General features: G+C 30.9%; 12 protein-coding genes, 1 long non-coding RNA gene and 2 pseudogenes across 15 annotated transcripts in view; 9 read left to right on the top strand and 6 right to left on the bottom strand.

Moving 5' to 3' along the window:
* Positions 1 to 1,466, top strand: part of JMT (jasmonic acid carboxyl methyltransferase) — a 2,120-nt gene extending 654 nt beyond the window's left edge. The window contains exons 2-4 of the mRNA XM_028084045.2: positions 1 to 68; positions 502 to 774; positions 868 to 1,466. The exon at positions 1 to 68 is cut by the window's left edge and continues 337 nt beyond it. Coding sequence (XP_027939846.2) covers positions 1 to 68; positions 502 to 774; positions 868 to 1,215 — 689 coding nt within the window. The 3' untranslated portion in view covers positions 1,216 to 1,466. The remainder of the gene's footprint in view (positions 69 to 501; positions 775 to 867) is intronic.
* A 10,080-nt stretch (positions 1,467 to 11,546) lies between these two features.
* LOC146884021 (uncharacterized) lies at positions 11,547 to 13,302 on the bottom strand. Its single transcript, XR_014984014.1, has 2 exons — positions 13,072 to 13,302; positions 11,547 to 12,953 (listed from the first exon to the last, which is right to left on the bottom strand). It is a non-coding gene; the product is annotated as an uncharacterized LOC146884021 (long non-coding RNA).
* A 2,464-nt stretch (positions 13,303 to 15,766) lies between these two features.
* Positions 15,767 to 16,518, bottom strand: EMB2184 (Ribosomal protein L31). Its single transcript, XM_028083587.2, has 2 exons — positions 16,363 to 16,518; positions 15,767 to 16,277 (listed from the first exon to the last, which is right to left on the bottom strand). Exons 1-2 carry the CDS (start codon positions 16,492 to 16,494, stop codon positions 15,951 to 15,953), a joined length of 459 nt encoding a protein of 152 aa, XP_027939388.2. The 5' UTR covers positions 16,495 to 16,518; the 3' UTR covers positions 15,767 to 15,950.
* Positions 16,519 to 17,740: 1,222 nt separating this feature from the next.
* LOC114194211 (glucose-1-phosphate adenylyltransferase large subunit 1-like) lies at positions 17,741 to 21,122 on the top strand. 2 transcript variants are annotated; one of them, XM_028084322.2, is made up of 14 exons: positions 17,741 to 18,004; positions 18,146 to 18,268; positions 18,415 to 18,588; positions 18,693 to 18,785; positions 18,875 to 18,958; positions 19,090 to 19,145; positions 19,226 to 19,319; positions 19,415 to 19,600; positions 19,702 to 19,782; positions 19,862 to 19,948; positions 20,032 to 20,136; positions 20,372 to 20,478; positions 20,692 to 20,752; positions 20,851 to 21,122. In XM_028084322.2, the coding sequence occupies exons 1-14, from the start codon at positions 17,774 to 17,776 to the stop codon at positions 20,950 to 20,952; spliced, it is 1,584 nt and encodes a 527-aa protein (XP_027940123.2). In that variant the 5' UTR covers positions 17,741 to 17,773; the 3' UTR covers positions 20,953 to 21,122. The 2 variants fall into 2 exon arrangements, with proteins under 2 accessions (XP_027940123.2, XP_085521932.1); XM_085665806.1 differs by having other exon boundaries at positions 18,170 to 18,268.
* On the bottom strand, positions 21,123 to 24,938 carry LOC114193912 (mannan endo-1,4-beta-mannosidase 7-like). Its single transcript, XM_028083898.2, has 5 exons — positions 24,486 to 24,938; positions 23,762 to 23,956; positions 22,906 to 23,028; positions 22,159 to 22,352; positions 21,123 to 21,620 (listed from the first exon to the last, which is right to left on the bottom strand). Exons 1-5 carry the CDS (start codon positions 24,819 to 24,821, stop codon positions 21,212 to 21,214), a joined length of 1,257 nt encoding a protein of 418 aa, XP_027939699.1. The 5' UTR covers positions 24,822 to 24,938; the 3' UTR covers positions 21,123 to 21,211.
* Positions 24,939 to 31,576: 6,638 nt separating this feature from the next.
* On the top strand, positions 31,577 to 33,906 carry LOC114193233 (dihydroflavonol 4-reductase-like). Its single transcript, XM_028082955.2, has 6 exons — positions 31,577 to 31,798; positions 31,927 to 32,096; positions 32,420 to 32,614; positions 32,753 to 32,912; positions 33,019 to 33,211; positions 33,422 to 33,906. Exons 1-6 carry the CDS (start codon positions 31,681 to 31,683, stop codon positions 33,639 to 33,641), a joined length of 1,056 nt encoding a protein of 351 aa, XP_027938756.2. The 5' UTR covers positions 31,577 to 31,680; the 3' UTR covers positions 33,642 to 33,906.
* A 3,065-nt stretch (positions 33,907 to 36,971) lies between these two features.
* Positions 36,972 to 39,406, top strand: LOC114193234 (dihydroflavonol 4-reductase). Its single transcript, XM_028082956.2, has 6 exons — positions 36,972 to 37,190; positions 37,319 to 37,488; positions 37,897 to 38,091; positions 38,236 to 38,395; positions 38,502 to 38,694; positions 38,916 to 39,406. The coding sequence occupies exons 1-6, from the start codon at positions 37,073 to 37,075 to the stop codon at positions 39,133 to 39,135; spliced, it is 1,056 nt and encodes a 351-aa protein (XP_027938757.1). The 5' UTR covers positions 36,972 to 37,072; the 3' UTR covers positions 39,136 to 39,406.
* Positions 39,407 to 41,155: 1,749 nt separating this feature from the next.
* LOC114193708 (dihydroflavonol 4-reductase-like) lies at positions 41,156 to 43,663 on the top strand. The gene is made up of 6 exons (XM_028083607.2): positions 41,156 to 41,350; positions 42,167 to 42,336; positions 42,416 to 42,610; positions 42,708 to 42,867; positions 43,097 to 43,289; positions 43,377 to 43,663. Exons 1-6 carry the CDS (start codon positions 41,233 to 41,235, stop codon positions 43,558 to 43,560), a joined length of 1,020 nt encoding a protein of 339 aa, XP_027939408.1. The 5' UTR covers positions 41,156 to 41,232; the 3' UTR covers positions 43,561 to 43,663.
* Positions 43,664 to 44,788: 1,125 nt separating this feature from the next.
* On the bottom strand, positions 44,789 to 51,307 carry AUL1 (auxin-like 1 protein). Its single transcript, XM_028082854.2, has 8 exons — positions 51,165 to 51,307; positions 50,576 to 51,008; positions 46,552 to 49,748; positions 46,324 to 46,421; positions 46,177 to 46,242; positions 46,019 to 46,108; positions 45,610 to 45,786; positions 44,789 to 45,079 (listed from the first exon to the last, which is right to left on the bottom strand). Exons 1-8 carry the CDS (start codon positions 51,175 to 51,177, stop codon positions 45,044 to 45,046), a joined length of 4,110 nt encoding a protein of 1,369 aa, XP_027938655.1. The 5' UTR covers positions 51,178 to 51,307; the 3' UTR covers positions 44,789 to 45,043.
* Positions 51,308 to 64,340: 13,033 nt separating this feature from the next.
* Positions 64,341 to 67,349, top strand: LOC114195302 (proteasome subunit alpha type-1-A-like). The gene is made up of 2 exons (XM_028085720.2): positions 64,341 to 64,809; positions 66,668 to 67,349. The coding sequence occupies exons 1-2, from the start codon at positions 64,459 to 64,461 to the stop codon at positions 67,157 to 67,159; spliced, it is 843 nt and encodes a 280-aa protein (XP_027941521.1). The 5' UTR covers positions 64,341 to 64,458; the 3' UTR covers positions 67,160 to 67,349.
* A 1,542-nt stretch (positions 67,350 to 68,891) lies between these two features.
* Positions 68,892 to 72,047, bottom strand: LOC114195303 (uncharacterized; annotated as a pseudogene). The gene is made up of 8 exons (XR_014984058.1): positions 71,814 to 72,047; positions 71,275 to 71,558; positions 71,041 to 71,112; positions 70,874 to 70,912; positions 70,506 to 70,613; positions 70,219 to 70,316; positions 69,972 to 70,083; positions 68,892 to 69,400 (listed from the first exon to the last, which is right to left on the bottom strand). The product of XR_014984058.1 is annotated as an uncharacterized LOC114195303 (transcript).
* Positions 72,048 to 80,060: 8,013 nt separating this feature from the next.
* Positions 80,061 to 81,522, bottom strand: LOC114195304 (uncharacterized). Its single transcript, XM_028085722.2, has 4 exons — positions 81,217 to 81,522; positions 80,987 to 81,105; positions 80,643 to 80,785; positions 80,061 to 80,507 (listed from the first exon to the last, which is right to left on the bottom strand). The coding sequence occupies exons 1-4, from the start codon at positions 81,266 to 81,268 to the stop codon at positions 80,372 to 80,374; spliced, it is 450 nt and encodes a 149-aa protein (XP_027941523.1). The 5' UTR covers positions 81,269 to 81,522; the 3' UTR covers positions 80,061 to 80,371.
* Positions 81,523 to 82,678: 1,156 nt separating this feature from the next.
* On the top strand, positions 82,679 to 86,875 carry LOC146884022 (uncharacterized; annotated as a pseudogene).
* Positions 86,876 to 94,138: 7,263 nt separating this feature from the next.
* Positions 94,139 to 95,534, top strand: LOC114193663 (F-box protein PP2-B10-like). Its single transcript, XM_028083548.2, has 3 exons — positions 94,139 to 94,530; positions 94,716 to 94,834; positions 95,007 to 95,534. Exons 1-3 carry the CDS (start codon positions 94,279 to 94,281, stop codon positions 95,413 to 95,415), a joined length of 780 nt encoding a protein of 259 aa, XP_027939349.1. The 5' UTR covers positions 94,139 to 94,278; the 3' UTR covers positions 95,416 to 95,534.
* A 7,458-nt stretch (positions 95,535 to 102,992) lies between these two features.
* Positions 102,993 to 104,345, top strand: LOC114193410 (F-box protein PP2-B10-like). Its single transcript, XM_028083190.2, has 3 exons — positions 102,993 to 103,345; positions 103,526 to 103,644; positions 103,818 to 104,345. The coding sequence occupies exons 1-3, from the start codon at positions 103,094 to 103,096 to the stop codon at positions 104,224 to 104,226; spliced, it is 780 nt and encodes a 259-aa protein (XP_027938991.1). The 5' UTR covers positions 102,993 to 103,093; the 3' UTR covers positions 104,227 to 104,345.
* The last annotated feature ends 8,885 nt before the right edge of the window (positions 104,346 to 113,230 follow it).

Below are 113,230 nucleotides of genomic sequence, written 5' to 3' on the forward strand. Positions count from 1 at the left end.
GAAGGCTTTTCCCTGCCAAAACCCTCCATTTTGTGCACTCTTCTTCCAGCCTCCATTGGCTTTCTCAGGTATATATATACACACACACACATTAATAAGTATTAATTAGAGCTGAAGTTAATTAAACAAGTAACTAATTAAACTTACTTCACTTTAACTATTAGGTTTATATTATGACTGTTATATTAAACTAAAAGCAGCATTATCCATAACTATGTGATACAAAAAAAAAGGAATATATCAGTTATCTTTGCTCAAATTGTGTAGACCGAATTTCTCTGTTAAAGGACAAAGAGAGATGGGGTTTTAATTTTGATTATATCCATGTTTTCGGAACATTGTAAAGAGGAGGCATATACTGAAAAGTTAATAATGCCAAAAAGAAAAAGAATGAATGTGAGAGTGAAGAACTTTTTTGATGTGATTAAGAAAGAAGAAAGTAGGACATGTTTTGACAGATGCACGTGAAAGTAAAGATTATTGTTGTTTTTTGGGTGCAAGGTTCCTGGTGGATTAGAAGACGTTAATGGAAGAGCATTGAACAAGGGAAAGATCTACATATCAAAGAGCAGTCCTCAGTGCGTGCTCGATGCTTATTCTCAACAATTCAAGAACGATTTTTCATCGTTTCTGGCTTCTCGTACCCATGAAATGGTAACTGGGGGACGCATGGTCTTGTCTTTCATGGGAAGAACAACCATGGACCCAACTTCCGACCACAGTTGCTATCAGTGGGAACTCTTGGCACGCTCCCTTATGACCATGGTTTCTCAGGTATGCTAAAGTCCAAAAATTTTACATAAATATATGTTCTTGGTAATGTGATATGTATGAGAAATGAGAAAAAAGTGTTGTGGGGTTGTGTAGGGTCTGTTGGAAGAGGAAAAGGTGGATTCTTTTGATGCTCCGTACTATGCCCCATGCATGGAAGAAGTGAAAAAGGTGATTGAAAATGAAGGGTCATTCATAGCGGAAGAGCATGATGCTTATGAAATAGAGTGGGATGGGGGAATGAAATTGCAGAGTGATTCACTGTCTAGAGGAGAAAGAGTTTCAAGAACCCTAAGGGCTGTGCTTGAGTCCATGTTGGAATCTCATTTTGGTTCTCACATTATGGATGAGCTTTTTCGAAGGTTTGGAGAACATGTGGATGAACATTTGTCCAACACTGACACCAAATACATCAATTTGGTCGTTTCCCTTGTGAAGCAATAACAAGGTTATTGAAAGTTTGAAACTTTGGTGAAACTTTGGAACACATCAAATATCGTGAGTGTTGTTGAATATCAGTTCTGTGTGAAAAGCCTGTCGCATCTGCCACCTTTTTGATTTCAAATACTGTGAATGAAAAGATTGTAGTCTTTTGGAACCAAATACTTGTGAGTGAGATGAAAAAATGTATGCAACACAATGCGACCAAGAAAAAGACAATTTCTTGAATAGTATGTTTGTGTTTCACTCTTGTACGATTGATTTGTGACCATGTATATTTCTAGATTCGTTTACAACCACTCAAGTCCATCCTGTATTATCCTACAACAACTTTTATTTATTTCTATCTTCGGTAATTTAATTTACATTTTAATTAAAAAACTTAATTTAATATTTTATTATTGTTTAAGGTTTGAAAGAAAAATAGAAAGTTAATATAACTTATATAAAACATCTGAAGTTTTTACTTATATAAAACATCTGAAGTTTTTTTTTTTATATTATACGGATGATCTTGTCCATAAGGATCATGATTGAAGAAATACGAAAGGAATTGGAGGGTTTTTTCAAACAACAAGGGACTGAGTTAATTATTCAATCAAATAATATTGAACATGCTTCAAATTTTTTTTAGAAACAAGTGGGCTATTTTTTTGTAAAATTGTGCTAAATTTTATATGTGACAATTCCATCAAGATCTTTTTGTTAGTCAGGAGAAAAGTCCACATGAATTGGATTTTTTTGAAGAACATGTCACCAGATAATTGAATTTGGTTAGACAATGTGTGGTTGGAAAACAATGATCGTTTTTTAACAAGTGGTGGTGAGCATAGGTCAGGTTGGGCCGGATTAGAGTTCAACAAGACTAATCCGACCCAATCCGAATTTAAAATTTCAAATTCATAACCGATCGTTTTACGTCTCAGATTCAATGAGTTCGGTTGATTCAGTTGCGGATAAATCTGGATGGATGCAGTTTGAAATGTTAAAGCCATGAGACGAAAACCAAGTAAACTCCACCACGCTACCATCTATGACACAAATCAGAGGAGATTGAAGCATATCGGTGGAGTTCGAAGTAGATTGAAGGAGTTTGAAGCAGATCGGAGCAGCAACAATTACGCCTTCCATCAAATCTACCACTGACTCATACATTTTCATTAGATATACTGCATTTTCATCATATCTACTGTTCCTCTCCCTCACCCAACCCTCACTGAGGTCTCATGCTCCCACCACAAGCCTTTTGCAATCGCAACAACTACGACGTTGTGAAGAACCACATATGAGGTGGGGTGGCGGTGACACGTTAGTGCCGGTGGCAACCTGGGCTGGATGACACAGAAAGGCCGCGACAAAACAAAATTAAAGAGGAAGGGTCGTGTTGTCGCCAGCGAGGCTTCTGATTTAAACGACCTTCGACGACTCTTGTTGGTCCATGCGAGTGTAAGTTTGGGAATGTTGAAGTTGTATTGTCTTTCAATAAAGAGAAATGAAGAAAAGGAAAAGGTAGATGGAGATTTTCAGATCTAAAATATACAAAACCTAATTCATGCGCAGGTGTGACAAAATGTGGTTCGGGTCGGGTATCCATGAATTTTTATTTTAACATTCGAATCCGACCATCACAATCCATTTCTATTCGATTTTTCATTTATGGTAACCTAAATTTGAATTAAACTGACTGTATATTCATTTTAGCTTTCGGTTTGGACAAGTTTGGACGGTTATGCATATTTTGCTCACCCGTGTTAGCAAGGTACTAAGAGAAAAACTAAGTTAATACTTCCCAAAAGACTTTATTATAAGAAAATTTCATATTAACAACCAATTTTAGTGACAAATAATGGTTAATTACTATAAATACCAATTTAGATATCATTTTACAAAATAAATGATTACTAAAATAGTCACATTAACAAAATATTATAATTAGTTTATAAATTGGTTTGTAACATAGCATTTGTTTCCAATAATGAATTCTCTCATAAATTTACAACTCAGGTTAACAAAAATAAAGACAGACTGTACATAAAATGTTTTTAAGCCTTTAAATGATTACCGCATCCTTTAATAAATATTACTCAAGGCATCCGTAGATGCCTAAAAAGAAACTACTCCATATAAAAACTTACTTCGATTCCAGAGGGAGGGGAGAGAGATCTGAAATTCCTCATTTATTTATGATATCGTCTGTTTCATCGTAAATATTTTCAATATTTGTGTTTGTAGAGGGATCCAAAGATCCTTGTCTGTACATGGCTATAATTGCCTGATGATGATTCCATTCTTCATCAGTCATTTCATCATTTTCATCTTCTTCGTATTGTATTATATTCATCATGGAAATGTGTTCGTTATCAGGAATGGCTGAAGTGCTATGTCTATTTTCAGCTAACCTATCTTGTTCTAAGTCAAGTCGTGGTATATTTGTGTAATCTACAAAACTTAGACTAAGTCCTCTAGACCTGTTATGTAAAATAGCAGATGAAGGGGCTGTAATTGGGTTATTTTCTTCTCTGGGTAAATGTGTTTGCCATAAATGTCCTTCATTTCTTCTTGTGAAGGCTTAGGCTGGTAAGAATTGTGTACCATAAGAGCTAATGGCTTCTTCTAATGGTCTAGTGTTTATTCTATACATAGAAGAAATATGGTTACTTATTCTTCCTATGAAGGTTATGTCTAAATGTAGATTTTTACCCATCCAATTGGGTCCAAAACCTATGGGTCCAAAATCTCACGTAGCGTAGATTTGCCATGAAAGTTCGAAAACCATTGTAGTTGAACACGAAAAACGAAATTTCTTTCTAATTAAACTATCTTCACAGTCGTGTGATGATTTGCACAAAAAATCAAATTATATATATATATATATATATATATATATATATATATATATATATATAACAAAGAATGTTATTAATATTATAAAAAATAATATAATATAATAAAAAGGATAAAATATTCATTTTTTAATCTAATATAATAAACATTTATAATATATTAATATAAACTAATTTTAAAAATATATTTAATTTATCAAATTCATCACATCAAACTCTCACAAATCTTTCTTTCAAAACTCTTTATCCATCTCTTCAACTCTTCCTATTCAAACAACATCACAATAAACACGGTCTAAATTTTAATTACTAAAATTTTGACTATCAAAATATTTTTTAAATTAGTATCTAATTAATTAGAGACTAATTTATAAAATAATTTTCTTCGTAGTTAAAACATTGACGACTAATATTTAATAATCAATTTATAAATTAATTCTTCTGATAGTCAAAATTTTAATAGTTAACTTTTAAAAATAAATTTAGCAATCAATTATAATTTTTATTCATAATTATGAGTAACTACTAATTTTTTATTTTATACATAATATCTAAATTGGTCAATGTAATATTTAATAATTCTTTTTTATTAAAATAAATTATTATTTAATTTTTTTTGTAATGTTTGTTTTTACTTAAGTGGTATAATTTGTGAGAGAAATTATAAAAAAGGATAAAATTATCGGGACTTTTTCATCTCAAATTCAGTATATACAAGCATTTTTACGTCTTTCTGACTTCAGAAACATCATCATCACAGTACCAAAAAGCATTTACCATGACTTCCCCATTATTGCAATAAAGTTTTTTATGAATTTTGGAAATACAAATATATGAGATATATATTATAGGTAGAAATTGTTATTTTATTTTATTTAGGTAATTTATATAAGTTTTTCTTTTTTATATATATTTTGATTTAAGCTATGGTGGATATTTGAATAATGGATTATCGCATTCTCTGCACCTTCTCATAAATCTAGTCTTTCTAAGTTTATATTTTTACTACTCATAAATCATAGTTTTTATCATAAAAAAAAATGGATCACGAAATAGCAATTTGTTAAAGATGTTCTTCCATTCTACATGTCCCTAGGAATGAGGTTTTGAATTTTGATACTTGAAATATTTAGAAAATTCTTGAAATAGAAGAGATATAAAAGATATATAAAGAAATTTATTATTTTATTTATTCATAATATATAGAATGGAAGAAATATATATATAAATATTTACGTATATAAATATAACATAATATGAAATATTTTCTAAATGTGAATAATAACTTTCTAACACTAAAAATTCCTAAAAATTAATATAAATAAAAAATATTAAATAAATATTTTCAACAATAAATTATGTACACTTTAAATAATTATTCTACCATTTGTTAAAATATAAAAAAATAGTATAACTTTTTCCATGTCCCTATGGAAGAAACATATATATTCTAACATCTTTTGCTATGTATCTTACAGCTAGATATTATATTAATGTAATAGTTGTTGGATATAAATAAAATGATAAAACAAAATAATAATTTCTTGAATTATAGTGGTTGGAAGAAAAGATAGAGATGTGAAATTATTATCTTTTTCTATCTTATAATGTGACTTTGTGGTTTGTGTCCTTGTCATGCCAACGTTTTATTAAGAATTTTGGAAAGCTTGTAGGGTTTATATATTTTCATCCATTACTGTATTATTTATTGTTAGTTTTCTCCAGAATTTCATGAGACAAGACAACTACTTGCTCCCGACACTACTTTATTCTATATTTTAAAATAAAACATGATATCATATGTAATTTGATTATTATCATCTCTAATATTATTTCACATATATATATATATATATATATATATATATATATATATATATTTCATAAGTCTTTTATCTTATATAAAATTTAATTTTATCTATTTTATCTTATGTGAGATTTTAACTCAGATTATTTCTAACTATTCAAAATATTTTAAATAAATGTTTCTAAACATTATTCGAACTCATATTTACCTAATAACAATCGATAGAAATTCTAATCTAAACATGTTTTCTTTGGGGTGAATGAATCAAAACTATTATATCATTATTAAAGCATTAACATGATTGTTATTACTATTAATAAGATTATATTATAAAGTTTTTTCAATCCAACAGTTGTGTGTCGGCATTCCACCCGTTTCGTTCATATATGGTTCTATCTAATATGTTTTTGTCCTTTTATGCTTTAAAAACTCCATCACTTCCCTTTCCTTTTATCTTTAAGTAGGAAAATCAATATTTTAACATGGATAAAAAAAATTTAAACACTAAATTTAGTTTCTTAAATTAAATAGAAATATTTGTGTATTATGCATTTTCGGGAACATCTCAACCAGATAGACTGAGATGTACTTAAGTATATTTGGCTAAAGTAACATCATATTAATCACGCCTTTAACGTGAATAAAATAAAATTAAGTTAAGACAAAAGCTAAAATATATTAAAATATTAGATAAAATTAATCAAGGTAATTAGTCATGTAGATCAGATTTATTGAAATAAAAACCCATAAATATAATACAAATAGAAGATTACACAGACACACCACTATTCAATTTTGAGGTTTTGGAAAGACGATAACTTACGATGCACCGATACTTTAACTTGAGTCACATATTCGTATCCGATACTTTATGATACTTTATTGATACATACCAGTAAAATATCTAATTTATAAAGTCGTAGTACACTAAAGAAAATATTTTAATAATGACTAATTTTAGTGACAAAAAATAATTAGTCATTATATAGTGACTAATTTAGGTACCAATTTAAAAACTAAAAATTATTTGCAATTAAAATAGTTTCAAAAAATTATAATTGGTCTTTAAGTTGGTAACTAAAATAGTTTTTATTATGAATTGATTTCAAATTTGGTCACTAACATTAGCTAAGGTTTCGACTACCAAAATAATTGGTTTATAAATTGGTCACTAATATTAGCTAACAAAGTTTTGCCTACCAAAATAATTGCTTTCTAAACTTGTCTCTAATTAGGAAATTGGTCTCTAACATATTTTTGGTTATTAAAATTGGTCATTATTTAAAAGTTTTCTTGTAATGATACTTATATGATGACAATAATTTATATTTTTTATGTTGGCAACTTTAGTACATATAGTTTTAATTTGGATTTACGCAATAACAATCATTTATTTATTATGTTTTTAAGAATTATTGCACACTTTTCATTATTCATATACCGTGTATCTATCACGTATCGTATCCTATTTTTTTCAAAATAAACGTATTGACGTATAAGATACGTGTCGTATCTGATACACGTATCATATCTGTGCATCATAGACGAGAACCTATATAACATTCCAACTAATTGGTGTGATGAATTTGGAATTTAAAGTACGTGTGGAGAGTTTGAGGAAATCTTTACATATTATATTTGACTTTGAAAAACCAATTTTTAAATTTATAAAATTATGGCAATAATGAAAAAAAAAAAAATCTTACGAGAACTTTAATTTTTTTTCACATCACATCTCTCACTAATATCGTTTCTCCTATTATATCGGTTTAAAACACATTTTTAATACTTTCCACGAAAAATATCTTTGTACGAACTAGATAATTTCAATTTCCTCTACTTTTTGTTCTTAAACTTTGAGTTGTTGTATTCAATTGTACAACAAACCCACATGTCAAATAGTTTTAAATTTCCATATATGACTTCATCCACTGAATTTTCAACCATTATCTATTAAGTGTTTGTAGACCACTAATTAAGTAATTAAAAAGACAAAAAAAATGCTAAAACTAGTATATTTAGTTCTAAAATGTTGTCCCACTGAGCCAATAAGACTAAACTTTATATATGGACTTAAATTCACTGACCAATCATATTAAAGCATTTAATTCAAAACATTTCATTTCAACATTCAACATCAACAAACATAAAAAAAATCTATCTAAAACAATTGTAGTGACTATATTATCCTTACAATGAGATCATTTAACTTGTACTACTTATTAAAAAAATATAATAGTTTTTCATTCACATAAAATGAAATGTCGATACATAAAAATTTTAGATCAATAATTTGAACATATCTTAACAATCTTAAAAGAATAGAGTTTCACCTTGAACATTATTGAGTCACACGTAATAATTGTATACCCATACATGCAAAACTTTAAAAATAATTAAAGAAAAGAAGTAAAGATGACTTTATTCAAATAAAAAAAATCTGATCAAATATAATGATTCTATTTTACCACATGATCCTTACGATGATTTTTTTATCCGATCTTTATAAAAAGATAAATCTCTCAAAATCTTATAAAAAAGTCATAGAAAGAAAAAAATAAACATTTTAAAGAAATGATAATATTTATAAACAAAACTTGAATAATCAATTGTTCTGTTTTAAAATATGAATTTTGACGATAAAATATTCAAATTTCACTTGAAAAAATTTATTTTCTTATTCTTACATTAAGATTTGGGTTAAATATGTTTTTGGTCCTATAACTTTTAGTGAATTTTGGAATTAGTTCATTTCAAAATTTTAGACCAATTTAGTCATTCATCTTTCGAAATACGTGAATTTAGTTCTTTTAATCAAATTTTGTTAGGTTTATTTGATGTTTTGTACGCATTTCAGGATTGTATTTGAGTTGTTTATACTGTTTGACACATTTTTTCCTTTAATGTTAAGTCAAATACTATTATGAAACGCGTTTGAAATGTCAAATAAACTTAACAAAATTTGATTAAAATAACTAAATCCACGTATTTCGAAAGATGAATGACTAAATTGGTTCAAAGTTTTGAAATTGAGTAATTCCAAAATTCAGAGAAAAGTAAGGGACAAAAACATATTTAACTCTTAACATTTTAATTCCCAATAAATTCAAACTAAACATAATTAACTTTTACATCTCAATTATATTCACATCTCAAAGTTTATCCATCATTTATCATCACATAAAATATTATTAAAAAAACAAAACAAAACAAAACAAAACATTGAACAGAATAAATATTTTCTTTTTAATATACATAATTCAAAACATCAATAATTTTGTTGAAGAACACACCTCAATGAAACTTGTGTCAATTTGGTATATCATCAGTGATGCATATATAAACCTATATATAAACCTGACATTTTTTTCTTACCAATTTTATTTGTGGATATGAGATAACCGACACTTGGAACCAATTATAATATCTCATGCATCATTTTTCCTAATTTTCTCCAAACTTCAATAGTTTCTCTTCCAAGTGTTTCTAAATTATTCACCCAAGACAGTCCATTGACATATACCTTACATCATGTTCTTATCATTAAATCATCACAAATAATGTCTAGTAAGACTATAAGTTGGTTATTAATTTATTTAATTAATTTATAAATTATTCTAATTAGTATAAAATTGTTGTAGCACATTAAAGTAGTTTATTTTAAAATATGTTTAATTAGTCGAATGATACCCACTTTCATTTAGATGTATCAGTTTGGTACCCGCTTTTAAAAATGTGACAATCTAGTACCAACTTTTGAAAAAGTGTTTTAATCAGATCCCTTCCAGACACAAATTACTATAACCGTTAACTTAATTCATGAATTTTACCACTAAATTTTGATATAAATATCAATACTTAATTTTGTAAGTCATTTTAAATATGAATACCGTTAACGATATATTTTGCTGAAAAAGACCTAATTGAAGCATCTTTTCAAAAGTTGGGACTCAACTGACACCTCTCTAAAAGCGGGTACCAAAGTGACACATGTATATGAAAGTGGGTATCATCCGACTAATTAAACCTTTAAAATATTTTAATTTATAAGATATAATTCACTTTATTTAATTTTTCTTCAATCATTATTTTTTATATTTTATTATTAGTTTTAATTTTGTATGTATTATTACATAGATGAAGATAAAAATTAGACACAAGTGAAAAATGTAAGAAAAATTTATGCATGTAGTAATAATTTAAATTAACGGATAATATTTTTTTCTAAAAGTAAATAAAAAATTGATTAATACTTGGAATTAGTTTAGAGAAATGACTTATTTAAATAGAAAAAATAAATGGAAATTTTAAAATAAATATAAATACTAAATTTTAAAAAATATTTTAGAAAAAAAGTTTTTTTTTATATAATAAAACTTATATAATTATATTTTTTATATTATTTATAGTTTATCAATTAATTTATAAACTAACTTTACCTAACAATTAAGTTAATTTATAAATTCAGAACTTATGAATTATGACTTTATAAGCTACCAACTACTTTTGAGCTAATTTTGTCATTCTTATATTTAAAATTTTAGAGTCTCAAGAAGAAGAAAAAATCCTTATTCGAAAAAAAAAAAGAATTATACGTCACAGTGACGTGGGTTGGGTAACACACTCCAGTCCAAAACATGGTGATTTCAAAGAACTAATTATTTTCTCTTATTATCTTATCTTTGCTAAGTGAATTATATTGCGAGCTATATTTTAATTTTATTTAAACACTTTTAATTAACTTAAATTGTATTATATCGTCTTGGTTCTGATATTTAATTCGCATTGAATTAGGCTACTTATATTTTGTTTATTTGAATAGAGTCACAATTTTTAAAAATAGAAAACATAACTAAATTTGCAAAGTCATTATTGTAAAGTTGAAATTTCCAAACAAGGTTAGGCATAATCAAGTTTGAAAACTCAGTGTCACTGAAAAAATGGAATTATTTAGGCAAAGATCTTGATTTGTGCATTCATTTGATACCACACTCAGCCAAATTTTGATAATAATAATAATAATCTATAACAATATATAAAGAGGATCCCTCTTTTTGTGTTCACATTTCAAAATACCCATTTTACCCTTTAAATATAATAATTTATTAAATTTTTAAAAACTGACCGTTACTTTTAGAAGATTTTTATAAAATCGGATGTTTCTGCTTCTTCTCTTCGTCTTTATTTATTAATGATTATTCTTTCATCTGTTATTATATATTTCATTTCATTTTTAATAAATATAATTTTAATTTATATATTAATTTAATAATATTACAATATTATCACCTACGAATATAATAACATACATATTTAAAAAATGCATACACAGACGCGATAGTGCCTGTTGTTTACGCTAATAATAATAATAATAATATTAATAATACAAATAAATATCACTGTGCCCACAATGATCAATGACTGTTCAAAATTTGAATATTGGACATGTAACGGCTTATTCCAAAAGAAAATGCTAATAATCTAGTAGAGAAAAAAAACAATAAATATTTAAAAGTTTATATCATTAACAACATGACATTATAAATTATAATTCAACTTGTAGATTCTTTATAAGCGTAGTTATTTTATAATTTAATTTAATTAAAGGATTAATTGTAACATCTCATTTAATAGTTTTTACGTTACTAAATACAAAACATTGTATCGTAATCAAGCAACGTAGATAGTAGAAATAGGTCAATATAGTGTAGAAATAGGCCAATATAGTGAATTAATACAATCATCCAAAATAACCATATAAGTACCAACTATATTTACAACCTATGCTAGAAAGGAGTTAGCGCAACATCTGACTCTTAATCAAAACATGAAACAGAGTCTATTGCTGGATATCCTATGCAACGGGTTCAACTCCTATCCAAGAGGGGAGTGTCTTCGTTTGTATCTTTCTTTGCTCACGCCAAGTAGTAGGTGATCATTGCAAAGGAGAAAACACACAAGAAGAAACAAACACAAGCAAGAAGGGTAAGCTAACTTAATTAAGAGAAAACATGCAGTTCAATTATGATTACCAAGCAATTGTTCTCATTTTCACCGGAATTACTTAAACCACCACAACACAGCATAAATACATGACTTTGGACTCAATATCTGGATTATGTAAGCGACACTGGACCTCTTGGTGGCGTGCACCTGTGACGGTTCCCAAACTCTGCAGAGTTTGGCCTCAAGGGGTTATCACCCTATCACTCACAAGGTAAGTCCCCTTCGCGTCTAAGACTTGATAAAGTCCAAAGACTATGACCTCCTGCTACTCCTCACGACATAATCCATTCTGCTCTATCTGAGCGCACGACATAATCCATTCCGCTCTATCTGAGCGCGAATGATTATTGGAGTTTCAGAATACCCCCAATAGTGAGTCCTTATGTCCTTACATACACTAAAACATACTCCTTGGAATTTCCCTTGAAATTCTAGTTCAACCACATCTTCTCACAATCCAAATTCATGCAAATCCACCATACATGTTACCAGTCACAACAATCCAAGCATATCATAGACTAATTTCACATTTTAACATTCAAACATATAGCTTCATCTATTAAAATAGATAATTAAACACTCAGCTACAGTGGTTCTTGATCAAGCTAGAAGATCTCCCCCAAGCGAGAGGACTATCTCGCTTAGGCGGGTCATTCTCGCCTGAGCGAGGCTCCAAAGAGAGGGCAACTCAAAATCTGAGCGAATTCTAGCTCAGGCTAAGCTGTCCCGCTTAGACGAGAGTTTCTCTCGCTCAAGCGAAACTAGCTCGCCTAGGCAACAATTCGCGCAAAAACAAGTGTGAGTTTCTGGTATTTTCGCTCAAGCGAGAGCTGCTCGCCTAGGCGAAAACATTAGAATTCCCAACCTGTTTTTGCATGCAATTCAGAAATCAGGGGAAATTCTTAAATCAACCAAGGCATCAGCAGTTCAAACAACAATCCATCACTCAATTTTGATAATTAAAACCATCAGGGAGGTGTTCTATGCAGAAATTCAAGAAATAGGTTAGCTTCCCTTACCTTTCTACTATTTTTGGGCTTGGTGAGATCAACCTCAACTAGCAAGGGCATAAACCTCAATTTAACCTAAGGAATTTCATCACCAGGACACAGGGAGAGGAAGAACCTATGATTAAATCCCATAACAGAGACAAAATTTCGAATTCAAAGCTAAACAAAACCAAACATAGGAGGATTGACTTACTTTGAGGATGGAAGCTGGAAGTGGAATCAACAGGGAGCTCTACGAGAGTTTCCTTTCCACAATTTGATTGCAAAAGAAGAAGGAGGATCAGAACTATGGAGGTAACATATAAATTACTGCTTGGAGGAGAAGTTGAGAGAAAACTATGTTGGGGTGAGAAATGTTTTGTTGAGTTTGAAATGGGCTGGTGCACTTAAACTAGAATATCAGAAAAAGGGGACTTCACATTAATTGTATTTATAATGAATTTTTTAAATAATGACAATATTTTTGTTTTGTGAGAATAGGAGTAATAAATTATTATCTATTACATTTGATTGAGAATGATCAAGATTAAAATATACAATTTGTGTAATTTTTAAAATTAGAGATATGTATATAACTTTATTTAATATTCAATATCCGCTATCAATTCATATAAATTTGAAAGATTACTTTTTTTTTCTTCTCAATTTTATATAATGAAACAATATATATTTTTTTAAATATGTTTTGCCTAAATATGTTACTATGTCAAGAAAAAAATATTCAATAATTATATGTTTTTATGATGTCCAAATGTATATAAACCAATAATTATAAGAGGTGTGTTAGGTAAATGATCAATATTAGTGTGGGTCTTAAAATGTATATAAACCAACAAAAGATCCTCAATTTTAGTCAAATTTTAATGGAATAGGTTAATACAAATTGAAACCTTGTTTTATTTTTGTACCAATTGATTAAATCTGGACATAATCGATTAAGTCAACATTTAATTGATTAAGTAAATAACATAATCGATTAATACAGTTTAATTTCATTTTCTGAATTCTTAAAAAAATATTTTAATGGATTAAGTTACTAATATGATTGATTAATATCGACAGTTACTTAGTTTTTCTTTAATTATTGCATCTTCTCTCATTTTATTTCAACATTTTGATTGATTAAGTGTCCACTTTTTTGTAGTTATAACTTTTTGGTGGATTCTAAACCATTTTTATGCAGTCCAAACAGCATATTATATTGAATTGGACCTTAATACATCACAAAAAGAGAATTCTTAAAACAAAAATATTACGATATTAGTATGTTCAGAAACCAAATCTATAGGGTGTGCAGAAAGCAAATTTGCTCACATTTATGAAGATTTTCACTCACATTCATGAAGATGACTCTTTCTTTGTGCATTTAATAGCTAATTTCTTATTTTTCATCCTTTTTGTCCTTACAGTATGAGACAGTTTATAACAAGAACACATCTAAATTAAAGTTCATAAGATCATGCGATTCTCTCAAACCTTGGTAATGTTATCTTTAGGAACATCATGAAACGATCAACCATCATGCGCTAACAAAATATCAGCAACTAATATTTGCCGATAAAAGAAAATAATGATTGAACCAGCATTTGTACTTTCTCTCAGCTGTCAAATACTCACATTCACACACAGTGAAAGTTCTGCTAATGATAAAGCTTAGCAGTATCTGCAAAATTATCGAATATAAGTTTGTTCCAGTCATTTTCTGGTATATAAGTTTGCTGCAACAATTCTTGTAAGGGAGGCTTTGGGTGCATGATAAAGTGTTCTCAGATTTTGGCTGCCATTAACATCAATATGCACGCAAAAATCTAAAACAGGACACAGCATCAAAATGTAACAGCCAGAGTAATATTCATTCAATATGCAGCACCTTATACCTTGTAATTCTATTTCATGTTTCAATAATCTTTGGTTTATTAAAAAAAAACAGGCATGCAAGTTCAAAACATTAATTAACAAGTAAATCATTATCAATGTTGTGAAACTTTAATTAGCACATGATCATGGTAACCGCGACATTCTGCAGGAACTGGGAAGGTTCCTAGACCAAAACCAACTATGCAGAACATCAAACATACTGTTCTGCATAGTCTATTTATTTATGGACATGAAACAGTTCTAAAACTGATAAGAAATTAAATTGCAACCATGTTCATGGTTTTATCCTCCAATTAGCTTGCAGGTTACATCAGCTAACAAAAAAACAGAGGAGAAGTTCGTGCTCAGATGCTTTCAAAATTATACAATCCTTAGGACATAGAGAAATCCCCTGCCTCAAATAACTGAGAAAGTTCATGAAGGAATTTTCCCACCCACATCAATCCTTGAACTCAATTGTACTTCTGTAGCTCTTAACAAACAACAACATCAAGAACTTTAGAATTTGGATTTGAGCTTATCACAACTTCCAAAGCTAGGTCATGAAGTGAAGGATATCCCTTCATTGTATCATATTACAAGTCAATTTGAAATTTCTAACACTCCTTGTGAACATAAGTTTGTGTACTTGTGCATTGATTTGACAATGGTAAGAGAACGGGTGACTCTATCAGCCAATATAACAGTCACTTCAATAGAATCATACATAGATTCTGAGATCATTCAAAAATTCCAATTAATATTTAATGCAACTCAGGAAGCTGGTTCATGAGACGAGTTCTCTTCCACTAATATGTACTATTTTAACCACATTACTAATCGAACGAGATCTCCAACACCATTATCCTCATCATTCAAGTCTCATAACCATATCGTTTGGACCTTATTTTTCTTCTCAGAAATAAAAATTAACAAGCTCGTTTATAAATTGGAGTAAAAAATAAACTAATCCAAACGAACAAAAAAAAAAAATGTAACACCCGAGTAGTTTTATCTGTCAGAGCAAAAAATCAACACAACGAATCCCAGTGCATTTTCTTACCAGTGACAAACATATCCACATTCACCCGTTTGCTGAAAACAATATCCATTGCAGCATTTTTTCAAACAGTTGAGAGAAAAAGTGTTTCATCATATTACACAAATTGAAATTGAACAAAAAAAAAAAAAATTACCAAGATGAGAAAGAGAAGATCACTTCTTTTTGCCTCCCTTGGAAACCCCCTTGCGTCTAGAGGGGATAACAATCTCTCCTTTGAGCACAGGAATCTCCATAATCTGCGTGAGCTCGCCGAACTTCTTCCTGAACTTCTCGACCTGGTCGTCGCTCACCATAACCGCCGAGCGGTTGCCGAGGTAGAAAGGGTGGTTCCCGGACCACACGTCCACCACATACTCCTTCTGGGTCCCACCCGTCGTCATCACCAGCTCTCCGTTACAGTACACCTTGGCGTCGCCATGGAACTCTGGGTGTATATCCTTCTTCCTGCACCGCACCCCACACTGCACCACTCTCCCTACCTGCCAACAAATTCAAACAAAAAACTCTATCAAAATTCATCATTCCACACTCAAACTTGGTACCTCTGAGTTTGAAATTGGTTACGTTTTTCTTAGGAGGTGGAAGTGGAAGAATGGGTGTTCCTCGAAGGAATGTGTTCGTCACACTCTGCGCCATTTTCAGGTACCTATCCGTTTGTGACAGAGATGAGATTATGGTTACGGACAGACATTGCATATGTGGTCGTCACCAAATGGGCTTCTCCATTCGGCCCAACAAGCCCATTAAGCTTTAATTCTAGAAAATATATATATATATATATATATATATATATATATATATATATATATATATATATATATATATATATATATATATATATATATATATATATATATATATATATTCAGGAAGTTATAGTTAATGAAAGCAAAATAGTCATTTTAAAAATTGGAAGAATGTAGGAAATAGGGAGTAAAAGTCCAAATCATTTTGTTCGAATTTTAACCCAGTTCTATTATAATGAAATAATTTTTTTTTAATTTAATACACATTTAAGTAATTTGAAAGTTTTGCTTCATTTTCACTTTTCCTAGTTAGTTTATGCCATCCCAATTATTGAACTAGAAAAAAGAGTGTTGATATTAATTAGTTTTGCTTCTTTAGACAAAACATTCAAAATATTATTCTAAAAACTGAAACATATTTCATTTACTTTAGAAAGTTCTTTCCAAAATATTATTCAAAATATGTTTCATCCAAAATTCATTCAAAAATATATTATATATGCTTTAGAAAGTTTATTTTGAAAATCTCATACCAAAAAACAAATTTCATATGTTTCGAAAATTCTATTTTAAAAATTATATTCTGAAATTTTATTTCCGAAATTTCTTATTTTAGAAATTCGAAAAAGTTTATTCTTTAAATTTTTCAGAATATGTAGAAGTTAGTTATAGCTAAATAGTCAGTTTAAGAATTTGAAGAATGTAGGAAATATAGGAAGTAGAAGTCCAAATCATTTTGGTCCAATTTTTAACCCAAATCAAAATAATTTTTTATTTTAATACACATTTAAATAATTTGAAAATTATGCCATCACAATTATTGAACTAGAAAAAGAATGTTGATGTTAATAGTTAGAACAAAACATTTTCTTTAGGACAAAAACAAAGTTTTTAAGGAAGCTAACACGTAAAAAAAAAAAAAAGGTTCCAAAGGTTCTGTTCTGTGAATACCATCTGATTCCTCGGAAGATATAATGTGTAGCATGTAGTGAGTCATGAACTGCATAAATTTCTGCCATTTTTTTCGCTGGTAATGACTCATTTGGCAATGGCTCTCACCCATGATATTCTCTAACAATCTCATCAAAAATCTATATATATTTCGTCACTTTCAGATCTGATACACACGCAAATACCATAAGAAAAACTTGATTTCACTGATCTCAACTCAACACACTTCACTTCTGGGTCCCTCAGTACTGCATTGTTCAAGAGTGTGAAAGAGAGCCATGATGAATGCAACCATTGCAACTCCCGATGCAAGCCGTAATATTGTAGCTAACAAGGGGTTTGGGATAAGAAGAAGAAGTTCTGGCTTCTGGGGTGAGAACACAAGGGGAAGTCTTAACGTAAGATTTCCCAGTACTCAACCATGCAAGAGTTTTAAGGCTTCGAGTCTCAAGCCTGCCACTGCACGCGCTGTTTACTCTTCAGACGTCAACGTCAACGTAGAGTCTCCGGTAATAGCTACATGCAAACATTTTTCTGATGATACACGTGTGTTTTTTGTCATCTGATCTGAGTCACATGTTGGTGCATGAGATGTTTTTGTTTTCGTTAATGATTCTAAATAGTAATGTCGGTTTTGATTTTTCTGGTAGGCAACGGAGGGATCAGTTTTTCAGAGTCCAAAGGCAAACCCTGAAAATGTAGCTGCCATCATACTGGGTGGAGGTGCTGGAACTCGACTCTTTCCTCTTACCAGCACAAGAGCCAAGGCCGCTGTATGGTTTTCTAGTTTATATCATTTTCTTTAGAGGTTTTTGTTTTAAATTTTCCGACATTAAAGATTCTCGTGACAGTGATGGATTCTGAATGTGATGAAATATATGTGTGGAGTTATTGATTAACAATTTCATGATGTTTGCAGGTTTCCATTGGAGGGTGTTACAGACTCATAGATATTCCTATGAGCAATTGCATCAACAGTGGCATCAGGAAAGTGTACGTTTTAACTCAGTTCAACTCTTTCTCCCTCAATGCGCACCTGTCTCGCACGTATAATATTAAAAATGGAGTGAACTTTGGAGGTGGTTTTGTGGAGGTAAGTTGTTTCCAGCATTTGAAAAAGAGTGAGATTTATAGACAAGTTTGAAGAAACTTATCGGTGAATCTATGATCAAAGTTGGGGTAATTTACATGAAACAGGTCTTGGCTGCTACTCAAACTCCTGGAGAATCTGGGAGCAAATGGTTCCAAGGAACAGCTGATGCAGTGAGGCGATTTATCTGGGTTTTTGAGGTAGGTATTATGAATGCTACATGAATCTATGCTAAAATTTCTTATTTAGTAACATAAAATGAATGTGTGTGTGGATGATTACCATGCAGGATGCCAAGAACAAGAATATTGAACACATAATGATAATTTCTGGTGACCATCTTTGCCGGATGGACTATTTGAAGCTTGTGGAGGTACAACTTAATTAATTTCTCAGCTAAAATTTCATCATTCATTGTACATAGTTCATGGGAACTGTGCTTACAGAAACATGCAGTGACCAATTTCTAAAGTTAACACTAATTGATGAGGACTATGCTTGCAGCAACACAGTGCGAACAATGCTGATATCACAGTTTCATGTGTACCTATGGATGAAAGGTATGTATATGGAAAAGTAAAATGTATTAATTTCAGAAACAATAAACTGTTGGAGTTGACCAATGTTAACTATTTTGTAGCGGTGCATATGATCATGGGCTAATGAAAATTGATAAAAGGGGAAGGGTTACAGAGTTTTTAGAAAATCCAAATGAAGCTGATGTGAACGCAATGGTACAATAGTTGTGCCTTAACTCTCACATTTCAGATATTGAATGAAAAATGAAGTGTTGTTCAGAGCTAATTCACTGTCACTTTGATAACTGCAGCGTGTTGATACCACTCTCCTAGGGTTAAGTGCAGAAGAAGCAGAGAAATATCCTTTCATTTCTCCAATGGGAGTTTTTGTGTTCAGAACTGAGGTGCTGCTGAAACTGCTAAGATGGAGTTGTCCTTCTTGTAATGACTTAGAATCTGAAATTATCCCATCTTCTTTGAGGGACCACAAAGTCCAAGTGAGAAACAATCCAAACCATGGAATTGAATGATGCTCTTATGCTAATGAAGTAAAATTCCTTTCTGTTCTTGATGATTTTGTTTCTGTTTGTATTTTCAGGCATATATGTTCAAGAATTACTGGAAAGATATTGGAACTATCAAGTCCTTCTTTGAAGCCAATCTGGACCTAACAGAACAGGTTTATTTCCTCTATAGTTAATTCTTAATTTGAAGTTTTTTTTCCCATCTGTGACATTTACTGGTTTTATTATTTTTAGTCTCCAAAGTTTGAGTTCTATGATCAGAAGAGGCCTTTCTTCACTTCCCCAAGAAACCTACCACCCACTAGAGCAATAAAATGCAGGGTAAGAGTGATAACTTTTACTGGTTTGCTTCTTTTTTTTTTATGCTATTACAGCAAATGAATAACTGAGCTTGGTTTTTGCAGATTGTGGACGCAATTATCTCTCATGGGGTCTTCTTGAATCAGTGTAAAGTTCAACATTCTGTTGTTGGTTTGCGCTCACGTTTAGAGGCTGGTTCAGAGCTTCAGGTAAGCTTATTCTGCAGTTTTTCTCTGCATCATGAAGGGTTATACTTCTCACCATTGAAAATTGGTACCATGGCCTCAAAATGTCAAAACTTTAGCACACCATTTCACCCCTCTGAGTTGTTTTTTCTTAATTGAAACTGCAGAATTCGATTTAAATAATTGCAAATGAGTATTATAGGAGTAAAAGTTGAGGATGCTGTGTGAGATGCATGTACTTATGAACCTTGTTATGCAGGATACCATGATGATGGGTGCTGACTTCTATCAAACTGATTCTGAAATTGCAACACTGCTGGCAGCTGGAAAGGTTCCAATGGGTGTTGGAGAGAATACCAAAATCAGGTACCATGATGTCACTTAGTGAAACCTTTTCATACTCAAATAGAACAAAAATGTCTAGTGTTGTTCCTTATTCTTTCAGAATCAAAATAGTGTGTTTTTAATGCTCAACAGAAAATAGCAACACAAAATCCAGTAAAAAACTGAATTCTGTGATCAAATGGTTTGGAATTTGACCATTGCCTCATTCTAAGTTCTTTGTTTCTGATTTTGAAGGAAGTGCATCATTGACAAGAATGCCAAAATAGGAAGAAATGTGATCATTGCCAATGCTGATGTAAGTGTTGCATAAAAAACTCACTGTGGAAACATGGTTTTTCACAATCCAACGTTTTTGTTTTGTTTGCTGATTTAGTTTTTTTGATGACTCCACAGGGTGTTGAAGAAGCTGACAGGCCTGAAGAGGGATTCTACATTAGGTCTGGCATCGTAGTTATAGTGAAGAATGCAACAATCAAAGATGGAACAGTGATTTGAAGGAGTTTGTTGCAGAAAGTGTAGTAGGATTAGTCTGTTCCATTGTATACTCCAAGTTACACTTCATGTAGGAACTCTCTCAGTTTCGGAATAAATAGTTTCTGTTGTTTTGTTTCAATCAAAGATTCTTTACATTTTTAAATTTAAATAATTATTTATAATAAAAACTATTTAATAAATATTCCTTTATAATTAAATAATTTTTTACTAGAATAAAGAAAAAGTGAACACTCATTTTACAAAGTGTTGAAGACTTATCTCAGTTTCTAACATCCCTTGCTTTATTCTTCTTAACAATGGAGGATTTCTTCATCCTGATTCTGTTGAGCTTCTGAGACTCTTGAGCAATCAAAGTAGCAGTTGAACTATTCTCATCTAAGGGCACTTCATAGCCATCTTTAAAAGAATCCATTCCTTCTGCTAAAAGATGCCAAAACAAGCCACCAGTTGCTGCACCACCATCACTTGCTGATGAATAGATTGAAGAATAGACCAAGTTGAAAAATTGATCCCTTAGTGTAATTGAGTCACTGCTCATGTTTTTCACTGATACTCCAAACTCACCAAACAAAACTGGCTTCTGAATAATAATCTGTGCATCTTGTATGTGATCATTCAGCCATCGAACCAAAAATAAGGTTTGTTCTTCATTGCTTGATCCTGGTAACCTGCTCATAACCTTACCCAATTCAGCATTATCATCAAAAATAAAATCTTTCCTTAGAATACTAAGAAACCAGTTAGGTGAACTTTAAACCTAACTAAACCTTATAAAATTGGTTTGTAAAGTAAGATTTGCATCATGAATTAATCTCTTATCGGTCGATGTAAGACTTTTAACAATATACAGCAGTACGTGATTGATTGACAGTGTATCAACCTTACAGGACTAACTTGTAAGGTAAGATTTAATTTTATTAGCCGATATGAAACTTCTAACAATATACAGCAGTATGTGATTGATTGATAGTGTATCAACCTTACAAGACTAACTTGTAAGGTAAGATTTACATTCTGAATTAGTCTTATTTTTAATCGATGTGAAATTTCTAACAATATATATCTATCTGTATGTGATTGAAAGAAGTGTATCAACCTTTTTAGGCAGCATTAAGAATTCTAAGGAGATATTTATAGATAAAATGTGTCTAAATGTGGCCTAAGAAAAATGGTGATTGATGATTAAATAGAAGTGAAATTCCACACCATTGATCAGGGTATGAATGAACTGTGGCAAAATCAATGGCAGGGATTTGGTTGTTTGCAATGAAATCTGTTCCAACTTGGAAATTTGGATTAGACTCATTCTTTGAAAGTCCATAGAAGCCCTCCAGACCAGCTTCAAGTAAATGATTTCCATCTATGGATTTCAAGTAAGTTGCCATTTCAGTAATCCAAGCCTGTCAAAATGTTTCAAAACAAAAATCATATATAATTGTATTACTTTTTCATAAATAATTATAAAGGATTCTCTTAGTTTTCTTTTTCTTTGTATTGATAGTACATAAAGGTTTTATTTCGTCATCTAAAGATATATGGTGACATTTGATATGTTTGGTTATTTTATAGTCATCTTCAAAATATATTTACACCAAGTTCGAATTAATTGATGATATATTTTTTTCTACTTTAACCAGAGGCTAGAGTTTCAAACATTTGTTTCAAAAGACAGTTATATCAACCTTGTTTTCAATAATTTTGTAAAAAAAATAGTAGACAGATAGAAGAAATTTATTTATTTTTTATTTTCATCTCTGTATTTTAAAAAAAAATACATTCATGTCTAAAGGTTTTCTACCCTTCTATTCTTCCTAACAAAATTGAAGGCTATATTTATTTGGACAAAACTTTAGAAAATACTTTTTGAGAATTTCAATACACAATAACAAATTCTAATGCATCCAATAAAGAATTTCTTTTTTTAAATAATTTTTTTTTCTTTGTAATAATTACCTGAACTGTGTTTCCTGAATGATCAGAAGGGCATCTAATTTCATTCATGAGTTCCCAAGCCATTATGGTTGGATCATCTTTGTAAACCACTCCCGTGAAGTTATTACGCCTTGTGAGTACACTCTATCATGCAGACAAAACATAAAACCACATTGTTATGTGTCTTTTTCACTTCAAAAACCTTGCTACAAATGTTGTCACGAGCAGAAGTAGCTGAGACAGCAACTAATAATAATAAAAAATTACTGCACACTGCATATGTAGTTAGTGCTGAATTTTTCTTCATGCAGTGTTTGTTTGATTCGTTGTACTTAAATGCTCTTTATATAAGAAGTGGTGGATAGCACAGTGCACATGTACAAACATTAAGATGGTTGAAAAAATCACAAGTTTGTAGGAGTAGCAAGTAGCAACATTCTTTAAGAAAAGTCTACACCTCTATAACAGCTTCATTAATTCTTGCTACCTTTCAGCTGCTAAACATTTATGCTCACATACCAAACAACTACAAAAGCTGGTGATGGTAAACTTTTTTTGAACTTCCTTTTTCCAATTATATACTATAAATCAATAAATCAATATTATTTTGCTGAGACATATACAACTCGAACATGATACTACACATTAATAGATAATCTAATAATAGTTTGATAATAGGTGAAACAACATGTTCAACAGACAACAAATCTCTTCAATACATGACTCGAATATCATATTAAAAGTGAATTTTCGGTTTAACTCATTCTTATAAAATGAGCCTGTAAGATAAAATTAACGATTATTTATATATTCTAAATTGATCTGATAAAATAATATTAAAAAGAAAAGAAAATACAGTAATGAAAAGTTGAATTACCTTGATATGGTTTTTGTAGAATTCCTTAACAAGAGAGTTTGTGAAGAAATCATCTTCAGAATGTAGGGACTGGCCCTGACTCTTTGCCCACTCAACATATTGTTTCTTTCCTCCAAAGTCATCATAGTTATTCACCAAACTCAACACCAACTTGGTCCCATACTTTCTGGCTTCTGATATTACAAAGTCTAGTCCCTTCATTATTCACACAGCCAAAATATCATTATTACCGCTGCAGAAAACTGTACACCAATTATAACAGGCATGCATTTCACAGAACAACTAATGTTAATTCTGATATCACTTTGTTAGGTTTATTGAGGAGGTTTTACTGAGAAGATATAACAGTAATGAGACCTGAGTTCAACTATATAAGGTATTGGCATCACTCTCAACAAAAATCTTAAGACAATAAGTTTATGGGTTTTTATTCTTATATAATGCTTTACTTTCTCATTTCTAATTAATGTGAGACTTAGACTCACACTTGAATTCCTAACAATATCTATAACATGATCATATTATATGCTTTCATAAACATTATAATTAAATTTAAACAAATCTTTAATCTTCTTCACACGGCATTTGCTAATCTTACATTGTTTAGAAGTCGAAGTCTAAAATTAAATGCCGTCTTACATCGCTTAGAAGTCGAGGTTTAAGGTTATCAGAATGTTTATAGAAAAGAATGCAGTGAGATTGCAAAATGGAGATGAAAACGGACCAGGAACATGTGTTCATTGTAGGATCCAGGAGAGTATTGAAGGGGGTTATCTCCACCATCACTGAAAGCCCATGTTCTTGCTATGCTGAGTCCATGGTTTGCAGCTACTTGAAATGCAGATGAAACCTTGTTTCTCTGAGATGGATCAGAGGCCATGTACATGAGCCAATAAGCATTATAACCATTAGCATAGAAGGGTTTCCCATTCAGCAGAAGCTGCACCCCTCTTACTCTCACAAACTCATCATCATCATCATCACCTTCTACTTTGAAGATCCCAGGTTGTAGTATCATCTGGTAGAGAACCAGAGAAAACAGAAAGAAACCAAGCTTCATTGTTCTGCTTTTCAAAAATCTTCACTCTCTGGTTTTTGGTGGCGTGAAGAACTGGGAATGATACTGCTCAATTTGCAGCACTGAAGCGAGTCCCACACTGTTTATAATGGCAAGTGCGTGTCTGTGAATAGGGACTATCACTGTATTTATATAAGTGGAAAGAAAACTTAAACTTTTAGGTAAATCTAAATTCTAATCTTATGATAATTATCACATTTAATTATTAATGTAAGAATTAAACATCCGAAATTAATTAATGCTATTTGTATAAAATTTCAATGATTGATATATGTTCAATTTTATAATTTTTAATACATTTAAAATAGACGTGGATCTAAAGTTTATTTGTGATGGCATAAAAATTTATTAAATAATAAAATATATAATTCACAATAAAAATACAAACTAATTAACGTATGCACACACAACAAATATAAATAATCAAAAATAAATAATTAAATATTATATCTTAAGGTGCTATTATATATATATATATATATATATATATAACGATAATATTATTTTTTTTTAAATAAAATTATATTGGTATAAGTTTTACATAGTATTAATAAGTTTTTGTCAACCTAGTTATTAAATTAAAATTTAATATTATCATGATTATTAATATCAGTGAAACGGAACAACAATAAAATAATTCTTAAATAATTTATATTTTAAAAATGATGTTATATCGTTAGATATTTTAGATTAATACAGATTTATGTAAAAAAATTCTAAAGACTATTTAATAATATAACATTTGATGGAAATTCAATAGGTGTAATTTGATTGAAATATATTTTATTTGGTAAAGAAATTAAAACTGCTTGTCTGCCATAAAAATATCAAACCTATAGTAGGAATTTAATTTAATTCTCGTGATTTCATTTTTATTTTATTAAAAGTTTAAGAAAGGTGGATAATTATTTAAAACTAATAAAAATATAAGTATAACTATAATCTTAATTCATAATTCATTTTATTTACCCAACGGTAACCTTATACAATTCCTTAATAAAAGTAAATAAAATTATTCTTCATTATACTGATATTCATTATTTATTATTTTAAATATTAATTAAATATTTTTTTACAGAAAATAAAAATCACAAGTCAAGAAAATATGATATCGAGTATCAATTAAAAGAATACATGTTTTTCTTAATATTAAATATAAAAAATAAATTATAAGGGTATATATAAAATAAAAATATCAATAATAAAATTAATATAAAATAATTGTATAAAAAATAAAAAAGATAGAATGTATGTTTTATAAATAAGTTATAAAATTAAATGAAAAAAATTCATATAATTTTTTGGACTATTTAATAACTTGAAAATATTTTAAAATTTTAAAGGTTAAATCATGTCTTTCTGGTCATTTTTTGTTGGAAATATTAATTTGGTATTTTTATAAGTGTCTTAATTTGGTATATTTTGAAAATTTTAATCCAAACATGTCTTTTTTGTTAGTATTATACTAACAACATTAAAAATGTATTACGTGTCAATTAATAATTTTTTGTTTTTTTAATTTAAGAAAAAAATTAAAAATTTGTCACGTGTCAAGTTGATGTGGTGATGACAGTGTGATGTGACAATGACAGTGTTAGATGTCATTATCATGCTAGGTGTCATTGTACTTGTCTTACTTTGATTTTGGTTTTTTTTTTTTGTTTCAATCTAGTAACAAATTTTATAAAAATTCAATAATTTTTGACACCTAGTGTGTTGTGACACGTAACATTATTATTATCACGTGGCACGACGATAACTAAACAAATGACATTTTTTTTAACATTAAAAAATTAAAATTAAAATAAATCACAAATTAATACGTCACACCTCTTTAAACTTTGTTAATACATCACTGACAAATAAAACTTAATTACATCGAATTTCTCAAAATAAAAATCAAATTAATATTTAAAAAAATGGAAATTAAAAGTATAATTCAACGCAATTTAAAATAAAAATAGATATGTACATATACATTTTTATTTTTATATGCAATTTTAAAAACAAAATATTATCCATAATTATACACATCTCTAACCGAGATAAAATTTTCACTTAAAATCAAACTTGTTCTAGACGACACCTACATCATCCGGTTCATTTATTACTTTTAATTATAAATGAGATATTAAAGTAGCTTATTGTACTTATAAGATACATCTTAATTTTTACTTATTATCGGTAATTTATCCTATTTAAAGAAAAATACAAAATAAAATATATGAAAAAAAGAACAATTTGTTTAAGTATTATAATGTGATAAAGGTAAACCGTGTTGGAAACAATTTATACTAAATTTCATATTTTTTTTTATATTTTAATTTTTTTTAAATTGGTATGTGAAAAAAAGTTACACATTGTTTATAATTAATTATTCAAATCAATAAAATTCATATTTAAAAATAATTATTTCTCAATTTTAATCTATACTTAAATTTTATTAAATTACCATAAAAAATATTTTATTCTTGTATTATATTATCTAATTATGGTCTGATACATCCAATAAATTTTACATCGTTTAGGAATCGAAGTCAAACGAAATTTAAATATTTTTACTTCTCTCCATCTTTTGAGGTGTCTTTTAAAAACAAAATTGTGATGAAGTTCAAATTTGGGTTGGCCGGAAACATTAGGTGCTTATTAATTAAATTAATTATAATTTATTTTTCTCATTTCAAATGGCCTTACTTTTCATGCATTCTCTCACCATTTGAATGCCATAAGGCTCCTAAGATATAATTGAATTGACTGTTTGTGATGGAATATATATTATTGAGTAAATAAAAAGAAATTATACAAAAGAAAAAATGTTAGTGATTAAAGTTTATGGAATTATAGAGAAGAGAAACTGAGATGTCAATGTGAGAGTGTGTTGTGGGGTCTGAAAGTGTATCATTTTGATGCTGAAATGATGATGGAACACAAAAGCATCATAATTTTTTATGTCCATACATGCAACATTGTTGCCCCGTGAATTCTATGAAATCGACTTTCGGACAAAATTTAAGGTCCGATGCTTCGGATGGAATCATGCTCCCAAAGTGACATGCTTCAGGCTCGCTTTTAAAATTAATCTTTTTATAATTATTTTTAAATTAAACATATTTTTAGTCTTTTAATTTTTCTTTTCATAAAAATTGAAATGAGTCTTTTTGTTTTGAATTAATTTAGTTATATATATAAATATTTGACATCATTTTTACTTTTTATATATATATATATATATATATATATATATATATATATAATTGTTTATCTCAAATTCGATCTAGATTAAAAGATTAAATTGACTAAGTTTAATTTTTAATAAAAATTAAAGGAAAAAACATATTTAGCTTTTATTTTATTTATAAACTTCACTTTTTTAACTATTTGTCTATTTTCACTGACTAGTTTTTATTTATAAATTGAATTTCAGTGAATCTGAAAATAAATTCCATCCAACATTTCCAACTGGCTTTAATGGCACCAAGAAATTACCTGTCTACCACTTTAAAATTTGCAAACTTTTGTTGAAATGCTTTTAATGGTAAGCCAATCAAAGTAACACTTACATGTTGAAATTTTCTTAAAATAAATTTTAAATCAATTATAAATAAGATAAATTTATAATATATAATAAATTTTATTTTATTTTACTAATTAATTTTATAAAATTGAGTTAAATTTAAATTTATTTCTTAAGAGTATTTCAATCATCAAACATATATTTTAATAAATTTATTATTATTAGACATAATATCAAATTATTCATTAATATATAATCTCACACGTAAAATTATATACCGTAATATAAAAAAACTTGATTGATGAAATTTTTAAGAATATAATCTATTTAAAATTATACATAAAAATTAATAAGATAAAATTGGAATTCCAAAAAAAGTTGTGAGAATAAAATGTATGTTAAACCTATTTAGTAATATGTTGATTAAGGATAAAGTGATAAAAGTGATAAAAGAGTTAATTAAGGACTATTTTGTGGATTAAGTCTTGTCCTTTAATGAAATAAGAGGAGGAATCAGAACCTCTCAACAATATTTGAATACTCTTAAGTTACAATAAAGTTAAATGTTTGCAATTTCAACTACATTGTTTAATCGATCAATTATGTTTCAGATTTAGTTTTTGATCATGGACGTTTTTGGTGGGTTTCGTCTTAAATTCATGAACTTTTGCCAAAAAAAAATAAGATATTTTGATAATATTTCGTTGCCAATGCAGATAATACAACTTTTTTTTACTACAATTTTTTAAATATTAAAAATATTATAATGTTTGAAAATCTTCGCTTGATAATTTAAACGTACGAAGTAATCAATTCTTACTATCTTGAATTTTAAAACATTTGTCAGAATATTATTGATTAAGTTTAATTAAATTTTGAATTATTTTATATTTTTTTTGTATTTTTAATTAAATTGTTTTATTTATTAATCATTAAAAAAATATTTCTGAATGATGTATTTCTACCACTTAATTTTTTTTATTAATTAAATAATATGATTATTATTTTATTTTATTCTTTGTTTTATTGTGAAAATTTATGATTGATATAAAATCATAATGAAGCAATAAAATAGATGATAAAATAAGATAACCTGCTATTCAATTAATAAAAAATAACTAAAATGTTGAAATTTAATTGAAAATACAAAAAATTTGAATAATCGATCCATAAATTCCTTTTAATTGAAATTCAATTTAAAAATACACAAATTTATAATAAACTTAAAATTTAACTAAATCTATTATTAAAATCTTGGAATTCAATTTAAACATAATTCTTTGGTGGTTAAAACTTTCAAATTAGTGATTATACTAATTCACAATCCAATTATAATTTTATTTACAAAATTATTTTAAAAATTAATTATTTTTATTTTATATATTAATATCTAAATTAGTTATTACAGTAATCAATTTTTTTTAAACTGATTTTTATTTAATAATTTTATTATAGTGTTAATTTTAATTTATAAATAAAATTAAATAATAAGCTTTTTTATTAGAATAAGTTATTATTTGTTTTTTTTTAGTATACAGAATAAAATAAAATTGAAGGTAAACAGTTTCATTTTATCAATAAATGCACTACCTTTATTAGGAAAGATTAATTAATTGAAAGAAAACTAAAAATAAAATATTAATATTACAAACTTAAGAATAACAACGTTTGAAAAAATAAATAAAAAATCAAACTTAATATCCTGTGAGAGACGGTCAACATATTAGCATGAAACCAAATAGTCATCTCCAACCCAAACCATCCTTTTTCTAACAGTCAACGTCAACTTACTGATGGCTCACGTGATCAACAAGGTATGTTTTTTTTTCTTCTGTCAATTAATTTGAATAACAATTTTAATAGTAAGAAAGTTGTTTTTTCTTTTTGTTTTAAAAATTATAACATACATGGTGTTTTTTTTTTAGGTTATTTATTTATCTAGGATAAACTGATTAAAGATTAAAAGGAATTTTCATTCAGCTATTAAGAGTATGCTGAAAGTTATTAGTATTTTGGATGAAATTATACCTATAGAGAAGACCTGAAATCACTTATAACATCAAACTTTAAGTTCAAAGGTGTTTGTTTTTTAGGTTTTATAGGTAAATATTTGATTTTTATATTTGTTTTTTATTCAATTACTTAATATAAAAAGTAATGTGATTTCTTGTGTTAAATTGATCATGTCATGTATTAAAGTCTAGGTTTATCATGTGTTAAAATCTGTTTTTTTTTTTTACTTTATAATGACTTTTATTTTGTCTAATGATAACTTTTAAGTTGATTTTAATACATGATGTAGTAGATCTCAGCACCTGACAAAATACATTTTAACATGTAACTAATTATATTTTGACATGAAATTCTTTATTCAAAATTTGAAACTCAATTAAGTCTTTTTTTAAACAATAAAAACTCAATTGTGTAAAAAATAAAAATACAGAGACTATAACAAATTAAAGACCTAAATACATGAACCAAAACACTAATTATTTTTTTTTCTCATATCACAGTTAACTTTATCATTTATATTTATCGTAAAACTTTCAACTTTTATTTGAATTTTTACCTTGTATGTATAACTTGATGTTACTTGAAACATTTAGTGATAAGACTCAGTAAATTTTGTTTCTCATAAATCATTCAACTTTATCCTTTTGATATCATTCAACTCTATCCTTTTCATTAATAGTTGAATTTCTAACACAATTAGGTCGGTGTGTACAAAAATATTGTGATATGATGAAAGAAAAGATTTTTTTTTTTGTATTCATATAGAATAAGAAATTGAAAATAAGTACGAATGTGTTTAGAACGAAATATACACATAAAGAAGGCAGAGTTATAATGTAACAATGGTACCAATAAAGGTTCAAAAGATACGAGTAACAATGTAACATCTATGAAGGAAAAACAACTTTTAAGGTATGAAAAGCAAATATGTTATGTTAACCGAAAGTGAAAGGTAAATAAACTGATAATTTATTAACAAAAGATTAAAAACTGAAGAATCCTGAGTTTGAAAAGCAAAACGATTGTGACGATGATGTTCCATTACAAAGATACTCTAATGTTAAGAAAAGAGAGTAAAAGGTTACTGTAATGTCCAACTGAAATCTTGAAAAGTTGATGGGAAGGTAAAGCTCACCAGCAATTCCTTGGGCTCTGTTCATGTGCAGAGTGCACAAAATTGTTCTATAAAAAGGTTCCAACAAACATCACACATTCCATTCGCAAGTCAACGTATCCAACTCTATTCATTTTTCATCAGAGTTTCAACGTTTTATCTTAGTTTTTTGGGTGAGAAAAAGAGAAAGGTAGAAGATAATGGGTTCAGTTTCTGAAACCGTTTGCGTCACCGGAGCTTCTGGTTTCATCGGGTCATGGCTCGTTATGAGACTCATCGAGCGTGGCTACACCGTTCGAGCCACCGTTCGTGACCCAGGCATGTTAATTCTTTTGCCTCTCTAAACACAGTTTTTGGACTTAAATATATAATTTGTGAAGATTAAATTTTGATACAGTGTCACCACCACCTTTTGTTCTTGTTAATTAGTATATATGCATGTGCAGGGAACATGAAGAAGGTGAAGCATTTGGTGGAGCTGCCAGGTGCAAAGACCAAGCTCTCTCTGTGGAAGGCTGATCTAGGTGATGAGGGAAGCTTTGATGAAGCCATTAAAGGATGCACCGGAGTTTTTCATGTCGCAACTCCAATGGACTTTGAGTCTAAGGACCCTGAGGTATATATAGTTTGCGAATTATAGTCAAATATAAAAGTAGGAAAATTATATTTAACGATATTTTTTCCTCCCATCATTTCCTTTTTGATGTGGTTTAGTGTGGATCATTGATTTTTTTAAAGAAAAGGATAGTGATACATAATGACCTACATTAAGCCACATCAAAAAGTAAAATATGAGAGTCAAAAGATAGGAATCATAGTATTATTGTCCATAAAAATATGTTATTTCTAACGATAGAATTAAAATCAGATAAAATATATGATATCTTTATCAACCATTAGGACTACTGTAAAGGTTTTTCTTTTTTTATATTGGTGCAGAATGAAGTGATAAAACCTACGGTAAACGGAGTTCTAGACATCATGAAAGCTTGCATGAAGGCAAAGACAGTGAAAAGGCTTGTGTTTACATCTTCAGCAGGAACCCTTAATGTGATTGAGCACCAAAAGCCCGTTTTTGATGAAACTTGTTGGAGTGACGTTGAGTTCTGTAGGAGAGTAAAGATGACCGGTTGGGTAAGTCATTTTTCTTTTCAACAAATACGAATCCTAAACCCTAAAACCTAAAATCCTGGATGCTAGACCTTAAACTTGATATGAACCATTACAATTGAAATTTTCATATTTGAACACAAAACACCATGCTTTGTACAGATGTATTTCGTTTCTAAAACACTGGCTGAGAAAGAAGCATGGAAATTTGCCAAAGAGCATGGCATGGACTTCATCACTATCATTCCACCTCTTGTTGTTGGTCCCTTTCTGATGCCAACAATGCCACCTAGCCTAATCACTGCTCTTTCTCTCATCACAGGTTTATATATATTGTTCTTACTTTTTCGCATTCTTACGTAAACAAGAAGAGTATATATATAGTTCAAAACTGGAGAATTTCATGAGTGGTGCTGCAAAATTTGCAGGAAATGAGAGCCATTATTCGATCATAAAGCAAGGTCAATTCGTGCACTTGGATGATCTATGTCTTGCTCACATATTTCTGTTTGAACAACCAAAAGTTGAAGGGAGGTACATATGCAGTGCATGTGACACCACTATTCATCACATTGCCAAACTAATCAATGAAAAATACCCTGAATACAACATCCCCACCAAGTAAGTTTCTTAATTAACAACGCAGAAAATGATTTTTTAACAATTAAACTTTGACGACTTTTTCTGTAACATCTTCTCATCTCTCTTTATTCCAAACCACTTAAAAGATACAATATTAAGTTGTATGAGAAAGTTGTCAAAATTTAGTTGTTAAAATATCATTATCCTAAAATTAACTGTAAAATTAATTTAATATTATACACATTTTAGGTTCAAGAATATTCCAAATGAACTCGAGGTTGTGAGATTTTCTTCGAAGAAGATCGAAGACCTAGGATTCCAGTTTAAGTACAGCTTAGAGGACATGTACTGTGGAGCAATTGATACATGCAGAGACAAAGGGCTTCTTCCTAAACCTGCAGAAACTCCACTCAGTAGTACTATCATTCAGAATGCAGAAACTTCAATGAATGGCGTCATTCAGAACTAAACACACCCTTTCATTTCTTTTTGCATGAATGTTTCTTGGTTAATTAGTTTCAATCTCAGCTTTTTTATTAAGTTAGAAATGTGACTATATTGTAACATGAATCTTCTAATAAAGTCTCATGACTTTGCATGTTTGAGGCTCATCTATATGTAAAACTACGGTTTTAACATGTACTTTTGTTGATTCAAGTGATTATGGTCACATAGTTGTTCACTCATGCAAGTTCACGTCTATCATTTGAATAAAATAGAACTGTTTCTATATATATCGAATAAATTATTTTTGTATCGCTTATTATTTAATGTATATTTGAGTAAATAAACTTATATTTTGTCTTTATTTGTATATTATACCGTTGGAAATCATGAGACATTTATATCGCATGACTTCAACTTATTGTATTATTGCTTTGATTTTCTTTTAATTATCAAGTCTTCTTATGTTTTAAGTTTAATAATGAAAATACACTACCTTACCTGTTAAATTGATAGAATGAGTCCTTGCTACTTCAACACTTGAAGAGTATGCCACAAGTATTATTACGGTTTTGATTTTTCAGTCAGGCGAACAGATAATGAGAACTCTTAAAAAAAATTTAGAGAAATCTAAATAAATTATTTATAAAAAGATTTTGTGTTTTAAAATAATGAAAGTCGTTTATAAAAAAACTATTTATATTAAAATCTTTTAATGTTAAAATAATCGAGTTTCAATATTTTTAAATCATTATCACTTCTAAAATGTCATTTTCTTGGTCTTTACAGATTTGAAAAGTGTACAATTATAGAAATGAAGGGAAAAAGATAGAAAAGTGAGGTTATTTTGATTAAGAAAAAGAGAATAAAAAGTGAGGAGAAAGTTTGTGAATAATTTGATTAATTAGTGTAATACATAAAAAAAATATTTAAATTATAATGAAAATATAAAATTACAATTTTACTTTTTTTATTGAATCTAAATTAAAATAAAATATGATTAGTTACTTGATAAACCATGACTCTTGTTTTGATTAGACTACAAACGTTTTCAAATTAACGATCATATGCTAACCATCACAATTCTTAAATTTTGTTAAACCACAAATATATTTTTCGAATGTATGACATATGTTTGCAAATTAATACACTAATAAAAAAATGATGAATTATTAATGAAATTTTAATAAAGAAAAAGTTTTTTGCTAAAAAATAATTTATTGACAAATATTTTTTTCGATAATGCTTTTGTTGGTAAATTAAAATTTGTGTTATCTGTTAGCAGACAGGTAAAATTCATCAGTGATTTATAATGTTTGTTATCGACATGTATTTTTGTAGATAAATTCCATCAGTAACATGCGCTTCAAAGTTTTTGCTTTGAATTTTGATATTGTCGTGATGAAATTATCAAGAAAATTTCTTGGTAATTGAATTTTATTTAAAATTCGTCAACAATAGATATTTTTTTAATTTCATTAGTATATTTGTTGATAATTGAATTTTTAAAAAAGTCATTCATAAATTAGTCGATAATTCAAGTTTTTGAAATTATTTGCTAAATCCATTGATAAAATGGACATTAATTTTTTTGTGAAATTTGACAAAATATGTTATAAATTAATTAAAGATGAGCGAAAATAAGATGAGAGATAAAAGGAGAAAGAGGAGGAGAAGATGATGGTAGCGGTGGAGATGACCGCAAAGGCGACGATGACAATAATAAAGATGAAGGTTGACGACAATGATAGAGGAAGAGTAAGAGTAGGAGGAGGAAGCGAATGTTGATGTTGTAACATTGTAATTTATCAATTATTTTGTTTTATATGACTTTATTTATTATATCTATATATTATATAGTTTTTGGTATTAATTATTTAAATAAAATACGTGTAAATAGTTTTTTTTTGTGGAGGTAGTAGTTTTTCTTATTTTTTCAAATACTATTAAAGATAAAAATAATTGTGTACATAAAATAAAAGAATTTTAATTGTATATCATTATAGATAAATTTGCTACAAATTGAAATTTAATCAGTCACAGCAAGTCTTTTATTTGTCAATAAACTCCTAATATGCCAATTAACCCTTGCGTACATAACTAAAGTAATGATATTTTTCGTATATAATTCTCAATAAGAAAAACCAAAATACAACATATAAAGACTTAAGTTGTCATAGATATCGTTTACAAAACTGCTTGATTAATTCCTAACACAACAAAAGATTCAGTTGAGACATACTACAAGAAAATATGATTTTGACAGAGGTTTGTATTTATATTATCCAAGATTAAAATCTCTGCTAAGTTATTTATTCAAGATTTCGACTTTTCTCGTTAAACCATCCTTGGAGAATGTGTTCGTCGGAATTTTTACGAACTTCAGGACACACCAATCAATAGTTGATTCATATTCTCTTGCATTTAACGGAGGTTTAGGTTTTTAAGACCTCTATTTAAGTTTTGTAAGTTTAAAACTCTGGTTAAGTACCTTGAGTTTTGAAACTTCAGTAAAATATCATGAGTTTCACAACTTTCCTAAATCACCTCTGTAAAGTACCATAAATTTTTTTATTGTTAATATTATTTTTCTTACTCATTTATCATTTATGCATTCATATATTTTTTCAATTACAATTATTTACATTTATTGTATTTGTTTATCTATATTTAGTTATACAAAAATAGATATAACACTTATCTAATACACAAGCTAAATATAGATAACTAAATTTATATCAAAGTATAAAAAATATACACATTAAAATTCATTTTTAAGTACAATACTAATTGAGAAAAACTAGCAAAAATTGTTATAAAGCACGAAAGTTTTAGAATTAGTTGGTACACTCTAAAACCTACAATATAAATATGTATCATAATTAGTAATATAGACTCTGAAAAAAAAATTATGTAATCTTGTATTTGATAGCTAAAAATGAATTTACAAAAGAAATAGAAATTAAGCTCATAAGTCTTATTAAAAAGGAAGCATGAAAAAACTCATAAATTACAAATGATGAGCATCATTTATGCTATCATAATTTATAAAGTACTATAAAAGAGTGGGTATGAAATTTACATCTGTAGCAGTAGCATTATGAACTGCTATACTTTTTAGAAAAAAAAATGTACATGAATACAAATATACAAATGTAGATCTTCCTTACAATTCGGAAAGTCTCACGTTGTCAACACTCTAACTAACTTTATATATGACTGGCTGCTCATCACGTGGGAAGTTAAAACAAAAACGAACGTACCAAACAAAACCATATTAATTTACAAACATCTTATCCGACCATCTTAATCGGAAATGATTTTTTTATTAGTATTTAACAACTTTCTCTTTTGATCTAAGTTGTCATTTTTAATCAAAGTCCAAAAATCGGAAACGTTTTCTATCTTAGTTTTTTTGGGTGTTTTTGGGTGAGAAAAAGAGAAAGGTAGAAGATAATGGGTTCAGTTTCTGAAACCGTTTGCGTCACCGGAGCTTCTGGTTTCATCGGGTCATGGCTCGTTATGAGACTCATCGAGCGTGGCTACACCGTTCGAGCCACCGTTCGTGACCCAGGCATGTTAATTCTTTTGCCTCTCTAAACACAGTTTTTGGACTTAAATATATAATTTGTGAAGATTAAATTTTGATACAGTGTCACCACCACCTTTTGTTCTTGTTAATTAGTATATATGCATGTGCAGGGAACATGAAGAAGGTGAAGCATTTGGTGGAGCTGCCAGGTGCAAAGACCAAGCTCTCTCTGTGGAAGGCTGATCTAGGTGATGAGGGAAGCTTTGATGAAGCCATTAAAGGATGCACCGGAGTTTTTCATGTCGCAACTCCAATGGACTTTGAGTCTAAGGATCCTGAGGTATATATATACTATTGACGTGGTTTGCAACTTATAGAAATGTTAAAATGGGTTAGGCTAACCAATCTGCCAAGAAAAGGACGGGTTGGCGGGCTGGATTGAAATTTCCAACTTGTTAAGCTTGCTGGCCCACTAGCTCATCCTAAGATAAGATGAGTTGCAACATCCAACCCGTTTATTGGTGACGGGTCAGTCCAGCCCGATCCAGTCTGTTTTTGACGAACCACAGGCAGGCCGGGCCAAAACAAACCGAATTGGTCTATTTTGCCACCCTTAATGACTTATCGTCAAATATAAAAAAAAAATTGATATCTCTATTAATAGAATTAAAATCAGAAGATATATGATATCTTTATCAACTATCACAACAATCTATATAAAGGTTTTTTCTTTTATATATTGGTGCAGAATGAAATGATAAAACCTACGGTAAACGGAGTTCTAGACATCATGAAAGCTTGCATGAAGGCAAAGACAGTGAGAAGGCTTGTGTTTACATCTTCAGCAGGAACACTTAATGTGATTGAGCACCAAAAGCCCATTTTTGATGAAACTTGTTGGAGTGACGTTGAGTTTTGTAGGAGAGTAAAGATGACCGGTTGGGTCAGTGATTTTTCTTTTCACTTTATATGAACCTTAAATCCTAAATCATAAACCCTAAACCCTAAACCCTAAATCTTAAACTTGATATGAACCATTACGATTGAAATTTTCATATTTGAACACAAAACACCATGCTTTGTGCAGATGTATTTCGTTTCTAAAACACTAGCTGAGAAAGAAGCATGGAAATTCGCGAAAAAGCATGGCATGGACTTCATCACTATCATTCCACCTCTTGTTGTTGGTCCCTTTCTGATGCCAACAATGCCACCTAGCCTAATCACTGCTCTTTCTCTCATCACAGGTTTATATATATTGTTCTTACTTTTCCACATTCTTACGTAAACAAGAAGAGTATATATATAGTTCAAAACTGGAAAATTTCATGAGTGGTGCTGCAAAATTTGCAGGAAATGAGAGCCATTATTCGATCATAAAGCAAGGTCAATTCGTGCACTTGGATGATCTATGTCTTGCTCACATATTTCTGTTTGAACAACCAAAAGTTGAAGGGAGGTACATATGCAGTGCATGTGACACCACTATTCATCACATTGCCAAACTAATCAATGAAAAATACCCTGAATACAACATCCCCACCAAGTAAGTTTCTCAATTAACAACGCAAAAAATAATTTTTTAACAATTAAACTTTGACGACTTTTTCTTACAACTTGAGGTAACATCTTTTCATCTCTCTGTGTTCCAAACCACTTAAAAGATACAATATTAAGTTGTAAGAAAAAGTTATCAAAATTTAGTTATTAAAATATCATTATCCTAAAATTAACTGTAAAATTGATTTAATATTATACACATTTTAGGTTCAAGAATATTCCAAATGAACTCGAGGTTGTGAGATTTTCTTCGAAGAAGATCGAAGGCTTGGGATTCCAGTTTAAGTATAGCTTAGAGGACATGTACTGTGGAGCAATTGATACATGCAGAGACAAAGGGCTTCTTCCTAAACCTGCAAAAAATCCACTCAGTAGTACTATCATTCAGAATGCAAAAACTTCAATGAATGGCATCGTTCAGAACTAAACACATGCTTTCATTTCTTGTTGCATGAATGTTTCTTGGTTAATTATTTTCAATCTCGGTTTTTTTATTAAGTTAGAAATGTGACTATATTGTAACATGAATCTTCTAATAAAGTCTCATGACTTTGCATGTTTGAGGCTCATCTATATGTAAAACTACGGTTTTTAGTGCTCAACATGTACTTTTGTTGATTCAAGTGATTATGGTCACATAGTTGTTCACTCATGCAAGTTCACGTCTATCATTTGAATAAAAAAGAATTGTTTCTATATATCTCGAATAGATTATTCTTGTATCACTTATTATTTAACTTATATTTGAATAAATAAACTTATATTTTGTCTTTATTTGTATATTATACCATTGGAAATCATGAGACATTTATATAGCATGACTTCAACTTATTGCATTATTGCTTTGATTTTCTTTTAATTAACAGGTCTTCTTATGTTTTAAGTTTTAAAGATCAAAATACACTACCTTAGCTGTTAAATTGATCGAATGAGTCCTTATTACTTCAACACTTGTTATTACTTCAACACTTGGAGAGTACACCGCGAGTATTATTACGGTCTTGATTTTTCAATCAAACAAACAGATAATGAGATAATATGATTTTGACAGAGGTTTGTTTTTATATTATCCAGAATTAAAATCTACGCTAAGTTATTTATCCAAGGTTTCGACTTCCCTTACTAAACCATCCTTAGAGAATGTGTTCGTCGGGATTTTTACGAATCCCAAGACATCTCAATCAATAGTTGATTCTTATTCTCTTGTATTTAACGAAGGTTTAGGTTTTAAAACCTCTATTTAAGTTTTATGAGTTTAAAACTATCATTAACTACCTTTAGTTTTGAAACTTCTGTAAAATATCATAAGTTTCACAACTTTCATAAATTACCTCTATAAAGTACCATTGATTCTTAAATTATTAATATATTGTTTTTACTCATTTATCATTTGTGCATTTATATATACTTTTTCAACCACAATTATTTATATTTATTGTATTTATTTATCTATATTTAGTTATACAAAAATAGATATAACACTCATCCAATAAACAAGCTAAATATAGATAATTAAATTTATACCAAAGTATAACAAAAAATAATTTACAAAAGAAATAGAGATTAGGCTCATAAATCATAAACAGAAACAAGCACGAACAAGCTCATAAATTACAAATGATTAATGATGAGCATCATTTATGCTATCATAATTTATAAAGTTCTATAAAAGAGTGGGCATGAAATTTACATCTTACCACAAAACGAGCCACCTCTGTAGCATTATGAACTGCTATATACTTTCTAGAGTAATTTCAATGAGAAACAAAATGACAACCTTGTCTGATTACATAGAGAGAAAAGAAAGAGAGAGAAAAAATGTACATAAATACAAGGAGAATGATATTTTGACTATTAAATTTTGACAACTTTTTAAAATGAGGTGTCATCTTCTAAGTAATTTTGAAATATTGAATATGAGAAAATAAAAAAATAAAAAACCACTTAGAAAATATCACCTAAAATTATAAGAGAAAATTATCAAAATTTAATAATAAAAAATTATTTTCCAGAATACAAATATACAAATGTAGATCCTCCTTAGAATTCGGAAAGTCTCACGTGGTCAACACCCTAACTAACTTTATATATGACTGGCTGCTCATCACGTGGGAAGTCAAAACAAAAACGAACGTACCAAATCCCAAATGTACCAAACAAAACCATATTTATTTACAAACATCTTATCCGACCATCTAAATCTTTGTATATCTAAATTGGAAAATGATTTTTTCTTACTATTATTTGAAAATTTTCTTTTATAATTTTAGGTTTTATTTTTTATTTTTTTTATTTTTCATTCTTAATATTCCAAAACTATTTAAAAAATAACATCTTATTTTATAAAAAAAATTGTTAAAATTTAATAGTCAAAATATCATTATCTCATCTAAATTTTGCAAGTCTAATTCCAACTCAAATTCAGACAGCTACCTCACTCCACTTTCCCCAGTTGCTTCTATAAAACCGTATTTCATTTTCAACCTAAGCCTGACACTTAGGAACAAAGAAAGAGAAAAAAAAAATGAGTTCAAGGTCTGAATCCGTTTGCGTTACCGGAGCTTCTGGTTTCATCGGATCATGGCTTGTGATGAGGCTAATGGAACGTGGCTACACGGTTCGAGCCACCGTACGCGACCCAGGTGAATTCTTACTTCACTTTTTATTTATTTATTTAATTCTTATAGTGTCTTTTATGAGATCTAACTTGGAATAGTAGTAAATAAGATCTTAAATTTGAACAACTAAAAAAGATTTATACTAAAAATAACTTAAATTTATTGACGAATACTTGGTCTCAATACACAATTATATAAAAAAGAAGTTTGGAACAAGGTTTTTTCAACATTATACCATAAAAAAGTACTGTTATTATACAATCGTGTAGAATAGTTACATGAGTTTCAGCGCGTGAGGAAGAAACGAACAAGAAGGAGATATTTTTGTTTGTTTTACACTGAATTAGTACAACCCTCGAACAAAAAAGTCAAAAACAGAATCTATGTTTAATTCAATATACTTTGTTTTTATATTTCGATGAGAGAAATAAGAAAAATTAATTTTTAACAAATTTTTGACAATATACACATGACACGTGACGACACTTAATAAATAAATAAAAGTTTGATGTGACTTAAAAATAAATAAAAAAGAAGTTTTGATGTGTTTTGAAAAATAAATTTAATGAAACTTTGTCAAAAACAACTGTCTAAGGTATTATAATCCGACAAACAATGAGATATCTTAATTAATGGAAGTGAATTGTGACAAAACATGACAGATTCAACCAAAATCTTAATCACACAGTAAATTTAAGACTGTTTTTCCTTGTTGATATGTTACTGAACTTGTTGTGAAACTCTCTCTTGAAAAGAGAACACACTTGAAAGTGGATATTACATATGCAAAGGTGTTTTATGTTAATTATTATTACATGCACGTGCATGTATACCCTGCAGCAAACATGAAGAAGGTGAAGCATTTGGTAGAACTTCCTGGTGCAAACACAAAACTGACTCTGTGGAAAGCTGACCTTAGTGAAGAAGGAAGCTTTGACGAAGCCATTAAAGGGTGCACTGGAGTTTTCCACGTTGCAACCCCCATGGACTTTGAATCCAAGGACCCAGAGGTATATACTGTTACCATAGTTGTGAAAATGTTGAATTAAGATGTTGTAACATGGTTAGAAAAATTGAGTGGAAATGCAGAATGAAGTGATAAAGCCTACAATAAAGGGGTTACTTGATATCATGAAAGCATGCGTGAAGGCCAAAAGTGTGCGAAGGATTGTCTTCACATCTTCAGCTGGAACTGTTGATGTTGCTGAGAAGCCAAAGCCTGTTTATGATGAGAACTGTTGGAGTGATGTTGAGTTCTGCAGAAGGGTCAAAATGACTGGTTGGGTTAGTTCTTTGTACCTGTGTTACATGTTTTTTTTTTTGTTCATATATACACCACCAAAAAGAATGATTCTATTCCACACCATGTTTCTTTTTGTAGATGTATTTTGTTTCAAAGACCTTGGCAGAGAAAGAAGCTTGGAAATTTGCCAGAGAGCATAACATAGACTTTGTCTCGGTCATTCCACCTCTTGTTGTTGGTCCCTTTCTTATGCCAACAATGCCACCAAGCCTAATCACCGCTCTTTCCCTCATCACAGGTAATTAAATATGTTTCCCCCTCCAGCGGAAGGATCATATTACACTTATCTGAGCCAGTTTTAACTATCGACTCTGATACCACTTGTTAGGTATATATAGAGGAGATTTTACTGGAGAAATATAACGATTTTATCCTTATGTAGTGCTTTACTTTCTCATTTTTAATTAATATGAGACTTATACTCACACTTGAATTTCTAAATGTTCTTTATCTATGCTCTTATGCAGGAAATGAGGGGCATTACCATATCATAAAACAAGGCCAGTTCGTGCACTTAGATGACCTTTGTCTTGCTCATATATTTTTGTTTGAGAATCCAAAAGCAGAAGGGAGGTACATATGTTGTTCAGACGAGGCAACCATTCATGACATTGCAAAACTGCTAAACCAAAAATACCCTCACTATAATATCCCCACAAAGTAAGAATTTGCAATTTTTCTCATTTCATCAGTTAATTGCATGCAGAGAATGTTATAGTAGTACTAATTGTGCTAATTCTGATGCAGGTTCAAGGATATTCCAGATGAATTGGATATTATTAGATTTTCTTCTAAGAAAATCACAGACATGGGCTTCAAATTTGAGTACAGCTTAGAGGATATGTTCACAGGAGCTGTTGAGACCTGCAGAGAAAAAGGGCTTCTTCCTGAACCTGCTCAAACTCCAGTTAATGGCTCTGTGCACAAATAATTATGCTTTCATCTCTGTGTTGTTCGGAATAAATTTGTATGTTCAAGATTCTATCTTTCAACATAATTTTAATAAAGTTCTTTGCTTAACTATTGTACTTAAATTGTTCTACTGAAAAGTTAATTTAATAAGGTCATGATACTTAATAAGTAATCATCTTGTAAAATCTTAATTTTAATTCTGCTTCATAAGCCGAGAAACATGTTGAAAAGTATGTATTCAAACCTTTTTACAAGTTTAAGCATCAACACTTTGATGCTTAAACAATACAACAGAAGAGATTATACACCAATCCAACGAGAATGACTCGATTAAAAACTATACCATTCCTCAACAAGCATACGTACAAAACGTATTCGCATTTTTTTTATCATGTTATTTAATTTTTAACAAGTTAAAATCTAATTTTATTATGTTAAGTAATATATATGAATTGTACTTTTTTTTTGTTTTATGTCTTTGCTTATTATATCTATAAAATTATATATTTTTTGGTATTAATTATTTAAATAAAACATGTGTAAATAGTTACTTTTGTGGAGGTAGTAGTTTCTTTTCAAATATTATTAAAGTTAACAAAAAAATAGTATGCATAAAAGGAAAGAATTTTAATTGCATATTATTATAGATAAATTTGCTATAAATTGAAATGTAATTGGTCACAACGACTTTTTTATTTGTCAATAAACTCCTAATATGCCAATTAACCCTTACATACATAACTAAATTGATTGATGACATTTTTCAATATATAAAAGTTATTCTCAATAGCAAAAACCAAAATACAACAACATAATATAAAGACTTATGATTGGAAATGAAATAATCAATTTCACATCTTATACAAAAATGTGTATTAATTATAACTCTTAAAAATATCTCTTAGAATGTCTTTATCAACTACCAATAAACAAACAATTTTTTCTTTGATTCATTAGATATACTTCTTTTTCAAGATTTAATTTCATTTACTTGTTTTCATAAGTAAACAAGCAATATAACCAACTTCCTCAATTTATAATATGTTACCTACTTTTCAACACATCATAATTGCTTATATAAATTACCTTTTATATCGGTTTATAACATTAACTTTTTTATAACCATTTATTTCCTCCAAACATAGTAATTTAGTCCATCCAACACTTTTATAATCAGCTCTCCCGAGAATTTTTCTGTCGAATGAAACGAAACTGATGGATCAATTTGAGTAGACATGTTCTGTGACTTGTAATAAAATCCAGAATAGTTTCTAGCATGTTTATACTATCAAAACATTTTTCAAATGTGATATATGAAAATGGAGTTCAGACTGATTCAGCCAATACTGTTACTTTCCTAATCAGCTAGCTATCTTCTGGATAAATTATTCTATAATTAACTATAAAGGCCTGTAATATGTGGAACTAATAAATAAAAATAGTACAGTAGATGTTGAGCTATACAATAAAGTTCCACTTGCAGACCCAGCACTAACCACTGTTTATCGTTCTTCCATGTTAAATCTGTTCCAAGCTTCCTGGGGACAATTTAGCAGAAATTCAGAAACATGCATACATACATAGATTTAAATCCTGGTGTCTTAGCTCAACCAAGGAAACACGAGAAAAATATATTTTGTGAGATCAATTTATTACAATTGATATGATAAAAAGAAATGTCTGATGTGATTAATGTTGTCACGGGTTTATTATTATGACGGTAGCTAAGTTATGTTACAGTATAAAATTAGATTTTGCACATGAATATGATAGTATATTTTTTATAGAACATAAATTAAAATAGTACTTTTACTTCAACAAAATTTATTTTACATTACATGGAAACGGTATCATATATTAAATGTTATTTCCAAACACAGGTCTCATGTTAGTAAAAGTACCATGGAAAAGATTCAAAATCCCAATCCCAACTACATATATTATGTTTAAATCAAAAAGGTGCAAGGGAACCCTATTTAGAACCTAGAAATGTATATTAAGATTGTAGGTTGAAACCATGGTATCAGCAGAATTGTTAAGAACTAAAAAGAACAAATGAAGGCCAAACCTTTAGAAGATCAAAAACCTTCTCGCAGATGTACTTTTGTTGAATGCTTGCTCCCCGCTGCTGCAGCTTGTCAGGATGCACAAAAAGAGTAGCTTTACGATAAGCTTTCTTTACTGCAGGGGTGGTTACTACATCTGTCAAAGGAATCGGTTGCCAACCACTGTCGGGGCCAAGAATCTGCATAACACAAATTTGATAACAAGTAAACGAAAATTTCCTCCAGGTCTTAAAACAACTGAGTGCTTTCAAAAACGATATATTTTTATGTCTTTATTTTCCCTAGTTTAAAGTGATTATAGTTGAGTATAGGAAAAAAAAATATCAATGAGAAGTTCTTATCTATCTAGCATGGCATGACAGTCTCAAAATATGCACTGAGCTTAAACAAAGTTAGGATGTTTACACATACATATTGTAATGTAGAAAGCAATGCCCTCAAGTTTCCTGTTTTTCCACTTGACCACCTTTTAACATCAGCATCGAGAACCTCTGCTACCCTCTGCAAAAATAAGATTTTGTTAGACAAAATGTGAAACATGTGAATCGCAAAACTTGATAGAAAATTACATTTCTCTCTTCTTGCTCCTTCTGCACAAGCCGGTCACGCATATTCTTTTCTGCAAGAGCATGTGCCTGCATCCAAAACAAAGAATGAACAAACAATTTGACAACTTAATTTGTACAAGAGATATTTGGCAAAACCAGGAACCATACCACGCGTTCCCCTATTCTCTGATGCCTCTCAAACCTAGCCTTACATCTCTGAGCAGAATCGCCATTAGCTCCATCCAATACATCAGTAGAATCACGAACTTCAGGAAAATACAATTTGAACAGAATCAATAAAAATTTAAAAAGAAAGCACAGAAATAAAGAATATATGACACAAGATAAAAGATAGGGTCAACTACAGCGCAATCAGAACATGTTAACATTACATACCACCATGGCTGAAAGATTTTGAATGGAAGTTTTGCTTCATTGCATTATCACGGGAAGCCGTAAAGCCGGCAACAGGTTTGTCAGACTTATTTCTTGCATCAGAGGCAGCTCTCTCAGAAAGCGCCCTTTCTAGGGCCCGTGCCCGTGCCTCTGCAGTTGCTCTCTCTACAGCAGCACGCTCAACTTTAAGTTTTGCCTCCATAGCAGCCTTCTCAGCTGGGGTCTTCTCATTTCCCTGACTATTGGTTTTTCCTAGCCTTTCTCGTCCATCAGAAATGTTTTTCTGACGTGCTTCTGCAGCAGCTCTCTCTAGAGCCGCCCTTTCTCTGGCATCAGCAAAGGCCCTTTCACGTGCTTCACGAATTGCTCTTTCTACAGCTAATTTCTCCCTTTCTCTTTCTCTTTCCCTCTCTTTTGCTGCATCGAGTTTTTTGAGGTGTTCCTTTTCCTGCTCTTCCTTATGCAAGTTGTCATTTGCTCCCTTCTCTTCCATTGCGGATGCTTGATTACTCTCCCTTATATTGCTGTGACTTGATTCAACCTTCTCTACTTCTTTGAAGAGACTTGATTTCCAGTCAGATGTACTAGGTATCTGGGATTCATCTATAATGTCTTCATTTTTGTACAAATTTTCCCCATTAGAGGAGTTAGATCTGTTCTCATCCAAATCTTCATTTAATGCATCTCTAGTCTCCTTTGCATCCTTGCAGATTTCAACAGACTTGCGAGTTGTGTCTTCAACAGGCATGTCCAGATTACAGTAATTTTCTGACTCTTCCCAGCACTGATCTATGCTTTGCCTAGCCTTTATGTCAGTGTCACCAGTATTTGTAGCAGCACCTTCGGAAGTCTCTCTTTCAAATATATTTTGTATTTGATTGTCTGCTTTGTTTAGTTCAAGGGCAACTTGAGTGAAGGAAGAAGTCTCATCTGTATGTTTATCACGGAAATCACTTGTCTCCTGAATGGGGTCTGTTTCTTCATATCCCTCTTGTTGAAATGAAGCACTACTTGCTTCCGATACACCATCTAGCACATCATATGAATGAGCCTCTAGATTTACTTCCAAAGTTTCCTCATTTGCAGTGATTATATCAGTTGCCTGAGTTTTGTTCAACTTCTCAGTTTCATCTGGCTCAAAGCTTGAACTGGTTTCTGTGGTGTTGCTAGTTTTATCTGCTTTTACCTCCTCGCAACAAGGATCAGATAGAGTCACTCCAATAACTTCAGCGGGCTCCTTGTTATCCATCCTTTCCCTCGTATTTCCATCCATCAGTTGAGTGGCTCCTTCAAATCCACTCTCACTTGCTCGGGCATCTAGAACCTTGTCATTTCCATCCAATTTATTTTTCTTAGTATGAATATGGTCCACGATGTCCTCCAGTATTTCCTCCTGCACATAGATACTGCCAAAGGTATTACCAGTGGCTTCTCTCTGCCAGGAATGTTCAGTGTTTTGACTGATATCCAGAAAACCAGAATCATTTATTTTCTTTCTTTCCTCTAAACACCCAAAGCTCTCTGTGGCTTCCTCCATACTGGTCAAATTTATGGCATGTTGACTGCACACACTCTCATTGTCAAGTGGCTCCAGAATCTCTGCCAATTCACATTCTTCCAGCTCACTGAACACATCAACTTTATTCTCACTTCCTTTTAGCTCTTCAGTAATATTCTTCTCAGCCTCTCGCGGTTCCTGAACAGCTCTAAAATTTATTTTGCATTCTTCCAGCTCAAAGGACCCTTCAGATTTGTTGCCATCTTCTGGATCACCAGCAACTTTTTTCCCATTACCTTCTATTAACCCTTGCCCACCGACATTGTTTGCATAGTCTTCCGGTTCATAAGAAGATTTAACCCTATTCTCAACTTCCCCATTTTCATTAACCTTCAGATCATTGTCCATTAGTCCATTTTCAAATCCCTCCTGAATCAGTTTTGTCTCATCTACTACCTTTTGACTCCTATGTTTAGTTTCCTGGACAAGTTCTACATATGCACTTGCTTCATGGTCTGGATGAGCCCTCTCTTCATTATTCTCCAGCCCCCAATATTCTCTAACAATTTCTATTTTTTCATCAGATTCTTCAGGTTTTTCAAGGGTATTCCTATCTGTTTTATTTAAGTACTGCTGTTTCTTGTTATTTTCTGCCTCTTTCAGCTCAAGTATTTTTCCCTTATGATTTGGTTCTTTTCGTTCAACCTCTCTCTCATGTTTTGCTCGATCTGATTTCATCTTCTTCTGTGTTTCGCGTACAACTTCTTCAGCACCACAGGTTTCTTTTGTCCCCAGATCTGGCCTCGCTTTCTCTATTCTCATTGTTGACCTCCCTACCTCAGAAGAAACATTTAGAGAAGTATCCTTTTCTCTTAATGTTAGCTTTGCATCAAGTTTCGTTGTTCTATGAGTGACTTTAGCCTCTCTTTTCCCATCAGCTTTCAATTCAATATTAGACTTACGTTTCACACGATCAGGAAAACCTTCTTTCTTTCTTCTCATCAATTCTTTTGCAACCTTCATTCTTGCTTGAGCTTCTTCCATTGCCTTTCTTAAAGCAGCTACAGAAGCAGCTACCTCTGAATTATAGTCTAGCATGTCATCTGAGTATGGTGGCGAATCAGCACCAGCAACACCTTCGGATGAACTACTTTTAGATGCCTGGAATTTGATTGGCGTTGATTTCAGAGCATCTCCTTTTTGTTTATTTAAGTTAGATTCTGTAGTCTCTGATCGAGGAACTTTGACATTATTTGTTCCATCACTGATCTCACATGCATCAAAAAACAGATCAGTAGAACCAGATCTATTTTTAACTTTTACTCCATTGTTGGAAGACTGTTTCTTAGAATTATCAGGTGAAGCACAAGTATACGAATTAGTAGAATGTGCAGCTTCTTTTATTCCCTCGTCGACATGGCTACCAGAATAAGTATCTTGTGCTACTGGTATAGACTTATTAGCTTTGTTTATCTTCATTGGCTTGACTTCTTCGATTAATCGAGTGTAAGCAGGGACAGCCTGGAGTTGAGCTATATGTGTCGTCCCACCTGTTCCATTTTCACTTCCTTGGTTAACTTTATGATAAGACATATTGACCCTTTTGGCATCATGGGATGACCATGATTTCACTGGAATTTCCATCGAACAAGTAGTAAGCTCTGGCTGGAAAGATCGGTTTTCTCCTTTGATCTTACTCCTACAGAATAATAAATGTCAGGAAAACCATCAATGTTAACATCGCCGTCCTAAGCAGCCTCTGAGAACTTGGTTAGTTACCAATGCTACATAATAGATTTGCACAATATAGCAATTTTTCCAAAGATCTCCATCCTTCCACAAATACTAATTTATGAATTTGATTAATATTCACATCCAACGCCCCTTGTTGGGAATTTTTCTAAATATCATATAAATCTGCACTAAATGTGGTACAATACAAGCATAAATTCACATTTAACGAGTACAAAACCGTGTTAGTAAGATCGTGATGCCATACGCTAGATTCCCTTTGCAACTAAAAACTCGTTCGTATATTTCAAGTAGTTGTATTTGCAAAGTTGTCTAGATTCCGATTCCAAATTTTAAAATAATAAATCTACCATAAACCTTAACCTATAAGTTCTCCTCCACTGGTGAAGTAGAATAAAAGGAATGCCAAAAGGGCTCAACCAGTTCCGCGAAACACTATATTCTTATTGATTCGTTTTTTTTTTAAGTGACTAAAAAGTAAGGTATTATTACCTTTGTTGCCCACTTACTTGCTCGAGAGCGCAACAAATAATTAAATAAATAAAAATAGCAAAAGAAAATGCAGTTTCTCATCTCACAGAAAGAACTCACATGACCCACAGAGGGGTCAAAATGGAAAGGACGCAGAACAGAAGCAAAGCCAGGTTCAAAAAACAAATATTCTCGAATCGAATCTGGATTCCAAGCAAGATACCAACACGCAAGCACATTCACTATTCCAAGTCACATTAAGTTAAAACCCTAACAAAAAAAAAAAAAAGCAAGCAAACTCACCGTGTAGCGAAGCTATCTTTCTCCACAGCAGGCTCAGCCACTATCTCCTCGAAAGGAACGGCAGCGTCTAGGCTCCCAAAGCCACCGAAGACCATCGAGTAATCGACCCTCGAGCGCCCAACGTCGTCGATCTTCTTCTTGCTCTCGTTGAGTTCCGGAAGTTCGAGAATAGGAATAGAGGAACCGAGCGAAGCTCCGGCGGCACCGAAAATCTCGCGGTAATCCTCGAATTGAGAGGAGAAAGTCGGAGCTCGGAGCTTGATTGGAGCGGCGAAAACGCCGTCGTACGCGGATCTTCCGGAGACGCCGTAGCCGTTAGAGAGCTTCTTCGTGAGAGTCGCGGCGGCAGTTCCGAACTCCATGCCGGAGACCTCGACAGCGAAGTTCTTCTCCTTACTCTTCTGGTTTGCGTTGCTTCTCTGACTTTGCAAAACTGGTTCAGCAAGAGTCAGAGACACCAAGAAGAAGAAAAAATTGTGAGAGAAAAATAAGAAAGAGTGAGAAGAGTTTTTATTCCAACGGAATGAGAGGGAAAAAAAATCGCGGTGTAACCGTCGAAAAAAACACGATCAACGTGTGGGGCACGCACTTGCAACCGGCATTTTCGGTCTCTAACTGGTAGCTGTTCTCCTCTGACTCTGGGCGGTGTGATTGGGAGGTCCACCGGGAACTGGAGGAGCAGGTAAATGTCATAAATATTTTCCGGAAACAAGGGTATGTCTCCTGTGTTGTCGTTTTGCTGTGGAATAGTTCAGAGTCCAGTCAGTACTATATAACGTCACTAAGGGATAGTTTCGGAACTTCCAAAAAAAAAAGTGAGGTAAGGCATCTTAATTTGTGAGTTACGAGCTAAACATTTTTTTTTTTAATTTATTGTAAAAAAAATATGTTTTATTTTATGAATATTATATAAAAGTTATTTTTAGTAACTGTTAAGTGAAGGTTACGTCTGAACATGTTTCGAAATTTTATTTATTACATGAAAAATATTAGTAAAAAAATTGTATATTAAATAAGATTATTCGAACCCATTAAAAATAAAACAATTTTTTATAACAATTTTAAAAAATAGAATTTGATCCTTAATTTTTGACCTAACATAATATAAAAAGTAAGACTTATATAAAAGTAAAAAAGAGAATTGTCTTGAATATATTAATATCCCAGTAAAAATTATAAATTTGTATTAAAATAAATGTGACACAATGCAATTAGCGTAAATTAAATTATTATATTATAGAGTGCTACTTTTTATTTTGTTTTTAAACTTTTTTTATCATAATAAAAATTATCATCTTGAAAAATGTATTTTTAGTTATTTAATTATATTTATTTGAGAATTCGTATTTTTACTTTAAAATAATCAATCATATAAGAATTTTTTCGAAAAACTGAGTGGGTCACATAAAATTCTTCAATAATAAATTTTTTCAGATTCTTTTTTCTAAATCAAGGAAATTAGAAAGCCTTAGGAATCTCTACCAAAGAAATATTTAATGCAAGATTTCTACAACACCTTCTTAATATTTCCTTATTTAATTATTAGCAAAAATAAATAATTTTAAGAAGATATAAATTTATATGACTGAGTTTCTTAAATTTTATTTCGTACCATCATTAAACAAGAAAATCAAATAAAACTAAATATTAAATTTATGAACGAATTAACTCTCCTTTAACACTTAAAGGGTAGTTTGGTGATTTTACAAAAGAGGTTTTTGGATTGTTGAAGGAGATTTTATAGATGAGTTGGTATGGTTTTTTGCGCTGCTTGCTGAATACAGCTGTCTGTTACTTAGTCCTTTCATTATTCATTGCTAATGGACACAAACACGGACATCTTCTTCTTTTTATTTTATTTTTTTCAGACAAAATTAATTAATTCAATTTTATTTAATTAATTATCTAAAATGTTACAAAAAATTAATTATTAAATTTTAATAATAAATTTTGGTATAATTCTATTTCAAACTTTAAAAACAAAAGAATATCATTTTAGTCTGATTGTATTAAATTAATTTTAGTATTGGAATATTTATTTATTTATTTGAGATTAAGAAAAAAGATACAAATAAATTTTAATTATTATAATTTTATATTTAAGTTTACGACTAAAAATACATTTAATATTTATTTATATTTTATATTAGCATAGTGTTTAATTATTTAAGTATTATAATTTGGATTAAATATATTTTTTGTTTTTTAATTTTAAGAAAAAAAATAAAATCAGTTTATTTTTGAAATTTTAGAATAATTTAATCTTTTGATTTAAGGATTATGTAGATTTAATCACTTTAATCAAATTTTGTTAATTTTATTTGAGTATAATAATTTTTAAAATACGTTTGAAATATCAAATAAACTCAATAAATTTTGATTAAAATTATTAAATTTATATATATTTCTGGAATTAATAAATTAGTATAAAATTTTAAAATTTAATTAATTTTAATATTTTTATTAAAATTAAAAGATAAAACATATGTAACATTTATAATTTACAACAGTGAAAAATTGTACCAATTAAAAGCTTTACTTGAATTCATAATCTTATTCTTCTAGGAAAATATTATTTAATAACTTTATTTTAAAATCTATAATTTTTTTAAATAATTTTTTTCATATTTTAATATTTTAAAATTACTTAAAAATAACACCTCAGTTAAAAAAATTATCAAAATTTAATTATTAAAATATCATTATTTTTTAATACATGACTATGTAACAGTGCAAAACAGTACATCAATATTAATTATACGCGGGTCAATGTTGAGTATATAATTAAATATTCATTGAATGTGTATTTAATTTTATTGTATGATTTAATGATTTAAATTAATAATGGGGACATAAAGTATTCTATAAACGGTATTTAATTTAGTTGAGTATTCAAATTCGTAGGAAACAGTGCACACACGGTTGTCTTACTACTGTACCTTGTTTTGCATGCGTATTTAATAATCCATTATTATTTTTAATAATACAATAATTACCGTATTGAATAAATATTCCTGCAATACATTATTTTGAAAAAGACTTCCATGCGTATTTAATAATCCATTATTATTTTAAATAATACAATAATTGCCATATTGAATAAATATTCCTGCAATACATTATTTTGAAAAAGATTTCCTGGATAACCACTTAACTTCTAAATACATAATACATTTAAATTTACAAACAATTAAATGAATATGCAGTAATAAAGATTTATGTAATGAACATAGCCAATAAATATTTAATGTGTTTTCTTTTTTGTATAACTTACAGATATATAATACTGACCTTACACATATGTAAATTAATCAGTTTATAAGTTCATAATTAATGTTATATTTGATTTTAGTTATGGTAATCTATTGTTTCTATTTCATTCTATTTCGGATGCAAACATCTAAATACCTATAAATTATATACAAATATGTATTAAAAATATATTGTTACGAATTAATTTCTTTTTTTGAAAAACATTTATAATAATAAAAAAGTCTGCAATACCTTATCAAAAGTACAATTATTGGCACCCAATTAGAAGGAAAAAAACTATACCAGGAACAAAGCTATAGATAAGAAAAATATTAATACTTTGTAATTTATTTTTAAAATTTAAGTTTTTTTTACTTTTACATTTACGAAATAAGTTCCTGATAAATAAATTAAATCTATTTAAAAGTAATAAGTTTGTTTGTACTAATTTTATTGGCATGTAATGAAAACTATGTGATGTGTTACCAATTGATTAGTTGGTTAGACAGGCTTGATGAAATTGATGTTGCAATTTTTCCTAAAATTAAAGTTATCTTTCATCTTATTTTTCTTCCTTAATTTTTGTATACAAAATATATCATCACAGTCTAAATATATATTTTACGATCCATGATATTTTGATAATTAAATTTTGACAATCTTCTTTTATATCTTGAAATGATCTCTTTTTAATAATTTTAAAAATATATAAAACAAAAATAAAAAATCACTTAAAATATAATTAGAAAAAATTATCAAATTTTCATTATTAAAAAAATACTTTTCATATTTTTATGACGTGATGTTGTAATACAAACATTTGCTTTGCTACAACTAAACTCTAAAAAAAGTTGTATGAAATTTTTTAGTTTAAATTCTCTGATCCGCTCAATCTTCTGGATTTTATGGTGTTATTGTTCATTAAATATTTTAAATACAGTCACATTAATATATTAAAAAAATATTAATATATTTTAAAACATTAAAATTAATATCTATCTATATATTTTAAAAACAAAAAATATAAACAATATAAATAATTCAAATTTGAATTTTGCCAATTTTCTTCATAAATTATATTTAAAGATAGCTTTGAGACCCTAAAACACAGAAACCAATAAAGGAAGGCACAACTACCATTCCACATGAATAATGCAATTCCAAAGAACATAACACACAGCTACCTAAATAAAAATCGAAGAAGACAACAACAAAAACAAAAGAAATTCCGACCATGTGCACTCAAAGCAACAACCAATTTGTTAGTTGTAATTGTAAAGTGATTTTTGTTTTCTTTGTAGTTTTAAAGGTTTAATTAGTTGAACGATACCCAATTTTATTTGAATATATTAGTTTGACACCCACTTTTAAAAGAGTATCAATTGAGTTATACTTTTTGAAAATATGTTTCAATTATGTTTATTTTATAAAAAAGTTATTAATGTCGTTAATGATATTAATATTTAAAATGACTTGCAAAATTGAGTATTGATATTTAAATCAACATTTAGTGGTAAAAGTCATGAATAAAGTTAACGACGTTAATAATTTTGGTCTGAAATGAACTTAATTGAGTCACTTTTTTAAAAGTCGGAATTCGATTGACTTTTTTTTAAAACAGATACCAAATTGATATATCTGGATAAAAATAGGTACCATTCAACTAATTAGACCTAATTTTAGACAATGGAGAAACTGAATACACGATGAATCAACATCATAAAGCTAACGAATGGAAGAAGAAGATACCAAGAAAAGAGTATTTGAGAATCTGGAATTAATGATAACATAACATTGGTTGTTTCCGATGTCTAAAGCAACAAAGCTAAATGCCACTTTCACTTTTGTTTTAAACAAAATAACATAAATAATGTTCCACATGCATGTGTGTGCCAAATGCTTTAATCAACAATCATCAATTTGCGATATCTTATTTTCACTGTGTTAACCCTCTCCATTGTAAAACTCCACAATTTTTTTTCTTGTATAAATTTATCGTACCACTTTGGCTCATACCGCTATTCTTTTAATTGTTTTATTTTAAATAATATATTTATCCTTATTTTCTCTTTATTTTTTTCATGTTTAAAAAATACTTTATGTAATTTGTAAATATATATATATATATATATATATATATATATATATATATATATATATATATATATATAAATTAAACATGTTTTTAGTCCTTCAATTTTGAGTAAAAGTTGAAATTAGCCTCTCTTGAAAACCTTGAACCAATTTAGTTCCTCAACTTTGTAAATGTGTGAATTTAGTCATTTTAATCAACTTTTATTAAGTTTATTTGACGTTTCAAATACATTTCATTATAGTATTTTAGTTTTTTTTTACACAATTTGACACAACCAAATTTCAAGTTTATTTGACGTTTTAAACACATTTCATTATAGTATTTTAGTTTTTTTACACAGTTTGACACATGTTAGCTTCAATATTAGTTTAAAAACGCATTTAATACGTCAAATAAACTTAAAAAAATTTGGTTAAAATGACTAAATCCACACATTTACAAAGTTGAAGGACTAAATTAGTTCAAAGTTTTCAAGAAAAATTAATTTTAATTTTCACTAAAATTTAAAGGACCAAAAACATATTTAATCCTAAAAAAATACTTTATGAAATGTTAAAAAAGAAACTAATCAAAGTTTATACTTTATATTTTTCTCCTAAAAAGAAGTTCATTCAAATATATCTTTAATCCAAAGTCCGTGAGGCCCAATACATATGTCTCGCAACTTCAGCCCACTTATATTTTCTTTCTACACCCCAATATTAAGATAATCTTTTTCATTGCACCACGTTGTCATCATTGCGTTGTTATCAAAAAAGAAGAAAACTTATTTAAAAAAATAAATAAATAAAAAAGACTGGTTTCAAAGTATATTTCAGAATACATTTCACATGTTCTAGAAAACTTAAACTTGTTCGGAAAAACTCAGCCTGAAAAATGCATTCCATAATAGTAATATATTTTGTAGCGTTTAGAAAAATACAAAATCAAAAATGGCTAAATATAAATAATTTATAATAGATTTCAAGTAGTTTATTTCTTTTTGTACTTCCATACATTTCCTTGCACCCGACATAAAGAGAAGTTCTAATTTTACCCTTACTAGATTGTGTAATTGATAATAAAATAATTATTAGATTATACAAATCATAAGTTAAACTAATTTTTTAATTACATAATTCAAAAGTCAAAATAAATTTTTATTGTAAATTTTAAAAATTTAAAATAACTTTAAGAAAAAATAATTAAATAGTACGATCTAAAAATATTCGACTTTTAAATTATACAATTCATAAATTAATTTTAGTTTTTTTATTGTAACGTCCTAATTTAGCAGAATAATTCTAATTTATAGAATGTCTCAGGCTTATAGTATAAAATATAGCATCGACACAAAGTATATTAGAATTAAGCTTTTACAGTTATAACAAATTATACTGGAATGAAAGTCCAAAGACACAACACAATGCCAGGAAAAGAATCTGAACACATATTAGATTAAATTGGAAATTTGCTCAAAGAGCAAGACACTACAAAATAACAATACACAAGAAGAAATACTCAACCATGAGCAATAAAGGATCTAGGAAGCCTAACTACATCGCTAGGGACTGGGCAAAAATAACTGTATTGTACCGAACTACCAAAAACTGCACTGAACTAAAAAATAGTTCGTATGAACTGCACTGAACTGAAAAACAATTTAGACGAACTGAACTGAACTGTTTTTCTGAAAAAATAAACTGGACTGAACTGCACTGTACTGAACTGCACTGCACTATAATATGAACTGTACTGAACTATTATAAACTGAACTGTTCTATGAACTGCACTATTTTTTAACTGAACTGCACTATTTTTTACTGAACTGCAATATTCTTGAATTGAACTGCACTAATTTTTAACTTAACTACACTATTTTTGAACCATTTTTGAATCGAATTGCACTGATTTTGAATAAACTTCACTATTTTTGAACCGAATTGTACTATTTTTGAACCAAATTGCATTGATTTTGAACTAAATTGCACTATTTTTGAACTGAATTACATTATTTTGAACCAAATTGCACTAATTACATATGATTGTAATACGCAATAATAATATAAATTTTATAATTTGAAAGTGCTTAGGAAATAATACTTGAAATAAGCCTCATACTTCAATACACGAAAATCAAAATATTTATACATCTTAATACATAGGTTCTCCAGTAGGTTCTCCCATAAACAACATCAAAATGTTAATACATCTTAATACATCTTCAATCATCTAAATTAATTCACTTGAAGGTCCCACTTCGTCTTGAGAAGTTACGGACCTCAAACTGTGGCTGCAAGGATCGTACAAAGTCACGGAAGTCTTCATCTTCCACAAATCGAAAAGGAAGCTCGGACTTCACAAACATCTTCACCAACTTCATTCGAGATGCATTTTGGTCAAACTTAGAAATTGTTGGTGAAGGGCCAACACTAGCCCCTTCTGTAGTTGATGATGACAATTTTTTCCTTTTGAATGCTTCTCTATTAGGATTTTCCTTGCATCTTATCAAATGATTCCTCATCCCACTTGTTCCAGCCAAATATTTAATCAAATCACCACAGTAATTGCACTTAGCCTTCTTCTCATAATAAGGATCTTGTTTGGTAAAATGCCCCCACACATCTGACCGACCTTTACTATGCTCAGTTGATGATGTAGCTATACAAGGAGGTAAAGGATCAATCCCAGAAGTAGCTGGTGTGAGAGTTTCGACAGTTTCTGGCAATGTAAAATCCATCTGATCCAAGATTGCAGCTTATAAATTCTAAACAGACCTCAGAAGCTAAACAGCCTTAACCATGAAATGGTAAGTTCATAAAATAGATTGCTTTGATTACTATGAAGGTTAATTAATTGAAATGGTAAATTTGTTGTTTTGCAGATTTGTCAAATAAAAAGTAATTTACAGTTGTACGAGAATGACCCTTTAGTTCAACTTGTGATATTGAAGGTAAATTAAGCAAATCACCTGCCGGCAAATGTTTTTTTAGTAGTATTTGTTGTATTAAGAATCAGAAAAATAACCAAAATTTGCAGGTTTTTTTTAAATTTTATTTATACTATTGAACTTGTGACAATTTTTTTTTCTTTTCTGAAATGAACAACCTATTTAGTTAAATATCTACAATATAGGTGATGTGGTATCAGTGATTACGTCTTCAGTTGCAGGTACAACTTGTCCAAAACTAGCAAAATTTATACAAAAAATTCCTTAATCCAACATGTTTCAAGAACATGTTGGTTTTGAAACTAAGGTGTTTGATATTTTTAAGATTTATGTACATATGTGTGAATCTAGGACACTGGACCTATGCAGCAAGCTTTTACAAGAAACAACTTACTCTTTACCATTTGATTGCAACCTATAAAAAGCCAACAATGAGTTTGTTAAGTTTCACACAAAATTACCTTTTTGTTTTGTGGTGAAATAGAAGAAAAGTTTAAGAAAAGTTGAATAAATGTGGAATCAGGTGTCTCTTATGAATGGAATAGTGATGGGAGGAGGAGCAGGTCTCTCTATGCCCACAACATTTAGGGTTGTCACTGAAAAAGCAGTAAGCTTCTGTCACCATCACTTTCCAAAATTAGACTTCCTGGCTTTTTTGGTAGCATTCTTAAATTTGTAACAACACTCATGTTTCTGTTTTTTGCTTTTTTGTTTTGATATTAATTTGTAATATACACAGGGGAATATCTAGGGTTGAGTGAAGCACGTTTGGGTGGAGCAGAAATAGCTCCATGTGGTTTAGCCACACACTTTGTGCCTTCAATAGTATAAAACTATCACTTCTTCCTTAATTAATATACTTTGATAATAAGTTTCATTGTACTTAGTTTTAATAATGTAAGAACTACAAATAAATTATTTTTATGTGCAGCTTGTGACTTTTAATTGCATCAGCTGCATTTCTCTATCTTATAATCAGCGAAACCAGAGTTTCAACATAGACCTCTGTGTTAAAAACATATATGTCTAATTATCTTAACCACAAAGGGATCTGAATTGATTAAAAGGCTTTTATCTGGTTTAAGATGAATCTTGAATAAATCTTTAGGTTTTAAAGCTCAATTAATCAATTTCACAGTTTTAGGTTAATGGACTGTTTAAGTCAATCAAGAAAGATTATGAGAGAGAAGGAAGAAGCAAGACACACAATTTATACTGGTTCGATTCAAGGTGAATCTACATCCAGTCTTCTCCTAAGTAACACACTTAGAAGGATTCCACTAAACAGATAGGATTCAAGAATTACAAGCACATCTATATAATTCTAGAACCTAAAACCCAAGAACTTGATCTACCAATCAAGAACTCCCCCTAGGAGCAATGCATCCACACAATTGCACCTAGGCCTACACTTCAAACACTGAAGAAACTGTAATCAGAAATACAGTAAACAAAATCAAGAAACGACTACACCTATGTTGTGCAGATTTGACAAGATGCTCCTTGAATCAAGCAAGACCCATTATGGTAGAATCAACCATCAATTCTTCTTGGATCTGCACTTGAGTTATCTTCCAGAATCTTCTGAAACTTTGTGACTCTCAGATGGCTCTGTCTCAGATGAAAACTGCGTGATCTTTCTAATTTCTCCCACTTCAAAACAGATTCCAAAAATGGCTTTTATACAAAAGTTTTTGTTGTCACTAATTTGATTAGCAAATTACCTAATCGATTATCGTGAGTACATTTTCACTTCCTTTGTGTCATACTCACAGCTAATCCATTAGTTAAAAAACTAATCATATGCAATATTACACAACAGGCCTAAAATACATTTGATAAAGAGAAGCTATTTGCCTAATACATATCCTAACTAGACCAAGCTATGTTTTATTCTAAACCAGTAGACATCATCAAAATCATTTTTCATTCATAGGTGAAGTAGCTCCCCCTACCAACACTCTGCATCAAACCAGCCCTTCCCACTCTCAATCCTAGGGTACTTAAAAGAGTTAACACATACACCAATCATCTTAAGGTCCTCGAGCAATGCATTCATTGTGTGCATTTAGTACTAATGACTTGAACATCGAATAACATATTACGAAGATGAACAACAAAAATTAAAAATGCTTACACCACTCAGGTTAGCTTCTAGCTCAAGATATTGAATGCCTTTCTGTATGAATGTAACAAGAGCACTCGGTGGAACCACATTATCATCATTTTTGCATCTATCAATCCCCGCTTCATACCCAAATGCAAATGCAGAATGAGTAAAACCTGAAATAAAGCAGCCATCAGAAAATATGTGAGAAGAAATTCAACAGAGGGGGACACGTTATCTTCAGTATATTTTCCTCTTTTAACAAAAATCATATTACATGAAAAATTATATGATATGTAACTATGAAATCAAGGTTATGACAAGATACTAAAATAATAATTACCCTAATATTGCAAACATGACCGAATCTACTAACTTTCTTGAAACCATGATTTCGAGCAATAAATTATATCAAATGAGAACTTAAAAACTTCTCATTTAAACTAGTTGACACATCCACTTTAATGCTTCATTGGCGAAACCAGAGTTTCAACATAGACCTCTGCATCAAACCAGCCCTTCCCACTCTCAATCCTAGGGTACTTAAAAGATTTATCTCTTGGATCATAGAGGATCAAGTCAAACTCAAACATCAACAACACTTCACCATTCTCTGAAACGTAATAAGGCCCTGAGTATGAAAAATCTTCAGGATTTGGCAGATAAGGAATTTTACCAGCTTAAACCAAGACTCTCTCATCCCATAATCCTTCATCATCCTTTACAACAAAACGAGTTTTCTTGTAATCATAATTCATGCACAAATCTAATCCAAAGGATACAATTAATCAACCACCCAACCTATAAACACAATGTGTAAAGAAACCAAAACTTACCCTTTCGAAGTGACTTCACAGGCTAATGATCATGACACAAGAAAGGGTTCTTCCCTACAATCCTAATTAATTACCTCGTGGTCATCAAAAGAGCCCTTGCCATGCTCCTTCAGTTGTCACAAATCTTTCTCCAGTGTCCACCTCCTGCCACTTCCCTGACCTGAAACTAGAAGCCAAAAATCGAATTTGTCCACTGATGGGTCAAATAAATTAATTATACAGAATGATTGAAGGGAAAAGTCGAATTGGAGAAAAAAGAGAAGTGAAATATAAACCTAAAGCTATAAAGAGATGAAGAGCAACAAGAGATACCTCAAGAAAGACGACGCAACCTTCGACGACGACCTTCGACGACGACCTTCGACGGCGACGAGGCAACGGAGACCGAAAACTTCGGTGGTGGTTGAATCTCGGTGGTGATTGAATATCGATGGAGCTTGCGGAGCGAACGTGATTCAAGAGACTGAATGAGATTCAAGATAAATGAAAACAGTTCAGTGTACTGCTCTAAACAATTAACTGTTTGCAGTACAAATTTTTAAACTTTAACTTAAACAATAGTACAGTTTAATTTTACTATTAATAATTTAGTTTTTTTTTTAAATAGTATAGTTAACTTAAGTTTTGTACAATACAGTTATTTTTGCCCAGCCCTATACATCGCAGCCTCCCCGCCAACATCACGATCACCAAGAGTCTCCACATCTGCTTACACTAAGGATTTGGTTATCATCGCAAAAGGAAAAAGCCAAAGAAGAGAACAGACAAAGAGAAAGGGTAAGCTAGAGTAAAATATTTAACATGTTATTGAGCAAGCAGATTATAAAACAAGTTATAGACGAGTAAAGCCATAAGCACCCAAAACATGTGAAAGCAAACAATTAAAGGACTCGCTAACTCAATATCCGGATCATACTCTTGATATAGAATTCTAAAGGAAGTATGCACCTGTGCTGGTTTCTAAACTCTGCAAAGTCTAAACACAAGGGGTTATCACCCAACCACACATAAGTTAATCCTCTAATGTCTTGGGCCCAATATGTTCCAAGACTAGGAACTCCTGCCACTCTCACCATATAAATTATTAGAGTTTAGGATACCTTCCTTTATCTAGACATATCCTATGTCAAGGTATACACTAACCACCATCACCAAGAGTTTCCCTTGAAACTCTTTTACCAACAAAATCCACATGCCATATCAAGCATTCAACTCTCATGCCAAACCACCACCAACCATACTGTTATGTTTTCCATTTCATACACAACATAATAAGATCTCATTCAATCTCATGCTTTATAAATGCATACCAATGTCCAACCCAACCAAGTCATGACTCATTATATAACAACACATTATGCAAACAATTTGGGATCTTAGAAATAAAACTGCAGTTTTTGTAAAGCTCCAAAAAATGTGTATTTATATTCAAATTAAAGATTATTGAATCAAGAACCAAATGCAACAAGAACCAACTTAATTGAATAACTATAGAGAAAGGTATGCATCAAACAAGCAATGAAGGTCAATGTTGTCAACAACTAAACTACAGGGACCTTGCGATAAAAACTGCTCTCACTACAGAGCTCCGATTCAAGATCCGACTAGCCAAAGTCAAGAACTAGGTGTTAAGGATCAACTGTTAAACTTTCAGCGACCAAGTCACTCGCCCAACGACCACCCAACGTTTCCAGAATACGAGAAACAACGTCAAATATCACAGTTTCATGAATATTTGAACCCTTAACTCAGAAATATACCAAAAACTAATGTTTTCCCCAATCTTATCTAATATTTCACAAAACACTAATCAAACTTAGCCAAACAAAATAGGAACAACTACCACAAGTAAAACCCTAGCTTCCCTTACCTGCTTAGATGCTAGCAAACGCAACCAGCTGCGAAACCAAGGAGTAACACAATTCTTAGAATCAAACAGTGAGCTGAAAATAGGAACACCAGGATAAAACAAACCCCAAACGGTAAAAACGAGGAGAAAAGACCAAGGAGTTTCAAAGTTCGACTTTCGACTTACTTAGGGTAAAACGAATTTTGCTAGCTCAAAAATGGAAGGTTTCCTGTACCCTAGCAGAGCTCTCAAATGCTACAAAGGAAGGGAAGAAACTATTTTTTGAAAATAAGACAAGTGAAACATTAGGACTGTAAAGGAGGTCTTGGGAGTCCCCAAAGTGAGCTGACTCTAGGCCTTCGAATAGACAAGGCTCAAACTCCTCTTAACACAGAAATTAATTAAAAGGGATTTCACACATACAATCCGAAATATATATATATATATATATATATATATATATATATATATATATATATATAATATGAAGAAATACTCTCGGAAGTCAATTTTTACTTTTATCACACACAACATGGAAATGAGAAAAACATTTTTTTTTTTATATCGGAAGTAGAGGAGAAAAGTTTTGGAGGTGCAGGAAGAAACCGGGTAGTCTCAATCTTTATGTTGGGCCAGTCTAATGTATGGTAGCCCATTGGATTTATGGACTAAACAGTCAAACGTGGGTTTACTTGTCCAACAATGAAGGCACGGGGCGAGAGGAGAGAGAGTAAGAGTTCTTGAGAAAGAAGCAAGGTGTTGCAATAAAGAGAGAGTGAAGAACAAGAGGTTTTGGTTTTGATTTTGAATCGACAATGTTCAGAAATCAGTACGACACGGACGTGACGACATGGAGCCCGGCGGGGCGGCTGTTCCAGGTGGAGTACGCGATGGAGGCGGTGAAGCAGGGCTCGGCGGCGATCGGTCTCCGATCCAAGACGCACGTGGTTCTCGCATGCGTCAACAAGGCCAACTCCGAACTCTCTTCTCATCAGAAGAAGATCTTCAAGGTCGACAACCACATCGGCGTCGCCATCGCCGGCCTCACTGCCGATGGCCGCGTCCTTTCCCGATACATGCGATCCGAGTGCATCAACTATAACTACACCTACGAGTCCCCTCTCCCTGTCGGCAGACTTGTCGTTCAACTCGCCGACAAGGCACAGGTCCTCATTCCCTTCCCTTCCCTTCCACTTAGGGTTTGGTTTTCTTCAGTAATTTCTATCTCTGTGAGAATGAAACTACTCTTCTAGGGTTTGCTTTTCTTCAATAATTACTATCTATGTGAGAATTGAAGCGACTCTTCTAGAGTTTCGCTGTTTAATTTCGATTTTAGGTCGTGGGATTAAACTGGTGAATTGCGTTTGTTGAATGCGATTAAACTGCAAATGTCTGTTAGTGTCATCGTCTTTTTTTTTCTTCATTACTCTTTTGTTTCGATTGTTCCGAAACTGATGGTGATTCGTTGTGTAAACTATAACTTACTGTTTATAGCGAGTTTCTTTTCTTATGTTTATGGTGTGTAGTATAAACTATCTGATTTTTGTTATAATGATAATATTTAAAATAGTCGCCTTCCTGCTATCTTGCTATAGCATCTTCAAATTTTGTTATGTGTGCTGCTATTTGAGATTGTTACTTTTGCGTGGTAGAGGCTTTGGGTTCTATTTCTGTTGGAAACTTAAGTAGCACACAGTACCACCGAGGTTTCTGCCTATTGTGTGAACGATGATAGTATTCATGTTTACATCGTTGCAAATTATGCAGTCGTGTCATAGTTATTCATGTTTATAAACTCTGCTTAACTTCAGAACACTATCCCTCAAAGGTTTCTATCTTCTTTGTCTATCAAAGATTAGATCCTTCCCTAAGTATAGGTGTGTCTGCCTCTAGTCTCCGCAACCCCCAAATCCCTTTAAGATGGTGGTACGTTGGCTGCACTGTTTGTGCCGAACGATTCAGGGGTCATGTGCCTCGCTTCCTATATTTGCAGCTAGCGGAAAGTTCAACAAGAAGCACCAATCTAGGAGTCCACCTAAGCTCAGGGTATTCTCGGTTTAACACCCAGAGCACAGCCCCGAGAGGTTGTGAATCTAAACCACACAATGTCGGTACCCGAGCACAGCGATCTTAATGTTGATTTGCTCCCACAGGACAGTCCAGTTATTGTATTTGAGATTTTTGTTTGGTAGAAACTTTGGGTTCTATTACTGTTGGAAATTTAAGTAGCACACAGTACCATTGAGATTTCTGTGTGAAGGATTATAATATTCATGTTTGCATCATTGCAAGTTATGCAGCCGTGTCATATTTATTCTGTTATGCAAAATCTGTGTTGAGAAGAAGGCTGTATTATGAAGTAGAAAACAAATTATTGTGATGTTCAAGTTGTCATAATTTTTACGTAAAAGACCTAGTTGAATTAGGTTTAAGCTGTCAATGTAAAAGAAGAACTTGGATTTTACTTACTGTGGTGGAAGAATCTTTCTGTACATAGAGATAGAAAATCTATTGAACATTTTTTTTAGGAGAAGTAACCCTCCCCCTCTTTTTTCAGGCTCTTGAATGTAGCTGCATTATTAGAATTTTGCCTGTTTAGTTCACAATCAACAAAATATTGGAATTGGATTAGCTAATAAACATTTGGTTTGGAGGAAACTTTTCCATAAGCACTTATAGGAGAGAAAAATTAAGAAGGAAAAAAGTAGTTTCCCCATAAGCTTAAAGTAGCTTATGCATTGGTTAAAAATCAAATTTTGGAAAAGTTAATAGGAAACAAATTCTAGAAATTAGTTCCATGTATAAACTAATTTTAATTTGTAAAGAAGCAGAATTCATTTTTCCTCATCTTTTCTCTTTTAGAGGTGTTTGAGTGAAGTTTATCCAAACATGTTATTTCTATTATATGCGGTTATACTTGTGTAATTTGTGCTTTAGTCATAAGAAGTTGAATAAATAGTGTATGGGTTTGAACTGTAAAGATATTTTTCTAATCGGTGTTCGTGATGCAATTTTGAGTTGCAGGTTTGCACGCAACGGTCATGGAAACGTCCTTATGGGGTTGGCCTCCTGGTAGCTGGATTAGATGAATCAGGAGCTCACCTCTATTACAACTGTCCCAGTGGAAACTATTTTGAATATCAGGCTTTTGCTATTGGATCTCGCTCTCAAGCTGCAAAGACATATTTGGAACGCAGGTTTGATAACTTCATGGGCTCTTCTCGAGAAGATCTGATCAAAGATGCACTTATCGCAACTAGGGAGTCCTTGCAAGGTGAAAAACTGAGGAGTTCTGTATGCACTATTGCTGTGGTTGGAGTTGGTGAACCATTCCACATTTTAGATCAAGAAACTGTTCAACAGCTGATTGATACTTTTGAGATTGTGAAGGAGGATGAACCTCCAGCTGAAGAAGCTCAGCCAGCAACCGAGCAGGATGCTCCCACCGACCAGGCTTCTGGTGCAGATCAAGGTGCTGCTGGAGGAGACCAAGGTGGTTCTCCAATGGAAATTTGATAATTTAAAATCAATTTCTAGAGGTGTTGAATACCAATATTTAAAAATATGAGTAGGTTTCATATTGTTTGTGTCATGGAAGAAGACCTTGATGGATTTTCTTTCGTTAATCTGTTTGCTTCTGCAATTCATCCCTCACTGTAAACGATTTAATTGCTGTTTCATGACAATTTGCAACAATTTTCTGAAAGTCTGGCTGAAAAAATGTTGGATAAAACTTTTTAAACTTAATTATTTAAGAAATGTTTTATAACCCTTTTAGGTTCATTTTAATGGTTAAAATTTGTTAAAAATCACTACTTTTGCTACACTTTTTTTATTTGAAGACAGTTTCAAGTTTTGTGTTTTTTTAAATTAATTTTATGGATTGCGAAATTAGAAAATGAATTAAGAAATGTAGTGTTATCTCTCTTTTAATTATTTCAGGAGTGACATTACTTTTCAATTTGTTGAGTAAAATTTGTGTGTATTCAGTTAGAGGTTTTTTAATGTTTGAGCAACTCTTTTCTCACTCGAGCACTTCTTTTTTAACAAAAAACCTGAGTACAGTTTTGTTTATTTTTGGGGGCTTCTTCATGTACTCCATTGTCTTCCTGCACCTCCAAATCTTTTATAATAACACAACTGTTACTTGTTCGGGGAAACCAAATAAAAAAGTTCTATTTCATTGTTCAAAATGTTGGTATTGCCATTAAGCTAAATAGGGATTCATGTAATTAATACCATATAGTAAGCCAAGACTGTAGTTGTTTCACTCGTAATTGTCGGTAAAACAATTCATACAAAGGTTGCTGCAAAGGTTTTTTTTTTTTTTTTAAATGGTGTCATGTTAATCATAGTTCTTATTTATTTGTTTAATTTATTTGTTTATTATGGAGTATATAAAGTTTGAACAAGTAATCCAAGTTCCACAGTCTACGTGCACTTGAAATTAATTATTTGAATTTTGTGAAAGTCTGAAATCATCCTTGTTGTTCATGTCTAGTTGAAATAAATAATAAATTATGTATAATACACCTTTCTATATGAACCATGATGCAGTGAACTACTTAGATGGAACTTTTTTTTATTAATCATATTAAATGGTGACTTTTTTTTTAACCTATTAAATTACTTGATGGAACTTAGATACTAAAATCGAGCGACCACCGTAAGCCATGGCTCTGTATGTATAATACTACATATTCAAAAATAATTTAAGAAATTTATGACTACTATTGGGTTAATTTAAGTCAATACTACAATACAACTACTAGTTTTTTGAGGTTTATAAGAAAATAGCCTTTTGAACATGCTTATACATTAGTCTGGATGTTTCAACAAGTTATATCATTCTTAGAAGAGGTTTATGATGGATGGATAAATAGATCAAATTTAACTTTTTATTTTTAAAGAAGACCTGTTAATTTCCATCATAATGGCACACTAAAGATTCTCCATGTCTTTATGAACAATTGAATCCATTTGAGACATTGGTTTTCTCAAATTCAGTTCATAAAAAAAACAAGAATTTTATTGACTTACCGGTTATAAGGTTACTTGATGGTAAAATTAGAATTAATAATATGGTGAAATATGTTTTTGGTCTTTCCAATTTCAGTGAAATTTGGAATTAATCTCTCTTCAAACTTTTTTACCAATTTAGTCCTTCATTTTTAATAATGCATGAATTTAGTCCTTTTAACCAAATTATGTTAAATTTATTTAACGTTTCAAGAACATTTCATGATAGTATTTGAATTGTTTATACAGTTTTATTTAAGAAAATCATAACAACCATAAGTGTGGCATGTTTTAGATTGAGCTAAAATGGTAATCCTGCTTGCATGAACCTGAAGTGTAGTTGTGTTTGTGTAGAACTTGTTTAGGCTTGCTTGCATGCATTAATGAAAGCATTCCACAACTGGAACAATAATACAATTGCTGCCATTTTCTGACGAGAGATGAAATGTAAAGGAAAAAAAGAAGAAAAGAAAAGGAAGAAGTTTGTGTTCATTTGGCAGTATTTGGCGTGAGAAGATTCATGATCTGCATGTGTTTGTTCATCCAATGAAGATTCTCCAATGTGAGTTCACCCCCAAGAGAACGTACAACAGACCCACCACTGCATGCCCCCACTTGGCAGCACTGTTCAAGTGTCATTCCTTTGATCACTCCATACAAAAACCCACTTGCAAACAGATCCCCAGCTCCTGTTGCATCTTTTGCCTTTGCTTCTCCTATGGCTGGAACACGTGCAATCTGACACATTCAAACACAACTAAGACTTACTTTAAATTTAACTCAATCTTTAAAATCGGTTATGATCCGACAATGACTTGATAGCAAATAGAACAATAAACCTAATAATTATTAAACTTCATTACAATAGATTCTAATTTTGATATCATGTTAAGAAATAAACTTGAAGTTTAATTTAACTTTACAAAACCAGCTTTAGGTTTACACCTACTTATATACCATAAATTGATCTTATCTTTGGTTGATATGGGATTTCCTACCTCCTTTCTTCCTAAGTTTTGCTTCAACAGATAATATCAAACACTTTCCTGCACTATACTTGTTCCATCCTCATATATCACTCATCAGAATTTCAAGTTTCAGTTTCACCAGTTAAGTTTAAATGATTCATTTTGGTATCTTAAAATTTCATTCATAGTCTCATACTAATTTGATCAGCTTAATAAAGATATAGTTAGGAATAAAGTGAAGTTTTCTAAATTTCACTCAGCTTTCTTCACTTACAGCTATTGGTTATTTTCCCTATGTAAGAGTTCACAATTTCCACTGGTGTCACTCATAATTTACAAACCTGGTTTCCATGTTTTGCAATGCATCCATCAGAACCAAGTGTTACTACTGCCCATTGGCAGCACTTGGCAAGAAATTCTACTGCAGCTTCTGGATCAGCATTTTGTTCACCCCTGAATTAATCCATTGTGTAATAAAGTGACAGAATTTATATATATATATATATATAAAAAAAAATATAAAAAAAAAAAAACAGAAGATTACTTATTAAGTGAAACTAAGACAACGAAAATGCAAATGACAGTTACCTTAGAAGCTCTGTTGCCTCATCCTCATTGGCAAAACAAAGGTCAATGTTCCCAGACTCCAGTAGCTTCAGAAGTGGTTGTTTGAAATTCCTTACCATCTAGCCAAAATAAAGACACCATATAAGATTAAATTTACATAGCTGATGCCTAGAAAACCATATTTTCATTAATTTTTAAATTTCCTACCTAATAACTTGTTTGCACAAACATGAAATGAAACATGATATCATAGTTCTTAATTGTTGATGCAGATGGTAAGGGAATTTTGAGTTGCGTAGAATAAATACCTCAAAACTGGCCAAATCCAAAGAAACAAGAAGACCTTCCTGCTTTGCTAAAAGAATGGCTTCTTGAATCACTTCCAAATTTAGTATAGCATATCTTAACACCAACCACTGAAATTTTAATATACAGAAAACTAAGTTAAAGTGAATAATGCAGAGTATCAAATATAAGGCAAATTCACTCTCATCCTATGATCCATTCTGGTGGAATTTACATTGCATGAACAATTAGTTCAGTCCTAGAAGAAACTGATGAATGTAATCCCTATCATGACAACAAGAATCAGATCAAAATGAAACATTAAGTATTCTGAATAACACCAAAATGTTAAGCATCCATAATAGTTCAATCAATTGACAAAGACAACAACCTTGGAGCCTTTAAAATCCTCTTTAGTCAACTCTTCCGCCTGCAAGAAAAAAAGCAGAGTAATTGTCAAACTTTACACAATTTAGTTGATGGCTATTTTAGTTTCAACCTGAACTAAATGCATGTATATTTGAGACACACACACACACACACAATGGAGTCATGTACCTGAACTTTCACAGCATTAGAGAGACAGGGTCGCATGGTACGGTTTCCCAAATCATCAACCAAACAAACACACTGTGACAGATAGATAGCTAAGCTGTTACATTTCTACTTTTGTACAAAACATTTACTGATACAATTGACTTTATGACAAACTTTGATATCGATCCTTGAAAAAAACAATTCAACAACACCAAAAACATTTAAGAAAATGTTTCTTCTAAGTTTTAACCAAACCTGTGCTGTATGTCCTTTCTTCTTCCTGAGTCTAGAGAGGTCAACTCCATTGAAATTCATGTTATGGACAAACAACACTCCTTGTTCATCATCTCCACAAGCCCCAATAATTCCGCTAGAAATCCCAAACCCACTTCTCAGCCCTCGAACCGTGTTTGCAACACTGCCTCCAGCCAAGGTCTTAACATATGCAGAATCATCATCATCATCATCATCATCATGGCATGAGAGAACATGGATTTTCACCTCCCTCAGTATATTTTTTCAAGCTCTTCAAGCTCAACCTACCATCATGAAACAGATTTTACCAAACAATTCAACACCCACGTCATGTTATGAAGGATCACAACATTGCTTCCATATACAGAATAATTTAACACAAAAAGGCTATGCTTTGAAAATGAAACCATAGAAAAAGAGAAGATTGTAAGAACCCACCTAGTGAAAGTGATAATAAAAGCGAAAAAAGTTAAGAGTGAGAGTGAGGAAATGAAAAGGAAGAAAATTTGTGATGAGGGGTGTGTGAGTAGTAGTAATACAGGTATGGAGCCTCCATGTTCACCGGAAATTTGATGAAGCAAGGACCAATCCACTCTTGCCACGTGGTCAACCAGGGCTGAGGGTTGCAGTCCCACAACAATGGGTGCCTCTGCAACTGCAACCTCCTTCTTCAACAATGCTTCTGCTCCCATCTTTCTTCTTCTCACTCTCACCACTCTTCTTCTTTAAGAATCAATTCTTCTTCTCTTCTCACCTTTTTCTGTATTCTTACACTCACTCCTCTATATTTATATATATAGATATCTCTCTATTTATATATATATATATATATATATATATATATATATATATATTTGTAATAAGCAATGGTACAGTAACAGCACGATGGCGCCGCAGCATTTTCCGGATATCGCGGTGTTCACTTTTGTTGTTTTGTCTGTATATTTTGTTGAGTCTTGTAATGCAATCTATGAAACATACTAAATTGTATTTTGGTAATGTTATTAAGGATGGTCTGCATGAAATGAAATATGAATGTGAAGAATGAAAATTAATTTCTTTCATGTGTTTATTTTAATTTATTTAGATTTTAAGACTAAATTTTGAAATGTTTATATATGTATAAGAAAAATTGAAAGAGAATTTTGACTTTTTTTTTTCAAAATAAGAAATCTCAAAAAGACTTTCGATTGTTTAAAAAGCAATAAGATAAACATAAAATAGAAGTAAAATATATTATAAAAAATAAAAAAGAGAACTTAGATTTGTTATAGAAAATTTGTTTCCAATATAGGCATCTTAGAGAAATTAAAGTCATTTTGCTATTGAAAGTGGATTTATGGAAACAATGCTCCTCAAAATATAGAGTTAAATGTCAAATCTTTAAAAGAATAAAGATAAAAATTATCGGTCATGGCATGGAAGTTATTAGTCACTTCGAATTTTATATATAGTTAGAATTTATGCTATTTGAATATTAGATTTATATTTTATAATAAAGATAAAAAGTTGTAAATATTTATGCAAAAATATATTTTATTTTATTTTTTAAAATCTATTTATTTATGTTAATAATTTATTTTACATTTATGATGCACGGATACGACACGTATCCAATATGTTAATACGTTTATTTTTAAAATAATAGGACACACGATACGTGATAGATACGTGATATATGAATATTGAGAAGTGAACAACAATTCTTAAAAACATAATAAATATATGATTGTTATTATGTGAATCCAAAATAAAACTATATGATTAAAGTTGTCAACATAAAAAATATAAATTATTGTTATCATAATAATACCATTAAAAGAAAATTCTTAAATAATAACTAATTTTAGTAACCAAAAACATGTTAGAGACGAATTTTCTAATTGAAGATCAATTTAGAAACCAATTATTTTGATAGCCAAAACCTGATTGTAAATGTTAGTAACCAATTTAGAAACCATTTATTTTGGTGATCGAAATCTTATAACTAATGTTAGTGACTAATTTATAAATCAATTCTTAATAGAAACTATTTTATAGTGACCAATTATAATTTTTTGGAACTATTTTAGTTGCTAATAATTTTTAGTTTGTGAATTGGTATTTAGATTGGTCATTATATAGTGACTAATTATTTTTTGCTACTAAAATTGGTCATCATTAAAAAAAAATCTTGTAATGTACTACGATTTTATAAAATAAATACTTCATTTATAAGTATCGATAAAATGATAAAATATTCTAAAATATTGGCACAAATATATAACCCAGGTTGAAGTGTCGATGGATCGTAGCTTTATATATTTTATTGTTTTGTTTTACTTTTTCTATTTGAGATAATGTCTTTATCTAGAGAATGTCTGAGTATTTCAATTTTATGAAAATTTGACATAGATATATGGGGAAGAATATAGCAGAGAGAATGAAATGTCTTTAAAGAAAGTATTTATCATCTTATTTTATAAAGAAGCATTATTTTTTTTCTTTTGAATTGTGAAGGGACCTTGTACATTTCTTTAATATAAATATATTTATTATGTAATTTCATCGGATAAAAATATTTCAGTGGTCTTAATATTTAAGATTTCACTACTTTTGAAACACAACAAACTTTTATACCTATCTTATATTAATTATTTCAAATTTAAAAGTTTATCTTTTAATATTTATCGTTAAATAACTTGTCAATTAGAGATAAAAATAATTTATTATATAAAAGAACGTAAGTTTTATCTAATAAATTAATTTTATGAAATAAAATGCTTAAATTTTAAAATCTACCTTTTAATATGATATTAAAATTATAAGTTAGAGTTTATCCTTATTAAATTTACTAATTATTAAATTGTATAAAAAATTTCACATCAATTACATATAAAATTAATTTATAAAATATAAATGAGTACAAACTATCTTATAAATTATCGATCTTATATAAGATTAAATTAGATTTAAGTTTCAAAATTCACTTTTTAATCATAATGTTACTTAAAATGATTTTTATATTTTAAATATTTGTATTAGACGTTAAAAGATATTTCTCTAATAGTTATGGGGAAATATAAGAAAGTATCAATTTGTCACACGTGATCATATTTGACAACACCCTTCAACGTAAGTAAACAACAACATTGATACCATTGTGATTATTGGTCGAAAAAAACATTATTTTCTGTGTGGTAATATAGTAGAATAAGTCAGCAGAAATCAAGGAACAATTTTTTTGCTTTTGTCCAAACTTTTTAGATTCCCATCAAATTGTGCCCAAATAACACAACAATATTTTATACACATTTAGAAAAATTTATTTAATTTTAACTAAGGAGCGTATTATTTATTATTGGATATTACGAAAAGATTAGTTCATTGTTATAGACTTTAATGATTAAGCTTTAGCATTTAGTGAAAAGTGATGAATAACTCCTTTTAGCCTTTGACTATAGGAATTTGGCACATGGCTCCTATTCATCAATACAAAAAAAAGAAATGAGCATTGAGTAGGAAATGTTCCACTTTCTAATATCTATGCATAAAGAAATGGAATGAGTTTCTTTTTCTCTTCTTGGAAGTAAATTAAGACAATTATTCAGTGCCTTTTTTATACTTTAGGCATTAACAAATGTTTGCTTGGTCAGCATTTTGTGGACAATGGCGTTTTCTTTGGCTAAAAAATGAGTGTGTGAAGTGTGAATTCCATTGTTGCATGAACTTCTAATGGCGTTGTTGAGATCCACTTCGGCTTCCATCATTGGTCAATATTGTTAGGGAAAAATCTCCCACTACGACGCACCTAAGAAGAAACGGGGTGCAATGCTTGCGTCGGGCCCATTGGACCTGCTTAGATTGTCGTGCTCGTTTGATCTATATAAAATTTTGGGCATGTTTGGTTTATCTGGATCGTTGTATTTGTTCATTCCATTTGAGTTTTTGACATGTTTGACCCGTTCAAGTTGTTGTGCCCGATAGACCAATCTGGGTCGTCGAGTCTGTCAGGCTTGTCTGGTCATCGTTTATATTAAGATCGTCAGACCCATTCGAACCATTCGAGTTGTTAGACTCATCCGACTTGTTTCAATCGTCGAGCCTGTTCGAGTCTTCGGACCCGTTCGAAATCATCGAGCTCGTTTGTCTCGTTCAGGTCGTCGGATCCCTCCGTTCTTTCCAGGTCATCAGTTATATCAGGATCGTCAGACCCATTTGAACCATCCGAGTTGTTGGACTCACTCGGCTTCGATCGTCAAGCCCATTCAAGTCTTCAGACCCATCCGAAATCATCGAGCTCGTCTGTCCCGTTCAAGTCGTCGGGCCCCTCCGTTCTTCCCGGGTCATCGGGCACGCTTGACCTGTGTGGGTCATCAAGCCCATCTAACCCGTCAAGGCCGTGTCGACGACCGAGTCAACTCGGGCTGACGTCCTAGACAGACCCTAAGATGAGGACGAAAAATTTAATAATATATTTTTCATATTTAAGAAAATAGCTCATGGGTTGACCCTGAATTTTTGTAGATTTTTTTATTTTGTAAACTTTTTTGATTAGAGCTTTCTTGCTTTATAAACTTTTTTTACCCTAATTTACATGGATCGTACCAAATTAACACCTCTAATTCCACATTTTCATATTCACCTCCATTAAAAGATGTTTTTTTACTCACCTAAACAAAAATGTGATGAAAATTTGTGTAGACAAAATTTAAAGAATTTGAAAGTGGAATCACTTTATGGATATGGGGTGGTGAGTGGTGTGTTATACTTGTGCAAAATCCAGTTTAGGAGGATAAGCAGGCATGGGATGAATGATTAATAAACCGAAATGGTATGAATCATTTTGTCTCAATGATTTTACTTAAGATTCGTGCCACATCTCTTAAACCTACTTTTTGGATTCTTCCACACTACTTTTATTCTAAAAAATAAAAAAATAAAAAAATAAGACACTGAAATAGAAATGTACCACTGCTACAGTGTTGCTGCGTCACGCTGCGCCGGAAAACAAATTATTAATTAATTTCATGATGAATATGTAGAAATAATTTGTTAATTTTAGTATATAAATTTTTGTTTTTGTTAACTTTTTTTAAAATGGGTTAAAGTAATTGAAGAAATGTATGATATTTGATAATTATTATGTTTGTTTATTAAAAAAAATTAACCTTCATACTTAATTAATTAATTTGTCACTTAGACAATTAAACTTAAATTATATAAGTGAGTTTGGGATAATTGATCATTTTGCACCACAATAAAATAAATTTTAGTTATCAAAATAAAATTAAAAAATATAAAATATAAAACAATAGATATAACTATAAATAAAATAAATGTTATTTATTAAAATAGAAAATATTACAAGTTGCAATGTAAAAAAATATTATGTAAAAGTAATTATTGAAATGATATAAGAGTAAATATTCAAATTTAAAAAAAAAATAGTTACTAAAAATAAAAAATAAAAATTCTAAAAAATAATAATTAAGAGGATAAAACTAAAAAAAATACAAAAAAATACAAAAAAAGTGTATTATCTTTATTTTTACTATTTTTTTAAATATAGATGATATTATATTAGTAAATAAAATTATATATTGTAATATTATTAAGTTATATATATATATATATATATATATATGTGTGTGTGTGTGTGTGTGTGTGTGTGTGTGTGTGTGTGTGTGTGTGTGTGTGTGTGTGTGTGTGTGTGTGTGTGTGTGTGTGTGTGTGTGTGTGTGTGTGTGTGTGTGTGTGTGTGTGTGTGTGTGTGTGTGTGTGTGTGTGTGTGTGTGTGTGTGTGTGTGTGTGTGTGTGTGTGTGTGTGTGTGTGTGTGTGTGTGTGTGTGTGTGTGTGTGTGTGTGTGTGTGTGTGTGTGTGTGTGTGTGTGTGTGTGTGTGTGTGTGTGTGTGTGTGTGTGTGTGTGTGTGTGTGTGTGTGTGTGTGTGTGTGTGTGTGTGTGTGTGTGTGTGTGTGTGTGTGTGTGTGTGTGTGTGTTTGTGTGTGTGCAATATTTATATATATGTGTAATTTGTTAGCTCTCCTTATCTGTTTGTGTTTGGCGATGATCGTGTACGCGGTACACGGGAGTAGATGTTATTTCAGGTGAATCTGGTGAGGCCTAGAGACGAAGCGAGGCTAGTTTTGGGAGAAGATTTTCTTTCAGAACTTTTATGAAGTTTTTATGCTTTCAAATAAATTGTAATTAGGAATATTCTGGACTTTTGGATAATTACAATCTTATTTATACTTATGAATTTTGGTTTATTGTGAAAGAAATAAAATTTTTAAAATTTCCCCCGTTTTGGGGAAATGATATTTCAGTAAATGCAGTTTAATTATATTTTCTCTATTTTAATATTTAAATCTGTAATATTCGGTCGGGATGTTACATCCTTCGCCCAAAACGCAGATCTCTCGCCTGGACGAGAACGCGAGCACAGTACATCAGGTTTTCCTCGAGAACTCGCTTGGGCGAGTCACTCTCGCCTGAGCGAGACCATGCGTCGCTCAAAGCAGGAGCCCTTCGCCTGAGCGAGACACTCGAGCAGAACCTGGGCGAGTCTCAGACACTCTCGCCTAGGTGAGACGAGCTCGCTTAGGCGAGAATGACAGTACTCACCACTGTTTCACGCATGCAGCAGGAACACACACAAGGGAACATACCAGATACAAACAAGACACTTCTCATACCACCAAAAACCTCATTCAGCATTCCAAAAGCATTCAGCAAACCAAAAACCAGGAGAAATATTCTAAACGATTAAAATACTAGCTTCCCTTACCTCTGTTTTGAGTACCAAAAGCAAACAGACCCTAACTAAGGGGATACCACAGCTCCAGGAACTCGAGTAGTGAGCTAAAACATGAAAACCAGGACAAAACGAGGTAAATAAATGGAACCCTAACTGACCAACATGCTCAAACAGTGTATAAAGGGGGGAAAAGCATATCTAAAACCCTAAGGCTCAACTTACTTGGAGACGGACGAGGTTTTGCTAGCTTGGAGACGTAAGAATGGTATGCCCTAGGAGAGCACCTTGCTGGAGATATGAGAAGGAGAGAAGAGAGAGCTATTTCTGAAAAGGAGACAAGAGATAATGAAAAAGCTGAGTGGGGTATTGAGATCCTACTGTAGGACTGGTCTTGGACCTACGAAAAGGCCAAGTCCAATGAGTTATAAACTGGAAAAAGGAGTTTACAAATATAATTTTAATATTTTTTACATATTTTAAATAAAATTATAATATTTTATTATTATTGCATAATTGTTGCAATGCTTTTTAGAATAAATCAAATCATAATGTGTGTCTTGAAAGTTCAAATTAAAATATGTCACACTAAATTAAATATTGTATCTATTAATATTTATTGAGTTATAGATATTTAATTATGAAATATTAATTCACTTAATTGTATTACTATTAATAATAATAAAATTAAAGCTTGGCACATAGCTTGACAATGTAGTGTACATCACGTGAATTCTTATTTTAATAATATATTTAAATTTATGATTTATTATTTATTATTAATTAACTAATATTATGAAATATTAATTCTTCAATTTAGGTAACGTATTTAACATATATTCATATCCAATATTCTAAAATACTTTATTATTATATATAAATGAAGTTTCTAATTTATTAAACAATAATACTTTTATAATAATAATTACTTATAATTTTTTATGTAATGATAATTATTTATAATTTTTTATATTGATAATTTTAACACTTATGATTAGAATTTGGATGCAAACGATAATAATAATACATTATGTTTTTTAAATTATTATACACTTTATAACATATAGATATCATATATTATATTGTATTATTTTTAAAATAAACATATCATGTTATATTGTATTATTTTTAAAATAAACATTTTATGTTATGTTATATTATATTATATTATTATTATTATTATTATTATTATTATATATATATATATATATATATATATTATATCCGATATTACATAAAGAAATCATAGTTAATATGAGTTGTGCTTGAAATTTATAGCAATATGTTTTTATCGTGTTTATTGATTTATTTGAAATTAAGAACAAGTTGGCATCTTAATGTGATTCATTATGTTTGAAAACGAGAAAGCAATCTAAAATGGGCTTGGCCCATAAACGACTTGAATGAAATGCTGGAACCATCTACCTTTCATATGCATGGACAACCCAAGCCCAAGCCCAATCAATCATTCAATTAAATCAGTGAACTAGCGTCATCATATAAACAAACTTATTAAGCTATAATAAAGATTATTTTATCACCACTCCTTCCTTGTAAATATTTATTTCATTCATACATGATATAACAATTTTACTAAAATATTAAATATAACTTCACAAATAATAATTAAGCCAACAATTTTTTTCCAAAAAAGAAGGAAAAATAAAAAATAAGGAAAGCATTATAAAATTTTGAAAACTAATTTTTTAACTATTAAATTTTGACAACTTTTTCTTACAATCTCAGATAACATCTTTTAAGTGATTTTTCATTTTTTTATTTTCTCATTCTCAATATTTCACATTTACTTAAAAGATAACATCTCATATTATAAAAAAAATTATCAAAATTTAGTAATTAAAATATATTGTCCTCAAAATTTGTAGAAAGATAACAAAAAAGTTATACAATATATATATATATATATATATATATATATATATATATATATATATATATATATATATATATATATATATATATATATATATATATATATATATATATATATATATATATATATACATCAGTAAATAATTAGCACATGAAAGTCATTCATTAATTGTTCAGATCATTCCAATTACCCTCTTCAAACAAACCACACGTTTCAACATCAGAAGTTCTTTCTCCATTTGTTGCCTTCAATTTTTCCAAACCAAACACACACACACGCACACCAAATTCTCTCATAACATATTCTTCACCCAAACATGAACAACAACACCAACTAAACCCACTAATAACATCATGTTATATATATATATATATATATATATATATATATATATATATATTATATAGTTTTTGATGCAGACACCAACACCAGTGAAGATATATATATATATATATATATATATTTTCCTCAAGCACTGATTCCATTTTGTGGGTTAAATTTTGATGATTCCATGTTAGCAACATGAAACTGTGATGTGTACTTGTATGATGCAGCTTCATTCACTGGAGGCTCATTCAGAAATGCCCAGCTACTCCTGGTCCACCTGCATGCATGCATGCATATACATGCACATATATTAAAACTATAATTAATTAACTAAATAACACTGCAAAACTAGTTGATTAATTAGTTTCTAAAATTATAATATTGCATTAGAAAAAGTTTATATTATTATTACCAGCCATTTTTCTCGATAAGCTGCTCCAAACTTGTATCAAAAAGGTCCTTATTTAAGTTTTCACGTACACGTGTCACTGGCATGCTCACTGATTTCTGAAACTTCTTCTCAGACTCTGCGTTGTTCTTCCTCACCTGTTCATTCTGCATCACAAAAATCACAAACCAGAAAAGAGTTTAACAGAGATCTACAAAAATTAGCGTTAACTGATATGATCATGCAGTTTAAAGTTTATAATCGTAAAAAGTTTCTTTATCTGATAAATACATTAAACAAAAATTTAAGCAGAAGACAGAGATATATAATCAATGTTATTTAAGGCACAAGTTTCAGATTTTGAAAACCTGAACAGTGTATGGTGAAGTGGAAATAGCAGTGAGGTGTTCTTCCTCTATCTTCTTCTTTGATTTCCAGAAAGCGTTAATCTCATCTTTGGTCAGTGAACGGTTCCTCTTAAGTGTGGCTGAAACATTCAAAAACCTTAATTAACATCATTCAAATGAAAAAAAATAAAAATTATTGATCTTTGTTTAACTTAATCTGACACGAAATCAAAGATCGAAGTATAATTTACCTGACTTAGGATCCACATGGTTAGAGTCCCATCCTGCCATAAGAGAACCCATTGTGTTGTGAAACTGTGAGTAAAAACCAGTGTCTTAATGTCTATAAGGATAATTAACCTACTTGCTCATCATCACAGGTTTGTAATATTTTTATATTGTTGTCGATGACAGTGATGAGATGTTTCTTTTTCCTTTGTTCTTATCTCTTGTTGATTTTTTTAGGCGTGATGAGAAAGATGAAGTGGGTCCCACATCGTATATAGTACCACTGATCCTATGATTCCGATGAATAAAGTAAATGAATGTTCTGGGCTTCAATTAATGTCGCCCACAGAATAGAAGACAAGGTCACGATATTAGCGCTAATGTTTTTGTTTTGATTAACCTTAAACTCAATAATACTCTGTTTTTTAACTGTTTTTTTTTCTTTCTTGTTTGGAACGGGTATTGGGGACACATGAAGCGTATACTGTGTTGTATTTTTCATTTTTTTTAATTCTGGAATATTCATAATTTTTAAGCTTTTATTTTCACAATAAAATATAATAAACTTTAGAGAAAAAAAAATGAATAAAATTGGATCAGGCATTGTCATGGATACATGAATCTGCACACACGACAAACAAATATTAATAATAACATATTTTTTATTGAAAAGATAATAAAACATTTTTCAATAAATTGAGAAGTATAAAAAGATTTAGGTCCCACCTTACTTAATCAAATCCACGGAGTATCTTATATATATAAAATATATATTGTGATAAAAATTTGTAGAGTCCGTTCTGATAAAATAAGATTGGGAGTAATTTATTAAAAGTAAATAATGGATTAAAATGTGTATTATTATTGTGATTGATTAAAGTTTCATTAAAAGGAACCTATGGTGGTTGTGGTATAAATATGATGAATGATAATTTGAGGATATGCAGGTTGTGGTATAAATATGATGAATGATAATTTGAGGATATGCAGATGGGACCCACTTCAATATAAAATCTTATCTTCAAGAAAATATCTAGTCCCCACCTCACTCTGCTTTTTCTTTTATTGTTTTTGTTTTTTTACTTTCTTTTAAATTGTAATAATTATCAACTTGATCCACCATCTAAATTATATTATATGTTGATATTCTAAAAATGAAGTTGTGTAACAGGTTATTATTTACTTAGTGTAAACCCCTCTTTCTTATTTTCCTAAAAACAGAAACTTTACTTCTTTCTCTCAACTTTTCTGTAATCCACTTTTTTCCCAACTTCTCTTTCTTGTTGCTGTCATATCTCACTGTTTCCATAATCCATACTCAGATTTTGGCAGAACCAACCAACAGGAACCTCAGCAGCTTCCTTCCTCAGCTTCCATTCTCCTAGGTAGGTTTCATCTTTAAATTGGGTTCAATTCCAGCTAGAATTTACTAGTTAATCTCTGAATTTTGAGTCTGATCATGTAATTCTTCATTCTCCATGTCATGGTGATGGATTCTCCCAGGTTAAACTGAAAAATTCCGTTGTCTTGCAATTTGCTTGATTCCACCAACTAAATTCTTGGCAAAAAGGTAAGGGAAGCTAACTCTTTAGCTCATTTAGATGTGGATTGTGTTTGTGAACGTTTTAATTGCATGATTATCCGTTGAAATGGTGTTGGATGTTGCTGGTGTGTGGTTTTGGGCGGGGGATAACTTTGGGCGAGTTTGCATGTGAAGAACAGGGAGAATTTCCTGATAGTTTCGCTTAGGCGAGTTGCTCTCGCCTGAGCGAGAATATCAGAAGAGCATCCATGTCACTGCACGAAATCTCGCCTAGGCGAGTTGGAGTCGCCTGAGCGAGACAACCTCTCGCTTAGGCGAGCCAGCTCCGCCTGAGCGAGAGTTCGTCCAGAATTTCTTTTGCCACTGTAAGGGCTCTCGCCCAGGCGAGAGTAGCCCGCCTAAGCGAGATAACCTCTCTAGCTTAGGCGAGACCCTCTAGCCCAAGCGAGATTCCCTGCAGAAGATGGGTTTTTCCCACTGTTTTGAGTTCTTGATGCTTGATTGGTTGCTTTAAGATGATGATGGTTGATAATGTAGGCGATCCTTATGCATGTTAAACTGTATGAAGAAATTAAGTGTGAACTTGATGTGATTAGAAGTATGTAGAGTTAGGATTTCAAGGGAAGTCCTAAGGTGCGTGGTTTAGTAAATGTAATGGCATGAGGACTCAGATTGGTGATATCCTGACGCTTCCAGTAACCATTAAGACTCAAGTAGAGTATGATGGATTACGTCGGGGGAAGTAGCAGGAGGTCCTGGTCTATGATTTCGATCCATCATAGAGGTGATGGGATTTACCTTGAGAGTGGTTGGGTGAATACTCCTTGTGCCTAAAACTCTGCAGAGTTTAGGAACCATCTCAAGTGCAAGTCACCAAGAGCTCCAATGCCACTTACATAATCCGGATATCGAGTCTAGAATGTGGTGTGGTGTGGTAGCCAGAATTAATTGGAGGATTTTAATTGATTGTGTAATACAAGTCTGTTTTCTGTTATAGTATAAAAATTTGCATGATTTGCTCTCTGTTCAAGTTAGCTTACCCTTCTAGTTTTATGGTGTTCTGTGTGTCTTCTACTTTTGCAATGATCGTCCTCATTGAATGACGTGAGCAGATAAAAGCGCAGATGAAGGTACACCCTTCCCAGGCAGACGTTGAACAGGTTTCCAGGACGTTTCCAGCTGTAGTAGCCACCTATTTCTCTAGTGAATGTTTAGGATGTTTTGTAACCTTTAGTGATGTGGGTTGTACATGTTGATCAGTATATGTACTTCTTTTGGATGACTGTATTAGATTATGCTGACCTATGTCACTATCTGCTTCTGAACTATCGAAATTTAAATGTTTTGTTTAATAGTTTAAAAACTATAAAAACGGGATGTTACAATTTTGGTATCAGAGCAGTGATTTCTCTAGGATCTGTAGGTGTGAGCTTGCTTAGCTTCTGTTGTGTGTTCCTTATAGCGTGTTTGGCTTGAGTTGTTGTACCTGTCGACTAATCTGATGGTTCCTCCTTTGTGTGCTCAGAGCTATGGCACCTAGACCTCCTCCACCCCCTGTTCCAAACCCAGATAATCCTCACTGGGTGAGAGCAATCGAGGCGATGATAGCAGCCATGCAGCAGCAGAATGCTAACATGGTGAATCAGCAAAATCTAGCCTTGCAACAGATGGAGTCTACAAGACTAGCAGCAGAAACGGCTCAACAAAGGCACATGGAAGCTCTGCATCAGATAGGGGAAAACCGTTTAGCCGCTGGTTCTTCCCAAGCTTCACTGCCCCGAGTGCAAGAATGGAGTTTGGAGGATTTCCTACAACACCATCTATCCCGCTTTGATGGCAAAGTTAGTCCGGATGGAGCTGACCAGTGGATGCGGGACATGGAACGAATCTATGATGCTAAGAGATGTCCTGCAGAGAACAGGTTGGCATACACTGAGTACCTTCTTGCTGGAGAGGCCGTGCACTGGTGGTCCAGCATGAAGATGATGTTGGAGGACAGCCATGAGACCATCACCTGGGAACTGTTTAAGAAGAAGTTCTATGCTGAGTTCTTTCCAGACAGCGTGAGGTATGCGAAGGAGGTTGAGTTCTTGCAGCTGATGCAAGGAGACATGTCAGTGTCTGAGTACGCTGAAAAGTTTAAACACTTGGGTAGGTTTCACACCCTGAAGATGGCAGAGGACTGGCAGTGTAGAAAGTTTGAGAATGGATTGAGGGGTGACCTCAAGCTCATGGTGGCCCCACTCTCTATCAAGGAATTCCCTGCCTTGGTAGAGAAGGCAAGAGTGATGGAGAAACTTAAGGCTGAAGTTGAAGCTTAGCAGAAGTCTCAGCTGAAGGTGGGAGGACCATCTGGGTCCACGAGCAGACATGATGACAGAAGGAAGCCATACTCTAGGCCTCAACCCCAGGGGCCCAGAAGATTCCCGCATCAGCCCCAGCAGTCCCAGCCTTTTAGGCCCCAGTGCTTCCACTGTAGGGGGCCTCATCTGAGGAGCGCCTGCCCCCAGCTTCCTGATAGGAGGACATGCCATAGATGCGGCCAGATGGGCCACTTCATCAAGGATTGCCCAGTTGATAGGAGCACGGTGTCGAGGCCTTCATCACAGCCTCAATCACAGCCGTCGAGGGGAGGTGCGAGACCACAAGCAGTGGGCAGAGTGTATGCCGTGACGGGTGCAGAGGCAGCTGGATCAGGTAACCTTATCATCGGGTCTTGTGTGATAGCTGGTAGGAGCTTGCATGTTCTGTTTGATTCGGGGGCAACACATTCTTTTGTGTCGGAGTCTAGAGTAGTGGAGTTGGATCTTCCGGTGAAGGAGCTCCAGTATGACCTGGTGGTGTCCACACCTGCTTCTGGGTTGGTCAGGACCTCGACCATGTGTGCTAGGTGCAAGATCGAGGTTGAGGGGCGCAAGTACAGGGTAAACCTCATATGCTTACCCTTGGTGGGACTAGATGTCATCTTGGGAATGGATTGGCTATCTGCCAATCACATTCTCATTGATTGCAACGAAAGGAAAGTGTTGTTTCCTAGCTTAGAAGATGAAGACCTGTTGGTGTCCTCACAGCAGGTGGACAAGGCAATAAAGGAAGGGTCTCAATGCTTCTTGGTTCTGACCCAGTTATCCGTGGAGACTGAGGTTGGACCCTTGGAGGCGCCTGTAGTGGGAGATTTCTCAGATGTGTTTCTTGAGGAAGTACCTGGCCTACCCCCTACTAGGGAGATAGAGTTCTCCATTGACCTGGTGCCAGGAGCAGGACCAGTGTCTATCGCACCCTACAGAATGGCTCTTGCTGAGTTGGTGGAGTTAAAGAAACAGATTGAAGAGCTGCTAGAAAAACAGTTTATCAGGCCGAGCGTATCACCTTGGGGAGCGCCAGTGTTACTGGTTAAAAAGAAGGACGGTAGTTCCAGACTCTGTGTGGATTACAGACAGCTGAATAAGCTAACCATCAAGAACAAGTACCCTCTGCCAAGGATTGACGACTTGATGGATCAGTTGCACGGTGCGGCAGTGTTCTCTAAGATTGATTTGAGATCAGGATACCATCAGATTCGAGTCAAGTCTGATGACGTGCAGAAGACCGCTTTCAGGTCCAGGTACGGACACTACGAGTATGTGGTGATGCCGTTTGGTGTGACTAATGCCCCCGCTTTGTTCATGGACTACATGAATCGAATCTTCAGACCATTCCTAGACAAGTTTGTGGTGGTTTTCATAGATGATATCTTGATTTACTCGCAGACTCCAGAGGAACATGCGGAGCATCTGAAGATAGTTCTGAGCATACTGAGGGAGAAGCAGTTGTATGCAAAGCGGTCAAAATGTGAGTTTTGGATGACTTCAGTTCAGTTCTTGGGGCACATGATATCGGCTCAGGGCATAACAGTAGATCCATCTAAGGTAGAAGCTGTGCTAAGTTGGAAGCTTTGTGGGGTTGGCAGGTTACTATAGGAGATTCATTGAAGGATTCTCCAGGATAGCAGCACCCTTGACCCAGTTGACCCACAAGGATCAACCGTTTGCTTGGACCGACCGGTGTGAAGAGAGCTTCCTAAAGCTAAAGCAAAAGTTGACTAGCGCTCCAGTGTTGGTGATTCCTGATACTGGTAAACCCTTTGAGGTTTACTGTGATGCCTCTCATCAGGGATTGGGATGTGTTCTGATGCAAGAACGGAGAGTGGTGGCCTATGCCTCACGACAGTTGAAAAATCATGAGAAGAACTACCCCACGCACGACTTGGAGTTAGCAGCAGTGGTGTTCGCACTAAAGATCTGGAGACACTATCTGTATGGTGCGCAATTTCAGGTTTTCAGTGACCATAAGAGTTTGAAGTATCTGTTTGACCAGAAGGAGTTAAACATGAGGCAGAGGCGGTGGATGGAGTTCCTCAAAGACTTTGACTTTGAGTTGTTGTACCACCCGGGGAAGGCGAACGTGGTGGCTGACGCCTTAAGCAGAAAGGCAGTTCACGCATCTCACATGATGGTTAGAGAGTTAGATTTGGTGGAACAGTTTAGAGATATGCAGTTGCAGGTGATTTTGGATGAGGGAGTCATTAGATGTAACCATCTCACAGTGTCTAATGATTTCCTTAAGCTGATAAAGGAGAAGCAACAGTCGGACCCCACGCTACAGAGGACAGTAGGGTTACTTGGTACTGAGAAGGCTAAGGATTTCTTGGTGGGAGGTGATGGGGTACTGAGATTCAGAGGCAGGGTTTGCATACCTGAAGATGTAGAACTGAAAGGTATGATTCTGGAGGAAGGACACAAGAGCCGTTTTAGCATGCACCCAGGCATGACTAAAATGTATCACGATTTGAAAGAATCGTTTTGGTGGTCGAGTATGAAGCAAGATGTCGCTCGATATGTATCGTCATGTTTAACTTGTCAGAAGGCTAAGATAGAACACCAGAGACCGGGGGGAATGCTTCAACAGCTCGAGATACCCGAGTGGAAATGGGATAGCATTGCTATGGACTTTGTCACCCATTTGCCTCGGACTGTGAAGAACCACGATGCTATATGGGTGATAGTAGACCGTCTCACCAAGAGTGCTCACTTCCTAGCAGTGAATTTGAGGATGTCTATGGTGAAGCTAGCACAGTTGTATATCAGTGAGATCGTGAGGTTGCATGGTGTGCCATCGAGTATAGTCTCTGATAGAGACCCAAGATTCACCTCTCGCTTTTGGCAGACGCTGCAAGATGCTATGGGTAGCAGGTTGGCTATGAGCTCTGCGTATCACCCTCAGACCGATGGGCAGTCCGAGAGAACTATCCAATCTCTGGAGGATCTCTTACGGACGTGCGTGCTGGACCATCTGGGTACGTGGGATGAGGTCCTACCTTTGGTAGAGTTTACGTATAATAACAGCTTTCACACCAGTATTGGCATGGCACCTTATGAGGCCCTCTATGGCAGGAGATGTAGGACGCCTTTGTGCTGGTATCAGGATGGGGAATCAGTGGTAGTGGGACCAGAGCTCCTGAGGCAGACTACTGAGAAGGTCAAGCTCATACAAGAAAGAATGAAGGCATCTCAAAGCAGACAGAAATCATATGCTGATCAGAGGAGAAGACCTTTAGAGTTTGAACCAGGGGACCATGTTTTCTTGAGAATTACCCCGACTACGGGCGTGGGGAGAGCCATCCGTCAGAAGAAGTTGTCTCCTAGGTTCGCCGGTCCATACCAGATCCTGAAGAGGATTGGACCAGTAGCATATGAGATTGCCCTACCTCCCCCTCTGGCCAACCTCCATTCAGTGTTTCATGTATCCCAGCTCCGGAAGTATGTGCCTGACCCTTCCCATATACTCGAGATGGAAGATCTGCAGATTAGAGGAGATCTTACAATGGAAGTTCAACCCGAAAGCTTAGGAGATGTTCAGATGAGGCAGCTCAAAAGGAAATCCATCAGACTAGTCCATGTCATTTGGGACAAGAGGACAGGTGACTCCACTTGGGAATTGGAGGAGGACGTGAAAAAGTCATATCCACACTTGTTCTCTGGTAAGTCTCAATTTTCGGGTCGAAAATTTTTGTTGTTGGGGAGAATGTGAAACCCCTCTTTCTTATTTTCCTAAAAACAGAAACCTTACATCTTTCTCTCAACTTCTCTGCAATCCACCCTTCTCCCAACTTCTCTTCCTTGTTGCTGCCATATCTCACTGTTTCCATAATCCATACTCAGATTCTGGCAGAACCAACCAACAGGAACCTCAGCAGCTTCCTTCCTTAGCTTCCATTCTCCTAGGTAGGTTTCATCTTTAAATTGGGTTCAATTCCAGCTAGAATTTACTAGTTAATCTCTGAATTTTGAGTCTGATCATGTAATTCTTCATTCTCCATGTCATGGTGATGGATTCTCCCAGGTTAAACTGAAAAATTCCGTTGTCTTGCAATTTGCTTGATTCCACCAACTAAATTCTTGGCAAAAAGGTAAGGGAAGCTAACTCTTTAGCTCATTTAGATGTGGATTGTGTTTGTGAACGTTTTAATTGCATGATTATCCGTTGAAATGGTGTTGGATGTTGCTGGTGTGTGGTTTTGGGCGGGGGATAACTTTGGGCGAGTTTGCATGTGAAGAACAGGGAGAATTTCCTGATAGTTTCGCTTAGGCGAGTTGCTCTCGCCTGAGCGAGAATATCAGAAGAGCATCCATGTCACTGCACGAAATCTCGCCTAGGCGAGTTGGAGTCGCCTGAGCGAGACAACCTCTCGCTTAGGCGAGCCAGCTCCGCCTGAGCGAGAGTTCGTCCAGAATTTCTTTTGCCACTGTAAGGGCTCTCGCCCAGGCGAGAGTAGCCCGCCTAAGCGAGATAACCTCTCTAGCTTAGGCGAGACCCTCTAGCCCAAGCGAGATTCCCTGCAGAAGATGGGTTTTTCCCACTGTTTTGAGTTCTTGATGCTTGATTGGTTGCTTTAAGATGATGATGGTTGATAATGTAGGCGATCCTTATGCATGTTAAACTGTATGAAGAAATTAAGTGTGAACTTGATGTGATTAGAAGTATGTAGAGTTAGGATTTCAAGGGAAGTCCTAAGGTGCGTGGTTTAGTAAATGTAATGGCATGAGGACTCAGATTGGTGATATCCTGACGCTTCCAGTAACCATTAAGACTCAAGTAGAGTATGATGGATTACGTCGGGGGAAGTAGCAGGAGGTCCTGGTCTATGATTTCGATCCATCATAGAGGTGATGGGATTTACCTTGAGAGTGGTTGGGTGAATACTCCTTGTGCCTAAAACTCTGCAGAGTTTAGGAACCATCTCAAGTGCAAGTCACCAAGAGCTCCAATGCCACTTACATAATCCGGATATCGAGTCTAGAATGTGGTGTGGTGTGGTAGCCAGAATTAATTGGAGGATTTTAATTGATTGTGTAATACAAGTCTGTTTTCTGTTATAGTATAAAAATTTGCATGATTTGCTCTCTGTTCAAGTTAGCTTACCCTTCTAGTTTTATGGTGTTCTGTGTGTCTTCTACTTTTGCAATGATCGTCCTCATTGAATGACGTGAGCAGATAAAAGCGCAGATGAAGGTACACCCTTCCCAGGCAGACGTTGAACAGGTTTCCAGGACGTTTCCAGCTGTAGTAGCCACCTATTTCTCTAGTGAATGTTTTGTAACCTTTAGTGATGTGGGTTGTACATGTTGATCAGTATATATACTTCTTTTGGATGACTGTATTAGATTATGCTGACCTATGTCACTATCTGCTTCTGAACTATCGAAATTTAAATGTTTTGTTTAATAGTTTAAAAACTATAAAAACGGAATGTTACACTTAGAAGTTTAACAGACAAACAAAACATGCTGAACCAGAAAATTTTCAAATAATAGAATTTATGAAATAAAGAAATTAAGATTATTTGCAAAAGAAAAATAAGCAGACAAAATTAGAGTTTTCTTTTATTCATTAAGAGATAAAAATTAAAAGAGCAATTGTATAAATTGATTTTAGTTTAATTTTATAGAAAAAATGAGTCCAAACATGTTCTGAACTTATATTTTTTTCATAACATTTAAATACAAAATATCAATTAGAAGATCTTTACCATGAAATAGTCAAAGGATGAAAGTAAACTATCAATTAGTTAACTTGGTAAAGGGGGCATTTGCTTAAATGTACCTTTATTTATGAGAAAGGGAAATGTAACTTTTCTTAAATTGTGATTAAATTTTAACTTTATTCTAAACAATCTTTGAATTTAAATATTTTGAAATTTCTCATATTAGATTAAGGGCATTCTTCTTTTTAATTTAACCAGTAGTATATATATATATATATATATATATATATATATATATATATATATATATATATATATATATATATATATATATACACGTAATTTTATAGAAAATTTTGAACTATAGTATTTAAAAAATAATAATTGCATAAACCATTCACCCTAAAATTATTTATAAATTGATGTAACAGAAGATGACCAGAATTTAGTAATACTAAGATGATTCCATTCATCTTTGATATATAAAACCACATTGTCACCGAATAAAAGACTTAAACACTATTTTATTTTAATCAAACTTAAAAATTAATATAAAAATATTACAATTAGTTTAAAATGGAATGAAGTCTAAATATTTTATTAATTAAATTAAAAAGCATATAAATGAAGAAATTTAATTAATTTTTATAAAAATTATTACATTTTATGATTCATGAGAAAATTTAATAACAATTAGGCATAAATCAAATTCACATAATAAATTAACATAATATCTAATAAAAAACCTTAAAACAATTAATTTATAAATTTATTTTCTTATATAGTATTTTATTTTATTTATTTAATATTAAATTTAAATTCATACTTGAATTCTTATCATTTTTAAACAAATTATAATTTAAAAAAAAAAATAAGACTTCGAAATGTGTTTTTTTTAATTAAATTTTTATAAATTTAATTAAAAATATTTTTTAAAATCAATTATATTATATGTTACGTATAAAATATACATATATCAATTTTGTCAAACATTCAACTTAACATACAAAAGATTACAACTAAATATATATATATATATATATGAATAATAAATTATATTTTAATACAACTGTGTAATTAATTATACTTAATGTTTTCTAGGAAATTGTATTATTATATGTTAGTCAAAGTCTATTGAAAATATATTAATATCCGTATTAAAATACAAACTCTTTTTATCTTCTCATCATTTAATAATGTCTTAATCAAAGTCACTAACGTTTTATAGAACACATGATATATTCTCTTCTCACTTAATTATATAATTAATACTAAAATATTAAAAGTTCAATATCATCTCAAATATCTTCACCCCACACACATAAAAAGTAACACATATGATAAACAACACACTTACAAAGGACAACATCTCATACAAATATCACAATATATATGAGATGTACGTTGTTAATGTATTAACGAAGAGAGACATGCACACTACAAGAAATATTAGTATTATTACCGGTCAAAATTCGTTAGTAATGCTAAAAATTCGTCCATAAATCGAAATTATTGACAATCTACCAACTACTAAAAATTTGTCAGTAAAATCCTCATCGGTAACAGTAATTACTGATAAAAAATCCTTCGATAAAATCTATTGGTAATTATCGCTGCCATGTCATCACTATTTCCTTTTGTCGTCGTTGCCTTGCCTCCTTCTCGTCCTCTTCTTCCTTCTCTCACTCTTCCTTCTCTCCTCCTCTTTTTTTCTTTCACCTCCTCCACCTTCTCCACCTCCTTCGTACAAGCATCACACACGAGAGGGGGTTTGGCTAAGCTTCTTCTTCCATCACATTTCACCCTCATTCTCTATACACGTTTTCCATCTTCTTCTAGTGGAGTGTTGAGCATCGCATGCACGGAGAACCCACTGGAAGGAGATTCAAACCCTCTTCTCCTTCAACCCCAAGATTTCGGCGAGCTTCAACAACTAGCTAGGACTTCATCTTGGACATCGCAAGCTCTGCGCTTTCATATTTAGCTTTTGACAAGCGTCTTCGTGTAGTGGAAATGTTAACAATTGGGATTTTATAACAACCTTCGTTTGCGCCCCTTGAACATCCTCAAACATCAGCTACCCTCTTCCTCTCTTTCTCATTTTTTATTATGTGGGGTTTTGTCATTGATATGTGGGGTTGATTACAATGTGGGACCATTATAATCAACTTGGTCAATAGAAAATCCTAAAGAATGCTCAAAAGACACATGCAAATCAAAAGCATGCAAAAAGAAGACAATTTTGACCTATGAAAGAGCAGAAAAATAAACTTACTCTAATTAAGAAATCAATCGGTTGGATTAGAAGATCTTGTCGAATGGATCACACCATAAGAACCATTGATCAACAAAGAATCCTAAAAGATGTTAAAAGGACACACACAAATTAAAAGATAAAACATGCAAGAAGAAGATAATTTTGATAGAAAAATCAAATTACTCTAATAAAGAAACCAATCAAGTTTGATTAAAAGATCTTAGTAGATCAATATTCAAAGAAATGAAACTTTATATCCAAAAACGTTATATTAAAATCAAAGATAAAAATAATTGATTTTAAAAAATAATAAGAACTCCTAAGAATGTTTCTTTTCGATGCAAAAATATCTTTTTCCAATACATTAAAATTGTATGGCAACCAAAAAATTTAAATAATTCCCAATATTTGATTCTCAAAATTAAAGTTTATCAAACAAATTCATTGACTTTTGATGTATACTTTAGACAAAGTTGCAATTTAAGGTGAAACTTTAGATACTTTAAAATAGTTCTATGCGTTTAAATTTGCATTTAATAAGTACCATTGCTTAATTGAAAATTTAGTAGTTAGAGGAATTCCTGTTTAGCCCTTCACTCTTCTGACTATAACTAAATAAAAAGTGCCATTAAACCTACAAATAATTTGAAATGGATTCTGAGTGGAGGCTCACGATACCCTTTCTTTCTTTGTGGAAGAAAAACTAAATGAGAAAGTTTTTGAAAATGTTTAATAAAGAAATAAATAAGAGAGGAGAGAAATTTAAAAGTACAAAATTGACTATTTTTTTATATGTTTTTATTATTTTACATGTTTATCTTATTTAACTCATATTTTTCCTATAAACAGGCCGACACTGGGCCCACTTATCGCTGCCACAATATTCTGATATGGAATGCCTTATCCGAGGTGCCAACCAACCCACAGTTTCTTTCAAGTTTAAAACTGTATTAACTATTTTTTAATTCTCAAATTGAATAAAAAATAGATTTTTGTCAAAGAAAGCTCAAAACTTTCACAAAAAAGGAGAGTTTTTTACAAAGACTTTATCCATTTATCTATAAATTCAACTAAATAAATACTCAACAACTTCATTAACATAATTGTCTAAGCTGTACAACATCCAATTTGTGCAAGCAATTGAATAGTTGACCAAGTTAACTACACGATCAAAGAAGCAAAAGGCAACTTATATAAGCAACAAAGCTTCATCTTCATCGTCATCATTCTTATACTGGAAGGAAAAAGAAGAAGCTTTATGAATGGAGTTTGAAGATTTGGCAGAAGGATGCATTGCAAAGATACTGTCACAAACATCTCCTGTGGATGCATGCAAGCTCTCTTTAGTTTCCAGAACCTTCTGTTCTGCAGCTGAATCTGATTTTGTGTGGTCTTCTTTTCTCCTCAATTTCACCTCTCTCATTCCTCCTTCTTCCCTTCCATCCTCTAGTTCTAAAAAGGCTCTCTATTTCAATCTCTGCAACCACCCCACCATCATTGATCAGGGCAAAAAGGTGAGTAATTAACACTTTGAGTAATACTTGTTCATGATTTTGATCAAACATAATTTGGTGATCTGGGGTCATGTAAAAATTTCCCACGAACCCATATGGTTTTGGTGGTTTTAACAAAGTTTAACAAAACCAAGCATTTGTGGTTTCTAACTGAATGAAATGTGTTGTCTCTGAAATCAATGCAGAGTGTTCAGTTGGACAAAAGGACAGGGAAGAACTGTTACATGTTTTCTGCTAGAAATCTGGACATTGAATGGGGTGATGATGGTCACCATTGGGAGTGGACAAGCCTGCCAGAGTCCAGGTAAATTGATTGATTAAGGTTTCAAGAAACATTTTGTCTGAAATTGAAACCTTAATTTTAAGGTTTGTTTGTTGAAATGAAACTACCTCAGAGCTATGTTTGGTTGTGGTATGAAAAAAAAAACACAACTTTGATTAGAATTTCGGACATTGAGCAATTGTTGTGTCGGCAGGTTCGAAGTGGTTGCTGTGCTTCGTGCTGTGTGCTGGTTTGACATCAGTGGGAAGATAAGCACAGTTTCTCTGTCATCAGAGACTCATTATGCAGTGTTTCTTGTGTTCAAGATGATGAATGCAAGTGGGTTTCACTACCATCCCACAGTGATTTCAGTTGGTGTTTGTGGAGGAAGTAGCAACAGCAAATACGTTTGTTTGGATCTGAATTTGAAAGAAAATAGGTTGAGAGAACTAGCTTGTCCTAAAGTGAGAAGTGATGGGTGGTTGGAGATTGAGATGGGAGAGTTCTTCAATTCAGGTCTGAAAGAAGAGCAAGTGAATGTGAAAATTATGGAGACAACAAGCCATATTTGGAAGTGTGGTTTTGTTCTTGAAGGAATAGAAATTAGGCCTAAACATGTCTGATATGTGAAGGCTGAAAACATAAAAAGAATGCAGAATTCTCAGTTTATTTTGATATCTTTTTCTTTTCTTTTTTTCCATAAGCATTTTTTACAAATATATAAACATTTTATTTATATTTATTGTTATTAGTTTAATATAATGTTAGAAGCAGCACAATGGGTTTGGTGTGTTGCAATGAGTTAATTATTTCTCATTTTAATGATTGGGCCGGTGATCGGGCCTCATCGCAGCACAATCAGATGCATTGAATCAAGGCAGTTACTTTCTGCACCCCTCCAACTTCTAACTGCACCTGACAAGATTTGGAATTTCAATTTTGTCCCTTCAATTGGAAGAGAATTATCCGATAAGGGGTGGTGTAGCTCATAAAAGTGTTTCAAAATGGTGAAGTTTAGATTAATATGCTTCCAGATTGGTATTTGTGGAAGTGCTGGAAGAACATTCTAGAAAAGAAAAGAAAATCTAAGAGGTGCAAACTTTGTTCCAAATTCGTGTTTTAAAAAGGACTACTTCGTAGAATCCAAGAAAATCATTCTAAATGTTTATTTACCGAAAAAGCCAATCCGAAATAGTAAATGTCTTTTTCTAGAACACACTAATTCATACACATTAAAAGAAAATTAATATATTTTTAAATATTAAAATTATGTATTTTAAAGTTACAATAAAGATACAATACAACAAAACAGAGAATCCAAATTCCCTGTGTGCATGATTGCTTTTAATTTCGACATAGGTGGGGATGATAAAAAAATCATGTTTCTTATTTTTCATTCTATAGCTCCAACCCAGCAATTGCGACAGCATAAGAAAAAGAAAATTCCTAAGTCTGAATCTGACTGTTGAAAAAGAAAATGCATCTTCTAAATTAGAAAAGTGAAGCAAAAAAAGAAACAAATACACAAATCCAAAAGGTCTATTTATAAAAAAAAAAAAGTGAAAAATTATCATTTTACAATTTTTTTTTCTACGTATAATCAATTAGCACGTTTTTTTGACAACAATAATATTTAAATTAATTAATGGAAATTTAAAAAAATTAATTAAATAAATAAAGGTTAAATATGTTTTTGGTCCCTTAACTTTCAGTGAATTTTAGAATTAGTCTATTTCGAACTTTTGGATCAATTTAGTCTTTCATCTTTCGAAATACGTGAATTTAGTCCTTTTAATCAAATTTTGTTAAGTTTATTTGATGTTTCGTACGCATTTCAAAATTGTATTTGAGTTGTTTATAATATTTGATACATTTTTGATTTGATGTTAGGTTAAATACGCATTTAAAATGGCTAATAAACTTAACAAATATTTAATTAAAATCATTAAATTCACATTATTTAAAAAGATAAAAGACTAAATTAATCCAAAATTTTGAAATAAATTAATTACAAAATTCACTACAACTTCAGATATCAAAATACATATTCAACCCATAAATAAATTATGAATTAATGATCAATAGGTAGAATGAATGAAAGGGAAACAAAGAAAAGTTAAGAAAGCATTAAATTAGAAAGCATGGTGAATACAACAAATGAGAAAGCTACAAAGATAGGAATAGAGGTATATGAATGTGACGTAAAGTAAGAGGCATCTCAAGGAAAAAATTAGGGGTAAGAGAAATAAAAAGAATTAAGTTTTTAATTTTTAAGTTAAGACGAAAAATTAAAATTTGTATGTGTCTCGTATCGTGATATATTATTTATTTAAATTTTAAAAACAAATAAATATAATTCTCTTAATATAATCAACGAGGATATAAGTTGACATTTAAATTTAATTATATCGGACAATTTAAACAATTCAACATCTGTCTGTATCCTAAAACAATATTAATATAATATTTTATTTATTTATTTTTAAAATTTAAAGATTTATATCAAATTTTAAAATATAAAAAAATTCAGAATTAACGTAAAATAGTAAAGACTAAAAATTTATTTGATTTATTACAATAATAAATTAAACTTTTTATTTTCTATTTTCTTCAAATACATTTTGATTATGATATCTAAAAGAAATTTTAGGAGTGGCAAAACAGGTCAGCCTCGCCCGTTTTGGCCCGGCCAGCCTGTGGCCTACCAAAAACGGGTCGGGTCAGGCTGGCCCACCACCCATAAACGGACTACATACTATGATCCGTCCCGTTTTAGGGTGGACCTGCGGGCTGACCCTTTTTTTAATTTTTTTTTTTAATTTTTTTTAATTTTTTATAATTTTTCTTTTATAAATCTTTTTATATATATAAATTTATTTATATAATATATAAAAAATATTATTTTTTAATTATTTTTAATTTTAAACATAAAATAATTAAAAAAAATGATTGGCGGGCTAACCCGTTTTGGCCCGTTAAATTGGCAGGCCAGACAGACCAAGTTACAGCAGGTTGACGAGCTGAAAATTATAACGGGTCCGGTCCATTTTGACAAACCTAAAAAATTTATATATAATGGATCAGAACAAAATCTAATTGGTTATAAAAAGAAAAACAAAAAAAAAAAACAAAAAGGAAGCATGTATAATCGATTACGTCAAACCCATAAATATTTATATTTTATTATAATAAAATAAATATCTATCATTAATCTTGGATTGTAAATGTTTAGAGAAGCCACTGAAGATATAAATCTTGAAGAAATCACTCAAATAACACTTGTATTATAAGAACTTGAAGAAGCTTTTAAAGAATATCTTGAGTATTTCATTAGAGTTATCGTGTGAATAAAAAAACATAAAATATAACTAATACAATTCAATTTGTTTTAAAAAAATGGAATCACTGTTCCACATTGAATGTTCCAGCCACAAAAAAACCATAAAACGTAAAAATAAAATCACTAACAAAAATAAAAAAGATAAAATATACTCATATTAACAAAAAATAATACTTAATGTTGAATAATTTCGTTTAACCTCACCAGAAAATGAGTTCCGTCGCGTATAAGGACATAAGAACAATATGACACACATTATTTGAAAATGTTTTGAAAATTCTTCATTCAAGGATTTCTGTATCTTGGTGTGAAACTTCTCATTTTGTCTTCTTTTATTCTAAGTCTCTTTCCGAGGGTTCGAAAGTTCTTCCAAAACCAATACTAAAGTATGTGATAATATTTTTTTTAAATATCTATTTATAATTTCTAATATTTTTGACAAGTAATATATTTTAAATTTGTTAAAATAATAAGTGTGAGTTTAAATTTTACATTAATAAAAGTAACAAATTTCGATATTAGATAAAAAAATTAAGGGTTAAATATGTTTTTGGTCCCTCAAGTTTCAGTGAATTTTGGAATTAGTCAATTTTCAAAACTTTATACCAATTTAGTCATTCATTTCTAGAAATGCGTGAATTTAGTCCTTTTTACCAAATGTTGTTAAGTTTATTTGACATTTTAAATATATTTTATGATAATATTTGAGTTAACATTGAAGCGAAAATGTGTCAAATAGTTTAAACAATTCAAATACTATTATGAAATATGCTTGAAACTTCAGATAAATTTAACAAAATTTGGTTAAAAGACTAAATTCACACATTTTTAAAGATGAAAGACTAAATTGGTCAAAAACTTTAAAAATAAACTAATTCCAAATTTTACTACAATTTGAAGGACAAAAGCTATTTAACTTAAAAACTAATAATCATATCAAATTTTGTCTTGGTGACCGACTTAAACTATTATATCAATAACATCACACAATTATAACGATAAAAAAGTACACCTATGTGTAACTCAATTTTAAGAAAAAGATATTTAGGAATAATCTAAATATAAATTTAAGTCAATTTTTTATATAAATTGAACTCTCACGTTAAATTCTCCTAAAAACACTCATCCAAACTTTATCGAAGAAAATCCTTAAAAAGTGATTTTTTTTTTCATACAATATTTGCAAAACAGCATATTAAACTTATATAACTTATATATGAATCCCATTAATTACATGCTATAATTTATATTTAAATGAGAGTAAAAACATGTATTTATTTTGAAAGAAAAAGCGAAGGAACAGACAGTGTATGGTGACCAGGAAAAAGCTGTAAAGTGTTCTTCCTCTTTCGTTTTTTGTTTCCAGAAAGCAACATTTCATTTTTGGTTCCTTTTAAGAGTGGCTGAAACATTCTTAAACCTTACCCTCATCACAAATTAACATCTTCTACAATTGGTTAATGACTAACTTTACAAAAAAGTTTAAACACACAGCAATAAATTTATTGAGAGCTTCGGGTACATGTTTGGTTAGTTGTATGAATCTTGCAATAAATGTTTCATACGTAAAAGTAAAAGGTTTAAATAGTCATTTGGTCATAATTTTAGTCAAGTTTTATAGACAACATCATTCGTGTGTCTGTGATGTGAAGCACCATTAAATGACGTGACCGTTATTTTACTATGCTGACCTTTTAATTTTAATTAGAGAGTTTTAGGATTTATAATTTGTCGAATTGGGTTTAGGGATTCATTAGGATTTGGAGATTTCTTTGAATTGGAGATTTTAGAAGCATGACCCACCATCAAAGATTGTTTTTCATTCTGTGAAGATTTTGTCGCGGAGGTTTTGCATCTTCATTGCAGAGGTAGTTTTTGTGGTTTAAGGTTTGTTTAATTTTTGTTTATTATTGTAATCTTTAGTTGTTGTTGTTTCTAGTGCATTGTTTGGTAAATTTCGTGATCACGTCATTCAACAGTACTTCACGTAAACGAAACACGCTAATCATCGTTTCCTGAATTATTTAAACAGAATTAAGAAAAAGAAATTGATCTAATTAAATGAAATTTATGAAAAGTAAGACCAAATTGAAAATAATTTTAAAAAGATGATCAAATTAAAAAAATTTGACCAAACCAAGACGAAATGAGTAGGTAAACCAAAAGTAAAACTATTTCAAACAATTTTAACACAAACATAAATTATGGATCTTTATTTAACTTCATCCGACACAAAACCAAACATTGACTTACAATTTACCTGGCTTAGGATCCACGTGGGTAAAGTCCCGTCCTGGAACTCATAATACTGTGTTATGAAACTGTGAGTAAAAAAACCACACTGTCTCTTAATTTCTGAAAGGATAATTAACCTACTTTTTCATCTTCTCACAGGTGTATATTATTTTATATAGTTCTTGATGACAGTGATGAGATTTTTATTTTCTTCTTTGTTCTTATCGCTTCTTGATTTTTTTATGATGAAAAAAAGACGAGTGGGTCCCAATTAACATGTAACACAACACGATCCTATGAATCCTATGAATGAAGTAATTGAATTGTCAGCAATACACCTAATCCCAAAACATGGGCTGCGAAAAATCAAAACTTAATTTTCAAAGCTTTGAATTTTCATTAATTGTTCCATCAATACCACAAGAGTATCACGTGATCCGATATTATGAGTAAGGTAAATAAAATTCACATTATAGTTAAGGTGATGAAGAGTTTATAAAATTATAATTTTTTTGATATTTAAATGAATTTAGATGAGAAGTAATCAATGTAAGTTTTGTGCATTATTTTTATTCTAATTAAAATTATTTAATCAAGAAAGTTAAATATAGAGTGAAAAAAAGGTTTAATTTTTAATTTATTTGAATTTTATTTTTTGAAATGAGAGGTCACAAAACGGTAGTGTGTAAGCTTGAATTTGTGGCTTGCTACGTGGTGATCGTGGATGAGTTTGTCATTCTTCTAATTGTTAAACTTTTAACTTTTAATTTTTTATTTGTATAAATAAATATTTGAAATATCTATATCAATATATTAAAAAAAATATTTTTATTTATGTCCATTTTATTTTTCACTTTTACTCCTCATTTTATTTAAATATAATTAAAATTTTAAATTTAATCACTTTTTTAATTTAATTATTTTTTAAATTAAATAAATAAAAACCATCCATTAAATAAATAAAAATCATATATCAAATAAATAAAAATTAAATTATAAAAAATTATTTACTTTTACTCTTATAGCTACAATTTTATTATCTTTTATTATTCATGCGTATACTCTTTTATTAGTATTAAATAATGTAAATATATTTTGCGTTTTTAATTGATTAATTAATACTTTTAATTGAAAAATTATCATATTTATATATTAAATTATTTTATTATAATTAATAATTAAAAAATAATTTATAAATATTAATAACAAATACTTTTCTTCTTAAATAAAAAATATATAAAAACTTTTAAATTATTTTATTTTAATTTTTAATTAAATAAAAATCAATAGATTAATTCATTTCGTCTTATTATTTTTCTGTCAATTTAATAAATTAGGTAGATAATACCTAAATGAGTTGGTAGATAAATTTTTTAACTCGGTGGACCCTAATTAGGTTCGATCCATGAAATATGATTACTTTATTAATTCTCATTTCGTCTATAGTTTTCCTAATTAGGTTTGACCCATCAAATATGATCACTTTATTAATTATAATTAAAATCTATTAACCAAAAAATTTAATCAATGTAAAAAAAATAAATTTTAATTACGTCTATTTTAATTAGATACTAATATAATTAACAAACACTCACTAAAATACAATTTTGATTAAATTTATATTTTGTTTGAATTGAATTCATCAAGAAGGTAAAATATATTACAACAAATAATTTATATAATTTTACTATTTTATTCAATAATGTTAATAAATGAAATTTAAATTTGGAAGTAAAATATACAATCCTAAGATCTTAAGTTATTTTTTTTTCCATATTATATAATATTATGAGAAATACTAAAGTTTTTATACGATAATAAAAAGATTGAATATATAACCTCTTTGATTAAAAAAAGTTGATAGTAACTAAATACAACATATTTTTAATTTGGTTTAATTAATTAGATGATACCCATTTTTGTTTGCATGTATTAGTTTAATATCTATCTTTAAAAATGTGTCAATTTAATTTTAATTTTTAAAAAATATCTTAATCAGGTTCTTTTCAAACAAAAATTACTAAAATCGTTAATTTAATTCATAATTTTTACCACTAAATTTTATATATATCAATACTTAATTTTATAAATCATTATCATTTTAAATATCAATATCGTTAACTGTACTAATTATATTTTGCTAAAAAGGACTAGAGACATATTTTTAAAAATTCAACCTCAATTAACGATTTTAAAAGACCAGATAACAAACGAATACATATATAAATAAATGTGGGTAGCAACCTACTAATATTCCGTTAAAAATATTTATCGTGTGTTAATATTACATTACGAGTAATTAAAGTTTTTTGGAAGAAGCTTGACAATGACAGGTGTTGGAGTTATCAGGAAAGGTAATTCGTCAACATCGGTACGAAGGTGGGTCCCACCACAATAAAAGAATCTTATCTCCAACAAAATATCCTCTTAGCCACGGTCGCCACCTAACTATGCTCTTTTTTTGTTGTTTTTCTTTTCTTTTACTTTCTTTTCAAAATTAAAAAGATAATTCATTTCATTCACTATTTTAGATATTATATTAGTATATTATTATTTATAAAATGGTATGATGTATATAAACTGAATTTCATAATTAAAATGTATAATTTTTTATAATAAACTTTAATAAATCCCCACATTTTTTGTTCTGAGAAACATGCCAAACAAGTTAACAGAATTTTGAGTGAGTCATAGATTTTATCTGGAAAAAGCTTGACAGAACATCAATGGAGTTTGAAGATTTGGCAGAGGCATGCATTGCAGAGATACTCTCACACACCTCTCCCATGGATGCATGCAAGCTCTCTTTAGTTTCCAGAACCTTCTGTTCTGCAGCTGAATCTGATTTTGTGTGGTCTGCTTTTCTCCTCAACTTGACCTCAATCATTCCCCCTTCTTCCTTTCCCTCATCCAGTTCTAAAAAGGGTCTCTATTTCAATCTCTGCAACCACCCCACAATCATTGATCAGGGTAAAAAGGTGAGTAAATAAATACCACTTTATTAGTACTGCTTCATGATTTTGATCAAACACAATTTGGTGATCTGGGGTCATGTAATAATTTCTCATGAATAGGGTTTTGGTGGTTTTAACAAAATTTAACAAGACCAAGCATTTGTGGTTTCTAACTGAATGAAATTAAATGTGTTGTGTCTGCAGAGTGTTCAATTGGACAAAAGGACCGGGAAGAAGTGTTACATGCTTTCTGCTAGGAATCTGGACATTATATGGGGTGATGCTGCTCAACATTGGGAGTGGACAAGCCTGCCAGAGTCCAGGTAAATTGATTGATTAAGGTTTCAAGAAACATTTTGTCTGAAATTGAAACCTTAATTTTAAGGTTTGTTTGTTGAAATGAAACTACCTCAGAGCTATGTTTGGTTGTGCTATGAAAAAAGAAAACACAACTTAGATAAGAATTTCGGACATTGAGCAATTGTTGTGTTGGCAGGTTCGAAGTGGTTGCTGTGCTTCGTGCTGTGTGCTGGTTTGACATCAGTGGGAAGATAAGCACGGTTGGTCTGTCATCAGAGACTCATTATGCAGTGTTTCTTGTGTTCAAGATGATGAATGCAAGTGGGTTTCACTACCATCCCACAGTGATTTCAGTTGGTGTTTGTGGAGGAAGTAGCAACAGCAAATACGTTTGTTTGGATCTGAACGTGAAAGATAATTGCTTGAGAGAACTGCAATGTCCTAGAGTGAGGAGTGATGGGTGGTTGGAGATTGAGATGGGAGAGTTCTTCAATTCAGGCCTGAAAGAAGAGCAATTGCAAATAAAAGTGATGGAGACAACGAGTCATATACAGAAGTGTGGTTTTGTTCTTGAAGGAATAGAACTTAGGCCTAAACATGTATGAGAAGAGTGAAATTACAGAGAATTCATAGTTGCTGTTACCCATATTGTGTTCATATTTTTATTTTTGTATACCCATTTACATTGAATGACCCTTTTACCAGAGTGGAAGATTTGTGATTACCCATGTTTGTTTTGCTCACTTTCCTTGCACATAGCATCATGGCATTGAGGATCATTCATGGCTTCTTTCTGGGTTTGAGGTTCAACACTTGTAGTAACAGATGAATAAGAACACAGTAACGTAATTAGCTATGGGATAAGAAAGAGATATGAGTTGTCACCCTTAGATCAGGAATTTGTCCTCCATAAAAGTAAAAGCATAAACTTTGTTGAGCAATTGTTGGATTGGAGTGTGAGAGGTGGATCAAAGTAAGGAATAAAGGTACATCCTTTAACAAAAGGGAAAAACATCCTATGACACTTGACATACATGTGCAAACTCTTAAGTTTATAACACTTGACATACATGTGCAAACTCTTAGACGATGATACCCGTGCCTACTTCACCGCAGTTACCATGATCAAAGCTGTCCCCACTGGAAGTAAAATCTTTAAGTAAAATCTTTAGTTGGATCATTACCACGTGGGGGACAGTCTCGGTCTCAGGTAGACAGTTTTTATGGGGTGTAGGCCTCCTTTCATCCTATTTCATCCTATTGGGGATATGGTTTCAAAGGGGGAACCGAATAGTTTTAATAAGATTTCATTCTTGAACAAAAATTTGATAGACTTTTTGGTGCGGAAGTTCTAGTGTGGGCCAATCTACCTTAACTCGTTTTTATAGTTTGCATACTTTTGTATTACCTCTTCTTACTTAAGTTTATAGGATTTTATCGAAGAGATACAACGTCAATAAGATCTGAATTCAATTCCATAAGGAATTAACATCATTCTTAATTCAAAATTTTAAGATAATAGATTTATAGGTTTTTATCCTTATATAATATTTCACTTTCTCATTTCTAATCAATATAGAACTTAGACTCATACTTGTATTTCTAACACAAACTTATTCTCTTTGAAGAACTCTCAAAATCTGACAGCAAAATTAACTTAGAGGTGTGATATAATTCCTTGTTCATCATAAAATTTTAACTACAGAGATTTCTATAAATTCATTCTTATTTTATTTGTCAAATTGGGTTCTTACAATTCATAGAAACCTTTTAACCAATGAAACAGTCTCAATTTTGGCATCATGGAATAAGATCCCAAATATCATAAATGTATCAGTTCAAAACAAATATCATAAAACCCTCTTGATGTTCACATACGTTTTTATATAAAATAAGTATAAAATTCTGAAAGCTTATAATGTTTCAAGTGCTTAAATTTTACATAGTAAATGTTGAAACCCAACATTCTCATAGATTTCAATGAAACTAGTGATAAGGTGGTTACTCTTTGTAATTACCTAAATATCTTATTTCCGTATCAACTGGGTTTGAATGTTGCAACGAGTTCATAATTTCCTACTCGAATAATTGGGCTTGGGCCAGTGGGTTTCTTTTTTTTCTTTTTCAGGGTCTTTCTTCCTGCACCTCCAAAATTTCTTTACACCTCCAAACTTTCTTAAATTCCCAAAAAACCCTTTGACCATTTAAGAAAATCCGCAGACACCATACTCCCAAAATTATGTCGACTTCCAGAAGTCAAAATATATGACTTCCGGAAGTCAAAATATATGACTTCCGGAAGTCAAAAAAAATTGCCTTGACTTCCGGAAGTTAAAAAATATTTAACTTCCGGGAAGTCAAAGAAAAACTTCTCCGACTTCCGTAAGGTAAAATTTTTTCTTTTTTGAATATTTTTAATTCTTTTCAGAATTTATATTTTTTAACTTTTAATGATTTTTTTAGTTTATTATTATATTTATTTTTTATGTTTTCATATTTCTTAAAATATAAAAAATGTTAATATCTATATATAATTTTATTTTTATTTAATATAATAAAAAATAAATATAAATATAAAAATAAGTAAAATTAAAATAATATTAAAATTTAAATTAAAAAAACAAAAAAAAAAAATTCTGCTTCATTTAATTTTATTTAATATTTAAATTCATTTTAAAATAATAAAACTTTAAATTAAAAAAAAATAAAAAATAAAATATATATACAAAAATAAATATAAATATATATATATATATATATATATATATTCGTTTTTTTTTAATTATAAATGTTATTATTTATATATATTATTTTAAATATGATTTTTTTAATTGTTTTTTATTTTTATTAAATTTTTAATAAATTATATAAAAATAAATTTAAATTTAAAAATATAAAAAAATATATAATTTAAAAAATTTTAAAATATTTAAAATAACAAAACTTTAAAGTTAAAAAATAAATAAATAAATATATATATATATATATATATATATATATATATATATATATATATATATATATATATATATATATATATATATATATATACACACACACGGAAGTCGACTTCCGGTATATACATATAAACAGATCTTCACTTCCGTTTATATATATATATATATATATATATATATATATATATATATATATATATATTTCATTTTTTAATTTTTAATTTTTCAATTTTTTATTTTTATTTTTATTTTTTTTTAAATAATTTTTTTAAAATTTATATGTTTTATAATTTTTAATATGTGTTTTTAAAAATTAAAATAAAATAAAAGTTAGAAAATATAAATTTAAAAAAAATTAAAAATGTTTAAAATTGATTTAATTTTACTTACGGAAGTCGACTTCCGTAATGTTTTTTGATTTTCTGAAGTCGACTTTCGATAATGTTTTTTGATTTTCGGGAGTCAACTTTCGGTAATGATTTTTGACTTCCGGAAGTCGACTTCCGGTGATATATTTTGACTTTCGTAAGTTGACTTCCGATGATATATTTTGACTTCTGGAAGTATTTTTGGAGGTGTGATGTCTGTGAATTTCCTTAAATGGTCAAAGAGTATTTGGGGAATTTAAAAAAATTTTGGAGGTGCAGAAAAAATGCTTGGAAGTGTAGGAAGAAAGACCCTCTTTTTCAACTCTTATAACCTGGGCTATAACACAAACATCAAAAATAGGTAATTTCCTAATTTCGTGCACTCCCACATAAAAAAAAAATCCCATTTTTCCCTTTTTAGAATTCATTCGGATTTTGGATTGTGTAATTGAAAGTCAAAATATGAATTTTTTGAATTGCATATTCCAGAAGACAATTTTCCTTAAAATAAAATTTCAAATTGCATAATTCGAAAATAAAAAATAACTTTCAAATTGTATAATTTAGAAGTCATATAATTTTAAAGTGAAATTTAGAAGCCAAATGGCTTCCGGTATCGTTATATCTAATGACATTCTAAATTATATAATTCAAAAACTATTTTTAAGAAAAAATAGTTCCAAATTACATAGTCTGAAATTTGAAGGCCATTTTTGACTTGGATTGTATGATAAAGAAACTATTCTTTAGAAAATAATTTTTAGATGGCACAATTTAAAAGACATTTTGTATTTTTATTAGATTGATAAATCCAAGAGACAAAAATGCATTTAAAAGAAATAATAAATCACATAATTAAAAATCATTTTTTATCTCTCGACTGCATAATCTAAAAGAGACAAAATGGAAAGATTTTATATGAAGATGAAAAAAAGAAGGTGATGAAAGTGCAGGAGAAATTACCATATTATTATTATTATTATTGAGAATTTAACTAGGCAATTATGATTGAGGCATGTGGGAAAATTTAGTAAAAATGAAGAGAAAGCAAGAGCATAACGTGAAGGAGAATTTAACCAAAAATATAAAAACAGAAATTTGTTTTGTGTTGTTTGTTGAAGGTACCAAAAATCCGAGGATGTGTCCTGAACAAAAGTGGTATTAGATATATGGAAGTAATTGTTTGTTGGATGTTGAACACAAATGAAACAATGAATAGATGGATCACACAACATGGTCGTCAATGGCTTCCTGATGTAAAATAATATTTAAAATAATATTCTATTACTACCTTTGCCTTATTAGTCATTTGGAAAGCAAGTAAATCAAAAATGAAAAATTAGGTAACTTAATGGAAAAATACTACACTATTTCAATTATTTAGATTATTTTGTTGTGAAAAAAGAAACTCAAGTTCGTCCAACATCCGTCAATGTTTCTACTTGACTCAAGTCGGTTTTGCAGGATTGTTAAGAATAACGATCGTATTTCTAAAGTATTGTTTGATTTGAAACGTAAAATTTTGTCATGATTTTGTTCTTAAAAGACATATTGAAAGGTGAATGGAGAAAAAAATATTTAAACTAAATTTGATTTCGACTTTTAAACGATAATGAAATTTATTGGATATACAGAACAAAACTATTTATAACATGTAACTCATACTTCTCTTCCTTACCCTCCATCTAGCTATTTCAATTTCTTGTTTAAGAAAATGGTATTTCAATTTTTATTTCTTTCTTCTTCTTTCCATTATTTAGTGACAAGTGTGTTAGATAAGAGTCAATCTACGTATACTTATTTTTTTCGATAATTAAACCAATATGATAATTAATTTATAACATATATTATAATTAACGTATACAGAGACAATTGTGCCACAATTATTTCCAGCATAGAGGACAAGCTAATGTCCTGAGCAGGTTGCAGAATCTATCAAAGATTAGGTTGGAAAATTTGGTGAAAGGGACCATCTTTCTTGCTTTGGTATGACACAATTTTTTTAATCACCGAATTTCTTCTAGAAGAGCTTAATTTTTAAAAAATATGGCAACTTAAAATTTAATTTTGAGATAACTTTCAAAAGTAGTGTATATTTCTTAACTTTTATAATCCAGATTGTTTTTAATTTTTAGGCTTCCTTATTAATTTAATTTCTATACTTAGTTTTATATTTATTTTACATAATTGAGTTTTCATTTTTTTCTAGAAAAATTTAATATGGTATCTTCTGATGTAAACATCGTTTAAGGTGTTACTTATCAAAATCTAGATAAAAAGGAGAATTGAGGTGAAATGGAGGAAATGGTGTGAAGGAAAAGGAGGTGGAGTGAGAAGAAGAAAAAGAATAACTTCAATATAAAAGATGACTTATTTTGACACATGACACATTTTAAACGACGTTAAAGTCAATTTAATGGAAGAGACTAAATTTTTCGAAAACAAAAAAAACCCATTAAATCTTTCTAAAACAAAATAGAAATTGAGTTTAATAAAAAAATACAAAAAAAAATCAAAGACCTAGATAAAAATAAAATTATTAATTAAGTCTAATTCTTTTACCTGTATTGTATAATATTATTATTTTTTTAAGTATATTTTAAAGAAGAGGTGTATGAAAAGAATAATATTTTGATATTCACGTCAATATTATGACAATAAATATGATACTAAATATAAAATAAATGTCTTATATTTTGAGATGATTATTGTAGCTAGTCCGTCTATTATTCTTACAAAATTGTATTTCTGAAGATAAATTCTCATTCTTTTAAGTTTGATTTAGTAATTCTCAAATGCAACTATTGATGAGTGTAAATATGTAAGTCTCATTCTAATGCTAATAGTGGAGAATAAATTTGAGGAGTGACGACTATATTTTGAAAAGTTCTTGATCAATTGAAAGTTAAATATATTGTTCCATTAACCTTTTGTTAAAAAATAACTAAACTATTATATATCATTTTGAAGTTTAGTTATTATAGTAAAAAAATATCTAAAGAAGTTTAAGAAAATAAAAACTTACAAATCATCTTTGAGTTTGACCGTTAATCTCTTCACATATAAAGCACAGTTTCTAGCAAGTGTTTTTACATCGTGTTCATATGGGCTAAAGCATATGGTGAACATCACATAACAATTTTTTTTTTTATCATATCTTGGTAGAAAATGAAATCTTCCATTATTATCCATAGCACACTATTATCACAACAAGGAAGTTTTTGTTTTTATTTTATGAAGAAAATAACACTATTAAAAAACTCATATTTTCTGTTAATTTTGTTTTGAATTTTTTTTTGTAGAAAATACTTATAAATTCTGTTATGAAGAAAAAATTATAGAAAATTACTGTCAATTTTTTTTGCAAAACATTTTGTATAAAACACTTTTCGCAACAAATTTTGTAAGAAATACTTACGAATTTTATAATTTTGTAAGAAATAATTACACACGAAAGAATTACCTGCCAATTAAAATTCTGAAAAAAAAAATAGAAAAATATTTTTTTTATAAATTCTTTTAACAAATTTGCAATAAATTTTTTATGTAATATGAAAATGTTTAGTAATGTAAAAAGATTCTTATTAAAAAGTGGGATAAAAATTTATGGGTAATGATTCACTTACATGGGAGAATCGATTGAAAAGTCAAAAAAAATGTATTAAGAAAATAATGAGAGTTGGTGAGGGGAGAGAGAATAAAGGGTTAGGGTTTGGCTGCCCAATCATATCCATAATGCATGCTATGCTACTCGAAATTCATAAGAAATTAAAAAAAAAATGAAGGACCAAAGTCTCTTGTTTCAACACAATTATATCTTCCAACGTAAATGTCATCATGGTTTATCATGTCCAATAGCAACTAAAACTTCATCAACATTAAGAATAAGACTAAACATTATGATTAAGAAAAACTCAAGAGGTTACTGTTTAAAAAATAGAGAACAATTATCAAAATAATGTTTTGATTAATGTTGTTTTCCTTTTTAAAACATTTTGTTAAATATTTGCTTTTCTACTTAAAAACTTTTTTTCAAAAAAATGCAAATATTAACATAAAGGTATGAATGATAATGAGTGCTAACCTTTTGGTCTATTTATATTTTGGTTTGTAAAAGATCATCCCGCATAAATACCGTAGGTTAAATTGTTTTTAAAAAAAATAATTATACAAATATTATAATAATAATAATTATATTTTAATGTTTCACATCTTTTTGCACTTCATAAATATAATAAAATTGAAATAAACTAAACAATTATTAATTAAGAGCCACATCAAATAAATATTTCTAAGCTTTTACGAAAAGCAAACATAAAAATAAATTATTGTTTAAGCTATAAAAAATTAAAGTAATCAATTAATATTAAAGTTAGACAAGTGCGGAGTGGGTTAGTTCATCCCGTCTCATCATTGACCTACATGAATTTCAATGTGTGGAGTGGGCCTAAGCAGGTCAATAGACCAAAATACTTAGCCCGCCCTCTACTTTTTCTTGCAGACCAACATGCCAGCCTGCATAGCTCACCTTGCATTATCATTTTTAATAAAGAAAAAGTTGAAATACAATTAAAAGAAATAAGAAGGATATACACAAACTAAATATTTACACTATTTAGGCTTTTTTTACATCTTTAGTCAATTATAGGGTTAAATATGTTTTTGATTCCTTAATTTTCAGTAAAAATTGAAATTAGTTTATATTCGAAACTTTGGCTCAATTTTAGAAATGCGTGGATTTAGTCCATTTAATCAAATTTTGTTAAGTTTATTTGACGTTTCAAATGCAATTCTCAGCTAACATATCATGAAACATGTTTGAAACAGTGACAAACTAGCTCGAAAGAAACGAAGAAACACTGCCCACTAGCCGAGTAGTGGAGAAAATCTTGAAGTTGTTTTAAGAATATAATAGGCATTATTGAGGAGACCAAGGACTTGTTAACGCTCTTAGTTGAAGAGCTTGCTTGTCACTTAAGACACATGAGCAATGAAGGAAGAAGAGGGAGCCACTTGATCAACTATTCCAAATAAAGGGAGAAGCTCAAAACACTCAAGGTGGAGGACAATACCAAGGAGGTATAGAAAGTAGTCCTAGTGGTAAAAGCCGCGGACATGAAGAGGAGAAAGAATAGTCCAACCAACAAAATTGGCGCAAAAGAGGACAAGGTCAATTGAGAGGGGGTCGGTCTCAGGCGTTGAGTGCTTCAAGTGTGGCAGGTATGACCATTATAAAAAGGAGTGCAAATCGGTTAAGTACTTAAGTTGTGGTAAGGTCGAAAATTTCACAATACATTGTTGATCTAAAAATGAAAAAAACAACAAACAACCAATCTCGCCGAAGAATTTGAAGAAGAAGTTGAGTTATTGATGATGAGATGTAGCCCAGAAAACTTGATGGGGATCCTGGATAGCTTAGAAAGCTTTGTAGAAAGTGTGCAGATCTCGGATAGCCTGAAAAAGGACATGTAAAGCTTGGTGGAGCATGTAGATAGTTCGGTTAAGTCGGTGGAGCAAGTGGAGAGCTCAGATAGCTCAGACATGTGTGAAGACGAGCTTATTATTCAAAGGCCAGAGCTTGTAAGAGGCAATTTGTTGCAAAGAGTTGAAAAGGAAGTTAGAGACAATGTAGTTACAGGAAAGCTTAGAGAGAAGAAAACATGTTTTGCATAAGCAATGTCTGAAACTTGAACAAAATGTTTCAAAATTGCAAGAACAATTGCAAGCTGAGAAGGATTTGAGAGCTACACCGGAGGTACAAGATGAGAAGTGACGACTTGCAATGTATGAAAATATCGGTGAGATTGAGTACAACCGTACGTGGGAATGGTCTGATATCTCAAAAGGAGCTCGACTTTTTTACTGGAACCCGATTACTGACAAGACGGTCACAAGGACAAAAAAAAACCTAGCAAGGGGCAAGTCTGTCAAGGTTAAGAAGAATTCACTCAAAGAGAAGAAAAAATTGGTCACTAAAATAGCAAAGAACCCGACTAAGACTAAATCAGTCACCAAGAATGGAGACAATAAGTCAACCACAATGAAAGCAAAGTCGATCATGAAGAAAAGCGCAAAATCTGGTTATTAATGTAAAGAGCAAGCACAATATAAGAGGAGTTACTACACGTGGGAAGCCGAGATAAAAGAACGAGATGATGAATAAAAGAAACATTTAAGTTTATAGGTGGATTTATTAGATAAACTTAAATAAGGGGTAGTTGAAAAATGAAAAAGATAGGAGTGTTTATTAGTAATAATTATGGAGCTCATTAAATTGTCTTTTG

The sequence above is a fragment of the Vigna unguiculata genome, chromosome 8, assembly GCF_037176805.1.
Source record: "Vigna unguiculata cultivar grain cowpea cultivar isolate G323 ecotype 2 chromosome 8, ASM3717680v1, whole genome shotgun sequence".
In the NCBI taxonomy this organism is placed as follows: Eukaryota; Viridiplantae; Streptophyta; class Magnoliopsida; order Fabales; family Fabaceae; genus Vigna; species Vigna unguiculata.

Coding starts and splice junctions, on each gene's coding strand:
- EMB2184 (XM_028083587.2), bottom strand. CDS start 16,494: ATGCAATGTCTGTCCGTAACCATAATCTCATCTCTGTCACAAACGGAT. Junction 16,278..16,362: donor TTCCACCTCCTAAGAAAAAC/GTAACCAATTTC, acceptor ATTTGTTGGCAG/GTAGGGAGAGTGGTGCAGTG.
- LOC114194211 (XM_028084322.2), top strand. CDS start 17,774: ATGATGAATGCAACCATTGCAACTCCCGATGCAAGCCGTAATATTGTA. Junction 18,589..18,692: donor TTGGAGGTGGTTTTGTGGAG/GTAAGTTGTTTC, acceptor TACATGAAACAG/GTCTTGGCTGCTACTCAAAC. Junction 20,137..20,371: donor AGGCTGGTTCAGAGCTTCAG/GTAAGCTTATTC, acceptor CTTGTTATGCAG/GATACCATGATGATGGGTGC.
- LOC114193912 (XM_028083898.2), bottom strand. CDS start 24,821: ATGAAGCTTGGTTTCTTTCTGTTTTCTCTGGTTCTCTACCAGATGATA. Junction 23,957..24,485: donor ACAATGAACACATGTTCCTG/GTCCGTTTTCAT, acceptor TGAATAATGAAG/GGACTAGACTTTGTAATATC. Junction 22,353..22,905: donor ATTCAGGAAACACAGTTCAG/GTAATTATTACA, acceptor ACATTTTGACAG/GCTTGGATTACTGAAATGGC.
- LOC114193233 (XM_028082955.2), top strand. CDS start 31,681: ATGGGTTCAGTTTCTGAAACCGTTTGCGTCACCGGAGCTTCTGGTTTC. Junction 32,097..32,419: donor TTGAGTCTAAGGACCCTGAG/GTATATATAGTT, acceptor ATATTGGTGCAG/AATGAAGTGATAAAACCTAC. Junction 32,615..32,752: donor GAGTAAAGATGACCGGTTGG/GTAAGTCATTTT, acceptor TGCTTTGTACAG/ATGTATTTCGTTTCTAAAAC.
- LOC114193234 (XM_028082956.2), top strand. CDS start 37,073: ATGGGTTCAGTTTCTGAAACCGTTTGCGTCACCGGAGCTTCTGGTTTC. Junction 38,396..38,501: donor TGCTCTTTCTCTCATCACAG/GTTTATATATAT, acceptor CAAAATTTGCAG/GAAATGAGAGCCATTATTCG. Junction 38,695..38,915: donor GAATACAACATCCCCACCAA/GTAAGTTTCTCA, acceptor TACACATTTTAG/GTTCAAGAATATTCCAAATG.
- LOC114193708 (XM_028083607.2), top strand. CDS start 41,233: ATGAGTTCAAGGTCTGAATCCGTTTGCGTTACCGGAGCTTCTGGTTTC. Junction 41,351..42,166: donor AGCCACCGTACGCGACCCAG/GTGAATTCTTAC, acceptor TATACCCTGCAG/CAAACATGAAGAAGGTGAAG. Junction 42,337..42,415: donor TTGAATCCAAGGACCCAGAG/GTATATACTGTT, acceptor GTGGAAATGCAG/AATGAAGTGATAAAGCCTAC.
- AUL1 (XM_028082854.2), bottom strand. Junction 46,422..46,551: donor AAAATCTTTCAGCCATGGTG/GTATGTAATGTT, acceptor ATTTTCCTGAAG/TTCGTGATTCTACTGATGTA. Junction 46,109..46,176: donor AGGAGCAAGAAGAGAGAAAT/GTAATTTTCTAT, acceptor TTATTTTTGCAG/AGGGTAGCAGAGGTTCTCGA.
- LOC114195302 (XM_028085720.2), top strand. CDS start 64,459: ATGTTCAGAAATCAGTACGACACGGACGTGACGACATGGAGCCCGGCG. Junction 64,810..66,667: donor AACTCGCCGACAAGGCACAG/GTCCTCATTCCC, acceptor TTTGAGTTGCAG/GTTTGCACGCAACGGTCATG.
- LOC114195304 (XM_028085722.2), bottom strand. CDS start 81,268: ATGGGTTCTCTTATGGCAGGATGGGACTCTAACCATGTGGATCCTAAG. Junction 81,106..81,216: donor CCATGTGGATCCTAAGTCAG/GTAAATTATACT, acceptor TGAATGTTTCAG/CCACACTTAAGAGGAACCGT. Junction 80,786..80,986: donor CTTCACCATACACTGTTCAG/GTTTTCAAAATC, acceptor TTTGTGATGCAG/AATGAACAGGTGAGGAAGAA.
- LOC114193663 (XM_028083548.2), top strand. CDS start 94,279: ATGGAGTTTGAAGATTTGGCAGAAGGATGCATTGCAAAGATACTGTCA. Junction 94,531..94,715: donor TCATTGATCAGGGCAAAAAG/GTGAGTAATTAA, acceptor AAATCAATGCAG/AGTGTTCAGTTGGACAAAAG. Junction 94,835..95,006: donor ACAAGCCTGCCAGAGTCCAG/GTAAATTGATTG, acceptor TTGTGTCGGCAG/GTTCGAAGTGGTTGCTGTGC.
- LOC114193410 (XM_028083190.2), top strand. CDS start 103,094: ATGGAGTTTGAAGATTTGGCAGAGGCATGCATTGCAGAGATACTCTCA. Junction 103,346..103,525: donor TCATTGATCAGGGTAAAAAG/GTGAGTAAATAA, acceptor TTGTGTCTGCAG/AGTGTTCAATTGGACAAAAG. Junction 103,645..103,817: donor ACAAGCCTGCCAGAGTCCAG/GTAAATTGATTG, acceptor TTGTGTTGGCAG/GTTCGAAGTGGTTGCTGTGC.